This window comes from Hypanus sabinus, unplaced genomic scaffold (assembly GCF_030144855.1).
Source record: "Hypanus sabinus isolate sHypSab1 unplaced genomic scaffold, sHypSab1.hap1 scaffold_149, whole genome shotgun sequence".
Classification (NCBI taxonomy): domain Eukaryota; kingdom Metazoa; phylum Chordata; class Chondrichthyes; order Myliobatiformes; family Dasyatidae; genus Hypanus; species Hypanus sabinus.
Window position 1 is genome coordinate 771,648 of NW_026779564.1, and position 142,606 is coordinate 914,253.

Genomic DNA, 142,606 nt, shown 5'->3' on the forward strand with positions numbered 1-142,606 from the left:
TAAAGTTTATAGGGCTGATTTTTTAATTTTGGCCCACAGTATGCCCTTAGGTCGACATTTTGGAGTGAATAAAACTAAACAGGATTATGTAAAAATTTTACTGGCCTAAGTTCAGGAAAGATATTGTGACCTTTTGCAGAACCTGTCACACTTGTCAAGTTGTTGGCAAACCTAATCAGGCTATCCCAGTGGTCCCACCGTGGTCTATACCTGCATTCAGTGAACCCTTTTCTAAAGTTATCGTGAATTGAGTTTGCCCATTGCCAAAGACTAAAGCTGGCCATCAGTATTTTCTAATTATTATGTGTACTGCATCCAGATTCCCAGAGGCAATACCTCTCAGAAATATTAAAGTTAAAACTGTGGCGAAGGCTTTTACCAAGTTTTTTTTTTACTTTATTTGGTTTGCCGAAAGAAATCCAGTCTGATCAACGAAGTAATTTTACATCTGGATTATTCCAGCAGGTAGTTTATGAACTGGGAGCTAAACAAATTACAACATCTGCATACCATCCTGAATTACAATGGGCTCTAGAAAGATTTCATATTCTACCCTCAAAACAATGATTCAGACTTACTGTGTACCACACAATCTCTCACTCGCTCCGTGTCTTGTAAAGGCTTGATAAATACATCATTGATGCACGCACGCACACGCCAACAAAAGACATACCGTGTTGAAAATGGAAAAGACTAGGATGAAGGAATATATTTGCTTTTGATCGCAGTAAGAGAGTCGGTACAGGAATCACTGGGCTTTAGTCCATTTGAACTTGTATATGGTCGCAGAGTGAGGTGACTTTTGGTAAAGGGACAGTGGATTGATGGGGATGTACATGTTAACTTGTTAGACTATGTTTTGAAGTTCAAAAATAAACTACACCACGCCTGTACTCTAGCAAGAAAAAATTTAAAGATTTCTCAAAATAAAATGAAGTGTTGGTTAGATAAGCGGGCTTGCGAAAGATAATACCAGGTGGGGGATATCTTATCTTATCTCCAATGTTGACGAATCCACCTCAGGCGAAATTCAACAGACGGTATGAAATAGTCTCTCAAATTAATAATGTGAATTATGTTATCAAAACACCTGACCGATGTAAACTATCACAGGTTGTACACATAAATATGATAAAGCCTTATTTTGACAAACAGGCACCATCTGTGAGTGTTGTTGTCAAAACATATGAATCTGGCAACCCTGAGAATGAAACAATTGACTCGTCTGAGACTTTTCACAAGCCAAACATGGTCCCAGTTAGGCTGAAGAACTCGGTTGTTCTAGAAAACATTGATAACAAGTTGACTCATCTGCAGCCAAAGCAACAACAACAGCTGAAGGAATTAATTCTGATGTTTAAAGATTTATTTCCTGATGTTCCCAAGCAAACCACGGTCGCAGGACATGATGTAGATATTGGTCAAGCCAAACCGATTAAACAACACCTATATCGCATGAACGTAGACAATGTAAATTGGGTGAGCAAGTGTGGTAAGTGGGGAAACAGATTCGGTAGGTCTCAAAGGCAAGGAGTTCGGACACACAGTCTTAGTAGTAAAGTATTTTATTTACAGAAGGCAAGCGTGGGAAAATGGCATCTGAAGCAACATGCACACAATTCACAACAGTCGTGGGGAAAGTCGGATCGGCAATAAAACACACACGGTCAATTACTAATGAACGTGGGAAAATCGCCTGGGAACAAAGTACACGCACACACACACAACCAAGGGAAAAATCAATACGATACTCTCCACCCCTTGTCTCTGTGCAGGCTCGGCTCTATGTTATCAGGGTCAGTAATCAACGCACCCAAAAGTCTTCAATACACAGCTCACCAACAATTCCAACAGCTCCGTTCCACGGTTCTCAGCCTGGGGTGAAGCAGGGTGATCCCTCGGAGTCGGCAAAGGGAAAGGGTCCAGCACACCTGACACCCTTTATAGTGCAGCAGGGCTGGAGGGTCCTGCCCTGGTAATTCACAGTGGGGGCAATGGCTCGGTGCCAGCAAGGTTAAGCCGATTACAAAGGCTAATTAAGGGGACCAATGGTGAGGCGTGCATTGATGGGCGAGGAGGGGTCAAACCTTGCTTGGCAGGTGGCGTACCTTCCGACCAGGTAGTGGGCAGTTCCGTCACGTGACAGTCACGACTCCTCCAATACAGTCCACCCCTCGAATCCACGCCAAAATCTGTGAGACCGACATCCCACAGCAGTCGGGCTCTGAATATTTTGACCAGCACAGCATAATATACACACAGAATGATAACGAGATTGAGTGCAATCGATCAGTGAATGACAGTTGCCCACCACCCCACTAAGGACCCAAACGGCCACCAGTTTCCCCATGAGGTGTCGTGTTGGAGGAGCTGGACCGTCGATTTTTGAATTTTAGCCACCGACTCCCGAATGTGAGCAGCCAAGCGGGAGATGTTAGTCGACTCGTCAGGGATAAACGTGCAGCGCCCCTTACCAATGACTGCACAGGTACCACCATCAGCCGCCAGTAGGTGATCCGGGGCCTGTCGATTCTGCAGGGCGACCATCGTGACGGCCGCCAGCTCTGCCGCCGATCGGGCGAGGGCATCTTCGGTGTGTTGCAGTGCCACTGCCGTTCCGTCAGCCGGCGTCTCGAGCACACTGGTCATCTGGATCACGTCACGGGACAGCCGGGCCGTGCCCTATCTGGGAGAGGCTGTCAACCAGAACCTCTCCTCCTCCGTGATGGCCGTCTTGTCCCAGTGCCACTGCCGTTCCGTCAGCCGGCGTCTCCAGCACACTGGTCATCCGGATTACATCACGGGACAATCGGGCCGTGCCCAATCTGGGAGAGGCTGTCAACCAGAACCTCTCCTCCTCCGTGATGGCCCTCTTGTCCCAGTGCCACTGCCGTTCCGTCAGCAGGCGTCTCCAGCACACTGGTCATCCGGATTACATCACGGGACAGCCGGGCCGTGCCCTGTCTGGGAGAGGCTGTCATCCAGAACCTCTCCTCCTCCGTGATGGCCCTCTTGTCCCAGTGCCACTGCCGTTCCGTCAGCCGCCGTCTCGAGCACACTGGTCATCCGGATCACGTCACGGGACAATCGGGCCGTGCCCAATCTGGGAGAGGCTGTCAACCAGAACCTCTCCTCCTCCGTGATTGCCCTCTTGTCCTGGTGGCCGGTGTGTGCCGGGAGCTCCCCCAGATCACCCCGCCCCTCAGGGCATACACGTTGATGAAATGCAGAGGTTCACCATCCAGGCGCACAGCCAGATGGAACAGGCGGCCGGGAACGACATCCTGAGCTTTTACCATTTCCGGCTGGAAGGTCGAGGCCAACAGGATCACCACCCCGCGAGAGTTGGAGCTAAGGTGGCTCATGTAGATCCCGCCCCGCCACTCTAGCAGCCAAACAGACTCATCCGCTGGGGTGGTATGGATTCCCTACAGGTCATTCACCGCATATCTCCCATGCCTGAGGACTGCGAGATCATTTTATCTGTGGAGAGAAACCCTGCTACCATTAAACTTTAGACCAGCTACAGTGAGCGTCATGTCGGGAGTACACTGGGCCTCAGCAACAGTACCCTTCCCGGTGAGAGCGGAGGGGACCTCAACCACACAATCCAGAAAAAAAAGCAAGAATGCTGTTTGCTTTCAGGCCCGAGTGGTGCCAACGCCACCCTGTGACACACCGTCTCCCGAAGGAGCGAGGCTGCTTCCAACTCTGATGTCCCTCACCAGGTCATCCAGGAAGGATTTCGGCTGTCGTCTGTCTTTCCCTGACACAGCATTCCTCTTCCTCTTCCCCTTCCGTCCGAGGATGACTCGCAGGGACTTCACCAGCCTCGGCATGCTAGGCCAGCGAAGCGAGGCTAGTTTAGGCCGATGATTTGCACCCACGGAGGAGTGAATGAATTCTCTGATCTCCTTCACAGTTATCAATGGGGATTTCTCAGGAGGGGTGAAGAGGTCCATTGTCTCGCTAAGAAATGAATCTCCCTCCAACCCCTCACTGCAGACAGATCCCCCATCTTCCTCCTCATGTGTTCTAATAGGTGGCTGCACTTATGACCCACACTGCGCAGCGGGTACCTCACTCAAACCTTCCCGCTCCACCGGCGCATCAGTCTTATCCACAGTTACGACTATGGAGGGATAATCCCCAGAGACTCCCTGCAGACCATTAGTTGATGGGGTCGGCATGCAGGGTATATCACCCTCCACAGGAGACAGGTATGAAGGGGACCCCAGCAGCTCTGGTCCAAGGGATTCACCAGCAGCCTGATGCTGACAGTGAGAGAGCTTGGTCTCCTCTCCGCTCATACTGTTTAATACACTTGCCTCCAGGGGGGCGCTTACTGCTAAGTCCTGGGTGGAGGGCTCCAGGGCTGTTTTAGTTGTGCAAACAGGCCCAGCACTAGCTTCCTGCACAACCACACCACCTACCACAGGACTGGTGGCTACATCTGGGAATTCAGGGTTAGACACAACTTCTACCCAGATTCCCACCCCTTTCTGGGACTCCCCCGCATCTACATTCCCTGCCCTCTTGGGGGAACATTCCCTTCTCCTCTTAAAGCCGGGGGAGCACAGCGATGGTGCACTCTGCTTCCATCACCCCGTCCAACTGCGCACTTACCCGAGCATCCCGCTCCACTTCAGGGCAAAATGATGTGAGCTCTGCAGTCTCGGGGCCGACCTCTTAGTGTTTGGACTTCTTATTCGCCTTCTTGCTCCGCACAGGCTCCTCCACGTCACTTGCCTCACCTCCCTGCACGTAGCCTCAGGAACACTCGCCTGAACCACAGGACTAGGAGCAGAGACTGGAACAGACGTAGGAATAGGGACAGGGGTAGAGACAGGGTCAGGGGCAGGAGCAGGGACTGGAACAGGCGTAGGAACAGGGACAGGGGTAGAGACAGGGTCAGGGGCAGGAGCAGAGACTGGAACAGACGTAGGAATAGGGACATGGGTAGAGACAGGGTCAGGGGCAGGAGCAGGGACTGGAACAGGCGTAGGAATAGGGACAGGGGTAGAGACAGGGTCAGGGGCAGGGGCAGGGACTGGAACAGGCGTAGGAACAGGGACAGGGGTAGAGACAGGGTCAGGGGTAGGAGCAGAGACTGGAACAGACGTAGGAACAGGGACAGGGGTAGAGACAGGGTCAGGGTCAGGGGCAGGGACTGGAACAGACGTAGGAACAGGGACAGGGGTAGAGACAGGGTCAGGGGTAGGAGCAGAGACTGGAACAGACGTAGGAACAGGGACAGAGGTAGAGACAGGGGCAGGGGCAGGAGCAGAGACTGGAAGAGACGTAGGAATAGGAACAGGGGTAGAGACAGGGTCAGGGGTAGTAGCAGAGACTGGACCAGATGTAGGAATAGGGACAGGGGTAGAGACAGGGGCAGGGGCAGGAGCAGAGATTGGAAGAGACGTAGGAATAGGAACAGGGGTAGAGTCAGGGTCAGGGGTAGTAGCAGAGACTGGAACAGACGTAGGAATAGGAACAGGGGTAGAGACAGGGTCAGGGGCAGGAGCAGAGACCGGAAGAGACGTAGGAATAGGGACAGGGGTAGAGACAGGGTCAGGGGTAGGAGCAGAGACCGGAAGAGACGTAGGAATAGGAACAGGGGTAGAGACAGGGTCAGGGGCAGGAGCAGAGACCGGAACAGACGTAGGAACAGAGACAGGGGTAGAAACAGGGTCAGGGGCAGGAGCAGAGACCGGAAGAGACGTAGGAATTGGAACAGGGGCAGAGACAGGGTCAGGGATAGGAGCAGAGACCGGAGGAGACGTAGGAACAGGGACAGGGGTAGAAACAGGGTCAGGGGTAGGAGCAGAGACTGGAACAGACGTAGGAATAGGAACAGGGGTAGAGACAGGGTCAGGGGTAGGAGCACAGACTGGAAAAGACGTAGGAACAGGGACAGGGGTAGAGACAGGGTCAGGGGCAGGAGCAGAGACCGGAAGAGACGTAGGAATAGGGACAGGGTTAGAGACAGGGTCAGCGGCAGGAGCCGAGACCGGAAGAGACGTAGGAACAGGGATAGGGGTAGAGACAGGGGCAGGGGCAGGAGCAGAGACTGGAAGAGACGTAGGATTAGGAACAGGGGTAGAGTCAGGGTCAGGGGTAGTAGCAGAGACTGGAACAGACGTAGGAATAGGAACAGCGGTAGAGACAGGGTCAGGGGCAGGAGCAGAGACCGGAAGAGACGTAGGAATAGGGACAGGGGTAGAGACAGGGTCAGGGGTAGAAGCAGAGACCGGAAGAGACGTAGGAATAGGAACAGGGGTAGAGACAGGGTCAGGGGTAGGAGCAGAGACTGGAACAGACGTAGGAACAGAGACAGGGGTAGAAACAGAGTCAGGGGTAGGAGCAGAGACTGGAACAGATGTAGGAATAGGGACAGGGGTAGAGGCAGGGTCAGGGGCAGGAGCAGAGACCGGAAGGGACGTAGGAATTGGAACAGGGGCAGAGACAGGGTCAGGGATAGGAGCAGAGACCGGAGGAGACGTAGGAACAGGGACAGGGGTAGAAACAGGGTCAGGGGTAGGAGCAGAGACTGGAACAGACGTAGGAATAGGAACAGGGGTAGAGACAGGGTCAGGGGTAGGAGCACAGACTGGAACAGACGTAGGAACAGGGACAGGGGTAGAGACAGGGTCAGGGGTAGGAGCAGAGACTGGAAGAGACGTAGGAATAGGGACAGGGTTAGAGACGGGCAGGGGCAGGAGCAGAGACCGGAAGAGACGTAGGAATAGGGACAGGGTTAGAGACAGGTTCAGCGGTAGGAGCCGAGACCGGAAGAGACGTAGGAATAGGGACAGGGGTAGAGACAGGGTCAGGGGTAGGAGCAGAGACCAGAAGAGACGTAGGAATAGGGACAGGGGTGGAGACAGGGTCAGGGATAGGAGCGGAGACCGGAGGAGACGTAGGAATAGGGACAGGGTTAGAGACAGGGTCAAGGGTAGGAGCAGAGACTGGAACAGACGTAGAAACAGGGACAGGGGTAGAAACAGGGTCAGGGGTAGGAGCAGAGACTGGAACAGACGTAGGAATAGGAACAGGGGTAGAGACAGGGTCAGGGGTAGGAGTCTGCTAGATTAGCAGATGAGTTTGTTTTAACTCATAAGGTTAAGTTTACCCAGAATAAGAGCTTCCAAAAGATTAGCAGGGGTAAACCAGAAATTGAAACTGGGACCAGTGACAAGAGTAAGGATGAAGGGAAGCAGTTGAAGGAGAAATATTCTGGTCTCACTTGTTACTATTGTAAGAAATCTGGTCATATGATGGCTAATTATTCTGTCCTGAAGAAGAAAAAGTAAAAGGAGTCAGTCCCAAATGTCTGTGTTCAGTATGTTGAAGCACCTATAAACCCATAGGGTTCTGAACATTCTGTTGAGGCTCAATTAAGGACTGAGTTCTGACCGAGTTAAGAAGGGATTCGATCATTTTATGTCAGATCGGTTTGTATTACTAAAGGAAGGGTCAACCCCAGTACCAGTGAAAATTCTTCGAGATACTGGGGCTTCTCAGTCACTTATATTAGACAGTGTTCTAATGTTTGGTGATGAGGTTAACACTGGAGAGGAGAGGTAAATCTAATTAAAGGCATTGGGGTCGGTATCGTTTCTGTACCATTGCACAAGGTAACTTCACAGTCAGGGTTGGTTTCGGGACCTGTTAAGATCGGATTATGCTCCAGTTTACCGGTGGGAGATGTTACTTTGCTGTTAGGGAATGACCTGGCAGATGGTAAAGTTGTTCCTGCAGTGCTGTTGACAACTAAGCCAACCACTGACGACCCACAGATGGATTTTAACATTTATCCTTCCTGCCCAGTAACTCGAAGTATGGCTAAAAAGTCTGCCGACGCAGACGGTTCTGTGCAGCATGACTCTGATACCCATGATGGCCAAAATCGGGATTCAGGTTATGACGACTTGTCGGGGACTTCTCTGCCTTCATTTTTTCAACAGGATTCAGGTAGTAAGTCTGATGAGAAAGACTTATTCCTGTCTAGGAAGGAGTTTATTGCAGAAGAGAACCAAGACCCTGAGAGTGAAGTTTTGAAAGAAACAGCTGTCTCAGATGATGAGATTGAGAAAGTGCCAGTAGGATATTATCTCGAGGATGGAGTGTTAATGAGGAAGCGGTGGCCACCTGCTATACCAGCAAGTGAGGAATGGGCAATTGTTCATCAAGTTGTAGTTCCTAAAGTTTATAGGGCTGAAATTTTAACTTTGGCCCGCAGTATGCCCTTAGGTCGACATTTTGGAGTGAATAAAACTGTAAACAGGATTATGAAATACTTCTACATGCCTAATTTTGGGAAATACGTTGTGACCTTTTGCAGAACCTGTCACACTTGTCATGTCGGTGTCGGTTTGATAGAAGGCCCACCGTGGTCTATACCTGCATTCGGTGAACCCTTTTCTAAAGTTATCGTGGATTGAGTTTGCCCATTGCCAAAGGCTAAAGCTGGCCATCAATATTTGCTAACTATTATGTGTACTGCATCCCGATTCCCAGAGGCAATACCTCTCAGAAATATTAAAGTTAAAACTCTGGTGAAGGCTGTTACCAAGTTTTTTTACTTGATTTGGTTTGCCAAAAGAAATCCAGTCTGATCAAGGAAGTAATTTTACATCTGGATTATTCCAGCAGGTAGTTTATGAACTGGGAGCTAAACAAATTACATCATCCGCATTCCATCATGGGTTCTAGAAAGATTTCATTCTACCCTCAAAACAATGACTAAGACATAATGTGTTCCACACAGTTTCTCTCTCTCTTGCTCCGCGCCTTGTAAAGGCTTGAAAAAGACATAATCGGACGCACGCACATACACGCCAAAAAAAGACACTGTGTTGAAAATGTAAAAGACTGGGGTGAAGGAATACATTTGCTTTTGTTGGCAGTAAGAGAGTTGGTATCGGAATCACTGGGCTTTAGTCCATTTGAACGTATTTCGTCACAGAGTGAAGTGACCTTTGCCCTTGTTAAAGGAACAGTGGATTGATGGGGGCATACATGTTAACTTGTTAGACTATGTTTTGAAGTTCAAAAATAAACTACACCAGGCCTGTACTCTAGCGAGACAAAACTTAAAGATTTCTCAAAACAAAATGAAGTGTTGGTTTGATAAGCGGGCTTGCGTAATAAAATACCAGGGGTATAAGGTTCTTGCCTATTTCCAATGTTGACGAATCCACCTCAGGCGAAATTCAACAGACTGTATGAAGTGGTCTCTCAAATTAATGACGTGAATTATGTTATTAAAACACCCGACCGACGTAAACTAACACAGGTGTTACACGTAAATATGATAAAGCCTTTTTTTTTTGACAGGCAGGCACCGTCTGTGAGTGTTGTTGTCAAATCACATGAATCTGGCAACACTGAGAATGAAACAATTGACACGTCTGAGAATTTTCAGAAGCCAAACGTGGTCCCAGTTAGGCTAATGAACTGGGTTGTTCTAGAAAACATTGATAACAAGTTGGCTCATCTGCAGCCAAAGCAAGACCAACAGCTGAAGGAATTAATTCTGAAGTTTAAATATTTTTTTCCCGATGTTCCCAAGCAAACCACGGTCTCAGTACATGACGCAGATATTGGTCAAGCCAAACCGATTAAACAACACCCATATCACATGAACATAGTAAAGTGTAAATTGGCTGAGCAATCGTTGCAGGTGGGGAAACAGATTCGGTAGGTCTCAAAGGCAAGGACTTCGGACACAGTCTTGGTAGTAAAGTACTTTATTTACAGAAGGCAGGCGTGGGAAAATGGCATCTGAAGCAACATGCACACAATTCACAACAGTCGTGGGGAAAGTCGGATCTGCAATAAAACACACACGGGCAATTACTAATGAACGTGGGAAAGTCGCCTGGGGACAAAGTACACGCGCACCCACAACCAAAGCAAAATTCAATACGATACTCTCCACCCCTTGTCTCTGTGCAGGCTCGGCTCTATGATATTAGGGATAGTAATCAATGCTCTCCATAGTCTTCAATACACAGCTCACCAACAATTCCTCCAGCTCCGTTCCACGGTTCTCAGCCTGGGGTGAAGCAGGGTGATCCCTCGGAGTTGGCAAAGGGAAAGGTTCCAGCACACCTGACACCCTTTATAGTGCAGCAGGACTAGAGGGTCCCGCCCTGGTAATTCACAGTGGGGGGGCAATGGCTCGGTGCCAGCAAGGTTAAGCCGATTACAAAGGCTAATTAAAGGGACCAATGGTGAGGCGTGCATTGATGGGCGAGGAGGGGTCAAACCTTGCTTGGCAGGTGGCGTACCTTCCGACCAGGTAGTGGGCAGTTCCGTCACGTGACAGTCACGACTCCTCCAATACAGTCCACCCCTCGAATCCACGCCAAAATCTGTGAGACCGACATCCCACAGCCTGGAGATGAGAGAGAGGGAGGGTGAAGGACACAGAGAGACAGGAGACAGTGCAAATTCCCAGTGTTCATCAGTAACACAATTACTGATCACATTAATGTTCAGTGTCAGACACCCAGTGACTGTAAACACAATCTCCCACAGTCTGGTACTTACTCCAGTTTCTGTATTTTACACTCCGGGTTCCTCAGAGCCGCAGACACCAGTTTCACTCCTGAATCTCTCAATTCATTACATGTAACAGAGTGAGAAGTAAAGTAATATATCTTAATGGAAGTCTTACACTTAACTATTTCTGAAGAAAGGCAGACGTGCTCTGAATAGTTTGAACAGCACAGCACAATATACACACAGAATTATAACAAGATTGAGTGCAATCGATCAGTGAGTGACAGTTGCCCACCACCCAAACGGCCACCAGTTTCCCCATGAGGTGTCGTGTTGGAGGAGCTGGTCCCTCGAGATTTTAGCCACCGAGTCCCGAATGTGAGCAGCCCAGTGGGTGATGTTGCTCCACTCGTCAGGGGTAAACGTGCAGTACCCCTTACCAATGACTGCAGAGGTCCATCAGCCGCCAGTAGGTGATCCGGGGCCAGTCGATTCTGCAGGGCGACTATCCTGTCGGCCGCCAGCTCTGCCGCCGTTCGGGTGAGGGCATCTTCGGTGTGATGCAGTGCCACTGCCGTTCCGTCAGTCGGCGTCTCGAGCACACTGGTTATCTGGATCACGTCACGGGACAGCCGGGCCGTGCCCAATCTGGGAGAGGCTGTCAACCAGAACCTCTCCTCCTCCGTGATGGCCCTCTTGTCCCAGTGCCACTGCCGTTCCGTCAGCAGGCGTCTCCAGCACATTGGTCATCCGGATCACGTCACGGGACAATCGGGCCGTGCCCAATCTGGGAGAGGCTGTCAACCAGAACCTCTCCTCCTCCGTGATGGCCCTCTTGTCCCTGTAGCTGCTGTGTGCCGGGGGCTCACCCAGATCACCCCGCCCCTCAGGGCATACACGTTGATGAAATGCAGAGGTTCACCATCCAGGCGCACAGCCAGGTGGAGCAGGCGGCCGGGCACGACATCCTGAGCTTTTACCATTTCCGTCCGGAAGGTCAAGGCCAACAGGATCACCACCCCGCTAGAGTTGGAGCTAAGGTGGCTCATGTAGACCCCGCCCCGCCACTCTAGAAGCCAAGAAGACTCATCCCCTGGGGTGGTATGGATTCCCTACAGGTCATTCACCGCATATCTCCCATGCCTGAGGACTGCGAGATTGTTTTATCTGCGGAGAGAACCCCTGCTACCATTAAACTTTAGACCAGCTACAGTGAGCGTCATGTCGGGAGTACACTAGGCCTCAGCAACAGTACCCTTCCCGGTGAGAGCGGAGGGGCCCTCAACCACACTATCCAGAAAAAAAAGCAAGAATGCTGTTTGCTTTCCGGCCCGAGTGGTGCCAACGCCACCCTGTGACCCACCGTCTCCCGAAGGAGCGAGGCTGCTTCCCACTCTGATGTCCAGGAAGGTCATCCAGGAAGGATTTCAGCTGTCGTCTGTCTTTCCCTGACACAGCATTCCTCTTCCTCTTCCCCTTCCGTCCGAGGATGACTCGCAGGGACTTCACCAGCCTCGGCATGTTAGGCCAGCGAAGCGAGGCGAGCTTAGGCCGATGCTTGGCACCCACAGAGGAGTGAATGAACTCTCTCATCTCCTTCACAGTTATCAATGGGGATTTCTCAGAACGGGTGAGGATGTCCATTCTCTCGCTAAGAAAAGAATCTCCCTCCAACCCCTCACTGCAGACAGATCCCCCATCTTCCTCCTCATGTGTTCTAATAGGTGGCTGCACTCGTGACCCACACTGCGCAGCGGGTACCTCACTGAAACCTTTCCGCTCCACCGGCGCATCAGTCTTATCCACAGTTCCGACGATAGAGGGATAATCCCCAGAGACTCCCTGCAGGCCATTAGTTGATGGGGTCGGCATGCAGGGCATATCACCCTCCCCAGGAGACAGGTATGAAGGGGACCCCAGCAGCTCTGGTCCAAGGGATTCTCTGGCAGCCTGATGCTGACAGTGAGAGAGCTTGGTCTCCTCTCCGCTCATACTGTTTAATACACTTGCCTCCAGGGAGGCGCTTACTGCTAAGTTTTGGGTGGAGGGCTCCAGGTCTGTTTTAGTTGTGCAAACTGGCCCAGCACTAGCTTCCTGCACAACCACACCACCTACCACAGGACTGGTGGCTACATTTGGGAATTCAGGGTTAGACACAACTTCTACCCAGATTCCTACCCCTTTCTGGGACTCCCCCGCATCTACATTCCCTGCCCTCTTGGGGAAACATTCCCTTCTCATCTTAAAGCCGGAGGAGCACAGCGATGGTGCTCTCTGCTTCCATCACCTCGTCCAACTGCGCACTTACCCGAGCATCCCGCTCCACTTCAGGGCAAAATGATGTGAGCTCTGCAGTCTCGGGGCCGACCTCTTAGAGTGTTTGGACTTCTTATTCGACTTCTTGCTCCGCACAGGCTCCTCCACGTCACTTGCCTCACCTCCCTGCACGTAGCCTCAGGAACACTCGCCTGAACCACAGGACTAGGAGCAGAGACCGGAAGAGACGTAGGAATTGGAACAGGGTTAGAGACAGGGTCAGGGTCAGGGGCAGGGACTGGAACAGACATAGGAATAGGGACAAGGGTAGAGACAGGGTCAGGGGCAGGAGCAGAGACCGGAAGAGACGTAGGAATAGGGACAGGGTTAGAGACAGGGTCAGGGGTAGGAGCAGAGACTGGAACAGACGTAGGAACAGGGACGGGGTAGAAACAGGGTCAGGGGTAGGAGCAGAGACTGGAACAGACGTAGGAATAGGAACAGGGGTAGAGACAGGGTCAGGGGTAGGAGCACAGACTGGAACAGACGTAGGAACAGGGACAGGGATAGAGACAGGGTCAGGGGTAGGAGCAGAGACTGGAAGAGACGTAAGAATAGGGACAGGGTTAGAGACAGGGTCAGGGGCAGGAGCAGAGACCGGAAGAGACGTAGGAATAGGGAAAGGGTTAGAGACAGGGTCAGCGGCAGGAGCAGAGACCGGATGAGACGTAGGAATAGGGACAGGGGTAGAGACAGGGTCAGGGGAGGAGCAGAGACTGGAAGAGACGTAGGAATAGGGACAGGGTTAGAGACAGGGTCAGGGGTAGGAGCAGAGACCGGAAGAGACGTAGGAATAGGGACAAGGTTAGAGACAGGGTCAGGGGTAGGAGCAGAGGCTGGAAGAGACGTAGGAATAGGGACAGGGGTAGAGACAGGGTCAGGGGTAGGAGCAGAGACGGGAACAGACGGAGGAACAGGGACAGGGCTAGAAACAGGGTCAGGGGTAGGAGCAGAGACTGGAACAGACGTAGGAATAGGAACAGGGGTAGAGACAGGGTCAGGGGTAGGAGCACAGACTGGAACAGATGTAGGAACAGGGACAGGGGTAGAGTCAGGGTCAGGGGCAGGAGCAGAGACCGGAAGAGACGTAGGAATAGGGACAGGGGTAGAGACAGGGTCAGGGGTAGGAGCAGAGACCGGAAGAGACGTAGGAATAGGGACAGGGTTAGAGACAGGGTCCGGGGCAGGAGCAGGGGCCGGATCGGGGCCGAGGTACCTGGGGCACTAGCCCCCGAAGTGGACTCCCTGGGTTTTCGGGTGCGAGGACAGTCCCTCCGAAAGTGCCCCACCTCCCCGCACGCATGGCACCGTGGGCGCTCAGAACTCCAATACCCCTGATTATCTACCCCCTTGTGCCGGACAGTAAACCGGCCCTCAACTTCCTCCTCCCTTTCCAGCTGCATGAATACTTGTCGCCGGAAATAGATTACGGTACGGAGGGTGCGCCTCCTGAATTTGAACTTCCAGGCCGTGAGAGGTCGAGACGTCTCAAACGATGTTTCGGCTCCGACAGCGAAAGTGAGCCACGACGATAAAGATGGAAGGAGGTTGCCCCTATGTCAGTGGGTGGAAAATAGCGTTTGTCTCCGGTTTTTCGAGCGACCTGGTATCCTGGCGAGTTGCCAGCGGACACAGCAGGGAGCTACGCAGTTCGCAGCCGTCAACGAACCCCGTCCAAACTGGCAGAAAAACTCCAAACGAAGCTTCCACACTAAACCAGCCGCTCACTTCGATGTTCAAGAGACGTTTCAAATCATCTCCAAGTAACTCACGGCCTTAATACAGCAGATTTCCTCGATTTCTCACAGCGCATTCAGAAGAGCTCCACGCTATGTGTGATCCTGGGTGTGTGTGTTGGGAGCAGTTAAGGGAGATTCACTCTGTGTCTGACCCCGGGAGTGTGTGATGGGACGGTGTGGAGGGAGATTTACTCTGTCTGACCCCGGGAGTGCGTGATGGGACGGTGCCGAGGGAGATTCACTCTGTGTCTGACCACGGGAGTGTGTGATGGGACGGTGTGGAGGGAGATTCACTCTGTGTCTGACACCGGGAGTGTGTGATGGGACGATGTGGTGGTAGCTACACTCAGTGTATCAGCACGGGGGTGTGTGATGTGATGGTTTCGAGGGAGCTTCGCTCTGTGTTTGACACCAGGGGTGTGTGGTGTGACGGAGTGTAGAGAGTTTCACTCTGTATCTGAACCTGGGAATTTATGATGGGACGGTGTCTAGCTAGATTCACTCTGTGTCTGACCCCGGGTGTGTGCGATGGGATGATGTGAAGGTAGCTTCACCAGTGTCTGAGCCCCAGCAGTGTCTGATGGACGGAGTGGAGGGAACTTCACTCTGGGTCTGTCCTGGGAATTGTGTGATTGCACGGTTTGGAGGGAGATTCAATTTGTGTCTGACCCAGGGAGCATGTGATGGGACAGTGTCTAAGGAGATTCACTCTGTCTCTGACTGCGGCAGTGTGTGATGGGTGGAGAGGAGGGAACTTCTCCTTGAGTCTGACCCCGGGTCTGTGCGATGGAATGTTGTGGAGGTAGCTTCACCTGTGTCTGACCCCAGGAGTTTGTAATGGTACGATACAGACGGAGATTCACTCTGTGTTTCACCACAGGAAAGTGTGTTGTGACTGTGTGGAGGGAGATTCTCTCTGTGTCTGAGCCTCAGGAGTGTGTAATTGTACGAATCAGAGAAAGATTCACTCTGTGTCTGAACACAGGAAAGTGTGTTGTGACTGTGTGGACGGAGATTCTCTCTGTGTCTGACGCCTAGTGTGTGTAATGGGACGATGCGAAGGGAGGTTCTGTCTGTGTCTGAACTCGGGAGTGTGTGATGTGAGGAGTGGAGGGAACTTGTCTCTGAGTCTGACCACGGGTGTGTGTGTGTGATGGGCGATGCAGAGGGAGATTCACTCTCTGTCTGACCCCCTGACGGTGTGATGGGACAGTGCGGAGGGAGCTTCAGTCTGTGTCTGACCCCGGGAGAGTGTGATGTGACGGAGTGTGGAGATCTTCACTCTGTATCTGACCCCCGGAATTTAAGATTGGTCGGTGTGGAGGGAGGTTCACTTTGAGTGTGACCCCTGGAATGTGTGAGGGGACCGCTTGGACGGAGCTTCACTCTGGGTCTGTCCAGGGAATTGTGTAATTGGACGGTTTGGAGGGAGATTCCCTCTGTGTCTGACCAAAGGAGTGTGTGATGGGACGGTGACTTCAGAGTTTCACTCTGTGTCGCACCCTCGAGAGTGTGTGATGGGACAGTGTGGAGGGAGACTCAATCTGTGTGTGACACCGGGAGTGTCTAATGGGAGAAGTGGAGCCACTTCTCTCTGCGTCTATCCCCCGGTGTGTGCGATGGGATGATGTGGAGGTAGCTTCACTCTGTGTCTGAGCCCCAGGAGTGTGTAATTGTACGAATCAGAGTAAGATTCACACTGTGTCTTAACACAGGAGAATGTGTTGTGACTGTGTGGAGGGAGATTCCCTCTGTGTCTGAGCCCCAGGAGTGTGTAATTGTACGAATCAGAGAAAGATTCACTCTGTGTCTTAACACAGGAGAATGTGTTGTGACTGTGTGGAGGGAGATTCTCTCTGTGTCTGTCGCCTCGTGTGTGTAATGGGACGATGCGGAGGGAACTTCTCTCTGAGTCTAACCCGGGACTGTGTGATGGGACAATGTGGACTTAGCTTTCCACTGTGTCGGACCCTGAGGGAGTGTGATTGGTCAGAGTGGAGGGAGATTCCCTCTGTGGCTGACCCCTGGAGTGTGTGATGGGACGGTGTGGAGGGAGCTTCACTCTGTGTCTGACCCCGGGAATGTGTGAAATGACGGTTAGGAGGGAGATTAAATATGTGTCTGACTCCGGGAGTGTATGGTGGGATGGAGGGGAGAGAGATTCACTCTGAGTCTGACCCCGGGTGTGTGTAACGGGACGATGTGGAGGTAGCTTCATTCTGTCTCTGACCCCGGGAGTGTGTGATGGGACCGTGAGGAGTGAGATTGACGGTGTGTGATGGGACGGTGTGGAGGGAGCTTCACTCTGTGTCTGACCCTGGGAATGTGTGAAATGACGGTTAGGAGGGAGATTAAATATGTGTCTGACTCCGGGATTGTGTGGTGGGACGGAGGGGATGGAGATTCACTCTGTGTTTGTCCCCGGAATTGTGTGGAGTGAACTTCTCTCTGAGTCTGATCCCGGGTGTGTGTGATGGGACGATGCAGAGGGAGATTCACTCTATGTCTGACCCCTGGATTGTGTTATGTGACGGTGCGGAGGGAGATTCACTCTGTGTCTAACACCGGGAATGTGTAATGGGACAGTATGGAGGAAGATTCAATTTGTGTGTTACACCAGAGTTGTGTGATGTGAATAGTGGAGGGAACTTCTCTCTGAGACTGACCCCGAGTGTGTGTAATGGGACTGTATGGAGGTAGCTTGATATTGTCTCTGACCCGGGAGTGTGCGATAGGACGGTGAAGAGGGATATTCAATCTGTGTCTGACCCTGAGGGAGTGTAATTGGTCAGTATGGAGGGAGATTCACTCGGTGTCTGACTCCCAGGAGTATGTGATGGGACAGGCCATCTGGACCCCTCTAGTCCGTGCCGAACGCTTTCTCTCACTAAGTTCCACCGACCTGCACTCAACCCATAACCCTCCATTCCTTTCCTGCCCATATACCTATGCATTTTTTTTAATGACAAAATCAAATCTGCCTCTACCACTTGTACAGGAAGCTCGTTCCACACAGCTACGACTCTTTGAGTAAAGAAGTTCCCCCTCGTGTTGCCCCGAATCTTTTGCCCCAAACTCTCAACTCATATCCTCTTGTTTGAATCTCCAATGGAAAAAGCCTATCCACGTCAACTCGATCTAATCCCCTCATAATTTTAAATACCTCTATGAAGTCCCCGCTCAACTTTCTACACTCCAAAGAATAAAGACATAACTTGTTCAACCTTTCTCTGTAACTTAGGTGCTGAAACCCAGGTAACATTCTAATAAATCTCCTCTGTACTCTCTATTTTGTTGACATCTTTCCTATAATTCGGTGACCAGAACTGTACACAATACTCCAAATTTAGGCTTACCAATGCCTTGTACAATTTTAATATTATATCCCAACTCCTATACTCAATGCTCTGATTTATAAAGGCCAGCACACCAAAAGCTTTCTTCACCACCCTATGTACACGAGATTCCACCTTCAGGGAACTGTGCACCATTATTCCTAGATCACTCTGTTCTACTGCATTCCCCAATGCCCAACCATTTACCATGAATTATTTCAGTTCATCCGCTGCAGGTTGCAGCAGTAACCCCAGGTCACTGTTTCTCCTCCAATGAGACTAAAGTCCGACACCAAGACAGGAAGTTACAGCGGTTTATTGATATCATCGTGACAAATGTAAATTGATTCACTCACAGTCAGACACAGTTAACTGATCGGCGACAACAAGTGACAGGATGAATAATCATTCCCGTTTCTCACCGTCGCTCTGCATCGGCGAACCGATGATTGTAAAATCACACTTCAGGGCCGTGTCCGGGATCGCTGCAGATCCAGTGTCACTGCTGAGGTATTTGTCAATGTAACACTATTATATCCGCCAGACTGCTGAATGTACCGTCCTCAGCAAAGGGAGCAGAAGGATTCTCTCCCGGGATAATCCCACCCCGGGACACCGGTGTCCCAGAATAAACCCCGGACCCACGTTGTCTTCATGTCTGTGTAATTCCCAGGTGTCTCACGTGGGGAGACTCGACCACGCACATCCGGCGACGAAGCTGCGTCGCCGGACAACAGGCGGAAATACGTCACTGCGGGACCATTCTGATGTTACCGAGCACGAGGCAGGAGCCGGTTCCCTTCAAACCGTTGGGAATTAAACTAGGCGCGTGGTCATTAAAGGTAAGGGCGGGTGTTAAAGGGGAGGGCGGAGAATCGGCAAAATGTCCCCATCCGGCGGGCGGGGATGTTCACACCATCACTGTCAGTCCGGATCTGGGTCCCTGGAGAGCTCTCAGTTCCTTCTCCCCGGTCTCACTGAACTGATTCCCCCACAGCCTGAAACAGATCGGAGAATAAAGGTGAAATAAACAGATTACACAACAGTCACAGTAACAGGGGACCGGGGTGAATGTTTCAACAACACTCACAGACAAATATCACCAGAAAACCCGCGGATCCGCTGATATTTTATCACATTGAACATTATTACAAACACTCACAGGATCCACTGCAGACTCGGGAGGGTCAGTATGAGGCGGTGGAGAGCGGGGACAGATCCGTCAGTCAGCGAGTTGTAACCAAGGCTCAGCTCCGTCAGTGATGGGTTTGTACTGAGAGCGGAGACGAGATCCTCGGCACCAGAATCTGTGAGACCGACATCCTCCAGCCTGGAGATGAGAGAGACTGAGGGTGAAGGTCACAGAGAGGCAGGAGACGGTACAAATCCCCAGTGTTTATCAGTAACACAATTACTGATATTTCCTTCAGCACGACTGGGCAGGTCGGCCAGTGAGAACAGCGAGAAGAGTTTAAAAGGAAGACAGATTTCCAGAGCGAGCGTCAGAGGAGCGGGAGACAGAGTAGGAAGGCTTTGGCTCAACGGGGCTTCGGCGATAAAGGGTCGAGGCGAGGTAGGTTAACTGTTTACAATACAGACAGAGAGTATGTGTGTGAGGCTGGTTTTCTGTGCTCGGTGTCAGATGTGGAAGATCCTGGAGACTCCCAGCCTCCCGGACGGCAACATCTGCACCCGGTGTGTCGAGCTGCAGATCCTCAGGGACCGAGTTAGGGAACTGGAGATGCAGCTCGATGACCTTCTCTGGTCAGGGAGAGTGAGGAGGTGATAGAGAGGAGTTACAGGCAGGTGGTCACACCGGGGCCACAGAAGACTGAAGAAGTGGGTCACAGTGAGGAGAGGAAAGGACAAGAAGCAGGTACTAGAGAGTATCCCTGTGGCTCTACCCCTTGACAATAAGTTCTCCTGTTCGAGTACTGCTGGAGGGGGGACGGTCTACGGGGGGGGGCGGAGCGGTGGGTGTGGGGGAGAAGAGACAGTGGTCGTGCTTCTGGCACAAGAGTCCGGCCCTGTGGCTCAGAAGGGTAGGGAAAGGAAGAGAGAGGAGGTAGTGATAGGGGAATCTATAGATAATGGTTCAGACAGGCGATTCTGTGGACGCTGGAAAGAAACTCGGATGGTAGTTTGCCTCCCAGGTGCCAGGGTTCGGGATGTTTCAGATGGTATCCAGGTTATCTTGTAGTGGGAGGGAGAACAGCCAAAGATCGTGGTACCTATCGGTACCAGTGACATAGGTAGGAAAAGGGAAGAGGTCCTGAAAAAAAGACTATAGGGAGTTAGGAATGAAGTTGAGAACAAGACTGCAAAGGTAGTAATCTCGGGATTACTGCCTGTGCCACGCGACAGTGAGAATTGGAATAGAATGAGTTGGTGGATAAATGCGTATCTGAGGGATTAGAGCAGGGGGCAGGGATTCAGATTTCTGGATCATGGGGTTGCACTTGAATCCCAGGGGGATTGATATCCTGGCAGAGTGGTTTGTCAATGCTATTGGGCAGAGTTTAAAAGAGGATTTCTAGGGCTTGGAAACCAAACCAAAGTAATGGAGGAAAGGGAGGTTGGCTCACAAAGGGAGAAAGTTTGGAGACAGTGCGAAAGAGAGGTTAGGCCGGTGATAGAGAAGGGACGCACTCAGTCCGATGGTTTAAGATGTGTCTATTTTAATGCGAGGAATGTTGTGAACAAAGCGGGTGAGCTTAGAGCGCGTGGATCTGTACTTAGAGATATAATGTGGTGGCCATTACAGAGACTTTGATGGTGCAGGCACAGGAATGTCTATTTCGAGTGCCAGGCTTTAGCTGTTTCAGAAAGGACAGGGAGGGAGGCAAAAGAGGTGGGGGCTTGGCACTGTAGATCAGATATAGTGCCACGGCTGAAGCAAAGGAGGAAGTCATGGAGGGTTTGTCTATCGAGTCTGTGTGGGTGAAAGTTAGGTACAGGAAGGGGACAATAACTCTACTGGGTGTTTTGTATAGACCACCCAACAGTAACAGGGATATCGAGGAGCAGATAGGGAGACAGATTCTGGAAAGGTGTAATAATAACAGGGTTGTTGAGGTGGGAGATTTTATTTTCCCAACTATTGATTGACATCTCTTTAGAGTTAGGGGTTTAGATGGGGTGGAGTTTGTTAGGTGTGGTCAGGCAGGTTTCGACGCAATATGTAGATAAGCCTACAAGAGGGGAGGCTGTACTTGATCCGGTATTGGGAAATGAACCTGGTCAGGTGTCAGGTCTCTGAGAGGGAGAGCATTTTGGACATGGTGATCACAATTCTATCTCTTTTACCATAGCACTAGAGACGGATAGGAATAGACAAGTTAGGGAAACCTTTAATTGGAGTAAGGGGAACTACGAGCCTATCAGGCTGGAACTTGTAAGTATAAATTGGAAACAGATGCTCTCAGGGAAACATACCGATGAAATGTAGAAAATGTTCAGGGGATATTTGCGTGGGGCTCTGAGTAGGTACTTTCCAATGAGACATGGAAAGGATGGTGTACAAGATCCGTGGTGTACAAAAGCCCTTGTAAATCTAGTCCAGGAGAAATGAAGAGCTTACGAAAGGTTCAAAAAACTAGGTAATGATATGAATCTGGAAGATTATAAGGCTGGCAGGAAGGAACTTAAGAATGAAATCAGGAGAGCTAGAAGGGGCCATGAGAAGGCCTTGGCGAACAGGATTAAGGAAAACCCCAAGGCATTCTACAAGTATGTGAAGAGCAAGAGGGTATGACGTGAAAGAATAGGACCTATCAAATGTGACAGTGGGGAAGTGCGTATGGACCCGGAGGAAATAGTGGATCCAGCAAATAGTCGATCATTTGCTTCAGTATTCACAACGGAAAAGGATCTTGGCGTTTGTAGAACTGACTTGCAGTGGACTGAAAAGCTTGTGAATGTAGATATCAAGAAAGTGGATGTGCTGGAGCCTTTAGAAAGCATCAAGTTGGATAAGTCACCGGGACATAATGGGAGGTACACCAGGCTACTGTGGGAAGCAAGTGAGGAGATTGCTGAGCCTCTGGTTATGAGTTTTGCATCATCAATGTGGACGGGAGAGGTTGCGGAGGATCGGAGGTTTGCAGATGTTGTTCCCTTGTTCAAGAAAGGGAGTAGGGATTGCCCAGAAACTTATAGGCTAGTGAGTCTTACTTCAGTGGTTGGTAAGTTGATAGAGAAGATCCTGAGAGGTAGGATTTATGAACATCTTGAGAGGCAAAATATAATTAGGAATAGTCAACATGGCTTTCCCAAAGGCAGATCGTGCCTAATGAGCCTGACTGAATTTTCTGAGGATGTGAATCAGCATATTGATGAAGGTAGAGCAGTAGATGTAGTGTATATGGATTTCAGAAAGGCAATTGATAAGGTGCATTTGATAATGTAAGGAGGCATGGGATCCAAGGGGACATTGCTTTGTGGATCCAGAACTGGCTTGCCCACAGAAGGCAAAGTGTGGCTGTAAAAGGGTCATAATCTGCATGGAGGCCGGTGACCATCACCGTGATTTTAATAAATGACTTAGATGAGGATGTGGAGGGATGGGTTAGTAATTTTGCTGATGACAGAAGGGATGGGTGTGTTGTGGATAGTGTGGCGAGCGGTCAGAGGTTACAGCGGGACATTGATAGGATGCAAAAACGGGATGAGAAATAACAGATGGAGTTCAACCCAGATAAACGTGAGGTGGTTCATTTTGGTAGGTCAATTATGATGGCAGAATATAGTATTAATGGGAAGACTCTTGGCAGTGTGGAGGATCAGTGGGATCTTGGGGTCCAAGTCCATAGTACACTCAAAGCTGCTACGCAGGTTGTCTCCGTGGTTAAGAAGGCATACGGTGCATTGGGTTTCATCAGTCGTGGGATTGAGTTTAAGAGTCGAGAGGTAACTTTGAAGGTATATAGGACCCTGATCAGACTCACTTGGAGTACTGTGCTCAGTTCTGGTCGTTTCACTATAGGAGGGATGTGGAATCCATAGAAAGGGAGCAGAGGAGATTTACAAGGATGTTGCCTGGATTGCGGAGCATGCTTTATGAGAATAGGTTAAGTGAGCTCGGCCTTTTCTCCTTGGAGTGACGGAGGATGAAACGTGACCTGATAGAGGTGTACAAGATAATGAGAGACATGGATCATGTGGTTAGTCAGAGGGTTTTCCACAGTGTTGAAGTGGCTAGCACGAGAGGACATATTTTAAGGTGCTTGGAAGTAGGTACAGAGGAGATGTCAGGGGTAAGGTTTTTTACGCAGTGAGTATTGAGTACGTGGAATCGGCTGCCGGCAGCAGTGCTGAAGTTGGAAACCATAGAGTCTTTAAGAGCCTCCTGGATGGCTACATAGAGCTCGGAAAATTATAGGGCTATGGGTAAAGCCTAGGTAGTTCTAAGGTAGGAACATGTTCGGCACAGTTTTGTGGGCCGAAGGGCCTGTATTTTGCTGTATTCTCCATATTATATTATAACATATCATATTATATTGCTGTATTCTCCATATCTGAAGATAGACTGTCCACTGACATTTTTTATAAACCCACTGACTCCCATCACTACCTTGATTATACCTCTCTCCACCCGGCCAAATGTGAAAATGCAATTCCCAGTTCCTCAGTCTCCGCCGCATCTGTTCCCAGGATGAGGCTTTCTTTTCCAAGACATCCCAAATGTCCTCTTTCTTTAAGGATCGTGGTTTCCCTTCTGCCGTCATCAATGGTGCTCTCACCCGCATCTCCTCCAGTTCCCACACTTCGGCCCTCATCCCATCCTCCGATCACCACAACAGGGACCATGTTCCTCTTGTCCTCACCTACCACCTCACCTGCGTCCGATTCCAGCATATTATCCTCCGAACCTTCAACAGGACCCGACCACTAAGGACATCTTTCCCTCTCTACCCCTCTCTGCTTTTCGCAGGGGTCATTCCCTCCATGACTACCTGGTCCACACGTCCCTCCCCACATATCTCCCACCTGGTACTTGTTATACACCTGACCCTACATCCCCACTCTTGCCACCATTCAGGTCCCCAAACAGTCCTCCCAGGTGAGGCAACACTTCACTTGTGAGTCTGTTGGGGTCATCTATTGCATCCGGTGCTCCAGGTGCGGCCTCCTCCACATCGGCGAGACCCCACGTAGATTGGGGGACCGCTTCTTCGAGCACCTCCGCACCGTCCGCCACAACAGACAGGATCTCCCGGTTGCCACCCACTTCAACTCTGCTTCACATTCCCATCTAGATATGTCCATACTTGGCCTCCTCTACTGCCATGATGAGGAGCAATATCTCATATACCGACTGGGTAGTCTCCAGCCCCTTGGTATGAATATCGAATTCTCCAATTTCTGGTAATTCCCTCCCTTTCCCTTCCCCCATCCCGCTTTCACTTTGCCTCCTCTACTAGCTACCTATCACCTCTCATGATTCTGCCTTCTTCTACTACCCATTGTGCTTTCCCCTTATATTCCTTCTTCAACTCTCCTGCCTATTCCCTCCCTGCTTCACCTCCCCGACCCCTTGATCGTTCCTCTGATTGGTTTCCCACCCTCCTCCCACATTATTTATAGGGCCCCTGCCCCCTCCTTCTTCAGTCCTGTCGAAGGGTCTCGGCCCGAAACGTTGACTTCTCGTTTCAACGGATTCTACCCGACCTGCTGAGTTCATCCAGCTTGTTTGTCCGTGTTGATTTGACCATAGCATCTGCAGTATACTTTGTGTTTCCTGTATTCTGCTGTATGTTTTCTATGTTTCTATGCTTCTACTGATCACATTAATGTTCAGCGTCAGACACCCAGTGACTGTAAACACAATCTCCCACAGTCTGGTACTTACCACAGTTTCTGTATTTTACACTCCGGGTTCCTCAGAGCCGCAGACACCAGTTTCACTCCTGAATCTCCCAGTTCATTCTGCCCAAGGCTAAACACAAACAAGTTGATGAACAGTGATTGAAACCATGGGTCTGAGGGAATTTCTCTCACTGGGATATTTCAGGAAACATTAAACTCTTCAGCAAATCACTGTTCGGGGTTCCCATCACTGTCAATGAATCTCACTGCCCAGCTCCAGGGTATTCGCCGAATGTCAGTAATTTAGTCTGTCGGTGTGACCCTGTAAACTTCACATATTCTGTCTCATTCCCCGATGGTTAGAAAAGTGTTCCTGCCATGAGAGGGTTGGGAGGGGTAAGGATGAAGGATGGGAGAAAGTCCCACAGTGAGGAAGTTTTGTGAATGGGGAAATGTCGATGGGAGACGGTGGAAGAGACCCCACCTGAGGAAAAGGGATAGGGAGACAGAATCTGCAGGAGGAAGGGGGATGGGGTTGAGAGGGTGTGAAGGGGCAAGAGCGGGCGAGAGAGGGGAGAAAATTCCCACAGCAGTATACGAATGGGAAAAGATAATCCAATCAGATGAGATCATCCAGAAATGGATCATACCGGAGGTGTGGTCTGAACTGAGGCCCACAGTCGGCAGAGGAGATGCGCCCATGGGCTATGGGTATCTGGTAGTGAGCACAGTCACACCGGTGGACTGATGGTTATAGTCACACACAGGGAAGGGCAGGGGAGGACAATATCACAATGGTACTTCTTTACTTCTCACTGGGACAGTCTGCAGACGGACTCTTGTCCCTCACCGGGAAGGGGGTGTGAATCTCTGACCCACCTGCTGCAGTCAGTGTCGGTCTGGGTGTCAGTATCAGTGAGAAGGAACATTGTCAATGGACGTGTCACAGGCAGCGAGAAACACGGCCGTTCCTGTGATTTACTACCATTAAACCAATGGCCGTTGTTCACTGATCTGATGAAGTCTCCAACATCCCTTCACAAGGAACCACAGAACCCTCCCATCCTTTGGGAATTACTGACTGATCTCCTGGTCATTTGTCACAATTCATCACAATCTGATTTGCTACAGTTTTACCCAATTTTCTTTACATTGAACCAACACAATGGAACAGTTTCACAGTTCAGAGTGAGAGATAAATCAAGTTACCTCAACTCCTGGCACTTGTGCAGCCCGAGTCCCAGCCGCTGGATTCCTTCACACTGAATGTGGCAGTTCTCCAGGTCGAGGTGTTTTATTGTATCACAGAGTCCGATGACATGAGACAGGACCGCACAGTCAATCGGGGTCAGTGTAATTTCACTGAATGAAAGTTTTTTCACAGATCCCAGCGCGTCCTGAGCCAGTCTACGATTCTGAGACTCAAACAGGTAGTGCAATGTGTTCAGGAGGCTCCTTTTACCAGCTTCACTCTCTGTGTTTCCACTCCGGCGTTTAACCTCCTCCTTCACCCAGTCAATCACCCGGCAGGTTGTTTGATGAGGAAATGGACCCAGAATCGCCTCCAGGCCCCGAGCTGTCATTGGGTTGGAGAGACCAGCAACAAAACGGAGAAATACCTCAAATCGCCCATCCTTCACGCAGTGGATTTCAGTGAGGAGTTTCATAATATCTCTGCAATCTGGGATCAGGAATTGTGCGACTGCAGCTACAAACTCTTGGATGGTGAGGTGTGGGAATGTGTACACCACGCTCCGGGCAGAATCCTCTCTCTCCAAAAGCTCCATCAGGAACCCGGACAGGAACTGGGAAGGCAGCAGATTGTAGTTGATCAAATCTCCATCTGTAAACACAATCTTCCTCTCGGACACTCCTCTGAAGGCCATCTGGCCAAGCCTGAGCAACACATCACGGGGGTTCTCAATCTCACGGCCGTGATTTTTCAGGATGTTGTAAATATAGTAGGAGTACAGTTGGGTGATGGTCTTGGGAACTCGCTGCGGGTCCCTGCCTCTTTGTGTGAAGAAGGGACCCAGTGCCAGAGCGAGGATCCAGCAGTAGGAGGGGTTGTAGCTCATGGTGTACAGGATCTCGTTCTCCTTCACGTGTTTGAAAACAGCTGCTGCCACCATCTGATCTTCAAAATGCCTGATGAAATATTCCTTCCGTTTCTCACTAACAAATCCCATGATTTCAGCCCAGACCCTGATCTGAGCCTTTTCCAATAAATGTAACTCATTGGGGCGGGTGGTCACCAGCACTGAACACCCTGGGAGCAGCTTGCCCTGGATTAAACTGTACACAATGTCAGACATTTCACACCACCACTCGGGATCTGGGCACTGGTGCTTGGGTTCTGTATCTCTCCGACTGTCAGCAAAATCGATTCTATGTTTGAATTCATCCAAACCATCGAATATAAACAGCAATCCCTCGGGGTTCTTCCAGACCTCTCTCAGGATATTCCCAAAGTAAGGATACTGATCTAGAATCAGTTCCCTCAGGTTTATTCTGTTGTCAATGGAGTTTAAATCCCGGAATTTGAAACTGAAGACAAACTGGAACTGTTGGTATATTTTCCCCGTGGCCCAGTCATAAACAATCTTTTGAACCATTGTTGTTTTCCCGATCCCTGGGTCTCCGGCCACTGCCGCTGTACTCTCTGATTGGGATTTACTTCGGGAAAAGCTGCTCTGAAACAGCTGATCCGTCCGGAGTTTTTCCAGGTGTCCACGGAGATGTTTTTCTCTCCACTCCTCGTGGTCTCTGCCTCTTGCCCGCAGCTCATGTTCCACCATTTCCCGATCTCGAACAGTGGAAATGACCGTGAGCTCAGCGTATCGATCAACCAGCTGGAAAACCTTCACCTTCTCCCTCATCAGGATCGTGTTCACTCTCAGTGTTTCAGTTTGTGTCCGCAGAGTCTCCTTGTGTTTCTGTTGAACATCTTCCATGGGAACAGACAGTGGACAAACTGTTAGATGCCTCAACTCAGAACTCAGTATTTAAGCCCACAAGCGTTAGCTCAAAGCTATTGCATTAACTAGATTCATCAATGGATGCTCGTACAGTAAATTTCATTAACAGACAGAGAGGCCTTGTCTAGATAAACACCAGATCATCACTTTTCCACATTAATTGTGCTGCGAAGGTGAGTATTTCCCTGGTAGTTTACTGATCTCCGATTGTCTCGTACTGGACGAACACCCACCACTGCCACGGCTATCATTGTTCCTGTGGAAGAACTTTGAAAGTCCGATATTGATGTGGTGTCTAGAGATGTAGAAAAGGTTAGTGGGCATCCTCTCAGAGGAAGTGGTCGGGGAATCACAGTTCCCCCTCCCACCATCATTAATTCAAATTGCAAGGTGCATTTGTTTACTGGCACGTGCACTGTGGGTGGGTGATTGGGGGAGAAAATGTCAATAAAACTGTTCAGGAGGTTGAGACTGTCAGCATTTTGACACAAAACACAGACAATTCACACCTGCCATCATCACAGATGCTGCTCAGCTCACTGAGTTCCTCGGGAAAATGGTTTCAGACGGCAGATCTGCAGTCTCGTGTCTCTTAAAGGGTACGTGTTGTAAATTCTGAACAGATTGAAGATAAAGGAGAAAGAAATAATTGTTATTCCGGATCTGATGCAGCACAAAAACTCAGATAAAGAACACAATGGAAAACACAATAAATATAAATACATACGATACAGGAGTCACTCTGACCTTAGGTGGTTCTGACAGAAAATTTTAAAACCGTGATGGTGGTGGGGTGGGGGTTGTTAGTTGTGTAGGGGTGGCTTAGTCACTGGAGGTGTTGATCAGTCTTACTGCTTGAGAAAAGTAACTGATTTTGAGTCTGGTGGTCCTGCTGTGGATGCTACGTAGCTTCCTCCCTCATGGGAGAGTGGCAAACAGCCCATAGGCAGGATAGGTGGGATCCTTTTTGATGCTGCTGGCCCCTTCTTGGAGTCTTTCTGTTTATACGTCCCTGATGGAAGGTAGGCTGATGGTGCCGGTGATGCGTTGGGCAGTTTTGACTCCCCGTTGTGGAGCCTCCCAGTCCGACACAGTTATGCAGCATGTTGGCCTGCCCTCTGCAGCTCCGCTGTTGACGGACGGCAGTGTGGATGTGAGAACAGGTCAGACAATATCTGTGGAAATGGGAGATGCTACTGGTCTATGACTTTAAACACAAGTTTGAAAACCGTGCTGATTTCTTGTCGGGTGGTGAAGAAGAGAGCAGAGACCGAGGAATTCTGGTAGCAGGTAGTTCAGGATTTCAGTTGTCACAGGATCTGCATAGAACATAGAACAGCACAAGAATAGGCCCTTCGGCCTACAACGTTGGTGCTAGCATGATTCCACATTAAACTGTGATGTTTAAACCTTCTCCCCCTTTAGCTAACAATCTGCACTATTGTTCATTTTACCAAAATACATTACCATACATTTCCCAAAACTGTATTCCATCTGCCACATTTTGCCCATTCTTCCAATTTGTCTAAGTCTTGCTGCAATTCCATTGCTTCCTCAGCTACCCCTTCACCTATCTTAGTATCACCTGCAAACTTTGCCACAGAGCCATCAATTCCATTATCAAAATCATTGGCAAACAATGTGAAAAGTAGAGGTCCCGATACTAACCCTAGGAAAATCACTAATCATCAGCAGAAACAGGAAAGGCCCATTTTATTCCCACTCCCTGCCTCCTACCCTCAGGCCATTCCTCTGTCCATGCCGGTAGCTCTCCAGTAACGCCATTCGGATTGTATCTTGTTAAGCGGCCTCATGTGTGGCAACGTATCAAACACCTTCTGAAAATCCACCCTGCTTGGTATTTACTCAACGAACTCTAGCAAATTTCTTAAGGAAGATTTCCCTTCATATAAACTATACGGACTTTGACTTATTTTATCATTAGTCTCCGAATCTCGAAACCTGAACATTAATAATTGAATTGACTTTATTTCTTACATCCTTCGCATACATGAGGAGTAATAATCTTTACATTACGTCTCCATCTGAATGTGCAATGTGCAATCATTGTAATTTAAAATAATTTATAGACTCCAACAGTTTCCCAATCACTTAACTTAGGCTAACTGACCTATAATTCCACAAACAAGAGAAAATCTGCAGGTGCTGGAAATCCAAGCAACACACGCAAAATGCTGGAGGAACTCAGCAGGCCAGGCAGCATCTGTGGAACAGTTGACGTTTCGGGCCGAGATGCTTCGGCAGGACCAGAGACAAAAAGCTGAGTAGATTTGAAATGTGGCGGGGGTGGGCAGAGAGAAATGCCAGGCGATAGGTGAAACTTGGAGAGGAAAGGATGAAGCAAAGATCTAGAAAGTTAACTCTTGATAGAGACAGAAGGCCACGGAGAAAGAAAAAAGTGGGGGGGGGGTGCACCAGAGGGAGGCGGTGGACAGGCAAGGAGATAACATGTGAGAAGTACGAGGGCATGGGGAACGGTGAAGGGGGAGAGGAAGCTTTACTGGAAGTTTGAGAAATCGATATTCATGCCAGGATTTGGAGGCTACTCAAACGGAGCATAAGCTGTTCCTCCTCCAACCTGAGTGTGGACTTATCCTGACTTTGGAGGAGGCTGACATATCGGAATGAGAATGGGAAGTGGAAATAAAACGGGTGGCCATTGGGAGATGCCGCTTGTTCTGGCGGACACAGTGTCGATGCTCGGCGAAACGGTCTCCCAATCTACGACGGTCTCACCGAAATACAATAGGTCATACCGAGCTCATCTATGCCTCCGTCTGGTGCTCGCCCCATCCCTTTCTTTCCTTTCTTCCATGGCCTTCCGTCTCTTTCACTAACCAACTTCCTCGCTCTTTGCTCATCACTCCCCCTCCAAGTCTCACCTATCGTCTGGCGTTTCTCTCTACCCTCCCAGACCGCTCTCCACCCTTCAAACCTACCCCTCAGCGTGTTTTCCCCAGTCACACCAAATGTTCTCGGCCCGAAAAGTTGACTGAACTTTCTCCACAAACGCTGCCTGGTCTGCTGAGTTTCTCCATCATTTTCTGTGTGTTAGCCTATAATTTCAATTATTTTGCCTTCATCCTTTCTTTGCTGCCTTTTGTTGCCTTTCATCCGAAATCAATGAAATTTCCATTCATTTTTTCTACATTATATTGCGTTTCCTCTTCTTTTATGCAGACCCCTGCTGCCTCCTGAGGCGTCATTTACATTAATCTCCCTGATAAGACCTGATCTCACAGTGTGTCTGGACCCTGTTAGGGAAGTGTGGGTTCTCACAGTGTTTCAGGACCCTGTCAGGGACGTGTGGGGTCTCACTGTGTGTCCGGACCCTGTCAGGGGTGTGTGGGGTCTCACAGTGTGTCAGGACCCTGTCAGGGGTGTGTGGAGTCTCACACTGTGTCAGGACCGTGTCAGGGGTGTGTGCGGTTTCACAGTGTGTCAGGAACCTGGCAGGGTTGTGTGGACTCTCACAATGTGTCAGGACCCTGTCAGGGATGTGTGGGGTCTCACAGTGTGTCAGGACAAAGACAGAGGCATGTGGTGTCTCACAGTGTGTCAGGACCCTGCCAGGGACGTGTGGGGTCTCATAGCGTGTCAGGAACCTGTCAGTGGTGTATGGTGTCTCACAATGTTAGGACATGTGGTGTCTCCATTCAATGTATTCATCTGTGGTAGGGAGTGTAAGTAAAGTTTGATCATCGACATTTTTACTTTAGAGAATGTGACCGTGGTGGAAATGATGCTCTTCAATAATCAGGGAGTGCATCTGTTTCATATTCAGAAATGGGTGTGGGAATTTCACTGTAGTGTCTGTTGCCTCGGCAAACAACAAGAGTAATAGTGACGAACAAGCTTGTAGCAATTTACCAATCCCTTGGTGCAGGGAAACTGAGGGGTTTCATGGACCGGATGTGGACTGGAACAGCATTAACAGAGGTGACAGAGATGTGAGTAGTTTGTAAACTTCCTGATTCGTATATTTCTGCTCCCATATTTAAATTATCATCTTTGGCATTTGTTCTTGTAAATGAGGGTTCTGACCGAGATTTCTTATATTTCTTATAAGAGCTTCGAATAATCAGATGAATCATGGGCTACTGTAAGATTAATAATGTTCTGATATTTGCCTTTCCTACGCTCTCTCCTCTGTTAAATGTGAAGTTGAGTGATCCAACTCAGTCTGCAATGATGAAGCCTCACAATCTCTTGAGCCCATGCACTGCCCCGGGCTCCATTTTCACAGACTCGATGGGCTTCCGGATGTAGTGAGCTTCCCATCCAGACGGTCACAAATTAACTAATTGCAATATTATTTATAGATATTTCCAGACCTTTCCACCTTCCTTGCCGCGATCCCACAACCCTCGGTTTCCCTGTCCTAATTCCCATCTCTCATCCTTCCTCAGTGTCCATCACACAACACCGGCAGACATGAATTTCAGCTTCTGTGGACTGAGCTGAGGAATATGTCCCCCGGTCTCACCCTCTCTAACACTGTAGCAGTGTTTGCACTAGGGAGTGCAGATGTGAACACAGAGGGGTTCATCTGCTGCTCTGTGGTTGACAGACCAGTTGGGATGTCACCTGCTTTTCTAATTAAAGTGATGCTATTATTACTATTCAGTGACTGGAATTTCAGTGGACGCCCAACTCTGAGAAAATATAATCTGCGGGAACTGGGGGAGTTTGGAAAATGGTTCAGGATGAGGCTGTTCAGGAGGGGCAGTGCCTGGCAAGGGAAGGTTTTCACTATTTGCTGTGAAGAAATATAAGTTTTTTTTTCCATTCTCCAGATCGCCCCTTCTCCACTCAGACTCTGGTGGGGATCTGTAGTTGCAGGCCCCAGAGTGGTGTGACCACTTTCCTCAAACGCGCCAGCTCTCTGCCTCTTTCCTCAAAATGTCCTTTGAAAACTCTCCCTCTAGCAAACACGTTTCCCTGCGTCTCACTGTGATCTCTGTCACAGTGCCAGTATTTACCTGGTCAGATCCTCGTGGCTCAACAACTGAACCGCCCGACGCAAATTACAACTGTTGGTGGAAACAGAGGTCAAGTTTCAACTTAATGAAATTTGCTTCAGCCTCATCTGGGCCATTGCGTAACGTTCCGATCGCCCCACTACCGGAGGGATGTTGAGGCTTTAGAGAGGGAGCAGAAGAGCTTTACCAGGATGCTGCCTGGTTCAGAGGGCATGTGCTGTCATGAGAGGCTGGAAATATTTTGATTGTTTTCTCCAGATTATCGGAGACCGAGGGGAGCGGTGACACAGGTCTACAAGATTATGGGAGGCATAGATAGAGTGGACAGAGATAATCGGTTTCCCACAGATGAAATTTCTAGTACCAGGGGGAATATATTGAAAGTGAGAGAGTGTAGAATGAAGGGGGATGTGAGGGGTAGGATTTTTAATCAGAGAGTCGTGGTTGCCCGGAACGCACTGACCGGTAAGGTGGTAGAGTCAAACTATTAAAAGCATTTTAAGAGACATCTGGATAGGCACATAGATGTACGGAGGATGGAGACATCTGGACATTGTACAGGAAGGAGAGAGAGTTTGGGTGTGTCTGATTTACTTCTCAGCTGTTTCGGCACAATATTATTTGTCTAATGGCCTTTTCCTGTGTTATACTCTTCAATGTTCAATGCACGTTCACTTACCTTTCAGCTCACTGAGAATCTTCAGTAAAACTTGAGCGGGGTTTGATGGATGGGAGGGATTACAACCTATTTGAATTTAAACAGATTGAGGGAATGATGTGTAAAATTTTAAAGTGCACTGTATTTAATCCAAATTTGAATTAATCGCTGATATTATCTCACCATATATCTGTATTTCCTTCAGCATTTTGTCCAACTCTGGAACACCAGTCCGCATTTTCACAAAGGTTTCCCACATCACCCTCCGGGCGCGGGAGCCTTTCTCCATCACCAGGCTCAGGAGGAGTTTAGAACTGTCCGCCTGCTCTCCCTTATCAGCGAGATCAGAGATTTTCTGTGAAGAGTAACGGTGAACATATTGGGGACTGACAGATTCACACAGAGAATGAGAAGTAAATGATGTGCTCTGTAACAGGATCACACTGAGCAGTCACCCGGACGGGTGCTGATCCTGTCTGGACATGGACTGTACATTCTGAGTGCAGAGCACACGGAGGGACATTTACCGTGAACCTGGTCCACCAGTCAATGAGATCTTGGCCGGCCTGTGACCGCTTCATTGACAAGGCTCCAAATCATTAAGTAATTCCTCACCAGATTTGGCGGTATAAAACAGAAATCATAAAATAACGATCACAGATGAAGAAATAAAACAGGAATTGTTTTTTTTTTATGACGAATTGAGCGGTCACAGAGGAGTTGCAGAAAAGATGATGACGCCAGTGTCCAACTTGACAGCGGATTCCTGGAGGATATGTGATAACTTTCCTTTGCCTTTTCCAGTGGAGGTTTATTCACACTACAAGATGGCAGTATTCCCCGAACCATACCGCTTGCAGTTAGGGATTGTAACAGAATTATCTCCACCCAGACCAAACCACACTCGAGCTCCTGTGGCATTCACAGATAACACCCCAGTTCTCACTGACAGCTTGCCGTCACACTGCACGATCTTCCCAGACTGAAACTTCCTGCCATATTTCCATTTAACTCTGCAAGCCCACACAACTGTTATTTGCTCAAGTCACTCCGAACATTGAGCAGCCGCCTAACAGATCGTGGAGTTTTTTCACCCCTTTCTATCACTGGTTCAGATTCACATGTTTGTGATTGCATATACAGTATTTATTTCCCAGTTGTTCTTTTATCTAATTTAAGATCTGATGAGTCAGATTTCCGACACCCATCAGTCCTGTGATGTGTGAAAATTCAAACCCATTCTCCCTCCCACTCACCCGATGTTCATCTCCGCTGAACTGATTCTCGGCCGTTAACGCCAGGCTCACTCCGTGCACCCCTCCTTCCATCGCCTGCTCCAGCCTGTCCCGGTAGATATCCGTCAACTGCAGCAGCTGGGAATCGTCCCAGTTTGCCAGGAGCTCGGTGATTGCTGAGCTCGGAGCTGTGAAAGACAATGAGGAGCATTAAAGAAATTACCGAACATATACTGGGCAGTAACTTTCTCTCTGGAACCCTAAAATCACCAAACACAGTCCGGAATATACACATATATATATCGGGACGGGGAGGGGTGTAGTGAGGAATGGGCTTGGGCCGGAGGGTGGGGAGCGCAGGGCAGGTAGGAGGGGGTATAGTTCAATCTGTCGAAGACTGGTCTTTCTTGTCCCCGGGGATACACCTCTGTGTTTGGGAAGGATTCTGTTTATTGCTGAGAATATAGTAACCATCACCATCACTCTCCTGGTACTGTCCATCACCACCGCTTTGCTCTGGGTTACTGTCTGCCTGCCTGGTCAACCCCTTCCTCAGCAAATCTCTGAAATTTGTCACAAAATGCTGGTGGTACTCAGCAGGTCAGGCAGCATCTATGGGGGAGAATAAACAATTAAATTTTCGGGCCAAGGCCCTTTATCGGACTGGAAATGAGGGGAAAGAAATTCTAAATATTGCCACATTACTTTCTATTCCTTGTGATTCTGACGCAAAACGTCGAATATTTATTCCTCTCCATGGATGCTACCCGGCCTGCTGAGTTCTGCCAATATTTTGTGTGTATTTTTATTGGCCAAAAATTTAGCATCAGCAGAATGTCTTGTCTTCTGGAGTAACTCGTTATTTAAATGTGCATCACAATCTGTTAGAGGAGCAGGAACAGACGGTAAATGTCCTCCTTCCACGTGTGACTGTTTCCTCAGAGATGTTAACTCTCCCTCTCTCTCATCTCTCTGCTCAGTTTTCACAAATGTTTTGTGAATTGTCGATATTGAATTGAACACGGACGCAGAATCCGCAAAGTATTTAAAAATTAAAATAACTCCCCAACATACCCGTGTCCTTTCCCGATGTTGACGTCACTGGCTCTCCTTCACTGCTCGCAATTTGATCCATTTTGAGGACAGGTGTGATTAGTGTTTGCTGCTCTGTCACAAAAAAAATAACAAGAGGATCAAACAATAATTGGGCTTTAAAGGAGAACACAGTTTTGTTTTTAAACGGAGGCAAACACTTCCAAACATCTTGGGCCGATCCACTGAAGCCTTGACATGGCCGGATTCATCTGCACCCATCCACCCACTGTCACACAATGTCCATTTCCGATCTCTCCATGGAGTGTACACTGTGCAGGGATTCTCCGCGGTATCTACTCGCTACATTGCAGGCAATTCCCTTTTAGGAACCAATCTTGTGTTTTGGATCGGGAGTGACGTGTCAATGAAATGGAAAGCCAGGTTCAGCAGACAGCGCCCACGTCATTGTTGCTCCAGGTGGCGCTGTGGTGAGTAATGGACAAGTGTTACAGCAGTGTGGGTTAAAACGTTTCTGCTGCCCAATTTTACATCTATCCCTGTCATCACTGAAGTCTATAAATTTCTCAGTCACATTTGATTTTCACCGTCTCCTTTCAGTTTGACATCGCCTGGCTTTGACACCAATGGCAATATATGGTTTGAGTCTATGTAGAAACACTGTGACATCCTGAACAATGCAATCTCAACCACAGGTTCAGGACATCTTGACCTGAATCACTTTAGTTTCTCCGGCAGGACTTTAAAACCATTATTATCACTGAAAATCGGTCAAGATTTATTTGAACATATCACCTGGTTAGTATCAGATAGTTAAATAGCACCTTGTTAAGCACAATGTAGACCCGCCATACATTCAAAACAGCTAGTTGGGAGAATAATCTTTGACATAAATAATATTAAATGCTGGGATTATTCAACAAGACAGACTGTATTTTCATATTTCAGGTGGAAAACCCTGTATCGGAGCTGAACATGTGTGCAGGAGCCGTGTAACTGTTCTCTATCTACAATGTATTCTGCGTTGTGTATTTATGATGCTTTTTATGTTAACTTGTAGTATCAGTGGAGGAGTGGTAAATGTGAAGGGAGTCAGTTACATATTTGTGCTTTATTCCATGCGGTTCACATCTGGAGTCTGAGGGATGTCATATCTTTTGTTATTATCCTACACGTTGAACCTACACTTGGGTACACTTCAGTTTCAACGCTTCAAGATTGTTTGCTGATTGCTAATAAAGGATTGAATACATATCGCCGACATTTGTAACAATCATCACTGGAGCTGAGGGGACGACATGCAAATATAACAAATCTGTGGGGTCGCCAGTAACGGCAACTTGGTTTGTTAGAATTCACCGCTATATTCTCAACAGATGTTTCTCAATCTGCCGATCATTTAAAATATTCTGATGTACTTAGTGAATACTTTGCTTCGTTATTCACAAGTGAAAAGGACCTTGGAAGTTGTGGGGATGACTTACAGCGGACTGAGACGCTTGTGTGCAGAGACTTCAACAAAGAGAATTGCTAGAGCTTTGGAAAGTCATAAAATTCGATAAGTCGCCGAACTGGATGAGATGTACCCAGGCTACTCTGGAAAGCGAGGGAGGAGATTGCTGAGCCTCTGGCGATGATCTTTGCATCATCAATAGGGACAGGAAAAGTACCAGAGGATTGGAAGATTGCAAACATTGCTCCCTTGTTGAAGAAAGGGAGTAGAGATAACCCAGGAAATTATAGACCTGTGAGTCTGACTTCAGTGATGGGCAAGTTTTGGAGAAGATCCTGAGAGGCAGGGTTTATGAGCATTTGGAGAGACATAATCTGATTAGGGATAGTCAGCACGGCTTTGCCGAGGGCAGGTCACGCCTTATGAACCTGATTGAATTCTTTGACGATGTAACAAAACACATTGATGAAGGTAGAGCAGTAGAAGTACTGTATATGGATTTCAGGAAGAGGTTAGCTAAGGCTCCCCATGGAAAGCTCATTCGGAAAAGAAAGAGGTATGGATCCAAGGCGACATTGCTTTGTGGATCCAGAGCTAATGCCCACAGAAGGCAAAGTGCCGTTGCAGATGGTTCAAATTCTGCATGGATGATGGTGACTAATAGTGTTCCGTTGGGATCTGTTCTGGGACCCCTTCTGTTTGTGATTTTTACAACTGACCCGGATGAGGAAGTTGAAGGATGTTTGTAAGTTTCTAAGTTTGCTGATGACACGGAAGTTGGGAGTGTTGTGTATCGTCTGCAGGGTTGTCAGATGTTACAGTGCAACATCGATAGAATGCAGAACTGGGCAGATATGTGGCAGATGGAGTTCAATACTGATCTGCGTGAAGTGGTTCATTTCTGTAAATGAAATTTAAAGACAGAATATAATATTAACGCGAAGACTTTTGGCAATGTGTTGGATCAGTGAGATCTTGGGTTCTGTGTCGATAGAACACTCAAAGCTGCTGCCCACGTTGACAGTGTTGTTAAGAAAGCATATGGTGTGTTGGCATTCATCAGTCATGGGATTGAGTTCAAGAGCGAGAGGTAATGTTACAGATATACAAGACCTTGATTAGACCACTTGGGAATACAGTGTTCAGTTCTGGTCACCTCACTACAGGAAACGAAATGGATCATATAGAGAGCGCACAGAAGACATTTACAAGGATGCTGTCTGGATTGGGGATCGTGCCCGATGAGAATAGTTTGAGTGAACTTAAATACATCGCCCTTACAGACTCCTTGGAGAGGAAGAGCGGCATTAAATAAATTAGCTTTTTGGATCTTTCCCAGGAGTTAGGGTGGTAAACATCTGGCGGGGTCTACGGAGGGAACTCCTTAATGAAGAAGCTCATATCCCGATTGGTTGGTATGCTAAAATGGCATTTTCTGTCACCAATGAGAGACAAGTAAATCTCACGTCACTTTAAGAGAGATACCGGGCACGCGCAGAATGCTTAAATCGTCTCAACGTCAGCCCGGGAGCGCGAGCGTGACGAAGCTCCGCGAGAGGGCGCGCGTGGCACAGTGGGCGGGGCGGTTAGCTCGTTCGGGTGGTAGATAGGGAGACTGCAGAGCCAGGAACAGAGAACTGGGAGCGAATGAGTCATGGTCGATCCGCAACCCGCTGGGGTTCAACATTAACGCACAAATCTCGATGTATATTGTTAATCAATGCAGTGTTTCTTTTCAGTTCCACAATATAATTAATATGCAGAAATTATATTGTCTTACACTAATTGAACTGTCAGAACTTTTCTAGTCAACACAACAAATGCATAAGTGGACCACTCGGCTGATCTGATTTAAACTTGCGTTACACATTCCCCCATGTTCATCTCGATAACACTTCAACCCCATTCTTTATAAAGAAACTGGGATTTGAATGGTATCACAGGCTTTAATTTCAGTGTTCAGTGAGTAGAAAGAGTTCCTAACTCCTGCAATTAACACTGGCAAAAAATAGGAGTGTGGGAGAGGGAGTGGGGAGGCGAGCGGAAGAGTTTGCTGCTTTTCAATACATGATGCCCTGTCCACAGCCAATCCTTCCACAGTCTCTCTGAACATTGGAAATATCTTAATATCAACAGCTTCATCATGTGACCCAACACGCTGCTTTCCAACCGAAATCACTGAGTTTAAGCCGATTCCGGCACCTCCAGCAGTCCTGGCTGCAAGGACATTCGTTCACCTCAAGTACAGGTTTAACCCATGGATTTGGTACAGGGTCAAGTGGGAACATTGCAAAACCTATTTCTGCTTAATCGCAGATTCATAGGTTCTGACAATTTGTTAGCAGAAAAGTACTTGATGACGACAGGGTATATAAATGTAAATTATTGGTTGGCATCTGCTGGTTTAGACTGAATGAAATGTGGTACTGGGACATTTGGCTTCGAGAGGGTTTGCTCTTAGCAGAGCGATATACTCGAGGGCAAGTATATCATTACAGCTTGTAATAGACAGAGGAGTCAATGACATGTTGCTGTACTTCATGGTAATTCCGCATTTCTGCAGTCACTACAGCAGGAAACAGTTGCGGCGTCTTCTAAAGGGAGGAAATTCTCAACGCGTTTGAGATTATCATGACATAACACAGACAAGCAAGGAAACATCAGCAGTAACAAGTTTGAAATGAGCAAACAATCTGAGGAATGTTCGTGGCTTCGCAGAGCTGATGCTGACAGTACGTTAGTATATCTGGAGTGATTGCAACTGGCATAACTGGCACTTCTAGGTTTATTCGCTCTCACTTCAGCTGTTTCCTGCCTTCCTTGGTACAGAAATGTAATGTCTAAAGGACCAGTGTTAGAGCAAATGAGACTCACCAAACTTTCTCCTGACTGAATCAATGGAAATTCCGAATCAGATGGGTTCTCTCGAAATGGTTCTCTCAGTCCTCGGGCTGGTTTCCTTGTTGCTTTTCCCTTGTCTTCAGTTGTGGTTTGCTTCCAGTTGTGGGCTTTTCTTTCAATAAACCTCTCACCGCAGGTCTATATCCAGAGAAATAATGAAGTATGTTACTAAAACAAACGAGAACAAAGCATTAACCTGAAATTTAAATCTGGAACGCATATGTCTTGACCAGAGTGAAGAAATCTGTAACTGCCCCTCACTCTTTAGAAAGCCTGACATGGGATACAAAAGAACAGACACAAGATGCTGGACGAACACATCAGGCCAGACAGCATCTGTATGTCGACGCTACTCTCTTCCATTGACACTGCCCGGCCTGCTCAGTTAGTCCACCATTTTGTGTGTATTGATTGGATTTCCAGCATCTGAAGATTTCCTATTGTTTGTGATGGGATACAAGGAAGTCATCACTCAGTCATGGTATAAGATACAAATCATAATATATAGGAGTAGAATTAGGTGATTCCGTCATTCTAGTCTGCTCTATAATCAATCATGGTGGATTATTTTTCCAACACCGTATTCTTGCTTCCTGCTATAATTCTTAACCTATTTAGCAATCCAGAACATGAATATACCCAAGGATAGCCTCCACCACTGTTTGTGGTAACAAATTCCACAGATCAAACAACCTTTGGCTGAAGTAATGTCTCTCATCTCCGTTTTAAAGTGAAGTTTCTTTATTCTGAGGCAGCACGCTCAGTTCCCAGACTCGCCGTCCAATCCAGACACCCTCTTCGTTTTCAGTATCCAGACTTGTTGTTATTCTGTTGGTGTAGATAATCACTCCCGCCCCAACTTCACCCCCCCCCCAACAACTCTAGATTTTGTTGGGGGAGGGTTGATTTACTTTTCTGCTGGTTTGGCACACCATTGTGGCCGAAGGGCCTGTTCTTGTGATGTACTGTTCCATGTTCTGTTCCATCTCCAGCATCTTGAGCTTCTATCTGACTCCCACTGGCAGATAGACAGGAGGCAGTGGCGGGGGGTGGGGGGGAAACTTCCAAACCTGAATTGAATTCTGAAACGCCGGTCTATTTCTACTGGTGCAAACACAAAACTACATGTTTAATCACAGCCTCTCCCTGTGAGGGATGGAATGGGAACTCATTCTCTTCTTTGCTTCCAAAGGAACTATAGAATCAAACATCTGAGTACAGAACAGAAATACTCGCTCAACATCTCATAAACCCGGACAACTTGATCCCCTGATTCATTTTATCTGGGTCAAAACATGCGTGGTATCCCAAGATCCAACCCCAGAGTGTCACAGCCCGAACATCTTTTCCACATCTCACACTGGGTGTTCCCACATCTCACACTGAGAGATTCACGCTATCAATATCCAGCCACTGGAGACGTCTGCTCTATTGCAGAATGAGGAACATCCAGCCGCATCTGTAAAAGCACCAACGTAGACCGAAGCCCAGACACTGACCGTTTCATATTCCTGGAGACCACATCCCAAGATTGTATTTCAAGCACCAACTCTCCCAGGGCTCTTTGCTGCCGGTAATATGTGGCAGTGTCTCAGCTAATCCCAGTTCAAAACCTTACACTCCCACACCAACTTGTGACAGAACTGGAGCCTGATGATCTTTGGTCTGGACAGGGATCCGACGGAAAACATGGGTATTGGGTCACAAAGAGGGAGCTGATACATTTCAAATTTCCTCCACAGTTACATTGAACACATTTGTTCATTATTTTATTGTTGAGTGCGGTGTAGCCCAGGCCAATTAGCCGGCACTTTCTCCGTCGTGCAACAGGAATAATATGTTCTAAATATAACGTTGGGAATATAGCACTGGCAACTCAGTACAAGAGTTTATATTTTGTTTCTTTTGATGAAGAAACGATTGACTACCTGCAAGGTGTTTGACACCCAGAACAAAATTGTCTAAATACAATCCCTACAATCTTCTTCAATGTATCCCGGACAGCAAACGCTCGAAGCATCCTCGTATCTGAGGCCACTCTCTCTCCGCTGAGAGTCAGCAACCAGAGAGTGATAAACATGTTCAACACTCTCTGCAGCTCTGGTGAGCTGTTGCCCTGGTGACGGAGGAAGTGGCTCGCAAAGATAACCGAGCGGGGAAATAACAAACTCGGTGTGACACGTTCTCGGTTTCATTCTGACAATGATGAACTGAACATTCAGCCATTTTGTAATGGTGATACTAAAATTACAGTGGTTGTACTTACCCTTTCCAGTTGCATTCAGTAAATCTCACTGTGGTACCTGCTCTACAACACTCTGAGCAGTGCAGACGCTGGTCTAAAATATAAACACATTGTTGGATACGATCCGTCTGCAACAAATGTCGATTATGTGTAGAAGTTTCAATTTAGATTCATAGAGCCTTTAGAGCACAAACGCAGGACTGTTAGCCCATCCAATCCGTGGTATGTTCGGTGTGGTCCCATTCCCCTGCACCCAGACCATAGCCCTCTATACCTCCCTCATCCATACAACTAACAAATATCTCTCAAATATCACAATCGAACCTTCATCTCTCACTTCTGCTGGGAGCTAGATCCACATTCGCACCACACTGTGAGTGAAGTAGTTCCCCCTCAGATGCCCCTTACATGTGTCACTTTTTGCCCTAAATCAATGACCTTACCCAACCTGAGTAGAAAATGCCTACCTGCATTCACCCTATTTATACTATCATAGATTTCTATATCTCTAGCTGGGTTTTCCAACCTGGGGTCCATGGACCCTTCCTTTAATTGTAGGGGCCAATTGCATAAAGAGTTGGAATCCTGCTAGGATACCCCCTCATTTCCCTGTATTCCAGGTAATCAGGTTCTAACCTGTTCAACCTATCACTATAATTATTTCCTGAAATACCAGCAATGTCCGTGTAATTTTCCCGGCACTCTTTCACGCGTATCTATATCTTTCCTCCCAGTAGCTGACCGGAACTGCACACAATTCTGCATATTTTGGAATCACCGTGTCTTTTACAACTTTAGCATTAATATCCCAGCCCCTCTTCGAAATAGCCTGCGTTATAAAGGTCAATATGCCCAAAATTCTCTTTACGAATCTGGTGCTGCCTTAAACATCTGTCGCATCCACGCCGGGACAATCAGGCTCAAAACAACTATTTTTCCCAAGCAGCAAGCGGTATCAACACCTCTACTCACTAACCCACCATCCACACACCACCCACTACTGGTTTAAAATTTCCTGAAAGTTCCAGACACTCCTGTGCCTAAAGTAACTTTATGGATAGACAATCAATATCATTCTCAGTATGTCCAGGCTCTCCTCTGCCTTTACAGACAGACAATCAATGTCATAGACCAGAAAATTGTGCAATATTGCAAAGGAAGAATGGCGGAATGAAAAATGCAATGAAGTAGAATGACGTATTAACAACAGCTGAGAAATGCACCAGAAAATTAAGAAAGTTACTGGCATTAAGAAAACCTCGTCTACAGGATGCATAGGATTAGCAGACGGATCCATCCTAACAGATCCAGATAAAGTATGTTAGAGGTGGATTCAGTATGTAGAGCAGCTTTTTGAGATAATAGAGTGGAACCCCCATATATGAAACACCCTAATTCTGGCCCACCTATTACCAAAGAAGAAATAACTAAAGCAATGAAACAAGGTAATGCCACCGGACCTGATGGAATTTCAGTGGAAATGATACAAGCCCCAGAAGATCTGGGAGTAGATATTTATTTTGAAGAGTTTAATGGCATTAATGAGTCTGGTGTATTGCCTGACGATCTCTTGAAATCAGTATTTATAACTCTGCCTAAAATTCCTGGAAATATTGACTGCGAAAATTATAGAACAATCAGTCTGATGAGTTACATTATAAAGATTTTGTTGAGAATTGTTATCAGTCAAATTAAAAACAAGTTAAGGCTTAAAACTTCTAAACTTCAATATCGGTTTATGGAGGATAGTGGATCTTTCAACGCAATTTTCATCCTGCGAATGCTTTCAGAAAGGGCAACTGAATATCATAATGATGTCTGTTTTATATTTTATTGATTTCATTAAAAAATCGACAAAGTAAAACATGAAAAATTATTTCAAATTCTTACTGAATTAAACATTGACAGAAGGAATCAATAACTGCTTCAAAATTTATATTGGAATCGAATGGTGGAGGTAGAAATTGATGATAATATAAGCAGTTGGACCAAAATTCAAAGGGGAGTTAGGCAGAGATGCGTTGCCTCACTGAAATTATTTAATATCTATAGTGAAATGATTCTCAGCGAAACAAAAGACCTGGATAGGATAAATATTGGAGGTGTTTACATCAACAATATAAGATAGCACCCTAATATCAAGTGCTGCAGAAGACCCACAAATCCCCCTGGACAAAGTAGTATAAACAAGTGCAGATTTTAGTCTAACCAAATTAGATTTTGGTAAAAAAAAAATCCAAATATATAATAATATCAAAAGAGCAGGATACTCCCAACCGCCTGAGATTTCAGCTTCACTGCAGTCTGAGAAAATTTTGATCCCAGCTGTCGAATTACCAACCTGGACTGAGGCCCGTCTACTGCCAGTTCCATATCCTCAGAGTCACCAGCCAAATATCATCACCCATACAAAGACGCTTTGGTGCTGGCGATGTGGCGTGGTGTTCGTGCCATTTTTGATACACAGACTAAGGTGGAATTGGAACCTAAAGAACCTCTGCCGGGGCCGGTGCTCAGGCTGGTTCCCTGTATAGAGGATGCGGACACACTTCAGCCTGACCCCAGCAGCTAAACCCAGCACATTTGATCACAATCTTCCTGCTATGTGGGATCTTGCCCAGCAGAGCGGGCTGCCATGTTTCCTGCAGTGTAACAGGAACAAAATGTCAAATTATAAAGTGGAAAATTATGGGAGCTCAGTATATCAGACCACATCTCTGACAGCACATTTGCTCCTGAGGCCACTGTCTCTACGCTGAGAGGCGGTGACCACAGAGCGATAAAAAGTGCAACACTTGCTGCAGCTCTGACGGGCTGTTACCCTGGAAACAAAGGATGTGGTTGTCTGAAAATAACCAAAGGAGGAAGTAACCTGAACAACAGATGCCATGAGCTCCATTATGACAAAGATTGACACTTCAGCCCGTTTGTAACAGTGAAACTAAAATTGAAATGGCTGATTTTACCCTGTTACATTCTGTATTCAATTGATCAATAAAGTATGTCTGTCTGTCTGGTAGTCCTCGATATATAAAAAAAAAACACCCTGGAAAAGATGCAAAACAAAACTTCAGAATGAAGACAAAGTTTGAAAGAGAGATTGCTGAAATATATCATTGCACCAATGGGATACAGACTGGACAGAGATTGAACAAGACGGTTGACATATAGCATTGAGGTGGTGGGATACAGGCTGGGCTGAGGTTGAAGAAGATGGTTGATCAGGGGTGATCTCTGATGGTCCTCCAGCAATACACAGATCCTGAAATAACAGTACGCACTAACAGATAACGGAGTCCAATATAACAAATCGAAAACAAACAGTAAGAACTTTGGTATATGTCCTTTTCTACTCTACACACTTTATCAAAGCACCGCAGAAAGTATCCCATCCCGATAATTCACATCTTCATACGGCTGCTGCTCTTCCTGTAACTGAATGAAATAACGGAGAACTGTGGACACAGCTTTGTCCAACATAGAAACCAAACTCCCCTCCATGGACCCTGTCTACACTACCTACTGCCTCAGTAAAGCAGCCAACATAACGAAAGATCCCCACAACCCTGGACAATCTCACTTCTCACCCTCCTCTCAGGTCGAAAACAAAATAAAATGGAAGCATACCACCAGATTCAAGGACAGTTTCCATTCTGCAATAAGAAGCGGACTGCATGCTCCCCAGTGTGATGAGATAGACCCCTGGCCTCACAGTCTAACAAGACCTTGCATCACATATCTACCTGCACTGCAGTTTCTCTGTAACCAGAATGAGTTACATTGAGAGTTTTTACATGCTGTTTTTGTTTTATCTTATATCACCTTAATGTATTGTTGTAAAGTGTTGATCTGTGTGGATGACACCAAAGACAATATTTCACTGTACATCAGTACATGTAAAAAATAAAGATTCCCCATTTTAATTGTGGGGAAATATTAGAAAGCTCCTTTGGAAATACGGGAGGGAGTGTACACATTTCCAAGAATCCCAGATACATGGAAAAAAACTTAATTCTCCCATTAATAGGGCCACACATCGGGAAACATTGGCTGCATGTCATCAAGTCGCGGAAATGGAAGAAAGGACGTGAGAGATCTGAATCTCAGTGTCCTGCCTGAACGGGGGAAAGATGGAACTACTCATACTCGTGGAGGAGTCTCCCGAGGGTGCCATTGCTCCGTTTAATCCTCGCTGTGTGCAATGACACAACGGGCCAAACGTCCATCTCCATTGTGCTGGAAAAAAGTAATACCATTGTCGACCACAGGCATCGATCCGGATGAAGTTTGGATCCGATATCGGGCCGGGAGATGGAGGTAAATTTCTCCGGGTACATTTTAATGGATGGGTTCAGTCTCGGCATCACCACCTCATCCCGCTCCTGGGACCAGAACACCGGGGGCTGAGCGGCGGCTCATCTCAGGCGGTTCAGTGTGAAGGTCCCATAACCCGGACCGACTACAACAGGTTGTGTCCAGGAAGCGGGACGAGGCCGCCAGTTCGAGGAAGTTAACGGGACTCTCTGCCCGACATGAGGTCCCCCGCCCCCGGGATCGACTTCAGTACTCACCGATGGGAAATCGTCGGTTGCGTTCACCCCTAGTGACCGGCCTCAATGCTGACCAATGAGAACTTGATCAAATTGCCCTGGAGACAGCGATCGGTCCACCCGCTCCCAGCAGACGATCCGCTTCAACAGAGAACTGAACGAAAACCCCGCCCATCCGGAGACTGTGAGAGCGGGGGCGGGGCCTCGGAAGCGAAAACCTGATATACTGCAGATCTGCGTTTGGAATGGGAGCGAGAAAAAGGATCTGGTGACGGTGGATGGTCTGCCGTCTGAAACGGCGACTCTGCTCCTCGCCCCTCACACGCTGCCCGACCTACCTGCTGCATTTTACACGTTATTTCATACTTACATGAGCTACATTTTTAATTTTTCCCTCTGCATCTTCCCCGTCGCCATCCCTCCACCTCCCGGTTCTCAGAGTTACAGGTTTGATTGCCACCCCGGTCCAACACACAATTCCCACCCGAACCGGGGAGGGGAAAGAGGCGAGCAGGAAGGTGATAGGTGGTCAAGTCATGGGCTGGTCAAGGGCTGGAGATGAAAGAATCGGAGTGTTATCAACAGCAGAAAGGGAAAGAGGGGAGCCGGGGGGAAGTAATAGGCTGGTGAGCACAAATGAAAGTTCAGAGTGGAGAATAGAGAGGTGGGTGGGGGCGGAATTTGTCTTCTGGAAGGCGAATTCAATATTCATACAATCAGATTGGAGTATACCCAGATTCAAATTAAAGTGTTGCTCCTCCACCCTGAGGGCGGTCTCATCTTGTCACAAGAGGAGGCCGTTGATCGAGACCTCGGAATGGGAATCAGAATTAAAATGTTTGGCCACTGCAAAGTCCTTCTTGTGGCAGATGATGCAGAAATGCTCGACAAAACGGTCTTCCAATTTATGGCGGGTCTCACGAGTGTAATGTGGCCGCAGCGGGAGCACCGGACACAATGGATGACCCCAGTCGATTCGCAGGTGAAGTGTTGCCTTACCTGGAAGGACTGTTTGTGTCTGACTGGAGGTGAGGGAGGGAGTGTACGGGTAGGTGTAGCACTTAGGCCGTATGCAGGGATGTTTGTGGAGGAAGATTAGTGAGGAGTAATGAATGCAGAAGGGAATTGTGGAGGGAGTGATCCCTGTTTGTGACATTCTAAACAGATTTGCATAAATGCAATCCCTACATTCATTAGTTATCTCTTTATTGCAACATAAACATCATATATTCCATACAGTGGATGCTCAAGGCATCCGGACCTCCACACCGGCTCCTGAGGCCACTGACAGGCAGTGAGCAGAGAGCGATGAAAATGTTCAACACTCTGCAGCTCTGCCGGGCTGTTACCTTGGTGATGGAGGAAGTTGCTCAGTAATCTAACTGAAAATAGGAAATAAGGAATTCAACCTCACATCCTCTGAACTTCATTATGACAAAGATGAATACTGAGCTCTCAGCCATTTTGTAATGGGGAAGCTAAAATTCCAGTGGCCGTTTTAATGCTGTCTCGAGTTGCATCCTGTTAATCTGTTAGTAGTGTCATCTCTACAGAACTTCCAGCAGTGCAAAATCTGGTCCAACATCAAAACACATTGTTGGATGCGCCCTGTCTTCTATAGGATATTTACAAAGGACATCATACAATACATTGTGGTGAGAACCATTAAGTATCTTTCTTGGTTCATTTAAGTGGTTAAAATTCCTTTATATTCTTGTGTCTGCGAATAACCTATAACTATGATCAACCCCCGGCATTCGTACAGCTGCTTTTCAGATCCTGCTACTGGACAGAAGGATGTTATGGAAGGTTCCCAGGTACATTTAAGGTTGTGATCTCAGATCCTAGACTATCCTACTGTTGTAAACATCTTATCCCTATCACTCTATCCAGACCTTAGGATGTGATTGAGGTTTCTGTTCCCAGAATCAACACCCCTCCATTGAGAACAGCCCGAAGAAACCAAATACCCCTCATACATCAAACTTTTCATTGCAGAATCACTCTTGTGAAATTTGTACACAGCAAATGTAATGAGCACATTTCCACGAATAACGGAGAAGTTGGTGGCAGGATAATTTATTGAAAGAAACTATGTTTTCCTTACTGCCCTGTTAACGCTCACAAAATATCTCCCGATGTTTAGTGTACCTATATATGCATGGAGCCGAAATAGGATGAGAGAGATTTTCAAAGAAATCTCTGTGCCTGTGTTTAGTTGGGAATAACGAAGGCCAGTCAAGTCGTGGATTGTGCACGGTTTACACAACAGGTGCTTGCTGTCTTGGGGTGAATTAAGATGGATAGGATGGATACCCCAGGAATAGGGTAGAGACTGCAGGAGCCCTGCAGGTCTCGGATGTTGCTGGCATTTAAGGAGTAGAGTCACAGGGGTAGATTGGACAGGTTTGAAAGTGATTCCCTTAAGCACAGGAGAAAGAGGGAAGATGCTAGCAGGGGTTCCAAAACTTTTTAATACCGCGGACCCCTACCATTAACGGGAGGGCCTGTGGACCCCAGGTTGGGAACCCCTGCTAGAGTTAAAAAAAAAACTATGATGGTAGAAATAGTGTGAATGCAAGTAGGATTTCGCCCCTCATGTTGGGTGTGCGCATGGATTTAACGGTTAAAGCCAAAAAGTGATACATTTAACGGGATCGCAGTAGGAACTATTTCACTAGGAGGGTGGCACGAATGCGGATGCAGGTTTCAAATGCAGTATATTGGAGAAGTTTGTATGGGTACAAGGATAAGGGAGGTATTGAGGGATATGGTCTGGGTGCATGTGGATAGGTCAAGGCAGAGAATGGCACAGACTAGATGGGCCGAAATGCCTGTTTCTCTGCTGTAATAGAATGGATTACATTGTGCGCTCTACACAAGTCTATTTCCCAGTAGCCTTAAATAATTTCAACGTAATGTTCGAAAACGCTGCAAATACAAGAAACACTCTGGAGATAAAGAATATCTGTGGAGAGGGGCAAATTTAATGCTTCAGCTCCAAATCCCTGTGTCGGAATGGATTAAAACATTTTCTAATCTGATTTCAGGTCTCTAACAACTTGAATGTTTCCTTAATTTCCACCTGCTCACAGACAGACGGCAGGTGAGAATACTGATCCCGAGGTAGATAACCAACGATGCAAACAGTACATAGCTCATTCCAGATACTCACTCGCTTTGTGTGTTGGGATTACCTCTCCGGTGTCTCTGATCTCTCCGCTCTTTTGCATCTGTGCCTTTTGGTTTTGGACTCCCCAACCCTGGGGGACAATCGTTGGTATATTTGATTGGGCATCAACGGCTTTGCAGACTACGTTAGGAAAGATAGCTCTGACTGTAGCAGTGATGCCCCCCAACCCCCCCCCCCCCCGCACCGTGCCCTAAACAATGCTTCGAGGCATCAACACAATCCAGCCACTAAAGCTACCCCTTCCGACGTTTGAACAGATTTCAATACGTACACTTATTGTCAGGGAAACGTATACGATATACATCCTGAACTTATTTTTTTCTTCGCAAACATCCATGAAAACAGAGGAGCGTCCCAAAGAATGAATGACAGAGAAATGTTAGAACCCCAAAGTCCCCCAGGCTCTCCCTCCCATGCATAAGCAGAAGAAAAGCCACAACACCCCTCCTCTGAGAGGCCGACGGGTCAGAAAACATCCAAGGCCGAGTGCTCCGGCAGTGTGGACACCAGCTCACTGATGACTTCACGGCCATAGTCAACACTTCTCTCATGAAGGTTTCACATCGGCCAGCATCATCCCTGCAACAAATAATTCTACACCGTCAGAATGAAACGACTACCACCCGGCGGAACTGCCGCCAATCATCACAAAGAGCGTGAAACGGCTGGTAATGGCACATATCAATAACTCCAATCCTGCCACACTGCTCACTCACCAATATTCTTACTTAAGGAACCGCTCTGTAACTAACTCCAACTCTACCATCTAAATACACCCCTGTGCAACTGGGTGTTAGACTACTGAAACAACCGGCTTCAGAAAGTCAGGATGTACAACCGGCCCTCACTCCTAATCATCCTCAACACGGGCTGTGTGCTGAGCCCATTCCTGTACATTCTGTTCACACATGACCGCACGGCCAAACACCCGGGGAATCACATTGTCAAGTTCGCCAAAGACACGACAATTGTGGGGTTCATCATTTATCAATGAGATGAGATATAGAGAGAAGGGCTCAAGGCCTGGTATACATTCAGCCACAAACTCACCCCACCACACACCCATTACCACGAGTTTAACATTTCCTGGCACCCACCGTATGTATAGACACTCCTGTGACTAGCGTCACTTTATGGACATACTACGAATGTTTTAAGCTATGGCATGTTTTTATATAATTCTGATATTTATCTCTGCGATTTTTGTTCCTGCATGAGATCCACAGCAACACTGATTTATGTTCCCCTTTACTGCAGTTCACTGGATTGACAATAAACAATCCTGAGTATTGAACCCTGGGGAGAATACCACGACCGCCCATATTACCTGTGCACCCTCATGAATTTATAAACTCCGACAACGTTACTCCCATTCTCCTTTGGAATAAAGATGCAGCTCAGCCAACCTCTTCCTATCACTTGGCCCTCTAGTCCAGGCAGCATCTTAGCCAATCTCTTCTGCGACCTGATAATGGCTTTCCTATTATAGTATGAAAAGAAAACACGTATTTAATTTTCGGTGTAGTCTTACCAACAATTTATATATCTACAATATAATGTCCATAGTCGAGAACTCAATGCTCTAACTGATGAAGGCCAGCATGATTAAAGCCGTCATTTCCACCCTCTATACTTGCCCGTCCACTTTCAGTGAACTGTACTCTCGTACTCCCAGATCGCTCTGTTCCACAACACTCCATGACCTCCCATTCACTACACCAGTCCCACCCTGGTTTGGCAGCCAAAAATCACCATCTCTCACTTGTCCAAGTTGAAACCATTTGCCATTTCTCAGCCTATCTCTATAGCTGACTGAAGGGCCCCTTGAAATTATTTGTAACCTGTTGCAACATGAAAAACACACTTGCTAACAGTGCCAGGCACGTTCATGTCAAATCAATGGCATGAATAATGAATTACAGAGGCCCCAATACTGACACACACTTCCCACTCGTCACAGGCATCCATTCGCTAAATCCAATTTCAGTCATCACCCTCTGCTTCCTGTCATTGAACCCGGTGTGAATCCACCTCGCAAGCTCCCCGCGAATCCCACGTGACTGAACCTTCCAGATGAGCTGCCACGCAAGATCTTGTTAGAGGCTTTACCAAAGTCCATGTAGACAAAATCTCTGCCCTACGTCATCTATCTCCATCGTTACCTTTTCGGACATCTCCAGAATATTTGTGAGGTACGATGTCCCAAAATATTTGAGAGGTATGATGTCCCAAAATATTTGAGAGCTATGATGTCCCACTGGGAATTGCGGTCGGTGATTTCCCCATAACCACTGTCTAACCACCCGAGACCTCAGCTTCACAGCAGACTGAGGAAATTCCAATCCGTGCTGTAGAATTACCAGCCTGGATTGAAGTCCATATACTGTGAGTTGCATGTTCTTAGAGACTCCATCCCTACATTATAACCCAGTCACAGTTGCTTTGTTGCCGGGGATTTGCCGTTGTGTTCCTACCATTTTCGATTCACAATCTAAGGCGGGACGGGACTCTAAGGACCTTCTGCCCGCGCTGTTGTTCAGGCTGGTTTACCGGGCTGTAGATTGTGAGAGGATACGAATACACTTCACCTTGTCTCCAGCGGCTAAACTATCTTTGATCACTGTCTTCTTGCACTGTGGGATCTTGCCCAGCACAGTTGGCTGCGATGTTTCCCTCAGGGTAGCAGAAACATAATGTAAAATTATAAAATAAAAAATGCTGGGAACTCAGTACATCCGGGTGCACCCGTGAAGGAGAAATGGTGGAAGACCCAGTTTCAGAACTGGGACTGTCCGAAATGCTGCAGATCTGCTGAATGTTTCCAGCATTCAACCATTTTACTTTAAATCTCCTGCAACAGCAGTTTCTCTTATTTTAAATGCAAAGATATTAATTGATTGGAGGGTTGCGTTTATTTAAGAAAGGCAGTAGAGATAGCCCAGGAAATTATACATCAACGAGCCTTGCTTCAGAGTTTGGTAAATTGATCGGGAAGATCCTAGAGGCAGGATTTATGGACATTTGAAGTGGCATAATATGATGAGGAATAGTCCGCATGGGTTCGTCAAAGGCAGGTCGTGCCTTACGAGCCTGATTGAATTTTTTGAGGATGTGATGAAACGTATTGATGAAGGAAGAGTAGTAGATGTAGTGTATATGCATTTCAGCAAGGCATTTGATAAGGTACACCATGCAAGGCTTATTAAGAAAGTAAGGAGGCACGAGGTCCGAGGGGTCATTGCTTTCTGGATCCAGAACTGGCTTGCCAATAGAAGACAGAGTGTTGTTGTAAATGGGTCATATTCTGCATGGAGGTCGCTGACCAGTGCTGTGCCTCAAGGATCTGTTCTGGCACCACTTCTGTTCGCAATGTTTATAAATGACCTGGATGAGGAAGTGAAGGGATGGGTTAGTAAATTTGATGATGACACAAAGGTCGGGGGTGTTGTGGATAGAGTGGAGGGCTGTCCATGGTTACAGAAGGACATTGATAGGATTCAAAACTGGGCTGAGAAGTGGCAGACGGAGTTCAACCCAGATAAGTGTGAAGTGGTTCATTTGGTAGGTCAAATATGACAACAGAATATAGTATTAATGGCGACTCATGGCAGTGTGGAGGATCAGAGGGATCTTGGGATCCGAGTTAATAGGACACTCAAAACTGCTACGCAGGTTGACTGTGGTTCAGAAGGCATGTGGTGTGTCGAACTTCATCAATCATGGGGTTGAGTTCAAGACCCAAGAGGTAATGTTACAGCTATGCAGCATCCAGGTCAGACCCCACTTGGAGTACTGTGCTGAGTTCTGGTCACCTCACTACAGAGAGGATGTGGAAAACATAGAAAGGGTGCAAAAGAGATTTACAAGGATTTTTTCTGGATTGGGAGCAACCCTTATGGGAATAGGTTGGGTGGTCTTTTCTTCTTGAAATGGAGGATGAGAGGTGACCTGATAGAGGTGTATTAGATGATGAGAGGCATTGATCCTGTGGGTTGTCAGAGGCTTTTTCCCAGGGCAAGTTTTAAAATGCTTGGAAGTAGGTATAGAGGCGATGTCAGGGCTCAGTTTAATTTACGCAGACAGTGGTGAGTGTGAGGAATGTGCTGCCGGCGGCGGTGGTGGATGCGGATACATTACGGTCTTTTAGGAGACTTTTGGATAGGTATGTGAAGCTTAGAAGAGTAGAGGGCTGGTAACCCTAGGAAATCTCTAAAGTATGTTAATGTTTGGGACAACACTGTTGGCCGAAGGGTCTGTGCACTATGCTGTAGGTACTCAATGTTTCTATGCTTCTGTGTTCTCAGTTCATTCAATACAGCCAATGCTCTCAGCATCCTTTCCTCACACTATCATGCCGCTGTATTTACTCCCGAGGCCACTCTCCCTGCCCTGAGAGGCAGTGAACACAGAGCGATAAAAATGTGCAACTCTTCTTGCAGCTTTAGTGGGGCGTTACCCTGGAAACAGAGTAAGTGACTCACCAAAAATAACCCAAAAGGGAAATAACAAACTCAACATCGTATGCTGTGAGTTTCGTTATGATAAAGTTTAACACTGCAGCCATTTTGAAATGAAGAATCTAAAATTGTGACGTCTGCTTTTGACGTGTTGCATTCAATTAATCGTCTAGTAGCTCTGGCTAACAAAAATGATCAATACTTAACGATCAATAATATATTAACCACTGCGGTGAATATACCCAGTAACAGCCTCAATCACCATCTGTTGCAACAAACTCCTCAAATCGACAAATTAAGGGGAACATAAATCATTGTTGCTGTGGATCTCACGCAGGAACAAAAATCGCAGAAAAACATATCAGCATTATATAAAAGCATCTCATAGCTTAAAACATTGGTGATATGTCCATAAAGTGACGTTAGGCACAGGAGTATCTGTACATATGGAGAATGCCAGGAAATGTTAAACTCGTGGTAATGAGGGTGTGGTGGGGTGAGTTTGTGGGTTGAGGTGTACCCGGCCTTGAGCCCTTCTCTCTATGTCATCTCATTGTTATGTGATGGACCCCACAACTGTCGTGACGCTGGCGAACTTGACAATGTGATTCCCCGGGTGTTTGGCCGTGCGGTCATGTGTGAACAGAGTGTACAGCAATGGGCTCAGCACACAGCCCGTGTTGAGGATGATTGGGAGTGATGAGCGGTTCTACATCCTGACTTTCTGAAGCAGGTTGTTTCAGTCCAACACTGAAACAGGGCTGAAACAGCCCTAAATGCAGGGCTGTATTTAGATGGTCCTGCAAATCTTTATTTTTATTGATGCATTGCTGCACGTTTGAGTGTTCGGTGGGGGTTCCAGATGTTTGTTTTTGCCAGTGGTGGGGGGGGGGGTTGTTGCTTTTCTGCTGCTCATGCATGGGAGGGGTAGGTTGGGGGGATTGGGGGTTTTAACATTTAACTGTCATTCATTCTTTAGGGCACTCCTCTGTTTTCATGGATATTTGCGAAGAAAAATAATTTCAGGATTTATATCGTATACATTTGCCTGATATTAAATGTACCTATTGCAATCTATTCAAACGTAGGATGGGGTAGCGTTCGTGGCTGGATTGTGTTGGGTGCCTCGAAGCATTGTTCAGAGTACGTAACGTCCCTGACGTAGTTTGGTGAAAAACGAATTTTTTGAAGAAGTTACGAGGAATGTTGACGAGGGTAAGGCAGTGGATGTAGTCTATATGGACTTCAGCAAAGCCTTTGACAAAGTTCCACATGGTAGGTTAGTTAAGAAGGTTCAGTCGTTAGGTATTAATGCTGGAGTAATAAAATGGATTCAACAGTGGCTGGATGGGAGATGCCAGAGAGTAGTGGTGGATAATTGTTTATCGGGATGGAGGCCGGTGACTAGTGGGGATGCCTCAGGGATCTGTTTTGGGCCCAATGTTGTTTGTTATATACATAAATGATCTGGATGATGGGGTGGTAAATTGGATTAGTAAGTATGCCGATGATACTAAGGTAGGAGGTGTTGTGGATAATGAGGTGGGTTTTCAAAGCTTGCAGGGAGATTTATGCCGGTTAGAAGAATGGGCTGAACGTTGGCAGATGGAGTTTAATGCTGAGAAGTGTTAGGTTCTACATTTTGTCAGGAATAATCCAAGTAGAACATACAGTATAAATGGTAGGGCATTGAGGAATGCAGAGGAACAGAGAGATCTAGGAATAACAGTGCATAGTTCCCTGAAGGTGGAGTCTCATGTAGATAGGGTGGTGAAGAAGGCTTTTGGAACGCTGGCCTTTATAAATCAAAGCATTGAGTACAGAAGTTGGGATGTAATGTTAAAATTGCACAAGGCATTGTTAAGGCCAAATTTGGAATATTCTGTGCAGTTCTAGTCACCGAATTATAGGAAAGATATCAATAAATTAGAGAGAGTACAGAGACGATTTACTAGGATATTACCTGGGTTTCAGCACTTAAATTACAGAGAAAGGCTGAACAAGTTAGGTCTCTATTCATTGGAGCGTAGAAGGTTGAGGGGGGATTTGATCGAGGTATTTAAAATTTTGAGAGGGATAGATAGAGTTGACGTGAATAGGCTGTTTCCATTGAGAGTAGGGGAGATTCAAACGCGAGGACATGATTTGAGAGTTAGGGGGCAGAAGTTTAAGGGAAACACGAGGGGGTATTTCTTTACTGAGAGAGTGATAGCTGTGTGGAATGAGCTTCCTGCAGAAGTAGTAGAGGCCAGTTCAGTTGTGTCATTTAAGGTAAAATTTGATAGGTATATGGACAGGAAAGGAGTGGAGGGTTATGGGCTGAGTGCGGGTAGGTGGGACTAGGTGAGATTAAGAGTTCGGCACGGACTAGGAGGGCCGAGATGGCCTGTTTCCGTGCTGTGATTGTTATATGGTTATATGGTAGTCTGCAATGCCGTTAATGCCCAGTCAAATATACCAATGATTGTTCCCCAGTGTCGGGGAGTCCGAAGCCAAAGGACCCAGATACAATGGAGCAAAGATGAGAGACACTGGAGAGGAAATCTCAACACACAGAGCGAGTGAGTGTCTGGAACGAGCAGTTCAGTGTTTGCATCGTTGGTTATCGACCTGGGGATCAATATTCCCACCGTATTTGGAAATTCCCGCTCCTGTCGCCTGTCTGTCAGCAGCTGGAAATTAAAGGAACGATCATATTGTTAGAGACCTGAAATCAGATCAGAAAATGTTTGAAGCCATTCCGACACAGGGGGTTGGAGCTGAATCATTAACTTTGCTCCTCTCCACAGATATTCTTTATCTCCTGAGTGTTTCTTGTATTTGCAACGTTTTAGAACATTACGTTGAAATTATTTAGTCTCCTGGGAAATAGAATTGTGTGGGACGTTCAATTTAAATTCGCTATCTTACAGCACAGAAACAGGGCTTTCGGCCCATCTAGTCTGTGTCTTCCTCTGCCTGGACCCATCCACTTGCACCCAGTCCATATCCCTCAATACCTCCCTCATCCATGTAACCATACAAACTTCTCCTATATACTACATTTGAAACCTGCATCCGCTTTCATGTCACCTTCTGAGTGAGATAGTTCCTAGTCCGATTCCCTTTAAATATTCCACTTCTTGCCCTAACACCAAGAGCACACCGAACATTAGGGGCGAAACCTATTCACCCTATTTCTACCATCATAGTTTTGTTTACCTCTAGCGTGGTTCCTAACCTGGGGTCCACAGTCCCGCCGACTGGTAGGGATCCACCGTATGAAAAAGTTTGGGGACCTCTGCTAGCATCTCCCCTCATTCTCCTGTGCTTCAGCGAAACAATTTCTAACCTGTTCAACCTACCCCTCTAACTCTACTCCTTAAATACCAGCATCATCCGTGTCCGACAGGGCTACTGCAGTCTCTACCCTGTTCCTGGGGTTTATCCATCCGAATGCACCTCAAGAGAGCAAGCACCTGTTGTGTAATCCGTGCACAATCCATGACCTGGCCGGCTTTCGTCATTTCCACAGTCCCTTCCTGTCTCCCAAGGAAACACAGGCACACAGAATTTGTTTAAAATCTCTCCCATCTCTTTCGGCTCCATGCATAGATTGGCACACTGAACATCGGGAGATATTTTGTGACCGCCAACGGGGCAGTAAGGAAAGGACAATTTCTCTCCATAAATTATCCTGCCACCAACTTGTCTATTATTCTGGAAATGTGCTCATGACAGTTATTGTTTACAAATTTCATAATAATTATTCTGGAATGAAAAGTTTTATGTATAAGGGGCATCTGATGTCTCTGGGCCTGTGCAAAATTGTGACTTGGGAACAGAAATATCAATGAATTCCTGAGGACTGGATAGAGTGATAGGGACAAGATGTTTTCAGCAGTAGGAGAGTCTAGGATCTGAGATCACAATCTCAATCTATTTATTTATACCTGGGGACCTTCTCTTCTATACTTCTGTCCGGTAGGAGGATCTGAATATCACCTGTATCAATGCCAGGGTTGATCGTAGTTATATGTCATTTTGCAGACACGAGAATATAATGGAATTTTTAGCCACTTAATTGAACAAAAAAGGACACTTAATGGTTATCGCACAATGTATTGTGTGATATCCTTTGTAAATATCCTATAGTTGACATTTGAAACAGACAGGCCGCATCCAGCAATGTGTTTTGATTTTGGAACAGCTTCTGCACTGCTGGAAGTTCTGTAGAGATGGAACTACTAACAGATTTACTGGAGGCAGCTCGAGACAGAATTAAAACAGCCATTAGAATTTTACCTTCCCCCTTATAAAATGGTTGAGTGCTCAACATTCATCTTTGTCATCATGAAACTCAGAGCATGTGAGGTTGTTCCTTATTTCCTATTTCCAGTTAGTTCTGCTAAGCCACCTATTCCATCACCAGGGTAACTACAGAGTGTTGAACAATTTTATCGCCCCTCAGTGGTCAACAGGGATCACTCCCTCCACAATCCCTTTGTTCATTCATCCCTCCTCACTAATCTTCCTCCAGATACTTATCCCTGCATACGGCCTAAGTGCTACACCTACCGGTACACCCCCTCCCACACCTCCATTCAGAGTCCAAAACAATCTTTCTAGGTGAGGCAATACCTGGGCAGCATCTGTGGAGGTAAATGGACCGTCAATATTTCGGGCCGAGACCCTCCTTCTGGACTGAGAGTGGACGGGAAATAGTCAGAGAAAAGAGGTGAGGGGTGGGTACGGGGAAAGAGCTGGTAAGTGAGAGGTGGGTCCAGGTGAGAGAGAGGTGGGAAGGTGGAAATAGAGACAAGGGGTGGAATGAGAGTGGTTGGGGCAAGACGGGGATGCGGAAGATTGTATTTAATTCCACGGAGGATTACAAGAAATTAGAGAGTATTTATTTTAGAGATTCACCAGACTGATTCCTGGAGGACGATGAAGTCTCACTGATCGTCTTCACATAAAACAGAGACCGGCAAATGTGTGGAGAAGGAAGGGATCGAAGAAATGAGGATCGGACAGAAACATGAGGCTGAGATGGGAGAGCAGTCGCCATCTTGTTGACGGTTAGAGGGGCTGAATGGCCACTTCTTCCTGTTTCTCACTTGATATTTCAGTGTTCCTGTACAGCGAAGTCCTGCAGGAATGTTAATTGGAATTTGTGTTTGTATCTATAGAACTGATTTGAATGTAAAAAGTACAATTCCGGTTTGGGTTTGAATTGTGTATCGGACCGGGATGGGAATCGAACCCGTAACCCTGAGAACCGGAAGGTGGAGCTGAGGGGACGGCGAAGGCACTGAGGGAAAAACTAGCTGGTGTAAATATGAAATGATGTGTAAAATCCGGCAGGTAGGTCGGGCAGCGTGTGACACCGGTTCAGGTGGGAGAACCTCCACCCGTCACGTGATCCACTTCTCGCTCCCATTTCAAACGCAGATCTGCAGCATCTGCGGCTTTTCGAGGCCCCGCCCCCGCTCTCACAGTCCCCGGATGGGCGGTGGTTTTCTTTCCTTCCAGTGTTGAAGCGGATAGTCGGAGTAGAGCCGGGGGTCGGATCACTGTCTGCGGGACAAATTGATCAAGTTCCTACCGGTGAGTATTGAGGCCGGTCCTGAGAGGGAACGGGACCGACAACTTCTGGGGGGAGACCTGACGTTGTTCAGTGAGTCCCGTTAACTTCCCCAAACGGGCAGCCGCGTCCCACTTCCTGGACACAACCTGCCCGGGGTTGGAACGGGTTGCGGGTCCTTCACACCGAACCGCTGGAGAGATGAGCCGCCGCTCCGCCTCTGTTGCTCGGGTCCCAGGAGCGGGATGAGGTGGTGTTGCCGAGACTGATCCCATCCGTTCACTTGTACCTGGGGAACGTTACATCCATCATCCGGCCCGGTAGCCGATCCAAACTTCACCTGGATCGACGCCTGGTGTCGATAATGGTTTTACAGCACACTGGAAGCGGCCGTTAGGCCCGTTGTTTTCTTGCAGACAGAGGGTTAAACAGAGTAATCGCACCCTCGGGAGACTCCTCCACGTGTATGAGTAGTTCCATCTTTCCCCGTTCAGGGAGGACAGTGAGATCCAGATCTCTCACGTCCTCTCGGGGGACTGGGAAGTTTATTTCCATCTTCTTTCCATTTCTACGGGTCGCCGAAATGCTGACAGTGTTCCCGATATCTGGCCCCATTAATGCGAGAATTAAGTCTTTCTCATTTATCTGAGTTTCTCGGAAATGTGTACACTCTCTCCGGAATTCCAAAGGAGCAACCCAGGCTGTTTAATATTCCCACACGATTGAAATGGGGATTTTTATTTAACATGAAACGAGGCACAGTGAAAATCCTGTCTTTGCCATCACTCACGTAGATCAAGCATTACAACAGTACATCGAGGTGATATAAGGTAAAACAATAACAGAGTGTAACAAATCATTATGGTCACAGAGAAAGTACAGTACAGGTAGATAAGTGGTCCAAGGTCACATCTAGTTAGACTGTGAGGTCAGCAGTCCATCTCATCACACTGGGGAACATTCATCTCGCTTATAACAGCAGAACGGAAACTGTCCTTGAGCCTGGTGTTACGATTCTGTTTAATTTTATTCTCGACCCAATCGGAGACTGAGAAGTGAAGGGGGTTTTCCATTATGTTGGCTGCTTTACTGAGGCAGCAGGACATATAGACAGAGTCCATGGAGGGGAGGTTGGCTTCTATGATGTGCTCAGCTGTGCCCACTGTTCTCTGTTATTTCATTCATTTAAACGAAGTGCAATAGCCGTATGAAGATGTGAAGCATCGGGATGGAATACTTTCTGTGGAGCATTGATAAAGATTGTAGAGTGGAAAATGACATATACCACAATTTTTATTGATTGTTCTGGTTTTGTCATATTGAAATCTGTTATCTATCAGAGTGTACTATTATTTCAGTACGGTGTATTGCTTGAGGACCATCACACATTGCCCTTGATTCCATCTCCCTCCCAGTTTCATCTGTTTATTTCCTGTCCATCTTGTTCAACATCTGTCCAGCCTGCGTCATACCACCTCAATGATATATATCAGCAGTCTCTCTACTAAACATTGTCTCAATTGTGACGTTTTGTCTTCCATTTATTCCAGCATTTTTTTTTAATTAGCTAGAACTACCAGAGGTTAAATTGATTGCAACACGTGGCAGGGTAAAAGCTGCCTTTACAATTTTTGTTTCACCATTACAAAATGGCTGCAGTGTTAATCCTTGTCACGATGAAACACACATCTGATGCTGAGTTTGTTATTTCCTTTTTCGGTTACATTTAGTGAGCCACTTCCTCCATTTCCAGGGTAACAAACCACCAGAGCTGCAAGGCCTGTTGCAAATGTTTATCGCTCCGTGATCACGGCCTCTCAGTGAAGCACCTTCAAATTACCCTTAAATATTTAAAATTTCGGCCCAAATCCACGCCCTCACCCATCCCGAAGGGCAATAGCCTACATGCATTCGCCCTATTTATACAATTATAGGTTTGTATGCTCTAGGAGGGGTTTCCAACTTGGTGTCCGCAGGCCCCACCGTTGAGCATAGCAGAAAATGGTCCCGAACCCCTGCGAGCATCTCTCCTGATTCTCATGTTCTCCAGGTTATCAATAACTAATCTGTTCAAACTACCCCTGTAACTCAGTTCCTAAAATGACAGCAACATCCGTGTCTGCCAAGCCTCCTGCACCAACCTGTCACAGGGTCCGAGGGAGACCTTGTCAGGCCCTGGGGATTTATCCATCCTAATTCTCCTCAAGGCAGCAAACTCCTGTCGTGTAATCTGTACACAATCCGTGTCCTGACTGACTCTCCTCATTTCTATAGTCTCTATCTGTCTCCCAAGTAAACACAGGCACAGAGATGTCATAGACGATCTCTCCCATCTCTTACGGCTTCGTGCGCAGATGAGCACGCTGAACGTCAGATGTTATTTTGTAACTGTTAGCGGAGCGGGGAGGAAATAACAGGTTTTCTCAATAATTTATCCTACTACCACATTGTCTGCTATTTATGAGAATGTGCTCATTACAGTTGTTGTTTACAAAGTTCACAAGAGTGATTCTGGAATGAAATGCTTTATGTATGAGGAATACAGGAGGAAATCTGCAGATGCTGCTTATTCAAACACACACAAAATGCTGGTGGAACACAGCAGGCCAGGCAGCATCTATAAGGAAAAGCACAGTCGACGTTTCGGGCCGATACCCTTTGTCAGAACTGACTGAAAGGAAAGATAGTAAGAGATTTGAAAGTAGTGGGGTGGAGGTGAAAATGATAGGAGAAGACCGGAGGGGGTGGGGTGAAGCTGAGAGCTGGAATGATGATTGGCCAAAGGGATACAGAGCTGGAGAAGGGAAAGGATCATGGGACGGGAGGCCTAGGGAGAAAGAAAGGGGTACGGGAGCACCAGAAGGAGATGGAGAACAGGCAGAGTGATGGGCAGAGACAGAAAAAAAAGGGAGGGGGGATAATATATATTGCAGGGATGGGGTAAGAAAGGGGGGAGGGGCATTAACGGAAGTTGGATAAGTCTCTGCTCCTATTATCGATGGAGGGATGGTGACTCTGGGAACAGGAACCTCAGTGAAATCCTATGTTCTGGATAGAGTCGATGGGGACAAGATGTTTTCAACAGTAGGGGAATCTGGAACCTGAGGTCACAATCTCAATCCATTTAATTGTATCTGAGGAACTTCGCTTTCATCATTCTGTCCAGTAGCAGGATCTGAAGTCCACCTGTATCAATGCCGGGGGTTGATCGCAGTTAGAAGATATTTGCAGACACAGGAATGTGACGAAAGTTTTAACCACTTAATTAAACAAAGAAGGAAACTTCATGGTTATCACAACAACGCATTGTGTGAAATAAATAAAAACACAAAATGCTGGCAGAACTCAGCAGTCCAGACATCATCTATGGGAGGAGGTAGTGACGACGTTTCGGGCTGAAACCCTTCAACATGAGTGAAATAACATGGGAAGTCGAGGGGGAATAAGAATTGGAGGGAAATGGGATGGGGGGGGGAGGTGGAGAATTATGGGAAATAAAAGAGAAAGAAAGGTAGGGCTGGGGGGAGAGATGTTTCTCTTTGGTTCTCTTTCTCTCTCTTTCCCCCTCACTATAATCTCTCCCCCCAGCCCTGCCTTTCTTTCTCTTTTATTTCCCATAATTCTCCACCATTTCCCTCTAGCCTATCACTTCCCAGCTCTCTACTTTATCCCTCCCCCCACTTCCTATCCCACCTCGACCATCCTATGTTACTTCACTCCTGAGGATGGGTTTCGGCCCGAAACGTCGTTATTACCTCCTCCCATAGATGCTGCCTGGCCTGCTGAGTTCTGCCAGCATTTCATTTTTTAAATTAATTTCCAGCATCAGCAGATTCACTCGTATTGCCTTTGAATGCATTGTCTGATGCCCTTTGTAAATATCCCACAGTTGACATTTGGAACAGATAGGCCACATCCAACAACTTGTTTGATTTTGGATCTGCTGAAAGTTCTGTAGATATGGAACTACCAATATATTTACTGCATGCACCTCGAGACAGGGTTAAAACAGCCACTGGAATTTTAGCTTCCCCATTACAAAATGGCTGACAGCTCAGTATTCATCTTTGTCATAATGAAGTTCAGAGTATGTGAGGTTGAGTTCCTTATTTCCTTTTTCAGTTAGTTCTGCTTCCTACATCACCAGGGTAACAAACCACCAGAGCAAGGAGTGTTGAACATCTGGGGTTCGTTGAGACTGTACCTGGAATATGGTGTGAAATCCAGCTGCCCATAATAATGTGGGTTATACAGACCAAAAAACAAACTGCCGGAGGAACTCAGTGGTTCGGGCAGCATCTGTGGAGGGGAATGGACTGTCAACATTCTGGTCTGAGACCCTCCCTCTGGACTGAGAGCAGACGGGGAAAAGTCAGAGAAAACAAGTGCGGGTTCGGGATGGGGCAAGAACTAGGGAGTGGGACGTAGATCCAGGTGAGGGGGGAGATGGGAAGTTGGAAATAGTAACGGGAGTGGAACATGAGTGGTTTGGGCAACACGGGGCAGCAGAAGATGACGTTTAATTCTATAGAGGATTAGCAAAGAGGTTAGAGAGTATTTATTTTAGAGATTCACCACCCTGTTTCCTGGAGGGAAACAGGGATCAGCAGAACGGATGAATCGAGGAAAAACCTGTGGCTGAAATAGGAGAGGAGCCATCATCATAAACACAAAATACTCTGCAGATGCTGGGGTCAAAGCTGGATCAACTCAGCAAGTCGGGTAGCATCCGTGGAAAAGGACAGTCAACGATTCGGGCCGAGACTCTTTGTCAAGACTGAAGAAGGAGGGGCAGGGAACCTATGAAGAAGGTGGGAGGAGGGTGGGAAGGAGAAGGCTGGCAGGTGAGAGGTGTAACAAATCATTCTAGTTACAGAGAAAGTGCAGTGCAGGTAGATATGTGGTGCAAGGTCACATTGATTTAGATTGTGCGGTCAGGAGTCTACTCATCATGCTGTTCGCTTATTAACAGCAGAATGGACACTGTCCTTGAGCCTGGTGGTGTGTTTCTGTTTTATTTTATCTTCGGCCCGATGGGAGTATTAGAAGTGCCACAGTTCTGAGGATCTTTCATTATGTTGGCTGCTTTACTGAGTCAGTGGGAAGTATAGACAGAGTCCATGGAGGGGAGGTTGGTTTCTATGATGTGCTCAGGTGTGTTCACAGTTCTCCGCTATTTCATTCAGTTGAAGGAGGAGCAGTAGCCGGATGAAGATGTGAAGTATCGCGATGGGATACTTTCTGCGGTGCTTTGATAAAGTGTGTAGAGTAGAAAAGGGCATATACCAAAGTTCTTATTGTTTGTTCTGGTTTTGTTATATTGGAATCTGTTATCTACTAGTGTGTACTATTATTTCAGGACCATCAGAGATCGCCCTTCATCCCCTTCTCCCATCTGGCTCCATCTGCCCATCCCCTGCCCATCTTTTTCAACCTCTGTCCAGCCTGTATCCCACCACCTCAATGATATATATCAACCACATTGTTCAACCTCTGTCCATTCTGTATCCCACCACCACAATGATATATATCAACCACATTGTTCAACATCTGTCCAGTCTGTATCCCACCACCTCAATGATAAATATCAACCACATTGTTCAACCTCTGTCCAGCCTGTATCCCACCACCTCAATGATATATATCAACCACATTGTTCAACCTCTGTCCATTCTGTATCCCACCACCTCAATGATATATATCAACCACATTGTTCAACCTCTGTCCAGCCTGTATCCCACCACCTCAATGATATATATCAACCACATTGTTCAACATCTGTCCAGTCTGTATCCCACCACCTCAATGATAAATATCAACCACATTGTTCAACCTCTGTCCAGCCTGTATCCCACCACCTCAATGATATATATCAACCACATTGTTCAACATCTGTCCAGTCTGTATCCCACCACCTCAATTATACATATCAACCACATTGTTCAACCTCTGTCCAGCCTGTATCCCACCACCTCAATGATATATATCAACCACATTGTTCAACCTCTGTCCAGCCTGTATCCCACCACCTCAATGATATAATCAACCACATTGTTCAACATCTGTCCAGTCTGTATCCCACCACCTCAATGATAAATATCAACATCTTGTTCAACCTCTGTCCAGTCTGTATCCCACCACCTCAATGATATATATCAACCATCTTGTTCAATCTCTGTCCAGTCTGTATCCCACCAACTCAATGATATATATCAACCATCTTGTTCAACCTCTGTCCAGCCTGTATCCCACCACCTCAATGATATATATCAACCACATTGTTCAACATCTGTCCAGTCTGTATCCCACCACCTCAATGATAAATATCAACATCTTGTTCAACCTCTGTCCAGTCTGTATCCCACCACCTCAATGATATATATCAACCATCTTGTTCAACCTCTGTCCAGCCTGTATCCCACCACCTCAATGATATATATCAACCACATTGTTCAACCTCTGTCCAGCCTGTATCCCACCACCTCAATGATATATATCAACCACATTGTTCAACCTCTGTCCAGCCTGTATCCCACCATCTCAATGATATATATCAACCACATTGTTCAACCTCTGTCCAGCCTGTATCCCACCACCTCAATGATATATATCAACCACATTGTTCAACATCTGTCCAGTCTGTATCCCACCACCTCAATGATAAATATCAACATCTTGTTCAACCTCTGTCCAGTCTGTATCCCACCACCTCAATGATATATATCAACCATCTTGTTCAATCTCTGTCCAGCCTGTATCCCACCACCTCAATGATATATATCAACCACATTGTTCAACCTCTGTCCAGCCTGTATCCCACCACCTCAATGATATATATCAACCATCTTGTTCAATCTCTGTCCAGTCTGTATCCCACCAACTCAATGATATATATCAACCATCTTGTTCAACCTCTGTCCAGCCTGTATCCCACCACCTCAATGATAAATATCAACATCTTGTTCAACCTCTGTCCAGTCTGTATCCCACCACCTCAATGATATATATCAACCATCTTGTTCAATCTCTGTCCAGTCTGTATCCCACCAACTCAATGATATATATCAACCATCTTGTTCAACCTCTGTCCAGCCTGTATCCCACCACCTCAAAGATATATATCAACCACATTGTTCAACATCTGTCCAGTCTGTATCCCACCAACTCAATGATATATATCAACCATCTTGTTCAACCTCTGTCCAGCCTGTATCCCACCACCTCAATGATATATATCAACCATCTTGTTCAACCTCTGTCCAGCCTGTATCCCACCACCTCAATGATATATATATGAACCACATTGTTCAACATCTGTCCAGTCTGTATCCCACCAACTCAATGATATATATCAACCATTTTGTTCAACCTCTGTCCAGCCTGTATCCCACCACCTCAATGATATAATCAACCACATTGTTCAACCTCTGTCCAGCCTGTATCCCACCACCTCAATTATATATATCAACCACATTGTTCAACCTCTGTCCAGCCTGTATCCCACCACCTCAATGATATATATCAACCACATTGTTCAACCTCTGTCCAGCCTGTATCCCACCACCTCAATGATATATATCAACCACATTGTTCAACATCTGTCCAGTCTGTATCCCACCACCTCAATGATAAATATCAACATCTTGTTCAACCTCTGTCCAGTCTGTATCCCACCACCTCAATGATATATATCAACCATCTTGTTCAATCTCTGTCCAGTCTGTATCCCACCAACTCAATGATATATATCAACCATCTTGTTCAACCTCTGTCCAGCCTGTATCCCACCACCTCAATGATATATATCAACCACATTGTTCAACCTCTGTCCAGCCTGTATCCCACCACCTCAATGATATATATCAACCACATTGTTCAACCTCTGTCCAGCCTGTATCCCACCACCTCAATGATAAATATCAACATCTTGTTCAACCTCTGTCCAGTCTGTATCCCACCACCTCAATGATATATATCAACCATCTTGTTCAATCTCTGTCCAGTCTGTATCCCACCAACTCAATGATATATATCAACCATCTTGTTCAACCTCTGTCCAGCCTGTATCCCACCACCTCAATGATAAATATCAACATCTTGTTCAACCTCTGTCCAGTCTGTATCCCACCACCTCAATGATATATATCAACCATCTTGTTCAATCTCTGTCCAGTCTGTATCCCACCAACTCAATGATATATATCAACCATCTTGTTCAACCTCTGTCCAGCCTGTATCCCACCACCTCAATGATATATATCAACCACATTGTTCAACATCTGTCCAGTCTGTATCCCACCAACTCAATGATATATATCAACCATCTTGTTCAACCTCTGTCCAGCCTGTATCCCACCACCTCAATGATATATATCAACCATCTTGTTCAACCTCTGTCCAGCCTGTATCCCACCACCTCAATGATATATATCAACCACATTGTTCAACATCTGTCCAGTCTGTATCCCACCAACTCAATGATATATATCAACCATCTTGTTCAACCTCTGTCCAGCCTGTATCCCACCACCTCAATGATATATATCAACCACATTGTTCAACCTCTGTCCAGCCTGTATCCCACCACCTCAATTATATATATCAACCACATTGTTCAACCTCTGTCCAGCCTGTATCCCACCACCTCAATGATATATATCAACCACATTGTTCAACCTCTGTCCAGCCTGTATCCCACCACCTCAATGATATATATCAACCACATTGTTCAACATCTGTCCAGTCTGTATCCCACCACCTCAATGATAAATATCAACATCTTGTTCAACCTCTGTCCAGTCTGTATCCCACCACCTCAATGATATATATCAACCATCTTGTTCAATCTCTGTCCAGTCTGTATCCCACCAACTCAATGATATATATCAACCATCTTGTTCAATCTCTGTCCAGTCTGTATCCATCACCTCAATGAAATATATCAACCATCTTGTTCAACCTCTGTCCAATCTGTATCCCACCACCTCAATGATACATATCAACCATCTTGTTCAACCTCTGTCCAGTCTGAACTCCAATGCTGCAATGATATATATCAACAATCTCTCTTTCAAACTTTGCCTTCATTGTGAAGTTTTCTTTTGCATCTTTTCCAAAATTAGTTTTTCACTAGCTGGAAATATCAGAGGTTTAATTGAACACAACATGTGGCAGGGTAAAAACAGCCATTTCAAATTTAGTTTCACCGTTAGAAAATGGCTGCAGTGTTAACCTTCATAATAATGGAGCTCATAGCATCTGAAGTTGAGTTTGCTATTTCCTTTCTCGGTTATTTTCGGTGAGCCACTTCCTCTGTTTCCAGGGTAACAGCCTGTCAGGGCTGCAGCAAGTGTTGCACTTTTTATCGCTCTGTGGTCACCGCCTCTCAGCGCAGAGAGAGTGGCCTAGGGAGCAAATGTAACAGAGTGATAGCGGGAGGAAAGGATGCTGTGAGCATTGACTGTATGGGATGTTTTACACCAGGGTCTGAAATAACTGAGAACTAGCAAACTTGTTGGGGTGAGGTGATATTTACAGGCTAGGGTAGCAATCAGTTACTATCGGTGCATTAAAATGAAGAGGCAGAAATACTACAGTTGCAGGAAATTTAAAGTGAGGAGGAGAAAATACTGGAAACGCTCAGCGGATCGGCAGCATCTTGGACAATTTCAGTTCTGGAACTGGGTCTTCCACCTTTTCTCCTTTCAGAGATGCAGTCTGATGTACTGAGTTCCCAGCATTTTCTGCTTTATAATTTCACATTTTGTTCCTGCTACATTGCAGGAAACATGGCAGCCCGCTCTGCTGGGCAAGATCCCACACAGCAGGAAGATTGTGATCAAATGTGCTCGGTTTAGCTGCTGGGGTCAGGCTGAAGTGTATCCGCATCCTCTATACAGACCGGGGAACCAGCCTGAGCACCCACCCCGGCAGAGGGTCATTAGGTTCCAATTTCATCGTACTTTGTCAATCGGAAATGGCAGGAACACCACGGCAAATCGCCGGCACCAAAGCGTCTTTGTATGGGTGATGATATTGGGCCGGTGACTCTGAGGATATGGAACTGGCAGTATACGGGCTTCAGTCCAGGTTGGTAATTCTGCAGTTGGGATCGGAATTTCCTCAGTCTGCGGTAAGGCTGAAATCCCGGGCGGTTGGACGTTGGTTATGGGGAAGTCACCATCTACACTGCCCAATAGGAGATCATATCTGTCAAGTATTTTGGAGATTATTTAAGAGTTAACCAGGGAGTTGGGCGAAGTTGGGCAGTGATGTTCATCTGAACTTTGGTAAAGTCTGTAACGAGATCCCGCATGGCAGTTGATCGGGAAGGTTCGGTCACGTGGGATTCACGGGGAGCTGGCGAGGTGGATTCACACCGGGCTCGAGAACAAGAAGCAGGGGGTGATCACTGAAGATGAATTTAGCGAATGGAGGCCTGTGACAAGTGGGACGTGCGTGTCAGTGTCGAGACCTCGTTAATGTGTTATTCGTGCCATTGATTTGTATATGAATGTACATGGCACGGTATCAAGTTTGATACAAAGTTCGGGAGTATGCTTGATATTGCAACAGGTTACAATAAATTTCAAAGACATCTTGGTTAGTGATGGAGATGGTCTGAGAAATGGCGAATGGTTTTCAACTCGAAAAAGAGAGGGTTGGAGCATTTGGACAGTCAGTCCAGGGTGGGACTGGTATAGTGAATGGGAGGGCACGGAGAGTTGTGGAACAGATTGAGCAACAACAAAAAAAATCATTAATATGCAACACAGACTGCAGTGCAGATAGAGAACAATACCTGACTCCGACACAGAACTCAGCTCTGATACCGGGTCCTCCACCTGAAATATTAACATACTCTCTGTCTTGTTGAATAATTCCAGCATTTTTGTTTTATTATGTTAAAGATGTTTTGTCAACTTGCTGTTTTGTATGTATGGCGTGTCTACATTGTGTTTAACAAAGGTGCGATGTTACAAGCTGCTTATAGCCAGGTAAACACTCAAGAACACGTACAAACAGGCCGGATGAACTCAACGGGTCGGGCAGCGTCCGTTGAAAGGAACAGTCAACGTTTCGGGCCGAGAGCCCTCGTCAGGACAGGGACAGGGGCCCCATAAAGAAGGTGGGGGGAGGGTGAGAAGGAGAAGGCTGATAGGTGCCAGGTGAAAAACCAATCAGAGGAAAGATCAAGGGGTGGGGGAGGGGAAGCAGGGAGGGGATAGGCAGGAAAGGTGAAGAAGGAATGTAAGGTGAAAGCACTATGGGTAGTAAAAGGCAGAATCATGAGAGAGGTATATGAGGTATATGAGATCCTGTTGAAGGTGGCGGAAGTCGCTGAGGATAATATGCTTGATCCGGAGGCTGACGGGGTGGTAGGTGAGGACAAGGGAAACACGGTCCCTGTTGTGGCGACGAGAAAATGGGGTGAGGGCCGAATTGCGGGAAATGGAGGACATGCGTGTGAGGGAATCACCCCACCACTAAGGACATTTTTCCCTTTCTACCCTTCTCTGCTTTTCCCAGGGATCATTCCCTCCGTGACTGCCTGGTCCACACGTCCCTCCCCACAGATCTCCCACCGGGTACTTATCCCTGCAAGCGTAAGTGCTACACCTGTCCCTACACCTCCTCTCTTACCACCATTCTGGGCCCCAAACAGTCCTTCCAGGTGAGGCAACACTGCACTTGTGAGCCTGTTGGGGTAATCTATTGCGGCCTCCTCTACATCAGCGAGACCCGACGCAGATTGGGGGACCGCTTCGTCAAGCACCTCAGCTCGGTCCGCCACAACAGACAGGATCTCCCGGTTGCCACCCACTTCAACTCTGCTTCACATTCCCATTCGGATATGACCATACATGGCCTCCTCTACTGCCATGATTAGGCCAAACTCGGGTTGGAGGAGCAACACCTCATATATCGTCTGGGTACTCTCCAGCCAATTGGTACGAACATCGGATTCACCTCCCTCATAATTCTGCCTCCTTCTACTACCCATAGTAGTAGTAAAGGGTGCCCATACCCTTTACATTCCTTCTTCACTTGTCCTGCCTATTCCCTCCCCCAGCACTTGATCTTTCCTTTGATTGGTTTTTCACCTGCACCTTCCCCCTACCCCTACCTTCTTTATAGGACCACTGCCCCCTCCTTCCTCAGTCCTGACGAAGGGTCTCGGCCCGAAACGTTGACTGCTCATTTCAACGGATGCTGCCTGACCTGCTGAGTACATCCAGCCTGTTTGTACGTCTAGATTTCACCACAGCATCTGCAGTGTATTTGTCTTTAAATACTCAATAACATGTTGACCGGAGTTTAGGAGATAATAATGATCTTAAAATCCTTCCGGAGAAAATGTAGTGTTTCTGGACAAGATGTCACAATGTTAAGTGTGACATTGCATTGTTCAGGATGTCAGAGTGATTCTATATAGACTCAAATCATATATTGCCATAGATGTCCATGCAAGGGGATATCAAAATGAAAGAAACGGTGAGAATCAGGTGTGGCTGAGAAATCTGTATAATCCAGTGACAAGAGGAGTGGAAGCCTCATCGTCAGCAGAAATGTTTCAGCCCACACTGCTGTCACACTTGTCCATTACTCACCGCAGCGCCACCAGTGGTAGGAGGACCAAAGCAGCGGGTGCTGTCTGCTCAGCCTGCTTTGCCTTTACGTTGACACATCACTCCCGGTCCAGGACACAAGATTGGTTCCTAAAAGGGAATTGCCTGCAATACAGAGAGTAGATACCCTGGATAATCCTGGCCCAGTGTACAACGCATGGGGAGATCGGAAATGGACATTGTGTGACTGTGGGTGGATGGGCGCAGGTGGATCAGTCCATGACAAAGCTTCAGTGGATCGGCCCAAGATGTTTGGAAGTGTTTGTCTCCGTTTAGAAATAAAACCGAGTTTTTCAATTAATGTTTGACCCTCCTGTCATTTTTTTTGTTACCGAGCAGCACAAACTGATCACACCTCTCACCAAAATGGTTCAAGGTTCAAGCAGTGGAGGAGCTCCAGTGGCGTCAACATCGGGAAAGGACACGGGTATTTTGGCGAATTATTTTAATTTATAAACACACTGCTGATTCTATGTCTGGGTTTAATTCAACATTGGCAATTCACAAAATATTCGTGAAAACTGAGCAGAGAGATGAGAGAGAGCGTTAACATCTCTGGGGAAACACACTCACACGTGGAAGGAGTACATTTACCGTCTGCTCCTGCTCCTCGGACAGATTGTGATGCACACTAAAATGGCGAGTTACTCCGGAAGACAAGACATTCTCCGAAAGATGACAGTTTTGGGCAACACAAAGACACAAAATATTGGCTGAACTCAGCAGGTCAGGCAGCATCCATGGAGAAGAATAAACGTATGATATTTTGGATCAGGACCACGGAGAACAGAAAGTAATGTAACAATATCTAGAATTTATGTTGCCTCATTTCCAGTCCGATGAAGGACCTTGGCCTGAAACGTTGATTGTTTATTCTCCTCCATCGATGCTGCCTGACCTGTTGAGTACCTCCAGCATCTTGTGAGATATTCCAGAGATTTGCATCGGAAGGGGATTACCAGGCAGGCAGACAGTAGCGCAGAGCAAAGCGCAGGTGATGGGCAGTACCAGGAGAGTGTAGTTGATGGTTACTATATTCCCAGGAATTGGCAGAGTATTTTGCAAGCAGAGAGGTATATCCCCGGGGACTAGAAAGAGCAGCCTTCAACAGACGGTTGAGCTTTACCGACTAAGGTAACAATTCCCTGAATCACCCACACCACCCCACAGTCTACAGAGGAGTTACACTCTTCCCATTGGTGCAAAGCGATGTCAGTCACTAGTTACACCCAATAACAGAGATGGACCAGCCAAGAGGGCATTACCCTCGCTGAGGACATCTCATACTCCCGCCACGAACAAATTTGTCAAAGCGGAACAAATCCCAAAGTAAATGCTCCACTTTTTGAATTATTTCAGAGATTACTCTGTTCTACTACATTCTTCAATGCCCTACCATTTACCATGTATGTCCGATTTGGATTTTTCCTCCCAAAGTGCAGCACCTCACACTTAACAGCATTAAACTCCATCTGCCATCGTTCAGCCAACTCTTCTAACTGGCCTAAATCAGTCTGCAAGCTTTGAAAACCTACTTCATTATCCACAACGCCACCAACCATAGTATCATCTGCATACTAACTAATCCAATTTACCACCCTATCATCTAGATCATTAATGTATATGACAAACAACATTGGACCCAATACAGATTCCTAAGGGACAACACTAGTCACCGGCCTCCAAACTAACAAACAATTATCCACCACTGCACGCTAGTATCTCCCATCTAGCCACTGTTGAATCCATATTACTACTTCAATATTAATACCTAATGATTGAACCTTCCTAACCAACCTTCCGTACGGAACATAGTCAAACCCTTGTCAAACAAGGTTCAAGCTCTGGAACAACTGGACAGTGAAGACGCATACATCAGGATGCTGTTCAGTGCAGCTCAGCATTCAATAAGTCAGGCAACAAATATAATCAATAAGTTGCAAGAACCTGGTGTCAGTACATCCTTCTGCAATTGGATCCTCGATTTCTTCAGTTGCAGACGCCAGTCAGTACAGATTTGCAAACAAATCGCCAGATTAGCCATCAGTACGTGTATACCGTAGGGTTTATGTTTACTCCCTCTGCTTCATTTCTTTTGTGCTTCTGACTTTGAGGCTCGGCACAGCTCCAATGTCACTTTTAATTTTGCTGAAAACGTCACTGTCATTGTGGTGAAACCAGCAGCAATGAATATTGGGGAATTTCGTTGTGTCGTTGAGGTAGATAGTCGGATTTATTTATTACGCAATCTGAACTGCACTTGCTCTATAAATACAACACAACATTGTTTTAGTTTTTCCTGACGCAGCACCTTGATATACCTATGTATTGAATTGTCTGCACCGAATGGCACGCAAGAAAAGCATTTCACTGTGTCTAGATTGACGTCGCAGTAGAAGGTTATCAGTTCTGGAATGAAACTGATAATGAAACTGATCAATTTGTCAAATGGATATTGAAGGGCAGACAAAGATCAATATTAAGGTGTGGGCTGATTACCATATATGGATGAGTAGGGCTGATATATTCGCAATGAGTGTCGGGGGTCTCGAGAGAGTTGATGTAGAGGAAGACAAGGTGATGGAATTTCAAACGCCAGTGAATGTATACAAGCAGATTCATAACGTTGTGTTTAATACGTTCCGAATACCTCCCTTCACTGACGGGAAAGGTCATGATGCAATTATATATAGCATTGGCCTGATTAGAGTATCTTGCTGGTCCTGCTTCCCATAAGAAATGTATGTAATCTCAGTGGAGCCTATACACAGGGGTTTTCACCAGTCTGTTGCCGAACGTGCGGCTTTTCAGGTTATCTGCGGATAATCTGCCATAGCCTCCTTCAAGTGGAGGAGTGGGAGTTATTTCATTCAAACGTTATTAGGGACATACATGTTTTGGGTAGTGGGAACCTATTCTCCATATCATATGCATCTGTAGCGAAGTGCAAAGGCAAAGTTTGAGTGGAAATTCAGTTTTAGTGTAAGTTAGTGTATGGTGTTGACTTTCCTCATTTCAGTTTGAAGTAACGGATCTCTGTCAAACTGTAAATCTGCGGCCGTGCCAGATATTGTGAAATCGTATAAACAGATGTCACAAGATTGACAATAAGAAACGGTTTTGGACGTGGAAATGCCTCTTTTCTCAGTTTCACTGAAGAATGGGAAGGGAGGGGGGTGAACATCAGAGGAAGACGATGGGAAGGTGAGAGACGGAAATGGGAGTCGGGCTGGTAAAGGAAAATGGTGGAGGGGTATAATTATCGGAAGTTCTAGAAGGCTCTCTCACTATATCTTCAAACCTGCCCTTCCCTCTGGTGACTCTTCTCCTTCCCTTTCATCCAAGGCCTTCTGTCAGAATCCTATCAGATTCTCCCTTCTCCAGTCCTTTAGCCAACCGACCTCCAGCTCCTTGCTTCACTACCCCCCCCTCCACCCCCGAAACATCGCCTATACTCAGGCAGTAGTGATAGGAGACTCTATAGTCAGGGGGTCAAACAGGTAATTCTGTGGACACAGGAAAGAAACTCGGATGGTAGTTTGCCTCCCAGGTGCCGGGGTCTGGGATGTTTCAGATCGCGTCCAAGATATCCTGCAGTGGGAGGGAGAACAGCCAGAGGTCATGGTACATATTGGCACCAATGACATAGGTGGGAAAAGGAAAGATGTCCTGAGAAAAGACTATAGGGAGTTTGGAAGCATATTGAGAAGAAGGACCCCAAAAGGTAGCAATCTCGGTATTACTGCCTGTGCCACGCGACATTGAGAATATGAATAGAATGAGGTGAAGGATAAATGAGGCCCTGAAGCAGGGGGCAGGGATTCAGATTTCTGGATCATTCGGACCTCTTTTGGGGCAGGTGTGACCTGTAGAAAAAGGATGGGCGGCACTTGAATCCCAGGGGGACCAATATCCTGGCGGGGAGGTTTGCAAAGGCTGATGGGGAGAGTGTAAACTAGAATTGCTGGGGGTGGTAACGGAACTGAAGAGACTGGGGAAGAGGAGGTTGGCTCACAAATAGACAAAACTTGTAGATAGTGCGAGAGGCAGCTGATAGAGAAGTGAGGTGCTCAGACGGACGCTTTGAGATGTGTCCATTTAACTGCAAGGAGTGTTGTGAACAAAGCGGATGAGCTTAGAGCGTGCATCAGTACTTGGAGATATGATGTGATGGCCATTACAGAGACTTGGTTGGCTCAGACACAGGAACGGTTACTTCAAGTGCCGGGTCTTAGATATTTCAGAAAGGACAAGGAGGGAGGCAAAACAGGTGGGGACATGGCACTGTTGCTCAGAGATAGTGTCACGGCTGCAGAAAAAGTGGAGGCCATGGAGGTGGTGTCTACAGAGTCTCTGCGGATGGAAGTTAGGAACAGCAAGGGGACAATAACTTTACTGGGTGTTTTTATAGTCCGCCCAATAGTAACAGGTATATGGAGGAGCAGATAGGGAAACAGATCTTGGAAAGGTGTAATGATAACAGAAATACGAGGAAATCCGCAAATGCTGGAAATTTAAGCAGGAGAAGGGGGTCATCTTTGGGGGTGGGAGCAGCCTCCAACGACTCCACACAAGCTTCGATTGTGACTCTCGTCTCCCCTTCCACCACCAGCACTCTACAATCCACTGCCCCTCAGATCCCACCGTTAACCGCTGGAAACTCGGAGCCTCCATTTTTCTCTCAGCCCAACCCTCCCCTCTCCAATGACTCAATCAGCCTCCCTCCCCCTCCCTCCTCTGATCCCGGCTCTCATCCGTGCCGGGTCTTTGCCATCCCCTCTGACATTCCACTCTGAGGCAGCACGAGCCGTCCTCAGTAAGGGCCTCGCCTTTGTCCCCCTTCGCCCACACCTCAGCGAGTTCCGCCTACGCCATGACGCTGAACTCTTCTTCCGCCGGCTCTGTCTCCGAGTTCACATTTTGGCAAGGTCTCTCCCATCCCCACCGATGACCCTTTCTCCCGTCTTCAACCCCCCTTCATAGACACCCCACTCTGGTCTTCTGCCTGATCTGGATCTCTTTATTGCTAACTGGCGACGGAACGTCAACAGACTCGACTTCACCACTTCACACCTTGTTCCAATTTCAACCTCACTCATTCCGAACAAACTGCTCTCCACTCCCTCCTCACCAATCCCAACCTCACTATAAAACCCGCTGACAAGGGGGGCGCTGTAGTAGTCTGGCGTACTGACCTGTACCTGGCCGAGGCACAGCGGCAACTCGCTGATACATCCTGTTATTTACCCCTCGATCATGACCCCACTAAGGAGCACCAGGCCTCAGTCTTCCACACCATTACCAACCTTATCAGCTCTTGGGATCTCCCATCTACTGCCACCAACGTTATACGCCCCGCACTTCCCGTTTCTACCTCCTACCCAAGATCCACAAACCTGTCTGTCCAGGTAGACTCAGTGTCTTAGCTTGCTCCTACCCCACCGAATTCATTTCTGCATACCTTGACACTGTCCTATCCCCCCTTGTTCAATCCCTTCCCACCTATGGTCGTGACACTTCTCATGCTTTGTATTTTTTCAATGATTTTAAGTTCCCTCGCCCCCACTGCCTTATTTCCACCATGGGCGTCCAGTCCCTAAATACCTCCATCCCTCACCCGGACAGTCTCGAAGCTCTTCGCTTCTTTTTGGATTCCAGACCTAACCAATTCCCCTCTACCACCACTCTCCTCTGCCCAGCGGAATTAGTTCTTACTCTCAATCATTTATCCTTTGGCTCCTCCCACTTCATCCAAACCAAGGGTGTAGCCAGGGCACCCGTATGGGTCCTAGTTATGCCTGCCTTTTTGTTGGCTTTGTGGAAGAGTCCATGTTCCAAGTCTATACGGTTATCCGTCCCCCTCTTTTCCTTCATCGACGACTGCATTGGCGGTGCCTCCTGCACGCATGCTGAGCTCGTTGACTTCATTAACATTGCCTCCAACTTTCACCCTGCCCTCAAATTTACCTGGTCCATTTCCGACTCCTCACTCCCCTTTCATTATCTTTCTGTCTCCATCTCTGGAGACGGCTCATCTACTGATATCTACTATAAGCCTACAGACTCTCAGAGCTACCTGGACTATTCCTCTTCCCACCTTGTCTCTTGCAAAAATGCTATCCCCTTCTCTCAATTCCTCTGTCTCCGCCGCATCTGCTCTCAGGATGAGGCTTTTCATTCCAGGACGAAGGAGACGTCTTCCGTTTATAAACAAAGGGGATTCCCTTCTTCCACCATCAACTCTGCTCTCAAACGCATCTCTCCCATTTCCCGCACATCTGCCCCCACCCCATCCACCCGCCACTCCACTCGGGATAGGGTTCCCCTTCTCCTCACCTACGACCCCACCAGCCTCCAGGTCCAACTTATAATTTTCCGTAACTTCCGCCACCTCCAGCAGGATCCCACTACCAAGCACCTGTTTCCCTAGACCCCTCTTTCTGCTTTCCACAGGTATCGCTCGCTACGCGACTCCCTTGTCCACTCGTCCCCACCATCTCTTCCCACCGATCTCCCTCCTGGCACTTACCCTTGTAAGCGGAACAAGTGCTACACCTGCCCTTACACCCTCCCTCACCACCATTCAGGGCCCCAGACAGTCATTCCAGGTGAGGCGACACTTCACCTGTGAGTCGGCTGGTGTGGTTTATTGCGTCCGGTGCTCCCGGTGTGTCCTTTTATATATTGGTGAGAACCGTCGCAGACTGGTCGACTGTTTCGCTGAACACCTACGCTCGGTCCGCCAGAAAAAGCAGGACCTCCCAGTGTCCACACATTTTAATTCCACGTCCCATTCCCAGTCTGATATGTCTATCCATGGGCCCCTCTACTGTCAAAATTAATCCAAACTCAGTTTGGAGGAACAACACCTTATATACCGGCTGGGTAGCCTCCAACCTGATGGCATGAGCATTGACTTCTCTAACTTCCGTTAATGCCCCCCCTCCCCTTCCTACCCCATCCCTGACATATTTAGTTGTTTGCCTGTTTTCCATCTCGCTCTGGTGTTCCCCCTGCTCCTTTCTTTCTCCCTCGGCCTCCCGTCCCATGATCCTTTCCATTCTCCAGCTCGGTATCACTTTCAACAATCACCTTTCCAGATCTTAGTTTCATCCCAACCCCTCCGGTCTTCTCCTATCATTTCGCTGTTCCCCCTCCCCTCACTACTTTTAAATCTTCTACTATCTTTCCTTTCACTTAGTCCTGACGAAGGGTCTCGGCCCAGAACTTCGACAATGCTTTTCCTTATAGATGTTGCCTGGCCTGCTGTGTTCCACCGGCATTTTGGTTGTGCTGTTTGAATTTCCAGCATCTGCAAATTTCCTCGTGTTTCCACAACATAAAAGACAGGACACCAACAGGATCCGGGACAGCTTCTTCCAGCAGGCTATGAGAATGATTAATTCATGCTGACAAAATCGTATTTTATGTTCTATTGTTGAACATACTATTTATTATAAATTACTATAAATTGCACATGCATATTTAGACGGAAACTTAAAGATTTTTACTCATGTATATGAAGGATGTAAGTGTACCTATCTTGGTCAACCATTTTCCAGCCTGTATTCCACCATATCAAAGATATATACACCATCTCGGTTAACATCTGATCAGCCTGTATCCCATCAACGATTATATATCAACAATCTCTCTTCTACCGTTGTCTTATTTTTGCCTCACAGAGTTGATACTGAAATCGGTGTTTGTACCTGGAACTACCAGAGGGTTTATTGAATACAGCACGTAGTAAGTTAAAGACAGCCATTGCGATTTCATCTTCAAAGTTAAAATGTCTGCTGTATCAATCTTTGTCGGAAGGAGGGTTGAAAGCAGAGAATACAGATTGATAATGGGGTGGGATGGATGTTGTGAGCATTGACTGAATTATCCCTGTATTGGATTGAAGAGAAAACTAATGAACATTGGTATTACATTTGTGCTGATTTGTTCTGACCGTCACAAATATCGTGTAATCAGTTAATAGTTGTGCATCATTTAAAGTAAAAAGAGAAAATGGTGGAAACGTTCAGCAGATCGGGCAGCGTCTTGGACAGTCCCGGTTCAGATACTGGGTCTTCCACAGTTTCTCTTTCCACTGATCCAATCTGATGTACCGAGCCTGCTGTTACCCCGCGCCCAGGTTTTCTAGCCCGATCTCTGGCTCAGTCAGAGGATCATCAGGTTCCCGTCCTGATACAGGTTGATGTCGGAGTGTTGCTGTTTGAACTCTGAATGGCCGGGACACTGCAGCACATTACTGGCGACAAGGACTCCTGGGCGAGTTGCTGAGTGAGCTGTTACCTGGGAAACACTGGGCCTATGTAGCTGTCAGTATCTCTGACCCAGTCAGGTTCCCGTTCTGCCACAGGTTGATGTCGGAGTGTTGGTGTTTGAACTCTGAATGACCGGGACACTGCAGCACATTACTGGCGACAAGGACTCCTGGGCGAGTTGCGGATTGAGCTGTTACCTGGGAAACACTGGGCATTTAGACCTGTCAGTATCTCTGACCCAGTCAGGTTCCCGTTCTGCCACAGGTTGATGTCGGATTGTTGTTGTTTGAACTCTGAATGGCCGAGACACTGCAGCACATTACTGGCGACAAGGACTCCTGGGCGAGTTGCGGATTGAGCTGTTACCTGGGAAACACTCGTCATTCAGACCTGTCAGTATCTGGGATTTGGCCCAGGTCAATACTTCCACAGATGGGGGCTGGATGTTCCTCCTTTCAGAGTGTATCAAAAGCCTCGGGGTGCTGGGCATTGGCTATGGGGAACTTTCTGATTACACCACGCAGTGTGAGATGCGGGGACGATGTGTGAGGATTCGGGGGTCGGTGAGTGGCAGATTCAGCAGTGTGACCCTGTGAGGTTAGGTCCTGTGATATCACAGTTTTAGATCCAAGTACAATGGCCCCGGGGTTCAAGCTGCCCGGGTTTATGAGGTGTTGAGCCAGTATTTCTGTTCTGGGCTCAGATGTTTGTTTCGGGAGTTTCTTTGGAAGAAATGACTGCCATACCGAGGAGAGGATGAGTTAGCACCCCGTCCCTCACAGGGAGAGGCTGTGAGTAAATGGGCTGTACCGTGTTTGCAACAGTAGAAATAGACCCGTGAGTTTGGTGTTCGCCCCTCATTGCCTCCTGTCTGTCAATCGTTGGAAATGAAGCAGATGTGTTCAGTACAACTGTGGCTCTCGTGGTTCACAAGAGTAATCGCAGGAACGAGAGGGTTTCTGTACGGGCGGGGGGGAGTGATTGACAAGTCTGTGGCCTGAGGTGGGAGATGAGTTAGATCAAAGAGTTGATCTGAACGTGCATGTAACGAGAGCTGAATAACTCGTCTCCTACCTTTGGCCATGAACCTATCAATCACTCTTACTGTCGGCCAACTCTGGAGGTCCAAGATGTCGAATTCTGCAAAGAAGGGATGCGTTTGCTCCACGACCGCTGGACTAAGCGTGTAAATGTAGGAGGGGACTATGTTGAAAAATAAATGTGCTGGGTTTTCAAAAATTGACTCCATCTACCTTGGGTCACGAACGTATCAATCACCGCTCATATGGCAAGCATTTGATGACTCTTGGCCTGTACTCTATTGAGTTCAGAAGTATAGAGGGGGACGGAGTCTTATTTAAACCCACAGAATGCTGAACAGCCTGGAGACAGTGGACAGGTGGAGGATGTTTCCATCAGACGGAGAGTCTGGGGTCTGAGAGGACAGCCTCGGAATAAACAAGCTTCCCTTCAAAACTGAGAGAAACTTCTTCAGCCAAAGAGTAATCGATCTGTGGAGTTTGTTGCAACAGATGGTGAATGGGGCTGTCACTGGGTATATTCACGGCAGAGGTTAATATATTATTTATCGCTAACTATTGTCATGTTTTGTTAGCCAGAACTATCAGAGTATTATTGTAAACAGCACGTTAAAAGCCGACTTTACAATTTTAGATTCTTCGATTCAAAATGGCTGCAGTGTTAAACTTTATCATAATTAAACTCACGATGCTGAGTTTGTTATTTCCCTTTTCGGTTATTTTTGGTGAGCCACTTCCTCTGTTTCCAGGGTAACGGCCCACTAGAGCTGCAAGAAGAGTGGCACATTTTTTTATCGCTCTGTGGTCACCGCCTCTCAGTGCAGAGACAGTGGCCTCAGGAGCAAATGCAACAGTATGATAGTGGGAGGAAAGGATACTGTGAGCATTGACTGTATGGGATGAACTGAGAACACAGAAGCAGAGAAACATAGAGAACCCACAGCATAATACACTGGCCCTTCGCCCAACAGTGCTCTCCCAAACATGAACCTACTTTAGAAATTTCCTAGGGTTACCCATCAGCCCTCTTCTTTTTATCTCCATGTACGTATCCAAAAGTCTCTTAAAAGGCCCTGTTGTATCCGCCTCCACCACCGTCACCGGCAGCCCATTCCACGCACTCACCACTCTGAGTTAAAAACTTACCCCTGACATTGCCTCTGTACCTTCTCCCAAGCATCTTAAAACTGTGCCCTCTCATGTAAACCATTTCAGCCCTGAGAAAAAGCCTCTGACTATCCACACGATCTATGCCAGTCATCATTCTATTAGGTCTCCAAGAAGAAAAGGCCGAGTTCACTCACCCTATTCCCATAAGGCATGCTCCACAATCCAGAGAAATCCTTGTAAATATCCTCTGCACCCTTTCTATGGCTTCCACATCCTTCCCGTAGTGAGGCGACCAGAACTGCACTCCAAGCACAGAACTCCAAGTGGGGTCTGACCAGAGTCCTATATAACAGTAAGATTACCTCTTGGCACTTGAACTCAATCACAAGGTTGATGAAGGCCAATGCACCGTATGCCTTCTGAACCACACAGTCAGGCTGCGCAGCATTTTTGAGTGTCCTATGGACTCAGACCCCAAGATCCCTCTGATTCTCCTCACTGCTAAGAGTCTTATCATTCATACTATATTCTGCCATCATATTTACCTTCTAAAGTGAACCACCTCACACTTATCTGGGTCGAACTCCCATCTTCCACTTCTCAGCCCAGTTTCGCTTCCAATCGGGGTCCCGCTATAACCTCGACAGCCCTCCAAACGATCCATAATACCCCTAACCTTTGTGTCATCAGTAAATGTACTAAACTATCCCTCCACTTCCTCATCCAGGTCCTTTATAAAACTTACGAAGAGAAGTAGTGCCAGAACGTATCCCTGAGGAACAGCCCTAGTCAGCGACGTCCATCTACAAACAATTTTGCGTTCTGTGAGCAAGACATTTCTGAATCCACAAAGCAATGTCCGCTTGGATCCCATGCCTCCTTAATTTTTCAATAAGCCTTGCATGGGTTCCTCATCAAGTGCCTTGCTGAAATCCGTATACACTACATCTACTGCTCTACCTCTGTAAATGTGTTTAGTCACATCCTCAGAAAATTCAATCAGGCCGGTAAGGCACAACCTGCCTTTGTCAAAGCCAAGCTGTCTATTCGTCATAAATCCTTGCCTCTCCAAATGTTCATAAATTCATGAAAAAGAGCATGTGAAGTTGAATTCCTTATTTCCTATTTTCAGTTAGTTCTGCTGAGCCAGTTCCTCCATCACCAGGGTGACAGCCCACCAAAGCTATGGAGTGTTGAACATATTTATCGCTCTCTGGTCACCGCCCCTCAGTGACCTCAGGAACCGGTGTGGGTGCCCGGATGCCTTGAGCATTCACTGTATGGAATATATAACGTTTCTGTTGCAGTAAATGGATAACTAATGAATGTAGGGATTGCATTCATGCAAATCTGTTTAGGATGTCACAAACAGGGTTCAACAGGGATCACTCACTCCACAATTCCCTTGTTCATTCATCTCCCCTCACTAATCTTCTTCCAGATACTTATCCCTGCATAAGCCTAAGTGCTACAACTGCCGTACCCCTCCTCCCTCACCTCCATTCAGAGACACAAAGCAGTCCTTCCGGGCGAGGCAACACTTCATCTCGAATCTATTGCTGGGGACATTTATTGTGTCCCGTGCTCCCGATGCGGCGTCCTTTACATTGGTGAGACCCACCATCAATTGGGAGACCGTTTCGTCGAGCATCTGTGTATCATCTGCCACAAGGGGGACTTTGCAGTGGCCGGACATTTCAATTCTGATTCCCATTCCGACGTTTCGATCAACGGCCTCCTCTTGTGTCAAGATGAAACCGCCCTGAGGGTGGAGGAGCCACACCTTAGTGATCGTCTTCACATAAAACGAACACAAAGGCCGGCAGATGTGTGGAGACGGAAGGGATCGAGGCAATGTGGATCGGACAGAAACATGTGGCTGAGATGGGAGAGCAGCCGCCATCCTGTTGATGGTTTGAGGGGCTGAATGGCCTCCTCCTGCTGTTTTTCACTTGGTGTTTCAGTGTTCTTGTCCAGTGAGGCTCCGGAAGAATGTGAATAGAAAAAAGTGTTTATAAACATAGAACTGATTTCAAAGAAGCCTGCACAATTCCTTTTCAGGTGGGAATTGTACGTCAAACCGGGATGGGAATCGAACCTTTAACTCTGAGAACCGGGAGATGGAGCGATGGGGACGGGGAAGATTCTTAGGGAAAATAAAAATGTAGCTGGTGTAAATATGGAATAATGTGGGGAATGCGGCAGGTAGGTCGGACAGTGTGTGAGGGACGAGGAGCAGAGTCACCGGTGCCTCGCTCTCATTTCAAACGCAGATCTGCAGCATCTGAGGTTTTTGCTTCCGAGGCCCCGCCCCCGCTCTCACAGTCTCCGGATGGGCGGGGGTTTTCTTTCCGTTCTCTGTTGAAGCTGATCGTCGGCGTGGAGCCGGTGGACGGATCTCGCTGCTCTCCGGACAAATTGATGATGTTCTCATCGGTCAGTATTGAGGCCGGTCACTGGGGTTGAACGCAACCGACAATTTCCCATCGGTGAGTACTGAAGCCGATCCCGGGGGCGGGGAACCTCATGTTGGGCAGAGAGTCCCGTTAACTTCCTCGAACTGGCGGCCTCGCCCCGCTTCCTGGACACAACGTGTCGTGGTCGGTCCGGTTTATGGGACCTTCACACCGAACTGCCTGAGATGAGTCGCCGCTCAGCCCCTGGTGTTCTGGTCCCGGGAGCGGGATGAGGTGGTGATGCCGAGACTGAACCCATCCATTAAGATGTACCTGGTGAACTTTACCTCCATCACCCGGCCCGGTACCGGATCCAAACTTCACCTGGATCGACGCCTGGGGTCGATAATTGCTTTACATATTTGCAGCACACTGGAAGCGGCCGTTCGGCCCGTTGTGTTCTTGCAGACTCGAGGGTTAAACAGAGTAATCGCACCCACGGGAGACTCCTCCACGTGTATGAGTAGTTTCATCTTCCCTGTTCAGACAGGACAGTGAGATCCAGATCTCTCACGTCCTCTCGGGAGACTGGGCGGTTTATTTCCATCTTCTTTCCATTGCTACGACTTGCCGAAATGCTGACCGTGTTTCCCGATATCTGGCCCTATTAATGCGAGAATTAAGTCTTGTTCATTTATCTGGGTTTCTCGGAAATGTGTACACTCGCTCCGGAATTCCCAAAGGAGCAACCCAGGCTGTCTAATATTCCCACACGATTGAAATGGAGAATCTTTATTTTGTTTTCCATGTACAGAGGTAGAGTGAAAATCGTGTATCCGGTATTCTCCACACAGATCAATACATTGCAGTAGTACATTGAAGTAAAGCAAATCATTCTGGTTACAAAGAAAGTGCAGTGCAGGTAGATATGTGGTGCACGGTCACATCGATTTAGACTGTGAGGTCAGAAGTCCACTCATCAAGCTGTTCGCTTCTAACAGCAGAATGGACACCGTCCTTGTGCCCGGTGGCATGTTTCTGTTCTATTTTTTCTTCGCCCCGATGGGAGGGTGAGAAGTGAGAATGTTCAGGGTTGTGGGGATCTTTCATAATGTTGGCTGCTTTACTGAGTCAGTGGGAAGTGTAGACAGAGTCCATGGAGGGGAGGTTGGTTTCTATGATGTGCTCAGCTGTGTCCACAGTTCTCCGCTATTTCATTCAGTTAAAGGAAGAGCAGTAGCCGTATGAAGATATGAAGCATCGAGATGGGATACTTTCTGCGGTGCATTGATACAGCCTGTAGAGTGGAAAAGGACATATACTGAAGTTCTTATTGTTTTTTCTGGCTTTGTTATATTGGAAGCTGTTATCTACTAGTGTATACTATTATTTCAGGATCTGTATTACTGGACCACCATCAGAGAGTGCACTTGATTCCTTCTCCCACCTGGTTCCATCTGCTTATTCCGTGCCCAACTTGTACAATCTCTGTCCAGTCTGTATGCCCCCACCTCAATGATATATGTCAACCATCTTGTTCAACCTCTGTCCAGTCTGTATCCCATTACCTCAGTTAAATATATATCAAACATCTTGTTCAACAATTCAGGCTATCCGATTGCCACAATGATATATTTCAGCAATCGTTCTTCTAAACTTTTTCCTCATTGTGAAGTTTTGTTTTGCCCCTTTTCCAGGATTGAGTTTTCTTTTTTTTTTGATAACTAGAAACACCAGAGGTTTAATTGAATACAGCATGTCGCAGGGAAAATGCAGCCATTTCAATTTTAGTTTCACCGTTACAAAATGGCTGCAGTGTTAATCTTTGTCATAATGGAACTCATAGCATCTGATGTTAAGCTTGTTATTTCCTTTGTCGGTTATTTTCGGTGAGCCACTTCCTCTGTTTCCAGGGTAACAGCCCGTCAGGGCTGCAGCAAGTGTTGCTCTTTTTATCGCTCTGTGGTCACCGCCTCTCAGCTTAGAGACAGTGGCCTCGGGAGCAAAGGCAACAGAGTGATAGCGGGAGGAAAGGATGCTGTGAGCATTGACTGTGTGGGATCTGTTACACCAGGGTCTGAATGAACTCAGATCTAACAGAGTAGTTGGGGTGGAGTGGCATTTACAGTTCAGGGTGGCAATCAGTTGCTATCTGTGCATTTAAATGAAGAGGGAGAAATACTACAGTTGCAGGAAATTTAACGTAAGGATGAGAAAACACTGGAAACGCTCAGCAGATCGGCAGCATCTTGGACAGTCTCAGTTCTGGAACTGGGTCTTCCACCATTTGTCCTTTCAGAGATGTAGTCTGATGTACTGAGTTTCCAGCATTATCTACTTCATAATTTTACATTTTGTTCCGGCTACACTGCAGGAAACATGGCAGCCCGCTCTGCTGGACAAAATCCCACACAACGATAACATAGGGATCAAATGTGCTCGGTTTAGCTGCTGGGGACAGGCTGAAGTGTATCCACATCATCTATGCAGACCGGGGAGCCAGCCTGAGCACTGGCCCCGGCAGAGGGTCATTAGGGTCCAATTACACCTTAGTTTGTGAATCGGAAATGGCAGGAAAACCCCAGCAAATTGCCGGCACCAAGGTGTCTTTGTATGAGTGATGATATTGGGCCGGTGACTCTGAAGATATGGAACTGACAGTATACAGGCTTCGGTCCAGGTTGGTAATTCGACAGCTGGGATCGGAATTTTCTCTGTCTGCAGTGAGGCTGAAATCACGCGGGGTTGGGCATTGGTTATGGGGAAATCACAGTCTACACTGTCCAATAAGATATCATATCTGTCAAGTAGCTTGGAGATTATTTAAGAATGAACTAGGGCGTTAGGCGAATTTGGGAAGTGATGTTCATCTGAACTTTGGTAAAGTCTGTAACAAGGTCCCGCATGGCAGCTGATCGGGAAGGTTCGGTCACGTGGGATTCACAGGGAGCTGGTGAGGTGGATTCACACCCGGTTCGAGAATAAGAAGGAGAGGGGGATGAATGTAGATGGTTCCAGCGAATGGAGCCCTGTGACGAGTGGGATGTGAGAGTCAGTGTTGAGACCTCTGTAATTTATTATTCATGCCATTGATCTGTATATGAATGTACATGGCTACACAAAGTATTATGTACCGTTGTTTTCACCCTACTGTAGAAAATATATTATCAAGCTGGAGAGGTTGCAGAAGAGTTTGCTGAATATTTTGCCTGGACTAGAGGGCCGAGTCATAGGAAGCTTTTGGCCGAGCTGGATCTTCATTGCAGAGGAGAATGAGGGTGACATTATAGGAGATCATGAAATCAAAAGGGAATATAGATAATGTGGTTGGTCGTGGTATTTTACCCAGGTTTCAATATTCAAGATTGTTTAATGTCATTCCAGTAACAAGTGTAAAGGAGAACAAAGTAATTGTTACTCAGGACAGAGGAAAAAATCAATATGATGGAGACCACAATAATAAACAAGACACTATACATGAAGTATGATAGTTTAAAAAGATTGATTCTGTGTCCATGAAGTGACGTTAAGCACAGGAGTGTCTGGACAGATGAGACTGACATTGATTCTTCTTCTGCATGCGACTTGCGCATTACACACCTGAGCGATCATGGGTCTCAACATCTGATGACCCCACACAGCGGCAATAATATATCGTACACTTAAATCTGTTAGTTATTTCACAGTGTCCATATATGTTCTTCTTTGTCTCCCTCTTCCGCGTTTCCCAGGCATACAGCCTTGCAACGTAAGGCATTCTATTTCTTCCTTTCTGATGACATGGTCGAGGAATTTAAGGTTCCTCTCATTTAATGTTCTCATTAAAGATCTTTTGTTGTGGGTACGTTGGGGTACTGTCTCGTTAGCTACCCTGTCTCTATGTGATATTTTCAGCATTCTTCTAAAAAACCACATTTCTGTTCCTTCTATGTTTCTTTGGAGTTCAGGTGTTACAGTCCATGTTTCGGAAACATACAGCAAGATTGACCAGATGCGGCATTTTAGTAGCCTAAGCTTTGTTGTCATAGAAATGTGTCTGTTGTTAAAAATGGGTTTCATTTTTTGGAAGTTGGTTTTGGCAATGGCCATTTTTCTTTTTGTTTCTACTTTACTTCTAGCATCTTGTGATATAAAGCGACCAAGGTATTTAAAACTGGTCTTTTGTTCAACCTCTTGGTTACCGATGAGAAATTGGCAGTTGGGAGTATGCTGCTCTTTTTATATTACCATATATTTGTTTTTTTTAACCGTTGATGGTTAGACCAAAGTCTGCACTTGTTTGTACTAATTTGTCTAGGAGGATTTGTAGGTCTTCTGCAGCACTTGCTATTAGGGTGGTATCATCTGTGTATCTTATGTTGTTGATGTAAGCACCTCCAATTTTTAATCCATCTAGGTCTTCTGTTTCTCTGAGAATCATTTCAGTATAGATGTGTAATAATTCCGGCGAGGCAACGCATCTCTGTCTAACTCCCCTTTGAATTTTAGTCCAACTGCTTATATTATCATCATTTTTTACCGCCATTATTTGATTCCAATATAAATTTTGAAGCGCTTATTTTTCCCTTCCGTCAATGTTTAGTTAAGTGAGAACTTGAAATAATTTTTCATGTTGCACTTTGCCAAATGCTTTAGTGAAATCAATAAAAATAAAAAAGATATCATTTTGATATTCAATTGCCCTTTCTGAAAACATTTGTAGCATGAAAATTGCGTTCCTAGTTCCTCTATCCCGCATAAGCCCATATTGCAGTTTAGAAGTTTCTGGCCTTAACTTGTTTTTAACTTGACTGAGACAATTCTCAACAAAATCTTTATTAGGTGACTCAGGAGACTGATTGTTCTATAATTTTCGCAGTCCATAGTTCCAGGAATTTTAGGCAGAGTTATAAATACTGATTTCAAGAGATCGTCAGGCAATACACCAGACTTATATATGTCATTGAACTCTTCAAAATGAATATCTATGCCCAGATCTTCTGGGGTTTGTATCATTTCCACTGAAATTCCATCAGGTCCGGTGGCTTTACCTTATTTCACTGTTTTCATTGCTTTCGTCATTTCTTCTTTGGTAATAGGTGGGCCAGAATTAGGGTGGTTCATATATGGGGGTTCCCCTCTATTATCTCAAAAAGCTGCTCTATATACTGAATCCACCTCTCACATACTTTATCTGGATCTGTTAGGATGGATCCGTCTGCTGATCCTATTCTTCATGCAGAGGAGGTTTTCGTAATTCCAGTAAATTTTCTAGTGCATTTCTTTGCTGTTGTTAATATGGCCTTCAACATAATTTCATTTTTTGAGTCAGCCATTCTCCCTTTGCAATATTGCACAATTCTCTGGTCTGTGACATTGATTCTGTGTCCAAAAAGTGACGATAGACACAAGAGTGTCTGGCCATGTGAGACTGACGTTGATTCTATGTCCGTAGAGTAACGATAGGCACAGCAGTGTCTGGCCATATGAGACTAACATTGATTTTGTGCCCATGAAGTGACGATAGACACAGGAGTGTCTAGACATACGAGACTGAAATTGATTCTATGTCCATAAAGTGACATTAGGCACAGGAGAGTATGGACCTACAGAAAATGATATTGACTGTCTGTACATAAAGTCACTTTAGACAGTGGAGTGCCTAGAACTGTCAGGAAATGTTAAACTGTAAGTGGGTGGGATGTGAAGGGTGGGTTAGTGAGTAGAGGTGTTGATCAGGCTTACTGCTTGGTGTAAATAACTGTTTTGATCCCGATTGTCGTGCCGTGGGTGTTACAGATCCACAATTCCTTTAAGGTAGCACCAGAGTTGTAAAGAGAGTTTAGGACATATTTTCCATTATAACAGGCTATTGCGAAGAGGGGCCGGGATATTAATGCTAATGTTGTAAAAGACGCCGAGAATCCAAAAAAAAAACAAAACAGAATTGAGTGCAGTTCTGGCAAGCTACTTGGAGGAAAGATGTCGATAAGCGTGAAAGAGTGTAGGGAAAATTACACGGACATTGCTAGTGTTTCAGGAAATAATTATAGTGATAGGTTGAACAGGTTAGAACTCGATTACCTGGAATACAGGGGAATGACAGGGTATCCTAGCAGGATTACAACTTTTTTTATGCCATTTGCCACTACAGTTAAAGGAAGGGTCCAGGACCCTGGGTCGGGAAGCCAAGCTAGGGATATAGAAATCTATGATGGTATAAATAGCGTGAATGCAGTTAGTCATTTCCCCAACAGATTGGGTAAAATCATGGATTTAAGGTTAAAAGTGACACATTTAAGTGTAATCTGAGGGAGAACTACTTCACTCAGTGGGTGGTGAGAATGCGGACCAAGTTCCCAGCAGATGTAAGAGATGAAGGTCCGATTGTGGTATTTCAGAGGTGTTTGGGGAGGTACATGGATGAGGGAGGTATAGAGGCTGTGGTCTGGGTGCAGGGGGATGGAACCACACCAGACATGGCACTGACTGGATGGACTTTAACAACCCTGTGTCTGTGCTGTAAGGGCTCTGTGAATCTCAATTGAAACGTCTACACATAATCGACATTTATTGTAGACAGGTCATAGAAAACATAGAAAATAGGTGCAGGAGTAGGCCATTCGGCCCTTCGAGCCTGCACCGCCATTCAGTATGATCATGGCTGATCATCCAACTCAGAACCCTGTACCTGCTTTCCCTGCATACTCCCTGATCCTTTTAGCCACAAGGGCCATATTTAACTTATATTACATTTAACTTATAGGTCGTATCCAGCACTGCGATTTATTTTGGACCAGCGTCAGCACTGCTGAGAGCTCTGTAGAGCTGGAACCACCATGAAATTTACGGAATGCACCTCGAAGGGGTAAAAACAACCAGTGAAATTTTAGTATCACCATTACAAAATGGCTGAATGTTCAGTTTAATTTTGTCGCAATGAAACTGAGAACGTGTCACACCGAGTTTGTTATTTCCCCGCTCGGTTATCTTTGCGAGTCACTTCCTCCGTCACCAGGGCAACCGCTCACCAGAGCTGCAGAGAGTGTTGAACGTGTTTATCGCTCTCTGGTTGCTGACTCTCAGCGGAGAGAGAGTGGCCTCAGATACGAGGATGCTTTCAGCATTTGCTGATGATACTAATCTGGGTGGCAGTGTGACATGTGATGAGGATGTTAGGAGAATTCAGGGTGACTTGGATAGACTGGGTGTGTGGGCATATACTTGACAGATGACGTTTAATGTGAATAAGTGTGAGGTTATCCACTTTGGGAGTAAGAACAGGAAGACAGATTATTATCTGAAGTGTGTAAAGTTAGGTAAGGGAGAAATATACAAAGAGATCTAGGAGTCCATGTTCATCAGTCACTGAAGGTGAATGAGCAAGTGCAGCAGGCAGTGAAGAAGGCTAATGAAATGTTGGCCTTTATTACAACGGGATTTGCGTACAAGAGCAAGGAAATCCTTTTGCATTTGTTCAGGGCCCTGGTGAGACCACACCTGGAGTATTGTCTACAGTTTTGGTCTCCAGGGTTAAGGAAGGACATCCTGGCTCTGGAGGAAGGCAATGTAGATTCACAAGGTTAATTCCTGGGATGTCCGGACTGTCTTACGCAGGGAGGTTAGAGAGACTGGGCTTGTATACGCTGGAATTACTGAGATTTAGAGGGGATCTGATTGCAACAAATAAGATTATTAAGGGATTGGACAAGATAGAGGCAGGAAATATGTTCCAGATGCTGGGAGAGTACAGTACAAGAGGGCATGGTTTGAGCATAAGGGGTAGGTCATTTAGGAAATTCGTTCCTTAACTCTAAGGAAAAACTTCTTCTCCCGGAGAGTTGTGGGGGTCTGGAATGCACTGCCTCGGAAGGTAGTGGAGGCCAATTCTCTGGATGCTTTCAAGAAGGAGCTAGATAGTTATCATATGGATAGGGGAATCAAGGGTTATGGGGACAAGGCAGGTACCGGGTATTGATAGTTAATGATCAGCCATGATCTCTAAATGGCGGTGTAGGCTCAAAGAACCGATTGGTCTACTTCTGCCCCATTGTCTATTTACTGTTCGGGATGGAATGAAGATGATTGTAGGGATTGCATCTATGCAATTCTGTTCTGGGTGTCACACATCTTGCAGTCAGTCAATCGTTTCTGCATCAAAAGAACAAAATGAAATCTCCTGCACTGAGTTTCCAGTGCTATATTTTCAATTTCATATTTAAAACATTTTCTTCCTGTTACCCGACGGGGAAAATGGCTACTAATTGACCTGGGCTACTCCGCACTCAATAAAATAATGAACAACTGTGTTCAATGAAACTGTGGGAACAAGCTAAAATGTATCAGCACCCTCTTTGTGGTCCAAGGCCCATGTTTTAGAGCAAATCCCCGTCTAGAAAAAGGATCATCAGGCTCCAGTTCTGTCACGGGTTGGTGTGGGAGTGTAAGTTTTATGAACTGGGATTAGCTGAGACGCTGCCGCATATTACCGGCAGCAAAGAGCCCTGGGAGAGTTGGTGCTTCAGATACAATCTTGGGATGTGGTTTCCAGGAATATGGGACTGGCAGTGTTTGGGCTTCGGTCCACGTTGGTGCTTTTTCAGATGCGGCTGAATGTTCCTCCTTCCGCAATGAAGCAGACGTCTCAGGTGGCTGGATATTGCTAGCGCGAATCTCTCAGAGTGAGATGTGGAAAAGATGTGCGGGCTGTGACCCTCTGAGGTTGGATCCTGGGACACCACCCATGTCTAAATCAGATAAAGTGAATCAGGGAATCAAGTTGTCAGGGTTTATGAGAAGTTGAGCGAGTATTTCTGTTCTGTGCTCAGATGTTTGGTTCTGAAGTCTCTTTGGAAGCAAAGCAGAGAATGAGTTCCCATTCCATCCCTCACAGAGAGAGGCTGTGATTAAATTTGCACCAGTAGACATAGACCGGTGTTTCAGAAATCAATTCACGTTTTGAAGTTCCCCCTCATTCTCACCTGTCTATCTGCCAGTGGGAGCCAAACAGAAACTCAAGATGCTGAAGATGGAACAGAACATGGAACAGTACATCACAGGAACAGGCCCTTCGGCCACAATGGTGTGCCAGACCAGCTGAAAAATAAATCAACCCCCGCCCCCGTAAAATCTAGGGTTGTTGCGGGTGGGGTGAAGTTGGGGCGGCAGAGATTATTTACACCAACTGAATAACAACAAGCCTGGATACATTGGGAATGGAGAGTATGTCTGGATTAGACGGAGAGTCTGGGATCTGAGAGTGCTGCCTCAGGATAAAGAAACTTCACTTTAAAACTGAGATGAGAGACATTACTTCAGCCAAAGGTTGTTTGATCTGAGGAATTTGTCACCACAAACAGTGGTGGAGGCTATCTTTGGGTATATTCATGTTCTGGATTGCTAAATAGGTTGAGAATTATAGCAGGAAGCAGGAATACGGTGTTGGAAAGTAATCCTCCATGATTGATTATGGAGCAGACTAAAATGACTTTATCACATAATTCTCCTGTTATAAATTATGACTTGTATCTTATACTATGACTGAATGATGACTTCCTTGTATTCCATCAAAAGCAAGAGAAAATCTTCAGATGCTGGAAATCCAAGCAACAGCCACAAAATGCTGGAGGAACTAAGCAACTGGAAGAGAGGAGCGTTGACATCCAGATGCTGCCTGGCCTGATGAGTTCCTCCAGCATTTTGTCTGTGTTCCTTTGTATCCCATATCAGGTTTTGTAAAGTTTGAGGGACAGTTACAGATTTCTTCACTCGGATCATGACATATGCGTTCAAAATTTAAATGCCAGGTTAACGCTTTGTTCTCGTTTGTTTTAGTAACATAATTCATTACTTCTTTCGTTGAAGTTAGACCTGTGGTGAGAGATTTATTGGAAGAGACGCCCACAACTGGAAGCAAACCACAACTGAAAACGAGGGAACAGCAACAAGTGAACCAGCCCGAGGACGGAGATCATCAATACGACAGAACCCTTCTGACTCGGAGTTTCCATTAATTCAGTCAGGAGAAAGTTTGGTGAGTCTCATTTACCCAAACACTGCTCCTTGAGACATTACATTTCTGTACCAAGGAAGATAGGAAATAGCTGGAGTGAGACTGAATAAATGTAGAAGTGCCAGTTGCAGTCATTCCAGATCTACTGAAGTGCTGTCAGTATAAGTTCTGCATAATAATTATATTATGCATGTGAAAAGAAACATTACATTGATTAAGTACATACATCGAGATTTGTGTGTTAATGTTGTATCCCAGCAGGTTGCAGATCGACCATGACACAATCGGTGAGCTGGTCCGCACGGTACGGGACCGAGGGATGCGCTCCCCGCTCCCTGTTACTGACTCGACAGTCTCCCCATCTACCGCGCGCAACAGCTCACCGCGCCGCCCACTGCCCACGCGCGCCCTCTCGCGGAAATTCGTCACCCTCGGTCTGACGTTGAGAAGATTTAAGCATGCTGCGCGTGCCCGGTATCTCTCGTGAAGTGACGTGACATTTACTTGTCTCTCATTGGTGACACCAAATACCAATTTAGTATACCAACCAATGGAGATATGGGCTTCGTTATTAATGAGTTTCCTTAACAATCAGTTGGCGGAGCTGTAAGGGCGACGGATTGAAGTGGGAGTTCAGGGGGTTTATCTCCTCAGAATGAGCAAGGATGGAGAATTCTTCAGCATATTTTTAGTGGACACCGATAAAGTGTTGCCTGCAAGTGCGGAGACGGAGTGATTTTGACAGCAAGTCAGGATCTTACTATCTGACATGGTGGGCTGGAGGGAACCGGTGGCTGCCTTTTGTTTGAGGTGTCTGGGTTTAAACAACGGAGTAAATAGACCCACCTTGGACCAGCAGGCTGTCCCAGTGGGTGTTGTGTGGTCAGATGCTTGGAGTATGGTTGCTCCCTGTCTGCAGGAGGGACAAAATGCAACATTTTCAAGTCTGTTATTGACTGAAAACATGTATATTCATTCTTGTTTTTTGTTCATGATACAATCATTGTCCAATTTATTTTCAAGTTTAATAGTCATTCAAAACATACATGAAAACACATGAACACAGCCAAATACAACAGCGTTACTGCACACTAAGCCTCCTTACTAGAAACTGCCTCTCTAAGATACCCCAAGGGCATAGGCATTTCCTGAATAATATTATCTATCCATTGTAGCTGCTGTCATCCTCTCCTTCTTTTGCCTTCTGTTTTACCGAACATGAGAGTCGTCTCCAAAGAATCCTGTCCCCTCATGATGTGGTCAAAATAATTGAGCTTTTCAAGCTTCCTAGTGAACAGTCTGGCGTATTTCTCCAAGTATTGACTTGTTCGATTTTCTTGCTGTCCAACGAACACTTTCCCCCAACATCCAAGTTCAGAGGCGTTGATTATTTTGTATTCAGCCTTTCTAATAGTCCAGCTCTCACAGCCTTACACCACAACTGGAAATACTATATACTTGACTCTACGGTCCTTCGCAGACAATGTTATGTCTCTGCACTTCAGTATTTTATCTAAATTTGAAATTACTACCCTCCCCAGAAGTAAGCGCCGTTTAATACGCTGCATTTACCATCATTTTCAATCTTTCTTTATTGATTAAAAAATGTATATGAATAGATACAAATCAGCAGTGAAGTTCTATCAAATACATAATAGAATAAATGTACAAAATAGAAAATGATATACACTGTCAAAATCATGTGTAATATAATATTAGGCTATTATATATAAACAGAGAACCACAACTCCTCTTGACAATTCATACAAAAATAGACTGGAAATGTTCTATGTATAGGAGAGAAAAAAAACACTAAACTAACCTAAAACAAAAAAAAGGGGGGGGGACTAGGCAGTCCACTTGAGGACAAGATTACAAAAAAAGAAAAAAACGTCCTTCTGTTCAAATTTGAAACTTCACGGAGAGAGAAAGAAAAGAAAGAAAACAACAAAAAAAAAGAAAAGTAAAGAACTTAGATCTTATGAAAATATTGAATAAAAGGTGGCCAGCTTTGTTCAAATTTGAAAGATGTATCGAACGTCCGAGTTCTAATTCTCACCAGGTTTAAACAAAACATAATAGAGGAGAGCCAGAAAAAAGCAGTAGGTGGATTAAGATCCTTCCAATGCAACAAAGTAGCTCTCCTACCCAATAAATTTGAAAAGGCTATCACATCTACCATCTATAGAAATCTTTGAACAACGGAAGAAAAACTCCGTCTCTGCTTCCACTTCCTTTCCATTTATTACCACAGAGTTAATAGGAATGGCTGGTTTTCTTAATATTGAACAAGAAGCCAGCTTTCAACTTTCTTCTTTCACTTTCATTAGAAGTTTCTTCAGATCCTCCTCACTTTCAGCCATTAGAATCGTATCACCTGCATATCTGAATTTATTAATATTCTGTCTGGTAATTTTGACTGCAACATTTTGAGTCCTCTGGACCAGCATTCCTCATATGTTCAGCATATAGATTAAATAAGCAGGGTGACAATATGCAGCCTGGTCATACTCCTTTCCAAATCTTGAACCAGTTTTTGTTCTGTGTCGTTCTAACTGTTGCTTCTTGATCTTTGTACAAGTTTCTCATAGGGCAGAACAGATGTCCAGGTATTCCCATTTCTTTAAGGATTTGCCATAGTTTATTATGGACCACACTGCTGAAGGCTTTAGAGTAGTCAATAAAACATAGCTAAATACTTTTCTGAAATTCTCGCGATTTCTCCATTATCCAGCGTAGGTTAGCAATTTGGTCTCTGGTGCCTCTGTCTCTTCTAAAAGTAGCTTCTATCTGGCAGTTCTTGTTCCATATATTGCTCGGGTCTTGCTTGCACAATTTTAGCTTTACCTTTCTAGCACGTGAAAAATTTCGGTAATTTGAACAATACTTTACTTGGGTATGGGGATAAAAACGGATCTTAATCCAGCCTAAAAGTCATTGTTGTTTATATTTTTCCAGATCTGCTGGAAAATTGCATGCAACACTTTTACCGCATCACCTTTTTAGAATTTTCAACAATTTTACTGAAATCCTATCACATCCTGCAGCCTTATTATTGGCAATGATTTCTATGGCCCATTCGACTTCACTTTCCAGAATGTCTGGCTCTAGATCGATGAGGGAGTCATTGCAGGTGTCTTCGCTGTTGGATCTTTCTGCAATTCTTCTGTGTGTTCCTGCCAACTCCCTTTGATGCCCTTTGCTTCTGTAAGGTCATTCCCTTCTTTTTCTTTTCCAATGACATTTTACATAAAATGTTCCTTTGATTTCTCTAATCTTCTGCAACAGATGTCTTTTTTTTTCCAATTCTGTTGGCATCTTCAGCTTCAGTGCATCGCTTCTTTAAGTAAGTTTCCTTATATTTCCTTGCTATCTTCTTGAAATTTGTGTTCAGTTGGAGGTCTTTGTACCGATCTCCATTTACTCCCTGGAATGTCGGAGAGTGAGCAGTGACCTTACATAAGTGTTTTATATTTGAAGGACAGAGTAACTGAATCATACTATTTTATTTGTGTAATTCAGGTCATTGCCAGCAGGTGGGGCGTGCTTCCACCCGGACGTCAGACAAACAGACGATAATCAACCAACGTCAGTCAGAGTCAGAATGGACACGGGTATGTTCCCTGGGCTCTTTCTCATTAAAACTCTGTCATCATGGTACACGTGTAATCAAATCGTCAATAATTCAGAGGGATAAACTTGGGAGATAAAGGGGCAGAGAGAAGGTACCATCAAACGGAGTCATTGTTCCAACTGGTAAAGAGTCCATGAGCATTGGAACAATTCACCAGCTCCAGCGCAGGGACCTAACGAGGGGAATGATCGAATCGCTCCCCTCACCACACAAATCTTCACCTGAGTAAAAGGAGACGGAGCCCCTGAATACGGTGGCTGTGGGTAACACTCAGACAGGAATACAACAGCGGGCAATGAAACAGTCGAGGGAACAGATAGAATTTCTGTCAGCATTTGGTACGCCCTGATGTGGGAAATGCCTCCGATAGCCATTGAGAGAAACAGAAGTTGTTTTCTGTTTGGAAGGGCAATGGTGAATTCTCCCCAGATTAACGGGTTGTTGTACAATGGAGGTGAGGGGAGTCCCCTGTGTTTGTTTTCTGTGGCCGAGTTAAAGAACGTTATATTGAGGGAGGATGGGCTGGGTGCAGGAGACAGTGAACAAGAGACATTGTACACAGGGAATCTGGGGTGGGGGGGGGGTGCTACTGAAGCAATGAAATGTCCTTGGCGAATAGGATTGAAGTAAAACAAAATAATAAGTGGAGAGGGCATCGTACAAAATGCTGGAGGAACTCAGCAGGTCAGGAAGCACCTACAGAGAAAAAATAACCTTCAGTGTTTCGGGCTGAGAATCTGTAAATTGATTTCAAAGTCGTCTTGGGTACATAAAATGGAGTCAGCACGAGAGGAGCGTTGTTCTGGCTGAAGGTCTGTGACCAGTAGTGTTCGCAAGGATCACTGTTTCGCCATGTGCGTGAATCAAATAGGTTAATCATATGATATACTGGGTGGACTTATTCGTTGATTTACAGAGTTGGAGGAGTTGAATAAATTTGGGACTGTTGTCAAAGTGTTCAGAATCCAGTTAGAAATAGGAACAGAGAGTCACCAAGTACAGATAATTCAGGCAAATGTGAGAAGTTGCATTTTGAGAGGTCAAATTCGCGAGCAATGTGCACGGAGAATGTTGGGACTGATAATAAGATTGATGTACTGTCGGGTCTTGTGATGGGTGTGCACAGCTCCCTTAAGGTGGCAACACAATTGGTAGTGTGCAAACGATGAGTTGAGGTATTTGTTAAAGTTAGACTGTAACTGGATACGCGTTGGTTAAGAGACAATTTCAGTATTGTGCACAAATTGAGAATGATGTGGAGGGTCTGTAGAGGGTGTAGACGAATTTCACCACAAAAACCTGAGGTAACAGGTCTGTTTAGATGGTAAAGCTTAAAGGGGATTTACGATGCAGGTTTTCCACAGAGAGTGATTGGTGTCTGGAATGAGCTGCCGAGGGAGGGACTGGAAACAGATACTCAGCAGCGTCTGAGAGGCATTTGAACTCATGAGTAGGCCGGGAACGGGGGACATTGACCGTGTTCCTGAAAATGGGATTGGTTTAAAATGGCATCGTGTCCGCATACGCTTGGTACATCTACTATTTTATGTTCTACGACCGACTACAGATCTGAACTCCGCCATCTCCGCCTTCCTGTCAAATTGTGACGATCACCAACTGTTTCGGTTGACGAGATTCTACATGGAGCGACTGGAGCAGGCGATTGAGGAGGATGTGGAGGGAGTGGGCTCCATGTTAAAGGGCGAGGATCACTTCACCAGGCAGGAGTATCACGTAAGTGGAAGGGACATACACTGACTGTATATTCTACTGAATCTATCACAAACCGACAGAACCGGTGTAACGACACCTCTGGGCTGTAAAAATCCTCTAATGCTTGTGGTCAACATCAAGAAAAGAGTTTTCATCTGCGAAAAACCCTGAACTTTTATTAACCAACACAACCTTCTCTCCAGTTTTCTGATCACATTCATTTATAGACAGATTAGGATACAGGCAATGATTGACTGGTGAATTTAGTGATGTGACACTTGACGGACATTGCAAGTGGACAGATAACCACTCTACACCACTCATCCCATCATGTTCCCAATGTTCGACCTTAATGGCCACTCACCAGTCTGCGTTCTCCTGATGACCCACGGGTTTCCCACAAATCAAATATATAGTGACTTATTTCTCAGCTCATTCTCGGTCTACCTTCAACCCCATCGTCAGTTCAACACTGACTGTCATCTCTCATTTGAACTGCTGACCCTTTTTTTGATCAATACCCCAACATGCCTCATGGTTCTGTTACCTTCTGTTCCTTGTGACTTCCAATTTGAGTTTGTAATTACCATAGCATATACTGTTAACACGGGAAGTGCAACATTAGTGCCACTGAAAATATTCCAAATATCTACAGCTAACATAGAATTACAAGGAAACAGCTTTCCAATGGTCCACGTGCTACTGGAGTGCGTTCACCCATTACCACCCAGAATGAATATTAGTGAAGAGCCAGACACCATACTGAACACAACATTCCACGTGAGGCAGCTGACAATTTCAGTCCATACTTCTTACTCAACATTACCACCGGTCGCCTTTGGTCTGTCACACATACACAATAGTCCTGAGTTTGCTGGCTGCTCCTCACTGCCAGTTTCCAGCTGTTGGCTGGCACTGGACCCCTCATGGAGCCTGGCAGTGAAGGGTGAAGCTGCTGCGGTTCACCAGGGATTACCCTGGCAAAACTCAACAGTGGCCCGGCCATAGTTTCACCTAGTCATAGTCATCAAACCTTACAGTACAGCAACAGGCTCTTCTGCCCACCTAGTCCACACCGACGTATTATCTGCTTAGTCCCATTGATCTGAACTCGGACTGGAGACGTCCAAAACTCCCCCATTGAATGAACTTATCCAAACTGATCTTAAGTAATCAACTCGAATGTACATCGACTAATTAAGATGGCAGCACGCTCCGCGCTCTTCAGCAACCTCTGAGTGAACAGGTTCCCCTTCACTTTGCCTTTCACCTGTCATCATTACCCTATGATCTCTAATTCCAGTCTCACTCAACCTCAGTAATAAATGCATTTTCGCAATAACTCTCTGTATACCTTTTATAAACTTGTATATCTCTTTCACATCTCTCATGGTCCTCCGACACTCTATGGATTAATGTCCTAGCCTATTCACACTTCCTCTATATCTCAGATCCTCAACTCCTGGTAACAATCTGTATTTTATTCTGCATTTCTTCAATCTTATTGATATCCTTTCAGGAGGTAGATGTACACATTGCTTCAATTTAGCCTCTGAAACATCAACTTCGACATAATATCCCAACTTCTGTATTCAATATTTTGATTTATGAAGCCCCATGTCCAAAAAGCTTTACAACGCCATCTACCTTCGATAACACTTCCAAGAAATTTTGGATCTGTATCATTTTGCAGTATCTCATCACACTTCCTACTCTTGTCATTGGTACCAACGTGGACCAAGACCTGCTCATCCTGCCCTTAAGGAAGTTTCAGAGTCGATACGAGATATCACTGACCTTGGTAACACACCATCCAAAAATCCTGTTCTCGTAAATAGAATCTCCAGTCTATTCTCCTGATCATTTTATTCCCCGTCAGTGAATCTCAGCACTTCTCATCCCTTCCGAGTCACAAAGCCAAACTCAGAGCCAGAGGCATAATCACCGTGGCTTTCCTCTGCTAGGCCATACCCCGAAACAGAAAGCCGTATCCCTGTTACAAAGAGTTTCCTGTAGTGGCTGCCTGTCCCCTTCCCTCTCCTGACAGTCACCCAGTTCCCTGTGTTCCGGGCCTTGTGTACAGCTCCCTCCCTGTATAGCCTGTCAGTCAATCTCTCAGCCTCCGGAATGATCCTGAGTTCACCCAGCTCCGATTCCTCAGCACAGTCTGTATTGAGCTGCAGCTGGATGAAATTCCTGAAGGTGTAGTTATCGGGGACACTGAACGTCTCCCTGTCTTGCCGCACCCTGTAGGAAGAGCATCCCACTATCCTGCCTGGCTTTCCCACTGTTCTAACCGTGAAAAAGAGAAGGGAAGAATTACCCAAGATCAACCCAAGCCTCCGCCTCTCCTCAATGAACCCTCTCTGACACAAAGCATCAATAACCTACTCTATCTCTGGCTCACTCACACTATGACTGCTTTGCTTAAACATTGCCAAGTGGATAAGTACCCCGCAATCTGTGGCGTTCAGAAAGTCATCATTGGCCATGCTAACTTCTTTTAATTTCTTTTTCCTGCTGCGAACAATTGCTGTCAGTGATTTGCGACGAGCAGAATGTGCTGGGTCTGTCCATGTTCAGGGTAGATTTGAACCCATCCCTCCGTTCCTCAATATATTCCCCATTGTTCATTACAGAGCGTGACTGAGCTCGCGAAGAAGGGAAACCGAGCGGGCGCTTCCAAACTCCTCCTGGATCTGGTGATGGAGAGAGGCTCCGGGGCCCGGAAGGTGATGTGGGAATCCTTTGTGAAACTGCACCACCATTTACCGAAGCTGAGCAGAATATTGAATGAAATACGGGAGCGAGGTACGGTGTACAATACACTGTGTGTTACAGATGTAAATGCTGATGAGTTTACAGTATTACACAGAACAGACTTCATGCAGGTAAATCTGTTTGAACAGGTGACGGCCAGTTCGCCTACATGGACACTGAGCGGGATTTCTCTGAAGTGCCCAAACATCTGAAAGGTAAGTGATGGAACGGAAATCTGAAAGTCTGTATTTCACACTGAGAGTCTGAATACGTGTCTGTAGAGGCCTGTTTAGAGACTGTCAGAGTCTGGGAGACAGGTTTTTGTTGTTATTTCACACTGAGAGCCTGAATACGTCTCTTTAGAGGCCTGTTTAGAGACTGTCAGTCTGGGAGACAGGTTTTTGTTGTTATTTCACACTGAGAGTCTGAATACGTCTCTTTAGAGGCCTGTTTAGAGACGGTCAGAGTCTGGGAGACAGGTTTTTGTTGTTATTTCACTCTGAGAGTCTGAATACGTATCTTTAGAGGCCTGTTTAGAGACTGTCAGAGTCTGGGAGACAGTTTTTGTTGTTATTTCACACTGAGAGTCTGAATACATCTCTTTAGAGGCCTGTTTAGAGACGGTCAGAGTCTGGGAGACAGGTTTTTCTTGTTATTTCACACTGAGAGTCTGAATACGTGTCTGTAGAGGCCTGTTTAGAGACTGTCAGAGTCTGGGAGACAGGTTTTGTTGTTATTTCACACTGAGAGTCTGAATACGTGTCTTTAGAGGCCTGTTTAGAGACTGTCAGTCTGGGAGACAGGTTTTTGTTGTTATTTCACACTGAGAGTCTGAATACGTGTCTTTAGAGGCCTGTTTAGAGACTGTCAGAGTCTGGGAGACAGGTTTTTGTTGTTATTTCACTCTGAGAGTCTGAATACATCTCTTTAGAGGCCTGTTTAGTGACTGTTAGAGTCTGAGAGACAGGTTTTGTTGCTGTGGCTGGAGGACACGAAGCAATTTGCATTTGTCACAACACCTTTTCTGTGGGGCCGAGTATCTGGAGATTTGACAAAACTGAAGCCAAACCATTCCAATTGGAACATCCAACTCCAGCAAGGGAAATCTCGCACCTCTGATCCAAAGTGGAGCCGAGATTTGTTGTTATTCCTCCATACGAACATGACATGGGAGCAGAATTCGGCCATTCAGCCATTCAGTCTGCTCCGCCATTCCATCATGGCTGATCCCCGATTCCACGCAACACCATACACCTGCCTTCTCGCCATATCCTTTGATGCCCTGACCGATCAGGAACTTCTGCCTTCATTACATCCATGGACTCGGCCTCCACTGCAGTCTGAGGCAGAGCCTTACAGACAGTCATTATTCTCTGGCTCAAAGAGTCCTCCTTACCTGTTGTAAAGGATCGCCCCTCAATTTTGAGGCCCTGGCCCCTAGTTCTGGATGCACCTGCCACAGGAAACATCCTTTCCACATCCACCCTATCTGGTCCTTTCAACATTCTGCAGGTTTAAAAGAGATTCCCTTGCATTCCTTAAAATTCCAGTGAGTACAGGCCCAAAGTTGCCAAAACACACCTCATATGTTAACTCCTTCATTCCCGGAATCATCCTCCTGAATCTCCTCGGGACTCTCTCTAATGACCACACATCTTTTCAGAGGTACTGAAAAGCTGTTGACAACACTCCTGCAGTGCAGCCTGACTATACAGTCTTGTAAAGGCTCAGCATTTATATTCGATTCCCTTTTTTGCCACCTTTACCACAGACTCGACCTTTAAACTAATCTTCTGTGAGTTTTGCTCGAGGCTCCGATGTCCCTTTGAAGTCGCTCTGCACCTCTGATTCTTGGAACTTCTTCCTATTTAGTTAATAGTCCGCTCCTTTCACCAAAATGCATTATCATACATTTCCAACAATGAATTCCATCTGCCACCTTTTAGCCATTTTTTCCAATATGTCTCAGTCCTGTTGCAATCGCACTACCGACCCCTCCACCTATCTCTGTATCATCCGCAAACTTTACCACAAATACATACATTCAATCATCTAAATCATTGATAAACAATCTGAAAGTCAGCGGTCCCAATACTGATCCCTGCGGAACACCACCGGACACTGGCAGCCAACCAGAAAAGGCCCCTTTTATTCCCACTCGCTGCCTGCTGCCTGTCAGCAATTCCGCTGCACAAACCAGTATCTCTCCTGTGACGCCATAGATTTTTATCTGGTTAAGCAGACTCATGTGCGGCAGCTTATCAAATGCCTTCTGAAAATCCAAGTAAATGGCATCCACTGACTCCTTTGTCCACCCTGCTTCTTACTTCCAGGATGAATTCCAACAGAAACCATGACAACTTATATTGTCATTAGTCTCCAAGTCCATCGAAACCTCAAACTTAATAAGAGACTCCAACTCTTTCCCAGTCGCTGAGGTTTGGCTAACTGGCCGATAATTTTCCTTCTTTTGCCTTCCTCCCTTCGTAAAGACCAGAGTGACAGTTGCAATCTTCCAGTCCTCCGGGACCATGCCAGAATAAAGTGATTCTTCAAAGATCATGACCAATCCATCCGTCATCTCTTCAGCAACCTCTCTCAGATCTCTGGGATGCAGTCCATCTGGCCCAGGTGACTTTGCACCTGAAGAGCTTTCAGTATGCCGAGATGTTTTTCCTTTGTGATAGCAATGGCAGTCACTCCTACTGCCTGTCACTCGCAGACTGCTAGCGTCTAGAACAGTGAAGAAATATGCAGAGTGCACATTCTCCAGTGTTCCAGCATGGACTCTCACCTCCCTTTTAATCTTTATGTAACTGAAAGAAAGTGTTTATTATCCTGCTTTATATTATTGGCTTTGCTGTCCTCATATTTCATCTTTTCCCTACTTATAGTTTTTTTAGATGACTATTGTTATCTTGTACGCCCTTTCCTCGGCTTTTATGCAATCCTTAACTTCCATTGTCACCCATGGTTGCCTGCACGTGTCACTTTAGAACTTCTTCCTCCGTGGGCCGTATCCATCCTGCAACTTGAGACCTATTCCAAAAAGCTTCAGCCATCTCCGCTAGTATCCTTCTCCAATCTACCTGGGAAAGCTTCTCTCTCGTGCCTCTGTAATTCGCTTTATTCCATTGCGATACTGATACTGTAAGTTATGCTTCTCCCTCTCAAATGGTATTATGAATTCACTCATATTATGATCACTATCTCTTAATGGTTCTTTTACATTAAGCTCCCTCATAAGATCAGGGTTATTACACAACACCCAATCAAAGACAGCCTTTCACTGAGTTGTCTCAAGCACAAGCTGCTCTGAAACGCAATCGCGTGGGAATTCAATATATTCCCTCTCTTGCAATCTGATTCCTGACGTTCGTTTGACTTTCTTATTCCCCGTGCACATTGAAGTCCTTCATTACAACTGCGTCATTGGCTTTAACACACGCCTTTTCCAACTCCCTTTGCAATCTCAACCCCACACATTCGCTATTTTCAGGCCAATATAGGGTCCCTATAAAGCTTTTTTTTTAACTCTTACAGTTTCCTATCTCCACCCACAAAGCTTCAACATTCTCTAACCCTATGTCACCTCTTTCTACAGATGTGATTCAACCTTGAACCAGCACAGCCACATCACCAACGCCTATGCCTTCCTGCCAGTCCTCTCGATAAGACGTAAATCTTTAAACGTTAAGCTCCCAGCTATGGTCTTCTTTCAGCCATGACTCAGTGATGCCCACGACATCATAATGACCAATCTCTAATTGCGCCAAAAGTTCGTCCACCTTATTCTGAATGTTCCGTGCATTTAAACACAAGGCGTTCAGTCCTGCATCTGCGCCTTTTTGAATGCTGTCTATGCAGTACAATTTAACAGTTTGCTCTCTCTGTATTTGAAAACATTCATTGGCTTGTCCACCCTAACATTCATCTTAAACCCATCATCTACTTGTGAAACTGCTGGTTCATCCACAGTTCTATTGTCCTAGTTCCGGTCCCCCGGCCATTTTAGGGTAAAACACTCCCAACAGCTCCAGTAAATCTGCCCATAAGAGTATTGGTCCTCATCGGATTCACATGCAACCCGTGCCTTTTGTACAGCTCCTACCTGCCCCGGAAGTGGTAACAATTATCCAGAAATCTGAATTCCTGCTCCCTGCTCCAAATGCTCTGCCACACATTTTTCTGCCACCTCATTCTCTTCCTATTGCCACTGCCATCCTCTTCAGCTTCCTGCTCTTCCGCACATCATCGGGGATTTGCCTGGGTTCATGTACCAGCTCCTCGGAGAATAAGAGACTGTAGACCAGTGCGGGGTGCGTCACATCGTGACTGGCTCAGCCTGGAAAAGGAAACAGAAATTATGTTCCTTTTCTGAGGCGCAGTACAGACAGCTTAATCCTAAAGGAGTGTCAAGAACATGGGGTCCATTGTGAGAGAAGTAAAAGTCAGTAGAGCAAGTAAATGCCCTCCTCCTCCACTGTTACCCTCTGTAGGGCTGCACAGTTCAGCAGAAGCTGAGCAGTGAAAGCAGTGAAACCACCCTCTCCACACAACACTCTCCTCTCCAGAATCACGTGTGCACTTGGTGCTCGCTGGAACACCGGGGAATCTGCAAACTACCAACAGAGGGGAGAGTGGAGCCTTTAACAGCGGATCAGAGTCAGATCAGAACTGTTTATGGGCCGTCGTTCATTTTCAGACACTCTAATCTCTGATCACCCGATTTCACCTGAACAGTGTCTTTAACGAGTATATGTTGTGAGCTCCATGTTCATCAGATCAGGCATTGACAACCTATTTCTGTCCGTCATAAGATGTTCAACAGAAACACAAGGAGACTCTGCGGACAGAGACTGAAAAACTGAGAGTGAACACGATCCTGATGAGGGAGAAGGTGAAGGTTTTCCAGCTGGTTGATCGATACGCTGAGCTCACGGTCATTTCTACTGTTCGAGATCGGACACTGGTGGAACATGAGCTGCTGGCAAGAGGCAGAGACCACGAGGAGTGGAGAGAAAAAGATCTCCGTGGTAAGCTGGAAAAAATCCGTACTGATCAGTTATTCAAGAAGAGCTTTGTTCAAAAATTGCAAAGATATTTCTTTGGAAACAAATCAGGGATGTCCGCAGCAGTGGCCGGAGTCTCAGGGATCGGGAAAACAACAATGGTACAAAAGATTGTTTACGACTGGGCCACGGGGAAGATATACCAACAATTCCAGTTTGTCTTCAGTTTCAAATTCCGGGATTTAAACACCATTAACTGCAGAATAAACCTGAAGGAACTGATTCTGCATCATTATCCCTACTTTGGGAATATCCTGGGAGAGATCTGGAAACAGACAGAGGGACTGCTGTTCATATTCGACGGATTGGATGAATTCAAGGACAAAATCAACTTTGTTGATGGTCGGAGAGACACAGAATCACAGGACACAGATCCTGAATTCAAGTGCAAGGTGTCTGATATTGTGTATAGTTTAATCCAGGGCAAGCTGCTCCCAGGGTGTTCAGTGCTGGTGACCACCCGCCCCACTGCGTTACATTTATTGGAAAAGGCGGATATCAGTGTCTGGGCTGAAATCCTGGGATTTGTTGGTGAGGAACGGAAGGAATATTTCATCAGGTATTTTGAAGATCAGACGGAGGCAGAAGCAGTTTTCAAACACGTGAAGGAGAACGAGATCCTGTACACCATGAGCTACAACCCCTCCTACTGCTGGATCCTCGCTCTGGCACTGGGCCCCTTCTTCACACAAAGAGTCAGGGACCCGCAGCGAGTTCCCAAGACCATCACCCAACTGTACTCCTACTATATTTACAACATCCTGAAAAACCATGGCCGTGAGATTGAGAACCCCCGTGATGTGTTACTCAGAGTTGGTCAGATGGCCTTCAGAGGAGTGTCGGAGAAGAAGATTGTGTTTACAGATGGAGATTTGATCAACTACAAACTGCAGCCTTCCCAGTTTCTGTCCGGGTTCCTGATGGAGCTTTTGGAGAGAGAGGATTCTGCCCAGAGCGTGGTGTACACATTCCCACACCTCACCATCCAAGAGTTTGTAGCTGCAGTCGCACAATTCCTGATCCCAGATGGCAGAGATATCATGAAACTCCTCACTGAAGCCCACTGCGTGAGGGATGGGCGATTTGAGGTATTTCTCCGTTTTGTTGCTGGTCTCTCCAACCCAATGACAGCTCGGGGTCTGGAGGAGTTTCTGGGTCCATTTCCCAATGAAACAACCTGCCGGGTGATTGACTGGGTGAAGGAGGAGGTTAAACGCCGAAGTGGAAACACAGAGAGTGAAGCCAGTAAAAGGAGCCTCCTGAACACATTGCACTACCTGTTTGAGTCTCAGAATCGTGGACTGGCTCAGGCCGCACTGGGATCTGTGGAAAGGATTTCACTCAGTGGAATGACACTGACCCCGATTGAATGCGCGGTCCTGTCTCATGTCATCGGACTCTGTGATACAATAAAACAGCTCAACCTGGAGAACTGCCACATTCAGTATGAGGGAATACAGCGGCTGGGACCCGGGTTGCACAAGTGCCAGGAGTTGAGGTAACTTGATTTATCTCTCACTCTGATCTGTGAAACTGTTCCATTGTGTTGTTTCAATGTAAAGGAATTTTGGTAAATTTGTAGTAAATCAGATTGTGAAGAATTGTGACAAATGCCCAGGGGATCAGTCAGTAATTCCCCAAGGACGGGAGGGTTCTGTGGTTCCTTGTGAAGGGATGTTGGAGACTTCATCAGATCAGTGAACAATGACCATTGGTTGAATGGTAGTAAATCACAGGAATGGCCGTGTTTCTCGCTGCCTGTGACACGTCCATTGACAATGTTCCTTCCCACTGTGACTGACACCCAGACCGACACTGACTGTAGCAGGTGGGTCAGAGATGCACAACCACTTCCCGGTGAGGGACAAGAGACCGTCAGCAGACTGTCCCAGTGAGAAGGAAAGAAATACCATTGTGAGATTGTCCTCCCACTGCCCTTCCCCGTGTGTGACTTTGCTCACTTCCAGATACACAAAGAGCGAGGGCGCATCTCCTCTGGGTCTCTGTTCAGACCCAACACACACGTACAAAAAATGTCTGCGTCCTCTCGTCTTGTAGGATTATCGTTTACCCTTGGAATCCTCCTGTGGGACTTCTCATCCCAATCTCCCTTCCATTCTTTGGAATCTCGCCCCCATCCCCATTCCTCCCGTGGACTCTCTATTACTCTTTCCTCATCCTCCTGTGGGATGTCTTGTCCACACACCCCACCACCCTTCCTGTGAGATCTCTCTTCCCTATCCCCCTTCCTTTTGTGGGATCTCTCCTCCCCATCCCTCTTCCTCCTGTGGGATCTCTCTTCCCCATCCCCCTTGCTCCTGTGAGATTGCTCTTCCCCATCCCCCTTCCTTCTATGGATTTCTCTTCCCTATCCCTTCCTGCTGTTGGAATTCTCTTCCCCATACCCTTTCCTCCTGTGGGATCTCTCTCCCCCATCGAATTCTTCCTGTCGGATCTCTCTTTGGCATGCCCCATTGTCCTGTGGAATTTCTCTTCCCCGACCCCCTTCCTCCTGTGAGATTTCTCTTCCCAATCCCACATCCTCCTGTGGGAACTCTGTTCCACATGCCTCTTCCTCCTGGCCGATCTCTTAACCCCTTCCCCCTTCATCCTGTTTATTTTCTGTCTATATCCCCCTTCCTCCTGTGGGATCTCTCTTCCCCATGCCTCATCCTCCTGTGGGATCTCTCTTCCACACTCCCATGCCGGCTGTGGGATCTCCCTTCCCCATCCCCCGACCTCCTGTGGGATCTCTTCCCCATCCCCATTCCCCTTTTGCTTGTGGGAACTCTCCTCCCCATAGAATCATAAAATCATAGAACACTACAGCACAGAAAACAAGCCATTCGGTCCTTCTAGTCTGTACCGAAACCTTATTCCGCTAGTTCCATTGACCTGCTCCCAGTCCATAACCCTCCAGTCCTCTCCCATCCATGTATCTATCCAATTTATTCTTAAAGCTTAAGAGTGAGTCCGTATTTTCCACATCAGACGGCAGCTCGTTCCACACTCTCGCCACCCTCTGAGTGAAGAATTTCCTCCTAATGCTCCCCCTAAACCTTTCCCCTTTCACGCTGAAGCCATGTCTTCTCATATTTATCTCTCCTAATCTATGTGGAAAGAGCCTATTCGCATTTACCCTGTCTATACCCTCATAATATTGTAAACCTCTATCAAATCTCCCCTCATTCTTCTGCACTCCAAGGAATAAAGTCGTAACCTGTTCAATCTTTCCCTGTAACTCAACTCCTGAAGACCTGGCAACATCCTAGTAAATCTTCTCTGCACTTTTTCAAACTTACCGATATCCTTCCTATAGTTAGGTGATCAGAACTGCACACAATACTCCAAATTTTGCCTCACCAATGTCTTATACAACCTCACCATAATATTCCAACTCCTATACTCAGTACTTTGATTTATGAATGACAGGATGCCAAAAGCCTTCTTTACAACCCTGTCTACCTGTGATGCCACTTTCAGGGAATTATGTATCGGAACCCCCAGCTCCCTTTGTTCCTCCGCACTCTTCAGTGCCCTACTGTTTATCGTGTATGTCGTACCTTGATTTGTCCTTCCAAAATGGAACACATCACACTTGTCTGCATTAAATTCCATCTGCCATTTTCTGGCCCATTCTTCCAGTTGGTTCAGATCCCTCTGCAAGCTTTGAAAGCCTTCCTCGCTGTCCACAATGCCTACATCTTAGTGTCATCCGCAAACCTGTTGATACAATTTATCTCATTATCATCTAGATAATTGATACAGACAACAAACAACAATGGTCCCAGCACAGATCCCTGAGACACACCACTAGTCACAGGCCTCCAGTCTGAGAAGCAATCATCCACTACCACTCTCTGTCTTCTCCCACACAGTCAATTCAAATCCAGTTTACAACCTCTCCATGGATACCTTGTGTCTGGACCTTTAGAACTAACCTTTTATGTGGAACTTTGTCAACGGCCTTACAAAAGTCAATGTAGACATCATCCACAGCCTTTCCTTCATATGTATTCTTGGTAACATCCTCGAAAAACACTACAGGATTCATTAAACATGGTCTACCACACACAAAGCCATGCTGACTATCTTTTATCAGCCCTTGGCTGTCCAAATCCTTGTATATCCGATCTCTCAGAACACCTTCCAATAATTTACCTACTACTGATGTCAGGCTCACTGGCCTGTAATGACCTGGTGTACTTTTGGAGCCTTTTTCAAACAACAGAACAACATGAGCTACCCTCCAATCCTCCGGCACCACACCCCTGGCTGAGGACATTTTAAATATTTCTGCCAGGGCCCCTGCAATTTCTACACAAGTCTCTCTCAAGGTCCGAGGGAATATCACGTCAGGCCCGGGGGATTAATCTACCTTTATTCACTGTAAGGCAGCAAGCAGCTCCTCCTCTTTAAACTCTATATGTTCCATGACACTACTGTTTGTTTCCCTTAATTCCATATCCGCTATGCCAGTTTCCTGAGTAAACACTGACGCAAAAAAACTGTTTAAGATCTCCCCCATCTCGTGAGGCTCCACACAGAGACGACCACTCTGAACTCTAGGGGACCAATTTTGTCCTTTACTATCCTTTTACTCTTAATATACTTGTAGAAACCCTTCGGGTTTACCTTCACATTATCCGCCAAAGCAACCTCATGTCTTCTTTTTGCCTTCCTGATTTCCTTCTTTAGTATTTGCTTACATTTTCTATACTCTTCAAGTACCTCATTTGTTCCTTGTTTCCTATAGCTGCTAAACACCTACTTAAGCAGATCGCCAATATCCCTTGAAAACCAAGGTTCCCTCTGCCTGTTAACTTTGCCTTTAATCCTGGCAGGAACATGCAAACTCTGCACTCTCAAAATTTCACCCTTGAAGGCGTTCCACTTACTGAACACATCCTTGCCAGAAAACAACTTATCCCAATCCACTCTTCCCGGATCTTCTCTCATTTCCACAAAATTGGCCCTTCTCCAATTCAGAACCTTAACTGGCGGACCAGTCCTATCCTCATCCATCATTATCTTGAAACTAATGACATTATGGTCACTGGACCCAAAATGTTCACCGACACATACTTCTGTCACCTGACCTGTCTGGTTACTTAATAGGAGATCAGGTACTGCACCCTCTCTCGTTGATACCTCAATGTATTGATTTAGAAAACTTTCCTGACACATTTGACAAACTCCACGCCATCTAACCCTTTCCCAGAATGGGAGTCCCCGTCAATATGTGGGAAGTTAAAATCCCCTACGATTATGACTTTCTGTTTCTTACATTGGTGTGCTACCTCTCTACAGATTTGCTCCTCGAATTCTCTCTGACTACTGGGCGGTCTATAATACAACCCTATTAGTGTGGTCACATCTTCCCCGTTCCTCAGCTCCACCCATATGGCCTCTGTAGATGAACCCTCCGGGCTGTCCCGTCTACGCACAGCTGTGATATTCCCCTGACTGGTAATGCCACTCCGCCCCCTTTCATCCCTCCCCTCTATCACATCTGAAACAATGGAAACCCGGAACATGAAGCTGCCAGTCCTGACCCTCCTGCAAACCAAGTCTTACTAATAGCAATAATGTCGATATCATCGTGCCAATCCACGATCTAAACTCATCTGCCTTACCTGCAATACTCCTTGCATTGAAATAGATGCACCTGAGAACATTTCTATCACATACAAACCATTGATATCTGTCTATAGAAGCAGTCCTCGCATGACCCTTATCCTCCACCACCTCACTATCTGCTCTAACACTCTGGTTCCCCTCCCCCTGCAACCTTGTTTAAAACCCCCGGAGCAGAACTTGCTAACCTACCGGCCAGGATGTTAGTCCTCCAGTTCCCCTCCAGTTCAGGTGCAAACTGTCCAATTCGAACTGGTCCCACCTCCCCTGGAAGAAAGCCCAATTGTCCAGAAACGTGAACCCCTCCCTCATGCATCATCCCCTCAGCCATGTATTTAGCTGCATTATCTTCCTATTTCTAGCCTCACTAGCACGTGGCACAGGTAGCAATCCTCCTGTGAGATCTCGCTTTCCCATCCCCCTTTCATCCTCTGGGCTCTCTGTTCCCACTCCCCCATCCTTCCAACTGTTGGATCTCTCCTCAGCATCCCCTTTCCTCCAATGGGATCTCTCCTACTCATCCCCCAACCTCCTGTTTGATCTCACTTCCCCACCCACTTCCTCCTGTCTCATCTCTCTTCCCCATGCCCCATCATCCTATGTGATCTCTCTTCCCCATTCCCCTTCCTTCTGTGGGATTTCTCTCCCCCATCCACTTTCACCCTGTGGGATCTCTCATCCCCATCCCCCTTCCTCTGGTGGTATCTCTCTCTCCCATCCCCCTTCCTCCTGTGGGATCTCTTCCCCATTACCCTTCCTCCTGTGGGATCTCTCTCTCCCATCCCGCTTCTTCCTTTGGGATCTCTCTTCCCTATCCCCCTTCCTCCTGTGGGATCTCTCTTCCACATCTCCCTTCCTCCTGTGAGATCTCTCTTCCCTATCCCCCTTCCTTTTGTGGGATCTCTCGGCCCTTTCCCCCTTCCTCCTGTGGGATCTCGTCCCCTTCCTCCTTCCTCCTGTGGGATCTCTCCTCCCCGTCCCCCTTCCTCCTGTGGGGTCTCTCCTCCCCGTCCCCCTTCCTCCTGTGGGGTCTCTCCTCCCCGTCCCCCTTCCTCCTGTGGGGTCTCTAGGCCCCGTCCCCCTTCCTCCTGAGGGGTCTCTCCTCCCCGTCCCCCTTCCTCCTGTGTGGTCTCTCCTCCTCGTCCCCCTTCCTCCTGTGGGATCTCTGCTCCCCGTCCCCCTTCCTCCTGTGGGGTCTCTGCTCCCCGTCCCCCTTCCTCCTGTGGGGTCACTGCTCCCCGTCCCCCTGACTCCTGTAGGATCTCTCCTCCCCGTCCCTCTGACTCCTGTGGGATCTCTGCTCCCCGTCCCCCTTCCTCCTGTGGGATCTCGTCCCCGTCCACCTTCCCCCTGTGGGATCTCTCGGCCCCGTCCACCTTCCTCCTGTGGGATCTCTCCTCCCCGTCCCCCTTCCTCCTGTGGGGTCTCTCGGCCCCGTACCCCTTCCTCCTGTGGGGCTCTCCTCCCCGTCCCCCTTTCTCCTTTGGGGTCTCTCCTCCCCGTCCCACTTCCTCCTGTGGGGTCTCTCCTCCCCGACCCCCTTCCGCCTGTGGGGTCTCTCGGCCACTCCCCCTTCCTCCTTCCTCCTGTGGGGTCTATCCTCCCCGTCACCCTTCCTCCTGTGGGGCTCTCCTCCCCGTCCCCCTTTCTCCTTTGGGGTCTCTCCTCCCCGTCCCACTTCCTCCTGTGGGGTCTCTCCTCCCCGACCCCCTTCCGCCTGTGGGGTCTCTCGGCCACTCCCCCTTCCTCCTTCCTCCTGTGGGGTCTATCCTCCCCGTCACCCTTCCTCCTGTGGGGTCTCCCCTCCCCGTCCCCCTTCCTCCTGTGGGATCTCGTCCCCGTCCACCTTCCCCCTGTGGGATCTCTCGGCCCCGTCCACCTTCCTCCTGTGGGATCTCTCCTCCCCGTCCCCCTTCCTCCTGTGGGGTCTCTCGGCCCCGTACCCCTTCCTCCTGTGGGGCTCTCCTCCCCGTCCCCCTTTCTCCTTTGGGGTCTCTCCTCCCCGTCCCACTTCCTCCTGTGGGGTCTCTCCTCCCCGACCCCCTTCCGCCTGTGGGGTCTCTCGGCCACTCCCCCTTCCTCCTTCCTCCTGTGGGGTCTATCCTCCCCGTCACCCTTCCTCCTGTGGGGTCTCCCCTCCCCGTCCCCCTTCCTCCTGTGGGATCTCGTCCCCGTCCACCTTCCCCCTGTGGGATCTCTCGGCCCCGTCCACCTTCCTCCTGTGGGATCTCTCCTCCCCGTCCCCCTTCCTCCTGTGGGGTCTCTCGGCCCCGTACCCCTTCCTCCTGTGGGGCTCTCCTCCCCGTCCCCCTTTCTCCTTTGGGGTCTCTCCTCCCCGTCCCACTTCCTCCTGTGGGGTCTCTCCTCCCCGACCCCCTTCCGCCTGTGGGGTCTCTCGGCCACTCCCCCTTCCTCCTGTGGGGTCTCGTACCCTTCCTCCTTCCTCCTGTGGGGTCTATCCTCCCCGTCACCCTTCCTCCTGTGGGGTCTCCCCTCCCCGTCCCCCTTCCTCCTGTGGGGTCTCCCCTCCCTGTCCCCCTTCCTCCTTTGGGATCTCCCCTCCCCGTCCCCCTTCCCCCTGTGGGATCTCCCGTCCCCGTCCCCCTTCCTCCTGTGGGGTCTCTCCTCCCAGTCCCCCTTCCTCCTGTGGGATCTCTCCTGCCCGTCCCCCTTCCTCCTGTGGGGACTCTCCTGCCCGTCCCCCTTCCTCCTGTGGGGTCTCTCCTGCCCATCCCCCTTCCTCCTGTGGGGTCTCTCCTGCCCGTCCCCCTTCCTCCTGTGGGGTCTGTCTTCCCCAACCCCCTTCCTCCTGTGGGATCTCGCTTCCCCATCCCCCTTCCTCCTTTGGGATCTCTTCCCCCCCGTCCCCCTTCCTCCTGTGGGATCTCTCTTCCCCATCCCCCTTCCTCCTCTGGGATCTCTTCCCCAACCCCCTACCTCCTGTGGGATCTCTCTTCCCCATTCCTTTAGCTTGGGTGGGTCTATTTCGCTGTGTCCCATTGACATTTCTGCATTTCGGTCAGAAACACTTTTCTCTCCATTGGGGAATGGGACAGTATATGTGGGGTTTAGAGGGTCACACCGACAGACGAAATTACCGACATTCGGTAAATACACTGGAGCTGGGCAGTGAGGGACAGTGACAGTGATGGGAACTCCGATCAGTGATTCACTGGACAGTTTAATGTTTCCTGAAATATCCGAGTGACAGAAATTCCCCCAGACCCACAGTTTGAATCAGTTTGTTTATCAATCTGTCTGTTTGTGTTTAGACTTGGGCATAATGACCTGGGAGATTCAGGAGTGAAACTGGTGTCTGCGGCTCTGAGGAACCCGGAGTGTAAAATACAGACACTGTGGTAAGTACCAGACTGTGGGAGATTGTGTTTACAGTCACTGGGTGTCTGACACTGAGAATGAATGTGATCAGTAGACACACAGAAAACATACAGGACAATGCAGGCCCTTCGGCCCACAAAGCCGTGCTGAACATTTTTCTACCTTAGAATTATCTCGGTTTTACCCATAGTGCTCTATATTTCTAAGCTCCATGTAGCCATCCTGGAGTTTAAAGTTTTCGCCTCCAGCAGCCCATTGTTAAAACTATGCCCTCTCGTGCTAGCCATTTCAACCCTGGGGAGAAGACTCTGACTATCTACATGATCAATGCCTCTCATTATCTTGTACACCTCTATCAAATCACCTCTCATAACCCGTCACTCCAAGAGAAAAGGCTGAGTTCACTCAACCTGTTCTCATAAGGCATGCTCCCCAATCCAGGCAACATCCTTGTAAATCTCCTCTGCACCCTGTCTATGGTTTCCACATTTCACATCCTCCTCCTCGGAGATTGCTACCCATTCCTCTTCTACCTGTGGGATCTTTCTTCCACATCCCCCTTCCTCCTGTGGGATCTTTCTTCCCCGTCCCCCCTCCTCCTGTGGGGTCTCTCCTCCCAGTCCCCCTTCCTCCTGTGCGGTCCCTCCTGCCCGTCCCCCTTCCTCCTGTGGGGTCTCTCTTGCCCGTCCCCCTTCCTCCTGTGGGATCTCTCCTCCCCATCCCCCATCCACCTGTGGGATCTCCCCTCCCCGTCCCCCTTCCTCCTGTGGGATCTCTCCTACCCGTCCCCCTTCCTCCTGTGGGGTCCCTCCTGCCCGTCCCCCTTCTTCCTGTGGGGTCTCTCTTGCCAATACCCCTTCCTCCTGGGGGGGGTCTCTCCACCCCGTCCCCCTTCCTCCTTTGGGGTCTCTCCTCCCCGTCCCCCTTCCTCCTGTGGGGTCTCTCCTCCCCGACCCCCTTCCGCCTGTGGGGTCTCTCGGCCCCTTCCCCCTTCCTCCTGTGGGGTCTCGGCCCCTTCCTCCTGTGGGATCTCTCCTACCCGTCCCCTTTCCTCCTGTGGGGTCTCTCCTCCCCGTCCCCCTTCCTCCTGTGGGGTCTCTCCTCCCCGTCCCCCTTCCTCCTCTGGGATCTCCCCTCCCCGTCCCCCTTCCTCCTGTGGGGTCTCTCCTCCCCATCCCCCTTCCTCCTGTGGGGTCTCTCCTCCCCGTCCCCCTTCCTCCAGTGGGGTCTCTCGGCCCCGTCCCCCTTCCTACTGTGGGGTCTCTCCTCCCCGTCACCCTTCCTCCTGTGGGGTCTCTCCTCCCCGTCCCCCTTCCTCCTGTGGGGTCTCTCCTCCCCGTCCCCCTTCCTCCTCTGGGATCTCCCCTCCCCATCCCCCTTCCTCCTGTGGGGTCTCTCCTCCCCGTCCCCCTTCCTCCTGTGGGGTCTCTCCTCCCCGTCCCCCTTCCTCCAGTGGGGTCGGCCCCGTCCCCCTTCCTCCTCTGGGATCTCCCCTCCACGTCCCCCTTCCTCCTGTGGGATATCAGCTCCCCGTCCCCCTTCCTCCTGTGGGATCGATCCACCCCGTCCCCCTTCCGCCTGTGGGATCTCGTCCCAGTCCCCCTTCCGCCTGTGGGGTCTCTCCTCCCCGTCCCCCTTCCTCCTGTGGGGTCTCTCCTCCCCGTCACCATTCCTCCTGTGGGGTCTCTCCTGCCCGTCCCCCTTCCTCCTGTGGGGTCTCTCCTTCCCGTCACCCTTCCTCCTGTGGGATATCTCCTCCCCGTCCCCTTCCTCCTGTGGGATCTCCCCTCCCCGTCCCCCTTCCTCCTGTGGGATCTCTCCTCACCATCCCCCTTCCTCCTGTGGGGTCTATCCTCCCCGACCCCCTTCCGCCTGTGGGGTCTCTCGGCCCTTTCCCCCTTCCTCCTGTGGGATCTCGTCCCCTTCCTCCTTCCTCCTGTGGGATCTCTCCTCCCCGTCCCCCTTCCTCCTGTGGGGTCTCTCCTCCCCGTCCCCCTTCCTCCTGTGGGGTCTCTCCTCCCCGTCCCCCTTCCTCCTGTGGGGTCTCTCGGCCCCGTCCCCCTTCCTCCTGAGGGGTCTCTCCTCCCCGTCCCCCTTCCTCCTGTGTGGTCTCTCCTCCCCGTCCCCCTTCCTCCTGTGGGATCTCTGCTCCCCGTCCCCCTTCCTCCTGTGGGGTCTCTGCTCCCCGTCCCCCTTCCTCCTGTGGGGTCACTGCTCCCCGTCCCCCTGACTCCTGTAGGATCTCTCCTCCCCGTCCCTCTGACTCCTATGGGATCTCTGCTCCCCGTCCCCCTTCCTCCTGTGGGATCTCGTCCCCGTCCACCTTCCCCCTGTGGGATCTCTCAGCCCCGTCCACCTTCCTCCTGTGAGATCTCTCCTCCCCGTCCCCCTTCCTCCTGTGGGGTCTCTCGGCCCCGTACCCCTTCCTCCTGTGGGGCTCTCCTCCCCGTCCCCCTTTCTCCTTTGGGGTCTCTCCTCCCCGTCCCACTTCCTCCTGTGGGGTCTCTCCTCCCCGACCCCCTTCCGCCTGTGGGGTCTCTCGGCCACTCCCCCTTCCTCCTGTGGGGTCTCGTACCCTTCCTCCTTCCTCCTGTGGGGTCTATCCTCCCCGTCACCCTTCCTCCTGTGGGGTCTCCCCTCCCCGTCCCCCTTCCTCCTGTGGGGTCTCCCCTCCCCGTCCCCCTTCCTCCTGTGGGATCTCAGCTCCCTGTCCCCCTTCCTCCTTTGGGATCTCCCCTCCCCGTCCCCCTTCCCCCTGTGGGATCTCCCGTCCCCGTCCCCCTTCCTCCTGTGGGGTCTCTCCTCCCAGTCCCCCTTCTTCCTGTGGGATCTCTCCTGCCCGTCCCCCTTCCTCCTGTGGGGACTCTCCTGCCCGTCCCCCTTCCTCCTGTGGGATCTCAGCTCCCTGTCCCCCTTCCTCCTTTGGGATCTCCCCTCCCCGTCCCCCTTCCCCCTGTGGGATCTCCCGTCCCCGTCCCGCTTCCTCCTGTGGGGTCTCTCCTCCCAGTCCCCCTTCCTCCTGTGGGATCTCTCCTGCCCGTCCCCCTTCCTCCTGTGGGGACTCTCCTGCCCGTCCCCCTTCCTCCTGTGGGATCTCTCCTCCCCGTCCCCCTTCCTCCTGTGGGGTCTCTCCTCCCCGTCCCCCTTCCTCCTGTGGGGTCTCTCCTCCCCGTCCCCCTTCCTCCTGTGGGGTCTCTCGGCCCCGTCCCCCTTCCTCCTGAGGGGTCTCTCCTCCCCGTCCCCCTTCCTCCTGTGTGGTCTCTCCTCCCCGTCCCCCTTCCTCCTGTGGGATCTCTGCTCCCCGTCCCCCTTACTCCTGTGGGGTCTCTGCTCCCCGTCCCCCTTCCTCCTGTGGGGTCACTGCTCCCCGTCCCCCTGACTCCTGTAGGATCTCTCCTCCCCGACCCTCTGACTCCTGTGGGATCTCTGCGCCCCGTCCCCCTTCCTCCTGTGGGATCTCGTCCCCGTCCACCTTCCCCCTGTGGGATCTCTCAGCCCCGTCCACCTTCCTCCTGTGGGATCTCTCCTCCCCGTCCCCCTTCCTCCTGTGGGGTCTCTCGGCCCCGTACCCCTTCCTCCTGTGGGGCTCTCCTCCCCGTCCCCCTTTCTCCTTTGGGGTCTCTCCTCCCCGTCCCACTTCCTCCTGTGGGGTCTCTCCTCCCCGACCCCCTTCCGCCTGTGGGGTCTCTCGGCCACTCCCCCTTCCTCCTGTGGGGTCTCGTACCCTTCCTCCTTCCTCCTGTGGGGTCTCTGCTCCCCGTCCCCCTTCCTCCTGTGGGGTCTCCCCTCCCCGTCCCCCTTCCTCCTGTGGGGTCTCCCCTCCCCGTCCCCCTTCCTCCTGTGGGATCTCAGCTCCCTGTCCCCCTTCCTCCTTTGGGATCTCTCCTGCCCGTCCCCCTTCCTCCTGTGGGGACTCTCCTGCCCGTCCCCCTTCCTCCTGTGGGGTCTCTCCTGCCCATCCCCCTTCCTCCTGTGGGGTCTCTCCTGCCCGTCCCCCTTCCTCCTGTGGGGTCTCTCCTCCCCATCCCCATTCCACCTGTGGGGTCTCTCCTCCCCGTCCCCCTTCCTCCTGTGGTGTCTCTCCTCCCCGTCCCCCTTCCGCCTGTGGGGACTCTCCTCCCCGTCCCCCTTCCTCCTGTGGGGTCTCTCCTCCCCGTCCCCCTTCCTCCTGTGGGGTCTCTCCTGCCCGTCCCCCTTCCTCCTGTGGGGTCTCTCCTCCCCGTCCCCCTTCCTCCTGTGGGGTCTCTCCTCCCCGTCCCCCTTCCTCCTGTGGGGTCTCTCCTCCCCGACCCCCTTCCGCCTGTGGGGTCTCTCGGCCCCGTCCTCCTTCCTCCTGTGGGATCTCGTCCCCTTCCCCCTTCCTCCTGTAGGATCTCGTCCCCTTCCCCCTTCCTCCAGTGGGATATCTCCACCCCGTCCCCCTTCCTCCTGTGGGATATCTCCTCCACGTCCCTCTTCCTCCTGTGGGGCCTCTCGGCCCCGTCCCCCTTCCTCCTGTGGGGTCTCTCCTCCACGTCCCCCTTCCTCCTGTGCGGTCTCTCGGCCCCGTCCCCCTTCCTCCTGTGGGATCTCAGCTCCCCGTCCCCCTTCCCCCTGTGGGATCTCCCCTCCCCGTCCCGCTACCCCCTGTGGGGTCTCTCCTCCCCGTCCCCCTTTCCCCTGTGGGGTCTCTCCTCCCCGTCTCCTTTCCCCTGTGGGGTCTCTCCTCCCCGTCCCCCTTTCTCCTTTGGGGTCTCTCCTCCCCGTCCCCCTTCCTCCTGTGGGGTCTCTCCTCCCCGACCCCCTTCTGCCTGTGGGGTCTCTCGGCCACTCCCCCTGTGGGGTCTCGTCCCCTTCCTCCTCCCTCCTGTGCGATCTCTCCTCCCCGTCCCCCTTTCTCCTGTGGGGTCTCTCCTCCCCGTCCCCCTTCCTCCTGTGGGGTCTCTCGGCTCCGTCCCTCTTCCTCCAGTGGGGTCTCCCCTCCCCGTCCCCCCTCCTCCTGTGGGATCTCCCCTCCCCGTCCCCCCTCCTCCTGTGGTGTCTCCCCTCCCCGTCCCCCTTCCTCCTGTGGGATCTCAGCTCCCCGTCCCTCTTCCTCCTTTGGGATCTCCCCTCCCCGTCCCCCTTCCTCCTGTGGGAACTCCCCTACCCGTCCCCCTTCCTCCTGTGGCATCTCCTGCCCATCCCCCTTCCTCCTGTGTGATCTCTCCTGCCCGTCCCCCATCCTCCTGTGGGGACTCTCCTGCCCGTCCCCCATCCTCCTGTGGGGACTCTCCTGCCCGTCCCCCTTCCTCCTGTGGGGTCTCTCCTGCCCGTCCCCCTTCCGCCTGTGGGGACTCTCCTCCCCGACCCCCTTCCGCCTGTGGGGTCTCTCCTGCCCGTCCCCCTTCCTCCTGTGGGGTCTCTCCTGCCCGTCCCCTTCCTCCTCTGGTGTCTCTCCTCCCCGTCCCCCTTCCGCCTGTGGGGACTCTCCTCCCCGTCCCCCTACCTCCTGTGGGGTCTCTCCTCCCCGTCCCCCTTCCTCCTGTGGGGTCTCTCCTCCCGTCCCCCTTCCTCCTGTGGGGTCTCTCCTGCCCGTCCCCCTTCCTCCTGTGGGATCTTTTCCCCGTCCACCTTCCCCCTGTGGGATCTCTCGGCCCCGTCCACCTTCCTCCTGTGGGATCTCTCGGCCCCGTCCCCCTTCCTCCTGTGGGATCTCGTCCCCTTCCCCCTTCCTCCAGTGGGATATCACCTCCCCGTCCCCCTTCCTCCTGTGGGATATCTCCTCCCCGTCCCCCTTCCTCCTGTGGGGTCTCTCCTCCCCGTCCCCCTTCCTCCTGTGGGGTCTCTCCTGCCCGTCTCCCTTCCCCCTGTGGGATCTCTCGGCCCTGTCCCCATTCCTCCTGTGGGGTCTCTCCTCCCCGACCCCCTTCCGTCTGAGGGGTCTCTCGGCCCCTTCCCCCTTCCTCCTGTGGGATCTCGTCCCCTTCCCCCTTCCTCCTGTGTGATCTCGTCCCCTTCCCCCTTCCTCCAGTGGGATATCACCTCCCCGTCCCCCTTCCCCCTGTGGGATCTCGTCCCCTTCCCCCTTCCTCCAGTGGGATATCACCTCCCCGTCCCCCTTCCTCCTGTGGGATATCTCCTCCCCGTCCCTCTTCCTCCTGTGGGGTCTCTCGGCCCCGTCCCCATTCCTTCTGTGGGGTCTCTCCTCCCCGTCCCGCTTCCCCCTGTGGGGTCTCTCCTCCCTGTCCCCCTTCCTCCTGTGGGCTCTCTCCTCCACGTCCCCCTTCCCCCTGTGGGCTCCCCGTGCCCCTACCCTCTGTGGGATCTCCCCTCCCTGTCCCCCTTCCTCCTGTGGGATCTCGTCCCCTTCCTCCTTCCTCCTGTGGGATCTCTCCTCCCCGTCCCCCTTCCTCCTGTGGGGTCTCTCCTCCCCGTCCCCCTTCCTCCTGTGGGGTCTCTCCTCCCCGTCCCCCTTCCTCCTGTGGGGTCTCTCGGCCCCGTCCCCCTTCCTCCTGAGGGGTCTCTCCTCCCCGTCCCCCTTCCTCCTGTGTGGTCTCTCCTCCCCGTCCCCCTTCCTCCTGTGGGATCTCTGCTCCCCGTCCCCCTTCCTCCTGTGGGGTCTCTGCTCCCCGTCCCCCTTCCTCCTGTGGGGTCACTGCTCCCCGTCCCCCTGACTCCTGTAGGATCTCTCCTCCCCGTCCCTCTGACTCCTATGGGATCTCTGCTCCCCGTCCCCCTTCCTCCTGTGGGATCTCGTCCCCGTCCACCTTCCCCCTGTGGGATCTCTCAGCCCCGTCCACCTTCCTCCTGTGAGATCTCTCCTCCCCGTCCCCCTTCCTCCTGTGGGGTCTCTCGGCCCCGTACCCCTTCCTCCTGTGGGGCTCTCCTCCCCGTCCCCCTTTCTCCTTTGGGGTCTCTCCTCCCCGTCCCACTTCCTCCTGTGGGGTCTCTCCTCCCCGACCCCCTTCCGCCTGTGGGGTCTCTCGGCCACTCCCCCTTCCTCCTGTGGGGTCTCGTACCCTTCCTCCTTCCTCCTGTGGGGTCTATCCTCCCCGTCACCATTCCTCCTGTGGGGTCTCCCCTCCCCGTCCCCCTTCCTCCTGTGGGGTCTCCCCTCCCCGTCCCCCTTCCTCCTGTGGGATCTCAGCTCCCTGTCCCCCTTCCTCCTTTGGGATCTCCCCTCCCCGTCCCCCTTCCCCCTGTGGGATCTCCCGTCCCCGTCCCCCTTCCTCCTGTGGGGTCTCTCCTCCCAGTCCCCCTTCCTCCTGTGGGATCTCTCCTGCCCGTCCCCCTTCCTCCTGTGGGGACTCTCCTGCCCGTCCCCCTTCCTCCTGTGGGATCTCAGCTCCCTGTCCCCCTTCCTCCTTTGGGATCTCCCCTCCCCGTCCCCCTTCCCCCTGTGGGATCTCCCGTCCCCGTCCCGCTTCCTCCTGTGGGGTCTCTCCTCCCAGTCCCCCTTCCTCCTGTGGGATCTCTCCTGCCCGTCCCCCTTCCTCCTGTGGGGACTCTCCTGCCCGTCCCCCTTCCTCCTGTGGGATCTCTCCTCCCCGTCCCCCTTCCTCCTGTGGGGTCTCTCCTCCCCGTCCCCCTTCCTCCTGTGGGGTCTCTCCTCCCCGTCCCCCTTCCTCCTGTGGGGTCTCTCGGCCCCGTCCCCCTTCCTCCTGAGGGGTCTCTCCTCCCCGTCCCCCTTCCTCCTGTGTGGTCTCTCCTCCCCGTCCCCCTTCCTCCTGTGGGATCTCTGCTCCCCGTCCCCCTTACTCCTGTGGGGTCTCTGCTCCCCGTCCCCCTTCCTCCTGTGGGGTCACTGCTCCCCGTCCCCCTGACTCCTGTAGGATCTCTCCTCCCCGACCCTCTGACTCCTGTGGGATCTCTGCGCCCCGTCCCCCTTCCTCCTGTGGGATCTCGTCCCCGTCCACCTTCCCCCTGTGGGATCTCTCAGCCCCGTCCACCTTCCTCCTGTGGGATCTCTCCTCCCCGTCCCCCTTCCTCCTGTGGGGTCTCTCGGCCCCGTACCCCTTCCTCCTGTGGGGCTCTCCTCCCCGTCCCCCTTTCTCCTTTGGGGTCTCTCCTCCCCGTCCCACTTCCTCCTGTGGGGTCTCTCCTCCCCGACCCCCTTCCGCCTGTGGGGTCTCTCGGCCACTCCCCCTTCCTCCTGTGGGGTCTCGTACCCTTCCTCCTTCCTCCTGTGGGGTCTATCCTCCCCGTCACCCTTCCTCCTGTGGGGTCTCCCCTCCCCGTCCCCCTTCCTCCTGTGGGGTCTCCCCTCCCCGTCCCCCTTCCTCCTGTGGGATCTCAGCTCCCTGTCCCCCTTCCTCCTTTGGGATCTCTCCTGCCCGTCCCCCTTCCTCCTGTGGGGACTCTCCTGCCCGTCCCCCTTCCTCCTGTGGGGTCTCTCCTGCCCATCCCCCTTCCTCCTGTGGGGTCTCTCCTGCCCGTCCCCCTTCCTCCTGTGGGGTCTCTCCTCCCCATCCCCATTCCACCTGTGGGGTCTCTCCTCCCCGTCCCCCTTCCTCCTGTGGTGTCTCTCCTCCCCGTCCCCCTTCCGCCTGTGGGGACTCTCCTCCCCGTCCCCCTTCCTCCTGTGGGGTCTCTCCTCCCCGTCCCCCTTCCTCCTGTGGGGTCTCTCCTGCCCGTCCCCCTTCCTCCTGTGGGGTCTCTCCTCCCCGTCCCCCTTCCTCCTGTGGGGTCTCTCCTCCCCGTCCCCCTTCCTCCTGTGGGGTCTCTCCTCCCCGACCCCCTTCCGCCTGTGGGGTCTCTCGGCCCCGTCCTCCTTCCTCCTGTGGGATCTCGTCCCCTTCCCCCTTCCTCCTGTAGGATCTCGTCCCCTTCCCCCTTCCTCCAGTGGGATATCTCCACCCCGTCCCCCTTCCTCCTGTGGGATATCTCCTCCACGTCCCTCTTCCTCCTGTGGGGCCTCTCGGCCCCGTCCCCCTTCCTCCTGTGGGGTCTCTCCTCCACGTCCCCCTTCCTCCTGTGCGGTCTCTCGGCCCCGTCCCCCTTCCTCCTGTGGGATCTCAGCTCCCCGTCCCCCTTCCCCCTGTGGGATCTCCCCTCCCCGTCCCGCTACCCCCTGTGGGGTCTCTCCTCCCCGTCCCCCTTTCCCCTGTGGGGTCTCTCCTCCCCGTCTCCTTTCCCCTGTGGGGTCTCTCCTCCCCGTCCCCCTTTCTCCTTTGGGGTCTCTCCTCCCCGTCCCCCTTCCTCCTGTGGGGTCTCTCCTCCCCGACCCCCTTCTGCCTGTGGGGTCTCTCGGCCACTCCCCCTGTGGGGTCTCGTCCCCTTCCTCCTCCCTCCTGTGCGATCTCTCCTCCCCGTCCCCCTTTCTCCTGTGGGGTCTCTCCTCCCCGTCCCCCTTCCTCCTGTGGGGTCTCTCGGCTCCGTCCCTCTTCCTCCTGTGGGGTCTCCCCTCCCCGTCCCCCCTCCTCCTGTGGGATCTCCCCTCCCCGTCCCCCCTCCTCATGTGGTGTCTCCCCTCCCCGTCCCCCTTCCTCCTGTGGGATCTCAGCTCCCCGTCCCTCTTCCTCCTTTGGGATCTCCCCTCCCCGTCCCCCTTCCTCCTGTGGGAACTCCCCTACCCGTCCCCCTTCCTCCTGTGGCATCTCCTGCCCATCCCCCTTCCTCCTGTGTGATCTCTCCTGCCCGTCCCCCATCCTCCTGTGGGGACTCTCCTGCCCGTCCCCCATCCTCCTGTGGGGACTCTCCTGCCCGTCCCCCTTCCTCCTGTGGGGTCTCTCCTGCCCGTCCCCCTTCCGCCTGTGGGGACTCTCCTCCCCGACCCCCTTCCGCCTGTGGGGTCTCTCCTGCCCGTCCCCCTTCCTCCTGTGGGGTCTCTCCTGCCCGTCCCCTTCCTCCTCTGGTGTCTCTCCTCCCCGTCCCCCTTCCGCCTGTGGGGACTCTCCTCCCAGTCCCCCTACCTCCTGTGGGGTCTCTCCTCCCCGTCCCCCTTCCTCCTGTGGGGTCTCTCCTCCCGTCCCCCTTCCTCCTGTGGGGTCTCTCCTGCCCGTCCCCCTTCCTCCTGTGGGATCTTTTCCCCGTCCACTTCCCCCTGTGGGATCTCTCGGCCCCGTCCACCTTCCTCCTGTGGGATCTCTCGGCCCCGTCCCCCTTCCTCCTGTGGGATCTCGTCCCCTTCCCCCTTCCTCCAGTGGGATATCACCTCCCCGTCCCCCTTCCTCCTGTGGGATATCTCCTCCCCGTCCACCTTCCTCCTGTGGGGTCTCTCCTCCCCGTCCCCCTTCCTCCTGTGGGGTCTCTCCTACCCGTCTCCCTTCCCCCTGTGGGATCTCTCGGCCCTGTCCCCATTCCTCCTGTGGGGTCTCTCCTCCCCGACCCCCTTCCGTCTGAGGGGTCTCTCGGCCCCTTCCCCCTTCCTCCTGTGGGATCTCGTCCCCTTCCCCCTTCCTCCTGTGTGATCTCGTCCCCTTCCCCCTTCCTCCAGTGGGATATCACCTCCCCGTCCCCCTTCCCCCTGTGGGATCTCGTCCCCTTCCCCCTTCCTCCAGTGGGATATCACCTCCCCGTCCCCCTTCCTCCTGTGGGATATCTCCTCCCCGTCCCTCTTCCTCCTGTGGGGTCTCTCGGCCCCGTCCCCATTCCTTCTGTGGGGTCTCTCCTCCCCGTCCCGCTTCCCCCTGTGGGGTCTCTCCTCCCTGTCCCCCTTCCTCCTGTGGGCTCTCTCCTCCACGTCCCCCTTCCCCCTGTGGGCTCCCCGTGCCCCTACCCTCTGTGGGATCTCCCCTCCCTGTCCCCCTTCCTCCTGTGGGATCTCGTCCCCTTCCTCCTTCCTCCTTTTGTATCTCTCCTCCCCGTCCCCCTTCCTCCTGTGGGGTCTCTCCTCCCCGTCCCCCTTCCTCCTGTGGGGTCTCTCCTCCCCGTCCCCCTTCCTCCTGTGGGGTCTCTCGGCCCCGTCCCCCTTCCTCCTGAGGGGTCTCTCCTCCCCGTCCCCCTTCCTCCTGTGTGGTCTCTCCTCCCCGTCCCCCTTCCTCCTGTGGGATCTCTGCTCCCCGTCCCCCTTCCTCCTGTGGGGTCTCTGCTCCCCGTCCCCCTTCCTCCTGTGGGGTCACTGCTCCCCGTCCCCCTGACTCCTGTAGGATCTCTCCTCCCCGTCCCTCTGACTCCTATGGGATCTCTGCTCCCCGTCCCCCTTCCTCCTGTGGGATCTCGTCCCCGTCCACCTTCCCCCTGTGGGATCTCTCAGCCCCGTCCACCTTCCTCCTGTGAGATCTCTCCTCCCCGTCCCCCTTCCTCCTGTGGGGTCTCTCGGCCCCGTACCCCTTCCTCCTGTGGGGCTCTCCTCCCCGTCCCCCTTTCTCCTTTGGGGTCTCTCCTCCCCGTCCCACTTCCTCCTGTGGGGTCTCTCCTCCCCGACCCCCTTCCGCCTGTGGGGTCTCTCGGCCACTCCCCCTTCCTCCTGTGGGGTCTCGTACCCTTCCTCCTTCCTCCTGTGGGGTCTATCCTCCCCGTCACCCTTCCTCCTGTGGGGTCTCCCCTCCCCGTCCCCCTTCCTCCTGTGGGGTCTCCCCTCCCCGTCCCCCTTCCTCCTGTGGGATCTCAGCTCCCTGTCCCCCTTCCTCCTTTGGGATCTCCCCTCCCCGTCCCCCTTCCCCCTGTGGGATCTCCCGTCCCCGTCCCCCTTCCTCCTGTGGGGTCTCTCCTCCCAGTCCCCCTTCCTCCTGTGGGATCTCTCCTGCCCGTCCCCCTTCCTCCTGTGGGGACTCTCCTGCCCGTCCCCCTTCCTCCTGTGGGATCTCAGCTCCCTGTCCCCCTTCCTCCTTTGGGATCTCCCCTCCCCGTCCCCCTTCCCCCTGTGGGATCTCCCGTCCCCGTCCCGCTTCCTCCTGTGGGGTCTCTCCTCCCAGTCCCCCTTCCTCCTGTGGGATCTCTCCTGCCCGTCCCCCTTCCTCCTGTGGGGACTCTCCTGCCCGTCCCCCTTCCTCCTGTGGGATCTCTCCTCCCCGTCCCCCTTCCTCCTGTGGGGTCTCTCCTCCCCGTCCCCCTTCCTCCTGTGGGGTCTCTCCTCCCCGTCCCCCTTCCTCCTGTGGGGTCTCTCGGCCCCGTCCCCCTTCCTCCTGAGGGGTCTCTCCTCCCCGTCCCCCTTCCTCCTGTGTGGTCTCTCCTCCCCGTCCCCCTTCCTCCTGTGGGATCTCTGCTCCCCGTCCCCCTTACTCCTGTGGGGTCTCTGCTCCCCGTCCCCCTTCCTCCTGTGGGGTCACTGCTCCCCGTCCCCCTGACTCCTGTAGGATCTCTCCTCCCCGACCCTCTGACTCCTGTGGGATCTCTGCGCCCCGTCCCCCTTCCTCCTGTGGGATCTCGTCCCCGTCCACCTTCCCCCTGTGGGATCTCTCAGCCCCGTCCACCTTCTTCCTGTGGGATCTCTCCTCCCCGTCCCCCTTCCTCCTGTGGGGTCACTGCTCCCCGTCCCCCTGACTCCTGTAGGATCTCTCCTCCCCGACCCTCTGACTCCTGTGGGATCTCTGCGCCCCGTCCCCCTTCCTCCTGTGGGATCTCGTCCCCGTCCACCTTCCCCCTGTGGGATCTCTCAGCCCCGTCCACCTTCCTCCTGTGGGGTCTCTCCTCCCCGACCCCCTTCCGCCTGTGGGGTCTCTCGGCCACTCCCCCTTCCTCCTGTGGGGTCTCGTACCCTTCCTCCTTCCTCCTGTGGGGTCTATCCTCCCCGTCACCCTTCCTCCTGTGGGGTCTCCCCTCCCCGTCCCCCTTCCTCCTGTGGGGTCTCCCCTCCCCGTCCCCCTTCCTCCTGTGGGATCTCAGCTCCCTGTCCCCCTTCCTCCTTTGGGATCTCTCCTGCCCGTCCCCCTTCCTCCTGTGGGGACTCTCCTGCCCGTCCCCCTTCCTCCTGTGGGGTCTCTCCTGCCCATCCCCCTTCCTCCTGTGGGGTCTCTCCTGCCCGTCCCCCTTCCTCCTGTGGGGTCTCTCCTCCCCATCCCCATTCCACCTGTGGGGTCTCTCCTCCCCGTCCCCCTTCCTCCTGTGGTGTCTCTCCTCCCCGTCCCCCTTCCGCCTGTGGGGACTCTCCTCCCCGTCCCCCTTCCTCCTGTGGGGTCTCTCCTCCCCGTCCCCCTTCCTCCTGTGGGGTCTCTCCTGCCCGTCCCCCTTCCTCCTGTGGGGTCTCTCCTCCCCGTCCCCCTTCCTCCTGTGGGGTCTCTCCTCCCCGTCCCCCTTCCTCCTGTGGGGTCTCTCCTCCCCGACCCCCTTCCGCCTGTGGGGTCTCTCGGCCCCGTCCTCCTTCCTCCTGTGGGATCTCGTCCCCTTCCCCCTTCCTCCTGTAGGATCTCGTCCCCTTCCCCCTTCCTCCAGTGGGATATCTCCACCCCGTCCCCCTTCCTCCTGTGGGATATCTCCTCCACGTCCCTCTTCCTCCTGTGGGGCCTCTCGGCCCCGTCCCCCTTCCTCCTGTGGGGTCTCTCCTCCACGTCCCCCTTCCTCCTGTGCGGTCTCTCGGCCCCGTCCCCCTTCCTCCTGTGGGATCTCAGCTCCCCGTCCCCCTTCCCCCTGTGGGATCTCCCCTCCCCGTCCCGCTACCCCCTGTGGGGTCTCTCCTCCCCGTCCCACTTTCCCCTGTGGGGTCTCTCCTCCCCGTCTCCTTTCCCCTGTGGGGTCTCTCCTCCCCGTCCCCCTTTCTCCTTTGGGGTCTCTCCTCCCCGTCCCCCTTCCTCCTGTGGGGTCTCTCCTCCCCGACCCCCTTCTGCCTGTGGGGTCTCTCGGCCACTCCCCCTGTGGGGTCTCGTCCCCTTCCTCCTCCCTCCTGTGCGATCTCTCCTCCCCGTCCCCCTTTCTCCTGTGGGGTCTCTCCTCCCCGTCCCCCTTCCTCCTGTGGGGTCTCTCGGCTCCGTCCCTCTTCCTCCTGTGGGGTCTCCCCTCCCCGTCCCCCCTCCTCCTGTGGGATCTCCCCTCCCCGTCCCCCCTCCTCATGTGGTGTCTCCCCTCCCCGTCCCCCTTCCTCCTGTGGGATCTCAGCTCCCCGTCCCTCTTCCTCCTTTGGGATCTCCCCTCCCCGTCCCCCTTCCTCCTGTGGGAACTCCCCTACCCGTCCCCCTTCCTCCTGTGGCATCTCCTGCCCATCCCCCTTCCTCCTGTGTGATCTCTCCTGCCCGTCCCCCATCCTCCTGTGGGGACTCTCCTGCCCGTCCCCCATCCTCCTGTGGGGACTCTCCTGCCCGTCCCCCTTCCTCCTGTGGGGTCTCTCCTGCCCGTCCCCCTTCCGCCTGTGGGGACTCTCCTCCCCGACCCCCTTCCGCCTGTGGGGTCTCTCCTGCCCGTCCCCCTTCCTCCTGTGGGGTCTCTCCTGCCCGTCCCCTTCCTCCTCTGGTGTCTCTCCTCCCCGTCCCCCTTCCGCCTGTGGGGACTCTCCTCCCCGTCCCCCTACCTCCTGTGGGGTCTCTCCTCCCCGTCCCCCTTCCTCCTGTGGGGTCTCTCCTCCCGTCCCCCTTCCTCCTGTGGGGTCTCTCCTGCCCGTCCCCCTTCCTCCTGTGGGATCTTTTCCCCGTCCACTTCCCCCTGTGGGATCTCTCGGCCCCGTCCACCTTCCTCCTGTGGGATCTCTCGGCCCCGTCCCCCTTCCTCCTGTGGGATCTCGTCCCCTTCCCCCTTCCTCCAGTGGGATATCACCTCCCCGTCCCCCTTCCTCCTGTGGGATATCTCCTCCCCGTCCCCCTTCCTCCTGTGGGGTCTCTCCTCCCCGTCCCCCTTCCTCCTGTGGGGTCTCTCCTGCCCGTCTCCCTTCCCCCTGTGGGATCTCTCGGCCCTGTCCCCATTCCTCCTGTGGGGTCTCTCCTCCCCGACCCCCTTCCGTCTGAGGGGTCTCTCGGCCCCTTCCCCCTTCCTCCTGTGGGATCTCGTCCCCTTCCCCCTTCCTCCTGTGTGATCTCGTCCCCTTCCCCCTTCCTCCAGTGGGATATCACCTCCCCGTCCCCCTTCCCCCTGTGGGATCTCGTCCCCTTCCCCCTTCCTCCAGTGGGATATCACCTCCCCGTCCCCCTTCCTCCTGTGGGATATCTCCTCCCCGTCCCTCTTCCTCCTGTGGGGTCTCTCGGCCCCGTCCCCATTCCTTCTGTGGGGTCTCTCCTCCCCGTCCCGCTTCCCCCTGTGGGGTCTCTCCTCCCTGTCCCCCTTCCTCCTGTGGGCTCTCTCCTCCACGTCCCCCTTCCCCCTGTGGGCTCCCCGTGCCCCTACCCTCTGTGGGATCTCCCCTCCCTGTCCCCCTTCCCCCTGTGGGATCTCCCCTCCCTGTCCCCCTTCCCCCTGTGGGATCTCCCCTCCCCGTCCCGCTACCCCCTGTGGGGTCTCTCCTCCCCGTCCCCCTTCCCCCTTTGGGGTCTCTCCTCCCCGTCCCCTTTCCGCTGTGTGGTATCTCCTCCCCGTCCCCCTTCCCCCTGCGGGGTCTCTCCCCCCGTCTCCCTTCCCCCTGTGGGATCCCTCCCCCCCGTCCCCATTCCTCCTGTGGGATCTCGTACCCTTCCTCCTTCCTCCTGTGGGATCTCTCCTCCCCGTCCCCCTTCCTCCTGTGGGGTCTCTCCTCCACGTCCCCCTTCCTCCTGTGCGGTCTCTCGGCCCCGTCCCCCTTCCTCCTGTGGGATCTCAGCTCCCCGTCCCCCTTCCCCCTGTGGGATCTCCCCTCCCCGTCTCGCTACCCCCTGTGGGGTCTCTCCTCCCCGTCCCCCTTTCCCCTGTGGGATCTCTCCTCCCCGTCTCCTTTCCCCTGTGGGGTCTCTCCTCCCCGTCCCCCTTTCTCCTTTGGGGTCTCTCCTCCCCGTCCCCCTTCCTCCTGTGGGGTCTCTCCTCCCCGACCCCCTTCTGCCTCTGGGGTCTCTCGGCCACTCCCCCTGTGGGGTCTCGTCCCCTTCCTCCTCCCTCCTGTGCGATCTCTCCTCCCCGTCCCCCTTTCTCCTGTGGGGTCTCTCCTCCCCGTCCCCCTTCCTCCTGTGGGGTCTCTCGGCTCCGTCCCTCTTCCTCCTGTGGGGTCTCCCCTCCCCGTCCCCCCTCCTCCTGTGGGATCTCCCCTCCCCGTCCCCCCTCCTCCTGTGGTGTCTCCCCTCCCCGACCCCCTTCCTCCTGTGGGATCTCAGCTCCCCGTCCCTCTTCCTCCTTTGGGATCTCCCCTCCCCGTCCCCCTTCCTCCTGTGGGAACTCCCCTACCCGTCCCCCTTCCTCCTGTGGCATCTCCTGCCCATCCCCCTTCCTCCTGTGTGATCTCTCCTGCCCGTCCCCCATCCTCCTGTGGGGACTCTCCTGCCCGTCCCCCATCCTCCTGTGGGGACTCTCCTGCCCGTCCCCCTTCCTCCTGTGGGGTCTCTCCTGCCCGTCCCCCTTCCGCCTGTGGGGACTCTCCTCCCCGACCCCCTTCCGCCTGTGGGGTCTCTCCTGCCCGTCCCCCTTCCTCCTGTGGGGTCTCTCCTGCCCGTCCCCTTCCTCCTCTGGTGTCTCTCCTCCCCGTCCCCCTTCCGCCTGTGGGGACTCTCCTCCCCGTCCCCCTACCTCCTGTGGGGTCTCTCCTCCCCGTCCCCCTTCCTCCTGTGGGGTCTCTCCTCCCGTCCCCCTTCCTCCTGTGGGGTCTCTCCTGCCCGTCCCCCTTCCTCCTGTGGGATCTTTTCCCCGTCCACCTTCCCCCTGTGGGATCTCTCGGCCCCGTCCACCTTCCTCCTGTGGGATCTCTCGGCCCCGTCCCCCTTCCTCCTGTGGGATCTCGTCCCCTTCCCCCTTCCTCCAGTGGGATATCACCTCCCCGTCCCCCTTCCTCCTGTGGGATATCTCCTCCCCGTCCCCCTTCCTCCTGTGGGGTCTCTCGGCCCCGTCCCCCTTCCTCCTTTGGGGTCTCTCCTCCCTGTCCCCCTTCCTCCTTTGGGCTCTCTCCTCCACGTCCCCCTTCCCCTGTGGGCTCCCCGTGCCCCTACCCCCTGTGGGATCTCCCCTCCCTGTCCCCCTTCCCCCTGTGGGATCTCCCCTCCCCGTCCCCGACCCCCTGTGGGGTCTCTCATCCCCGTCCCCCTTCCCCCTGTGGGATCTCTCCCCCCCGTCCCCCTTCCCCCTGTGGGATCTCTCCCACCCGTCCCCCTTCCTCCTGTGGGATCTCTCCCCCGTCCCCCTTCCTCCTGTGGGATCTCACCTCCCCGTCCCCCTTACTCCTGTGGGATCTCCCCTCCCCGTCCACCTTCCTCCTGTGGGATCTCTCCTCCCCGTCCCCATTCCTCCTGTGGGATCTCTCCTCCCCGTCCACCTTCCTCCTGTGGCATCTCCCCTCCCCGTCCCCCTTCCTCCTGTGGGACCTCCTCCCCGTCCCCCTTCCTCCTGTGGGACCTCCTCCCCGTCCCCCTTCCTCCTGTGGGACCTCCTCCCCGTCCCCCTTCCTCCTGTGGGGTCCCTCCTCCCAGTCCCCCTTCCTCCTGTGGGGTCCCTCCTCCCAGTCCCCCTTCCTCCTGTGGGGTCCCTCCTGCCCGTCCCCATTCCTCCTGTGGGGTCTCAATTGCCCATCCCCCTTCCTCCTGTGGGATCTCTCCTCCCCGTCCCCCTTTCTCCTGTGGGGTCCCTCCTCCCAGTCCCCCTTCTGAGGGATCTCTCCTGCCCGTCCCCTTCCTCCTGTGGGATCTCTCCTCCCCGTCCCCTTCCTCCTGTGGGATCTCTCCTCCCCGTCCACTACCCTCCTGTGGGATCTTTCCTCACCATCCCCCTTCCTCCTGTGGGATCTCTCTTCCCCATCCACCTTCCTCCTGTGGGATCTCTCCTCCTCATCCCCCTTCCTCCTGTGGGATCTCTCTTCCCCATCCACCTTCCTCCTGTGGGATCTGTTCTCCCCGTCCCTCCTGAGGGATCTCTCCTCCCCGTCCCTCTGAGGGATCTCTCCTCCCCGTTCTCCTTCCTGCTGTGGGATGTCCCCTCCCCGTCCCCCTTCTTCCTGTGGGATCTCCTCCCCGTCCCCCTTCCTCCTGTGGGATCTCTCCACCCCGTCCCCCTTCCGCCTGTGGGATCATGTCCCCGTCCCCCTTCCGCCTGTGGGGTCTCCCCTCCCCGTCCCCCTTCCTCCTGTGGGGTCTCCTCCACGTCCCCATTCCTCCTGTGGGGTCTCTCCTCCCCGTCCCCCTTCCTCCTTTGTGGTCTCTCCTCCCCGTCCCTCTTACCCCTATGGGAACTCCCCTCCCCGTCCCCCTTCCTCCTGTGGGGTCTCCTCCCCGTCCCACTTCCACCTGTGGGGTCTCTCCTCCCCGTCCCCCTTCCTCCTGTGGGACCTCCTCCCCGTCCCCCTTCCTCCTGTGGGACCTCCTCCCCGTCCCCCTTCCTCCTGTGGGGTCCCTCCTCCCAGTCCCCCTTCCTCCTGTGGGGTCCCTCCTCCCAGTCCCCCTTCCTCCTGTGGGGTCCCTCCTGCCCGTCCCCATTCCTCCTGTGGGGTCTCAATTGCCCATCCCCCTTCCTCCTGTGGGATCTCTCCTCCCCGTCCCCCTTTCTCCTGTGGGGTCCCTCCTCCCAGTCCCCCTTCCTCCTGAGGGATCTCTCCTCCCCGTCCCCCTTCCTCCTGTGGGATCTCTCCTCCCCGTCCCCCTTCCTCCTGTGGGGTCTCTCCTCCCCTGTCCCCCTCCTCCTGTGGGATCTCTCCTCCCCGTCCCCCTTCCTCCTGTGGGGTCTCTCCTCCCCGTCCCCCTTCCTCGAGTGGGAACTCTCCTCCCCGTCCACCTTCCTCCTGTGGGATCTCTCCTCCCCATCCCCCTTCCTCCTGTGGGATCTCTCCTCCCCAACCACCTTCATCCTGTGGGATCTCTCTTCCCTGTCCACCTTCCGCCTGTGGGATCTCTCCTCCCCGTCCCCCTTCCCCCTGTGGGGTCTCTCCTCCCTGTCCCCCTTACCCCTGTGGGAACTCCCCTCCCCGTCCCCCTTCCTCCTGTGGGGTCTCTCCTCCCCGTCCCCCTTACCCCTGTGGGAACTCCCCTCCCCGTCCCCCTTCCTCCTGTGGGGTCTCTACTCCCCGTCCCCCTTCCTCCTGTGGGGTCTCCCCTCCCCGTCCCCCTTCCTCCTTTGGGATCTCCCCTCCCCGTCCCCCTTCCTCCTGTGGGATCTCCCCTCCCAGTCCCCCTTCTTCTTGTGGGATCTCTCCTGCCCGTACCCCTTCCTCCTGTGGGGTCTCTCCTGCCCATCCCCCTTCCTCCTGTGGGGTCTCTCCTCCCCGACCCCCTTCCGTCTGAGGGGTCTCTCGGCCCCTTCCCCCTTCCTCCTGTGGGATCTCGTCCCCTTCCCCCTTCCTCCTGTGTGATCTCGTCCCTTTCCCCCTTCCTGCTGTGGGATGTCCCCTCCCCGTCCCCCTTCTTCCTGTGGGATCTCCTCCCCGTCCCCCTTCCTCCTGTGGGATCTCTCCACCCCGTCCCCCTTCCGCCTGTGGGATCATGTCCCCGTCCCCCTTCCGCCTGTGGGGTCTCTCCTCCCCGTCCCCCTTCCTCCTGTGGGGTCTCTCCTCCACGTCCCCATTCCTCCTGTGGGGTCTCTTGGCCCCGTCCCCCTTCCTCCTGTGGCCTCTCTCCTCCCCGTTCCCCTTCCTCCTTTGTGGTCTCTCCTCCCCGTCCCTCTTACCCCTATGGGAACTCCCCTCCCCGTCCCCCTTCCTCCTGTGGGGTCTCCTCCCCGTCCCACTTCCACCTGTGGGGTCTCTCCTCCCCGTCCCCCTTCCTCCTGTGGGACCTCCTCCCCGTCCCCCTTCCTCCTGTGGGACCTCCTCCCCGTCCCCCTTCCTCCTGTGGGGTCCCTCCTCCCAGTCCCCCTTCCTCCTGTGGGGTCCCTCCTCCCAGTCCCCCTTCCTCCTGTGGGGTCCCTCCTGCCCGTCCCCATTCCTCCTGTGGGGTCTCAATTGCCCATCCCCCTTCCTCCTGTGGGATCTCTCCTCCCCGTCCCCCTTTCTCCTGTGGGGTCCCTCCTCCCAGTCCCCCTTCCTCCTGAGGGATCTCTCCTCCCCGTCCCCCTCCTCCTGTGGGATCTCTCCTCCCCGTCCCCCTTCCTCCTGTGGGGTCTCTCCTCCCCGTCCCCCTTCCTCCTGTGGGATATCTCCTCCCCTGTCCCCCTCCTCCTGTGGGATCTCTCCTCCCCGTCCCCCTTCCTCCTGTGGGATCTCTCCTCCCCGTCCCCCTTCCTCGAGTGGGAACTCTCCTCCCCGTCCACCTTCCTCCTGTGGGATCTCTCCTCCCCAACCACCTTCATCCTGTGGGATCTCTCTTCCCTGTCCACCTTCCGCCTGTGGGATCTCTCCTCCCCGTCCCCCTTCCCCCTGTGGGGTCTCTCCTCCCTGTCCCCCTTACCCCTGTGGGAACTCCCCTCCCCGTCCCCCTTCCTCCTGTGGGGTCTCTTCTCCCCGTCCCCCTTACCCCTGTGGGAACTCCCCTCCCCGTCCCCCTTCCTCCTGTGGGGTCTCTACTCCCCGTCCCCCTTCCTCCTGTGGGGTCTCCCCTCCCCGTCCCCCTTCCTCCTTTGGGATCTCCCCTCCCCGTCCCCCTTCCTCCTGTGGGATCTCCCCTCCCAGTCCCCCTTCTTGTGGGATCTCTCCTGCCCGTACCCCTTCCTCCTGTGGGGTCTCTCCTGCCCATCCCCCTTCCTCCTGCGGGGTCTCTCCTCCCCGTCCCCATTCCACCTGTGGGGTCTCTCCTCCCCGTCCCCCTTCCTCCTGTGGTGTCTCTCCTCCCCGACCCCCTTCCGCCTGTGGGGACTCTCCTCCCCGTCCCCCTTCCTCCTGTGGGGTCTCTCCTCCCCGTCCCCCTTCCTCCTGTGGGGTCTCTCCTGCCCGTCTCCCTTCCTCCTGTGGGGTCTCTCCTCCCCGTCCCCCTTCCTCCTTTGGGGTCTCTCCTCCCTGTCCCCCTTCCTCCTTTGGGCTCTCTCCTCCACATCCCCCTTCCCCTGTGGGCTCCCCGTGCCCCTACCCCCTGTGGGATCTCCCCTCCCTGTCCCCCTTCCCCCTGTGGGATCTCCCCTCCCCGTCCCCGACCCCCTGTGGGGTCTCTCATCCCCGTCCCCCTTCCCCCTGTGGGATCTCTCCCCCCCGTCCCCCATCCCCCTGTGGGATCTCTCCCACCCGTCCCCCTTCCTCCTGTGGGATCTCTCCCCGTCCCCCTTCCTCCTGTGGGATCTCACCTCCCCGTCCCCCTTCCTCCTGTGGGATCTCCCCTCCCCGTCCACCTTCCTCCTGTGGGATCTCTCCTCTCCGTCCCCATTCCTCCTGTGGGATCTCTCCTCCCCGTCCCCTTCCTCCTGTGGGATCTCTCCTCCCCGTCCACTACCCTCCTGTGGGATCTCTCCTCCCCGTCCCCATTCCTCCTGTGGGATCTCTCCTCCCCGTCCACCTTCCTCCTGTGGGATCTCCCCTCCCCGTCCCCCTTCCTCCTGTGGGACCTCCACCCCGTCCCCCTTCCTCCTGTGGGACCTCCTCCCCGTCCCCCTTCCTCCTGTGGGGTCCCTCCTCCCAGTCCCCCTTCCTCCTGTGGGGTCCCTCCTCCCAGTCCCCCTTCCTCCTGTGGGGTCCCTCCTGCCCGTCCCCATTCCTCCTGTGGGGTCTCAATTGCCCATCCCCCTTCCTCCTGTGGGATCTCTCCTCCCCGTCCCCCTTTCTCCTGTGGGGTCCCTCCTCCCAGTCCCCCTTCCTCCTGAGGGATCTCTCCTGCCCGTCCCCTTCCTCCTGTGGGATCTCTCCTCCCCGTCCCCTTCCTCCTGTGGGATCTCTCCTCCCCGTCCACTACCCTCCTGTGGGATCTCTCTTCCCCATCCACCTTCCTCCTGTGGGATCTGTTCTCCCCGTCCCTCCTGAGGGATCTCTCCTCCCCGTCCCTCTGAGGGATCTCTCCTCCCCGTTCTCCTTCCTGCTGTGGGATGTCCCCTCCCCGTCCCCCTTCTTCCTGTGGGATCTCCTCCCCGTCCCCCTTCCTCCTGTGGGATCTCTCCACCCCGTCCCCCTTCCGCCTGTGGGATCTTGTCCCCGTCCCCCTTCCGCCTGTGGGGTCTCTCCTCCCCGTCCCCCTTCCTCCTGTGGGGTCTCTCCTCCACGTCCCCATTCCTCCTGTGGGGTCTCTTGGCCCCGTCCCCCTTCCTCCTGTGGCCTCTCTCCTCCCCGTCCCCCTTCCTCCTTTGTGGTCTCTCCTCCCCGTCCCTCTTACCCCTATGGGAACTCCCCTCCCCATCCCCCTTCATCCTGTGGGGTCTCCTCCCCGTCCGCCTTCCACCTGTGGGGTCTCTCCTCCCCGTCCCCCTTCCTCCTGTGGGACCTCCTCCCCGTCCCCCTTCCTCCTGTGGGACCTCCTCCCCGTCCCCCTTCCTCCTGTGGGGTCCCTCCTCCCAGTCCCCCTTCCTCCTGTGGGGTCCCTCCTCCCAGTCCCCCTTCCTCCTGTGGGGTCCCTCCTGCCCGTCCCCATTCCTCCTGTGGGGTCTCAATTGCCCATCCCCCTTCCTCCTGTGGGATCTCTCCACCCCGTCCCCCTTCCTCCTGTGGGGTCTCTCCTCCCCTGTCCCCCTCCTCCTGTGGGATCTCTCCTCCCCGTCCCCCTTCCTCCTGTGGGGTCTCTCCTCCCCGTCCCCCTTCCTCCTGTGGGGTCTCTCCTCCCCGTCCCCCTTCCTCCTGTGGGGTCTCTCCTCCCCGTCCCCCTTCCTCGAGTGGGGTCTCTCCTCCCCGTCCCCCTTCCTCCTGTAGGGTCTCTCCTCCCCGTCCCCCTTCCTCCTGTGGGGTCTCTCCTCCCCGTCCCCCTTCCTCCTGTGGGATCTCTCCTCCCCGTCCCCCTTCCTCCTGTGGGGTCTCTCCTCCCCGTCCCCCTTCCTCGAGTGGGAACTCTCCTCCCCGTCCACCTTCCTCCTGTGGGATCTCTCCTCCCCAACCACCTTCATCCTGTGGGATCTCTCTTCCCTGTCCACCTTCCGCCTGTGGGATCTCTCCTCCCCGTCCCCCTTCCCCCTGTGGGGTCTCTCCTCCCCGTCCCCCTTACCCCTGTGGGAACTCCCCTCCCCGTCCCCCTTCCCCCTGTGGGGTCTCTCCTCCCCGTCCCCCTTACCCCTGTGGGGTCTCTACTCCCCGTCCCCCTTCCTCCTGTGGGGTCTCCCCTCCCCGTCCCCCTTCCTCCTTTGGGATCTCCCCTCCCCGTCCCCCTTCCTCCTGTGGGTTCTCCCCTCCCAGTCCCCCTTCTTCTTGTGGGATCTCTCCTGCCCGTACCCCTTCCTCCTGTGGGGTCTCTCCTCCCCGACCCCATTCCACCTGTGGGGTCTCTCCTCCCCGTCCCCCTTCCTCCTGTGGTGTCTCTCCTCCCCGACCCCCTTCCGCCTGTGGGGACTCTCCTCCCCGTCCCCCTTCCTCCTGTGGGGTCTCTCCTCCCCGTCCCCCTTCCTCCTGTGGGGTCTCTCCTGCTCGTCTCCCTTCCTCCTGTGGGGTCTCTCCTCCCCGTCCCCCTTCCTCCTGTGGGGTCTCTCCCTGCCCGTCCCCCTTCCCTCCTGTGGGGTCTCTCCTCCCCGTCCCCATTTCCACCTGTGGGGTCTCTCCTCCCCGTCCCCCTTTCCCCTGTGGGGTCTCTCCTCCCCGTCTCCTTTCCCCTGTGGGGTCTCTCCTCCCCGTCCCCCTTTCTCCTTTGGGGTCTCTCCTCCCCGTCGCCCCTTCCTCCTGTGGGGTCTCTCCTCCCCGACCCCCTTCTGCCTGTGGGTCTCTCGGCCACTCCCCCTGTGGGGTCTCGTCCCCTTCCTCCTCCCTCCTGTGCGATCTCTCCTCCACGTCCCCCTTTCTCCTGTGGGGTCTCTCCTCCCCGTCCCCCCTTCCTCCTGTGGGGTCTCTCGGCTCCGTCCCTCTTCCTCCTGTGGGGTCTCCCCTCCCCGTCCCCCCTCCTCCTGTGGGATCTCCCCTCCCCGTCCCCCCTCCTCCTGTGGTGTCTCCCCTCCCCGTCCCCCTTCCTCCTGTGGGATCTCAGCTCCCCGTCCCTCTTCCTCCTTTGGGATCTCCCCTCCCCGTCCCCCTTCCTCCTGTGGGGAACTCCCCTACCCGTCCCCCTTCCTCCTGTGGCATCTCCTGCCCATCCCCCTTCCTCCTGTGTGATCTCTCCTGCCCGTCCCCCATCCTCCTGTGGGTCTCTCCTGCCCGTCCCCCATCCTCCTGTGGGGACTCTCCTGCCCGTCCCCCATCCTCCTGTGGGGACTCTCCTGCCCGTCCCCCATCCTCCTGTGGGGACTCTCCTGCCCGTCCCCCTTCCTCCTGTGGGGTCTCTCCTGCCCGTCCCCCTTCCTCCTCTGGTGTCTCTCCTCCCCGTCCCCCTTCAGCCTGTGGGGACTCTCTTCCCCGTCCCCCTACCTCCTGTGGGGTCTCTCCTCCCAGTCCCCCTTCCTCCTGTGGGGTCTCTCCTGCCCGTCCACCTTCCTCTCTGTGGGATCTCTCGGCCCCGTCCACCTTCCTCCTGTGGGATCTCTCGGCCCCGTCCCCCTTCCTCCTGTGGGATCTCGTCCCCTTCCCCCTTCCTCCAGTGGGATATCACCTCCCCGTCCCCCCTTCCTCCTGTGGGATATCTCCTCCCCGTCCCCCTTCCTCCTGTGGGGTCTCTCGGCCCCGTCCCCCTTCCTCCTTTGGGGGTCTCTCCTCCCTGTCCCCCTTCCTCCTTTGGGCTCTCTCCTCCACGTCCCCCTTCCCCTGTGGGCTCCCCGTGCCCCTACCCCCTGTGGGATCTCCCCTCCCTGTCCCCCTTCCCCCTGTGGGATCTCCCCTCCCCGTCCCCGACCCCCTGTGGGGTCTCTCATCCCTGTCCCCCTTCCCCCTGTGGGATCTCTCCCCCCCGTCCCCCTTCCCCCTGTGGGATCTCTCCCACCCGTCCCCCTTCCTCCTGTGTGATCTCTCCCCCCGTCCCCCTTCCTCTCCTGTGGGATCTCACCTCCCCGTCCCCCTTCCTCCTGTGGGATCTCCCCTCCCCGTCCACCTTCCTCCTGTGGGATCTCTCCTCCCCGTCCCCATTCCTCCTGTGGGATCTCTCCTCCCGTCCACCTTCCTCTGTGGGATCTCCCCTCCCCGTCCCCCTTCCTCCTGTGGGACCGTCCTCCCGTCCCCCTTCCTCCTGTGGGACCTCCTCC

The 142,606-nt window shown here is 50.4% G+C and overlaps 3 protein-coding genes across 10 annotated transcripts; 1 reads left to right on the top strand and 2 right to left on the bottom strand.

The window, feature by feature from the left end:
• Positions 1 to 18,600: 18,600 nt before the first annotated feature.
• On the bottom strand, positions 18,601 to 27,771 carry LOC132387037 (NACHT, LRR and PYD domains-containing protein 3-like). The gene is made up of 4 exons (XM_059959413.1): positions 25,916 to 27,771; positions 24,750 to 24,836; positions 19,062 to 19,229; positions 18,601 to 18,897 (listed from the first exon to the last, which is right to left on the bottom strand). The coding sequence occupies exons 1-4, from the start codon at positions 27,658 to 27,660 to the stop codon at positions 18,810 to 18,812; spliced, it is 2,088 nt and encodes a 695-aa protein (XP_059815396.1). The 5' UTR covers positions 27,661 to 27,771; the 3' UTR covers positions 18,601 to 18,809.
• A 73-nt stretch (positions 27,772 to 27,844) lies between these two features.
• On the bottom strand, positions 27,845 to 46,895 carry LOC132387038 (uncharacterized). 2 transcript variants are annotated; one of them, XM_059959414.1, is made up of 8 exons: positions 42,254 to 42,565; positions 39,961 to 40,125; positions 35,655 to 35,742; positions 34,602 to 34,768; positions 33,529 to 33,700; positions 33,367 to 33,432; positions 32,688 to 32,738; positions 27,845 to 28,299 (listed from the first exon to the last, which is right to left on the bottom strand). In XM_059959414.1, the coding sequence occupies exons 1-7, from the start codon at positions 42,266 to 42,268 to the stop codon at positions 32,707 to 32,709; spliced, it is 705 nt and encodes a 234-aa protein (XP_059815397.1). In that variant the 5' UTR covers positions 42,269 to 42,565; the 3' UTR covers positions 27,845 to 28,299; positions 32,688 to 32,706. The 2 variants fall into 2 exon arrangements, with proteins under 2 accessions (XP_059815397.1, XP_059815398.1); XM_059959415.1 differs by lacking the exons at positions 27,845 to 28,299; positions 32,688 to 32,738; positions 42,254 to 42,565 and adding exons at positions 28,442 to 29,003; positions 46,804 to 46,895 and having other exon boundaries at positions 35,655 to 35,747.
• Positions 46,896 to 59,944: 13,049 nt separating this feature from the next.
• On the top strand, positions 59,945 to 118,447 carry LOC132387036 (NACHT, LRR and PYD domains-containing protein 3-like). 7 transcript variants are annotated; one of them, XM_059959409.1, is made up of 9 exons: positions 85,417 to 85,539; positions 92,192 to 92,293; positions 95,290 to 95,458; positions 98,960 to 99,051; positions 100,639 to 100,805; positions 103,424 to 103,595; positions 103,694 to 103,759; positions 108,365 to 110,114; positions 117,526 to 118,446. In XM_059959409.1, the coding sequence occupies exons 4-9, from the start codon at positions 99,042 to 99,044 to the stop codon at positions 117,614 to 117,616; spliced, it is 2,256 nt and encodes a 751-aa protein (XP_059815392.1). In that variant the 5' UTR covers positions 85,417 to 85,539; positions 92,192 to 92,293; positions 95,290 to 95,458; positions 98,960 to 99,041; the 3' UTR covers positions 117,617 to 118,446. The 7 variants fall into 7 exon arrangements, with proteins under 7 accessions (XP_059815394.1, XP_059815390.1, XP_059815392.1 ...); XM_059959410.1 differs by having other exon boundaries at positions 85,458 to 85,486; XM_059959406.1 differs by having other exon boundaries at positions 85,458 to 85,486; positions 95,294 to 95,458.
• The last annotated feature ends 24,159 nt before the right edge of the window (positions 118,448 to 142,606 follow it).

Coding starts and splice junctions, on each gene's coding strand:
- LOC132387037 (XM_059959413.1), bottom strand. CDS start 27,660: ATGGAAGATGTTCAACAGAAACACAAGGAGACTCTGCGGACACAAACT. Junction 24,837..25,915: donor CACAAGTGCCAGGAGTTGAG/GTAACTTGATTT, acceptor GTTTGTGTTTAG/CCTTGGGCAGAATGAACTGG. Junction 18,898..19,061: donor CCGAGTCTGCAGTGGATCCT/GTGAGTGTTTGT, acceptor GATCTGTTTCAG/GCTGTGGGGGAATCAGTTCA.
- LOC132387038 (XM_059959414.1), bottom strand. Junction 33,701..34,601: donor TCAGCGGAGATGAACATCGG/GTGAGTGGGAGG, acceptor TACTCTTCACAG/AAAATCTCTGATCTCGCTGA. Junction 33,433..33,528: donor GAAGGAAATACAGATATATG/GTGAGATAATAT, acceptor AAATTCAAATAG/GTTGTAATCCCTCCCATCCA.
- LOC132387036 (XM_059959405.1), top strand. CDS start 100,518: ATGAGTAGGCCGGGAACGGGGGACATTGACCGTGTTCCTGAAAATGGG. Junction 100,806..103,423: donor TCACCAGGCAGGAGTATCAC/GTAAGTGGAAGG, acceptor TGTTCATTACAG/AGCGTGACTGAGCTCGCGAA. Junction 103,596..103,693: donor GAATGAAATACGGGAGCGAG/GTACGGTGTACA, acceptor CTGTTTGAACAG/GTGACGGCCAGTTCGCCTAC.